We start from the raw sequence: 144179 nt of genomic DNA, 5'->3' as shown, positions 1-144179 counted from the left end.
CTGTTACAGGCAGCTACGTTGATTAATTTTCTGCACCTTGCAAGGATAACTACCAGATCAAGAATACTAAGTAAGTTGTTGGAAGTGGTTAAGCGTTGGTGAAAATCTAGCTTCTGAGCACACAAAGAGCTCTAACCGCAGAACTCTGCACGGAAAACGCGTTGGTGCAGTGCTGTGATACAGACCGTATATCTCCCTTCAAAGACGATGGCCAAGATGCCGTCTCCACGTCCGTACCTCTCGATGGCTGAAGGCGAAGTCCATAATTCTCCCGTCTCCCACTCGTACGGAAACGCGGCGGAAGAATACCCAGTTTCGGCCAATGTCGAACGCTCTATCATTGCCGAAATTCCTGCAACGGCATTTCTGAGGCCTACTCAATGATCGATTAGGTCATAACGCCCCTAGGCAAACGAAATTCCCGTCTTCGCCACGTGTTGCCCAGCACAGGTGGCTCCAGATGCCGCGCTATCCCCAAAAGCGCCGTATTGTCCCGCGTTTCCGGTGACCGCTACCTGCCACCCACGGCGGCCCGGCGAGCTACGGCCAGCTGCAGACTATATTCAACAATTCTCAACTTCCGATGCTTTTCACCAACGCTTGAAGTTAGTGACTTAATCATGCAGACATGCAGGGAATACTGCTCGAGAGTGCCTCATATTTATCATAATTAAATAGAGTAATAATCTGATGCCCTTACCAGTCCCTTTATTATTAATACTAATGTTGGTAAGCTAACGTGTAAATGCCCATGTCCTGACACCTTACACAACTGATGTTCTAGCTTACCATTTCACCAGATTTGAACATGACCGAACACATCTGGGATTTAACTGAATGTGGTCTCAGAGTTCATCCCACTTCCCTCCCCGTAATTTACGGGAACTAAGTGACTTGCGTGTACAGCTGTGGTGCATGCTCCCTCCAGCGACCTACCTAGGCCTCACTGCTTTCGTGTCACGACGCGTTGCCACTGTTATCTGTGACAAAGGTGGACATGCGGGCTATTAGGTAGATGGCCATAATGTTCAGGCTGATCAAGGTACATCTGACGTAATTTTCACTGTTGTTTCATCAAACAATCCACAGTAATATCAACGTGTACATTATTTACGGAAGTCCCTTGTAAAAAGTTAACAGTTCTGTACTGACCAAGGTGACACGCACACCACACAGCATATACGATACCATCTTGTGGGCGACCGAAACTGCAGTCACATTACGTGTAAAAGAAACAGAGCTGACACACACAGTGGTTACGGTTACTACAAGCCACACCACAAGTTGGGAAACGGGGCCAAATTTCTAGTGGTTTACTGTCGAGTTGAGATTTTCACACACAAATGTTTTATTCATATCTTACAGAAATTAGCAGAACGGCAATAAACAGCCTTTTAAACACGCCGCTAACGGCAATCAAGTAATTTATAGCAATACAAAAATTTTAAAAAATTTAAAGAACAGTAGTAAACAGGCTACTAAAGTAAATACAGAACTTTGTTAATAAAGTACGGTGAGGTAGTGAAGCTACCAACACCGCCATTAAAAAAAAAATCAAAGGTCTCAGCAAACACGATTAATGGCAATAAAGGAGGAATAACAGCAACTACTCTGTATACAAGCAACCCCCAGGGAGCTCTTCCGTCAACTCGCCTGCTGGTTACACACAACCGACATACATCATGTGGCGACTCGGTACAACCGACCACGCCTGGTCCGCGCTGGCGAGCCCCACTGCCCTCCCGTGTCCACCAGACTCCCTGAGAGCACGCCCCTACTTCCGCGACACCACACGAAGTTAGCACCGGTCAAAGATCTCACTTCCTCCATAGCAGTTTCCCAGAAGCAAAAACGCGGGTATCGATAGCCGAGGGAAAAGACAACCAAGCAGCCACTTAATGACAGACAACATATCAAACAAACGTGTCAGGGGAAGAAAAGGAAAACCAATGCAATTTAAACACAAGGTTTAGCACGAGTCGATACACGGCTCAACAGCTCTTTTCGTAGATATCTGAAACGTCCCGGGGATGAACCGAAGTATGAAAGGGCTGTTGGCTGCAGAGCCCGCCCACGATGGTAGCCCTCATCCAAAACGCAGTAGGGCGTGCCGACCGTTTCCGGTAGGCCCAACGAGATGCGGGGAACGTTTATTCCGCATGGGGGCGCAGCGCACAGCTAGCGTTGCAGGGCCGAGGAGCTGACAGCGGCCGTCGGCTGTCTCGCTCCGCCAGCGGTGGGCCAAGGGAGGGCCGCTGCCAGCGACCTGGCAGCGAGGAATAAAACACGAAACAAAACGTCCCGCGACCGGCCGGTGCAGCACAGTGGCTGCTGCCGAAGGTGCGCCGCGACGCGCTGTCAAACGGCCTATGAATAATATCCGCCCAGTCCGTTCCTCGGCGGCGCTGCTAAATATATTGGCGGCAGGTCTCAATCAGAGCGGCCAAGTCGCAGGGGGACGGCTGCCGGATGGGTTAATAATAGCACCGCGAAAGGGCGCCGGAATCCGCGACAGGCGCTGCAACATTCAGACGGCGGCCGCGGCGGGGGCAGGCGTTTAAAAAAGACCCGACGCCCGCAACAACAGGGCGGGGAGAATTAAAAAAAGTGGGGGAAAAAAAAGGAAACGCGAGGGAAAATGAAAGAGTGGTGAGAGAGTATGTGTGTGTGTGGAGAGGTAAGGGGTGGCTGAGAAGGGGCGCCGGGGAGGAGAGAAGAAAGCCGTGCGCAGAGGATTGGCGGTTAAGTGGCGCCGCGAGGCGAGAGGAACGGCCGCCCGGCCCCGGAGTGACAAAGTCCTGGTGAAAAATTCACGCGCACCTCGGAGAGCCGAGGCCAATTAGCGTCGCATAGGCGGGCCGCTTTCATTTCCGGCGGCGGCAGGCCGCACTCAAGCCGGGGGAGGCGGGAGGGGGAGGGGGCGGCGCTGGGCGGCGTGGGGCGGCAGGAACGGCGCTAACTGCTGGCATCTGCTTCAGGGACGCCGCCGGTGACGCTCGCACCGACCCCCGGTCTGGGCTGGCACGGCGCAGGAAGTGGCAGTGCAGGTTCAGACACGTGCCAGCGGAGAGGTCCGGACCCGTCTCTGCTGCTTCCCCGCTTCCAGGATGCAAACCTGTCTTGTTACCTTATAACACATCGTGTTACGAACCCTCCTAAGAACACTGCGTCTGCCGTCATTTTGACAGGAGTTAATAAATTGTCCAAATGGTAGATTGTAAACACAGTTAACACTTGCTACCTTCAGCTGGCTCCTCCCCACTTCCACAGATAATCTCCAACAATAAACGGAAACGTGTTAATGAGAAATAAGCCACACTAAAACTTCACACTCAAATCTTCAAAGAAACAAATATAATTTACTGACTTCTATTAAAACCTTGTCAAACTTCCGCTCAATCACGCAGGGCTAACAGGTAATTAGGATCGCGGAAAGGTCCAAGGGAGTTGCGGTCGGATTTATTTCACAATTGTAATTTATTATCATTTAGTTCACTAGGGGTAAGACAGATACTGCCTACAGGATAATTAAAGAGACCTTTGGAGAAAAGAGAACCACTTGCATGAATATCAAGACCTCAGGTGGAAACCCAGTTCTAAGGAAAGAAGGGAAAGCAGAAAGGTGGAAGGAGTATATAGAGGGTCTATACAAGGGCGATGTACTTGAGGACAATATTATGGAAATGGAAGAGGATGTAGATGAAGATGAAATGGGAGATAAGATACTGCGTGAAGAGTTTGACAGAGCACTGGAAGACCTGAGTCGAAACAAGGCCCCGGGAGTAGACAACATTCCATTGGAACTACTGACGGCCCTGGGAGAGCCAGTCCTGACAAAACTCTACCATCTGGTGAGCAATATATATGAGACTGGCGAAATACCCTCAGACTTCAAGAAGAAGATAATAATTCAAATCCCAAAGAAAGCAGGGGTTGAAAGATGAGAAAATTACCGAAGTATCAGTTTCATAAGTCACAGCTCCAAAATACTAACGCGAATTCTTTACAGACGAATGGAAAAACTGGTAGAAGCCGACCTCGGCGAAGATCAGTTTGGATTTCGTAGAAATGTTGGAACACGTGAGGCAATAATGACTACGACTTATCTTAGAAAATAGATTAAGGAAAGGCAAACCTACGTTTCTAGCATTTGTAGACTTAGAGAAAGCTTTTGACAATGTTGACTGGAATACTCTCTTTCAAATTCTGAAGGTGGCAGGGGTAAAATACAGTGAGTGAAAGGCTATTTACAATTTGTACAGGAAGCAGATGGCAGTTGTAAGAGTCGAGGGGCGTGAAAGGGAAGCAGTTGGTTGGGAAGGGAGTGAGACAGGGTTGTAGCCTCTCCCCAATGTTATTCAATCTTTATATTGAGCAAGCAGTAAAGGAAAAAAGAAAAGTTCGAAGTAGGTATTAAAATCCATGGAGAAGAAATAAGAACTATGAGGTTCGCCGATGATATTGTAATTCTGTCACAGACAGCAAAGGACTTGGAAGAGCAGTTGAACGGAATGGACAGCGTCTTGAAAGGAGGGTATAAGATGAACATCAACAAAAGCAAAACGAGGATAATGGAATGTAGTCGAATTAAATCGGGTGATGCTTTGGGAATTAGATTAGGAAATGAGACACTTAAAGTAGTAAAGGAGGTTTGCTCTCTGGGGAGCAAAATAACGGATGATGGTCGAAGTAGAGAGGATATAAAATGTAGACTGGCAATGGCAAGGAAAGCGTTTCTGAAGAAGAGAAATTTTTTAACATCGAGTATTGATTTAAGTGTCAGGAACTCGTTTCTGAAAGTATTTGTGTGAAACATGGACGATAAATAGTTTAGACTAGAAGAGAATAGAAGCTTTCGGAATGTGGTGCTACAGACGAATGCTGAAGATTAGATGGGTAGATCACATAACTAACGAGGAGGTATTGAATAGAATTGGGAAGAAGAGGAGTTTGTGCCACAACTTGACAAGAAGGAGGGACCGGTTGGTAGGACATGTTCTGATGCATCAAGGGATCACAAATTTAGCATTGGAGGGCAGCGTGGAGGGTAAAAATCGTAGAAGGATACCAAGAGATGAATACACTAAGCATATTCAGAAGGATGTAGGTTGAAGTATGTACTGGGCGATGAAGAAGCTTGCACAAGATAGAGCAGCATGGAGAGCTGCATCAAACCAGACTCAGGACTGAATACCACAACAACAACAACAACAGGTCATAAATACACTTTTGGAAGAAGTGCATTTGCTTCGCGGCTGAAGGCCTCCAAACAGATGCTTTAGAATAAGTTCAATTTAGAAAAGACTTACAAATAAGATAAATCGTATACATACACTCCTGGAAATGGAAAAAAGAACACATTGACACCGGTGTGTCAGACCCACCATACTTGCTCCGGACACTGCGAGAGGGCTGTACAAGCAATGATCACACGCACGGCACAGCGGACACACCAGGAACCGCGGTGTTGTCCGTCGAATGGCGCTAGCTGCGCAGCATTTGTGCACCGCCGCCGTCAGTGTCAGCCAGTTTGCCGTGGCATACGGAGCTCCATCGCAGTCTTTAATACTGGTAGCATGCCGCGACAGCGTGGACGTGAACCGTATGTGCATTTGACGGACTTTGGGCGAGGGCGTATAGTGGGCATGCGGGAGGCCGGGTGGACGTACCGCCGAATTGCTCATCACGTGGGGTGTGAGGTCTCCACAGTACATCGATGTTGTCGCCAGTGGTCGGCGGAAGGTGCACGTGCCCGTCGACCTGGGACCGGACCGCAGCGACGCACGGATGCACGCCAAGACCGTAGGATCCTACGCAGTGCCGTAGGGGACCGCACCGCCACTTCCCAGCAAATTAGGAACACTGTTGCTCCTGAGGTATCGGCGAGGACCATTCGCAACCGGCTCCATGAAGCTGGGCTACGGTCCCGCACACCGTTAGGCCGTTTTCCGCTCACGCCCCAACATCGTGCAGCCCGCCTCCAGTGGTGTCGCGACAGGCGTGAATGGAGGGACGAATGGAGACGTGTCGTCTTCAGCGATGGGAGTCGCTTCTGCCTTGGTGCCAATGATGGTCGTATGCGTGTTTGGCGCCGTGCAGGTGAGCGCCACAATCAGGACCGCATACGACCGAGGCACACAGGGCCAACACCCGGCATCATGGTGTGGGGAGCGATCTCCTACTCTGGCCGTACACCACTGGTGATCGTCGAGGGGACACTGAATAGTGCACGGTACATCCAAACTGTCATCGAACCCATCGTTCTACCATTCCTAGACCGGCAAGGGAACTTGCTGTTCCAACAGGACAATGCACGTCCGCATGTATCCCGTACCACCCAACGTGCTCTAGAAGGTGTAAGTCAACTACCCTGGCCAGCAAGATCTCCGGATCTGTCCCCCATTGAGCTTGTTTGGGACTGGATGAAGCGTCGTCTCACGCGGTCTGCACGTCCAGCACGAACGCTGGTCCAACTGAGGCGCCAGGTGGAAATGGCATGGCAAGCCGTTCCACAGGACTACATCCAGCATCTCTACGATCGTCTCCATGGGAGAATAGCAGCCTGCATTGCTGCGAAAGCTGGATATACACTGTACTAGTGCCGACATTGTGCATACTCTGTTGCCTGTGTCTATGTGCCTGTGGTTCTGTCAGTGTGATCATGTGATGTATCTGACCCCAGGAATGTGTCAATAAAGTTTCCCCTTCCTGGGACAATGAATTCACGGTGTTCTTATTTCAATTTCCAGGAGTGTATATGAGATCAGCGCGCGGAGCGGCTGAAGGCCGCCGTATTAAATCTTCAGAATTCCAAATACACTATGATGATTACTGAAAGCAGAAGGCCACAATGTTTGATGATGTTAACAGGGCTGATGGCCCACAAGGTGCACCGAAAGAGATAAACAAACGCAATAAGATGGCTGAAGGCCGAAAAGTTAAATTCTGCAAATTAAGGAAATATGTATATTATAACACTCGGTAAAACAATACATTAAGCTTTAATATTTCCTTTTTGCAACACCAACGGCGGAAGGCCGACAATAACTTGAAAAATCTTTCAGAGGAAATTACAACAACCTTTCAAGAGCAGAAGGTGATAATGTTTGGACTTTAAGAAAACTCTGAGAACATGTTTCCAGAGCTGAAGGCCCACAACTAACATTGCGAAATTAAAAATATAAAATACAGTTAAATTACAACAACATCAACACTGCCAAAAGGATAATTAAGAGAACGGCACTCAGGAGTGTCCAGTGGATCGGTCTGCCCTCGTGCACTTAGGCAAGACAGGTGGTGAGTCCAGTTACACTTAATTCCTGCGAACCCAACCAAGGGACAGTCACGGACCGACCGAACAACCGCTTGCTTGCCACGACGGAGTACACGAGAATTCAAGGCCCCAAAAGATTTACACTATCCCCAAACAAACGCGTAAGTGAACTGAGCTGCCAAAACTACACATCATGTTGGGCAGCAACAACAGGTGAGGAAAAGACACTGCCTAAAACTACGTTAGCGACCAGGGCAGGTAACCAGGACACTAAGGGCCACAAGGCAGAAAACTCCGCTGGTGCACTTGATTATGGGTAAATTAATTTGATCAATTGCGCCTGACGGCGGCTACCTCGAACACTTCACTCGTTGTTGCTCACAGGAAAACCTGCACCACAGCAACGCCGGAACCAACAACGTAATGCTCAAAACCACTCAACCTTCACGTCCTGGGTCGGCGAGCGACGACGCTCGTACCGACCGGACAGCGCCACACAGACTCCGACACTGCGTTGAGACCGCCAGCGGCCCAGTCGACTACGCCGCACGGAGATGTCGTCGGACCAGCCCACCGCCCAACAATCCACCCAAAGTGAGGCCCGGCTTAAGTAATGCGTGGCGGCAGTGGTCGGGCGGGCGACGTCCACGCAAGGCTCACTATTGCTACAAGCCGGCGACTGGCTGGCCCGGGCTGCGCTCCAGACGCGTTTCTACTGGGCCCAACTCACGACCCGCACTGCCGCCGTGAACTCTCCTCCTCGCACGTTCCGACTCACTCCGCGACAGATGACAACCGGGAAGTAATAGCAGCCGAGCAAAGATCTTATCAGAGGGGATATATCGATATGTACTACTAGCGCCCGATGACAGTCAGGCAAAACAGCAACTCAGTAACGCCAGTAATTTAAATCAACGTGGTGAGATGGAAATACGTTAAAGCGGGGTGTAAAATACCAAATGGTGGGAGGGCGAGCCATGCACGACGCACCTTGTACAGTCCGTCTCATTCCCTACAACACCACCGTTCGGCCACCTACTCGGTTCCACAACCCGATGCAAGATGACTCTTATTATTGAGAACTTGCTTGTTCAGCGAAGGGCAACGGACGCCTAGAAAACTCGGAAGAAGTCCAATCGGCATTCAGTGGACACGCACGAGAATGAACTTGAAAAATAACTTTGTTTGTCAGCAAAGATAAGTAACTCCTGACTAGTTAATAATTACAAATGCCAACAGCACCACACAGAGCCCACGACTTGGCACCTCAACCCCTCGAGCGATCCAATTTCATGAGTTCCAAAAACGATCGACAAAATTACGAGGGTTATTCCAAAAGTAAGGTCCGATCGGTCGCGAAATGGAAACGACTATGAAAATCCAATAAAGCTTTGCACAGATGCGTTGGGTAGTGTCTCTAGTATAACCCCAGTTAGCATCACGTCGCTCTTCTCATTTCTGAGCTCGCAGTGAGTGCGTAAAGATGTCTAGAAAATAGTGTCTGCCGCCAAGTACGAGGGCCTGGTGAGAAATTTCGCCTGAAGCTATGCAGCCAACATTACATAACTGTCGTGCTGTTTCGTCTTCACGACAATTCTCAGCCGCATTCTGCAGGGGCAATGAAGATGCTCCTGCATCGTTTTCAAATGGAAATGTGAGATTACCCACAATACAGTCCGCAATTGTCTCCCCCTGAGTTTCATCTCTGGTCACATGAACCGCTGTCTTTGAAGACAACATTTTGACACAGACAACGAGGTGTAGGCCAGCGTGGAGAATTGGCGGAAAGCACTGGCGGCTGCCTTCTATGATGAGGCTATGAAAAGTTGGTACAACGCTATGACAAAAGTCTACGTCAGAACGGCGACTACGTAGAGAAGTAGCTGAAAGGTGTAGCTAATTGTTACACGTAAAACATTTCTGATGTTCACTGTGGTTTCAATTTGGCAATCAATCGGACCTTACTTTTGGAATAACCCTCGTATTTTAACATTCAGGCCTTTCAGCGAGTCACCCATCCGAGCAGAATATAGGCACTACAATTGGCCATTTCCTTCTAACGCTAACAGCAGTTGCTGCCAAGACTTTTAGAAGTTTCTTTCTGCCAATGCGAGATGCCACGAGTCTTCTGGTTTTACACATGACTGATATGATCAATAGAGTTACAGCGGCAGGTCACTCCTCAAGACTCAGTGCTCATCCAGTAAGTTACGCAACAGAATTTAATAGAGCACGACCTATTATGGGGCCTTGACACTGCATTCTGAATGGGTCTCACCGAACTTTCTATTACTCCTACCTATTGACATGTAATTAATGGGCTATGAAAAGCAAATCGTTCAGTAAAATATATTTGTTTATTCTACAATTCAAAAATAAAACCCTTAAGACATTAAACACTCATCGCTAGTAGTTTCAGTTTTGTTAGTCCATTACGTAGATGGCGACAATAATTACAGTAGCTAGTTGTTCACAAGGTTCTAAGATAGACGCGGATGGCAAATTGGTTACGATCATTCAATATCATTGTTACTAAATCGTGAAGCTATATGACAGATATGTTGTCACTGCAAGGCGTGAGGATGACAGTAAATGAACATAAGCTTCGCACTGGGGAAGAGAAACCAATACAGGGAGAGAGATCACCACTTCTGTACAAATTAACAAGTTATCGTGCCTGTGAACCCATATCATGCCGGTGATACAACGTTCTTACCATATGCATCAGTTGTCGGCATGAGCGTAACTCACGAGTGGTCTCCATCTCTGCCAGTCAGGTGTGTCCTCCTCTGAACCCATCCGTCTCTGAATCTCCGAATCCAAAAGCCTGACCTCAAATGAATCTTGTTCCAGGCTACAAGGCTGAATCTATGCAAAGTGCCCTCCTGTGCACTCTATACTCAAATCTTTGCGAGTCCCCAGAATGCACTCCTCCATGCCTGGCGACAGTTTTTCGTGCATCTAAAATTTTCGGCCAGTCACCCAATTTCCCGCCAACGTTGGCCAATGTTATGATTTTGTAGTGTCTTTCATCCCACATTCAGTGGCTGCATAAGAACTCCTCTCCAAATTAACTTCGTTACGGCTCTTCTCAATCTAAAACGTGAAACTCTGCCCATTTACCAATGACGGGCTGTGCTTCTACCACAAGGGCGATTTCGCCGTCATTAGAAAAAAAAAGAAAAAAAAAAGAAAGTCCTACTGTCTCGGCATTGGTTTGTCGGGCCACCACCACCACTAACACAACAAAGTCACAGTACACTTTTTAAATTTGTAATCTGTGGCTGGAGCCAATGTTTTCGTACACCCAGAGTAGCGTTTCTCTTAAATCCCTCAGACCACCTCAGATTTTATCATAAGCCTCAGGGTAAGTTTTACCGTCCACAGGCTATACTCGGGGAACAGTGGAGCTTGTATATTCTGCAGTGTGACCGCGGCCTGCTATATTGTCTTCAGTCCAGGCAGTCTGCACCATGGCGCGGGCCTGACAGCTGCCCAGCCACCAGCACAAAGCCCCATTCTTCTGCTTTCCCTCGGCCGTGGGTTCACTGTCGCGGTTGTTAAAGGACACTGCCTCTCATGTCCCAAGGGAATGACCCCCCTCTCCCCAGGATGGCTCTTTACTCCCCCTAGTGCGCATCCACAGCTGCCTATACATTGTACATACATTAATTAAAATACATACATACATTAGTTAATTAATATAATCCCATCAGAACAGAAAACCACAGATTATCGTCCCTGCGATCACTGTCATATGCCTCCCTAAGATTCTAAGTGTAATTAGCGTATTTGACTGTCATTAATATCCTAATCCGTTCCATCGCCGTTTACGTGTATGAGATGTGAATAGACTCACGACTCTCTTCTCGTAATCCAAATTTTGCACAGGAGTGACATACCGAAAAAAATTAAAAACTGCTAGAGTAGCATCTCTGCAGCAAAATTTTTCAAAGTTCTTGCCTCCTCACAATATGTTTGTTATCATCTTCATTTATCGGAATGTTGAAGGATAGGACGACGGAAGAGGTACACATTTTATCCTTGCCATCCTAACAAAAACACAAATACATAAATGAATGTAGCTCATTTTCATTCAGAGAAATCACTCTTTCCAAGCACGCTTAGTACTGGGCATGTTACTGAAGGCCGTTTACTTGATATTATGAAAGACACTTCAGTCTCAGAAACATTGCTCAACAAACATGTAAATAACAAATGAAAGTAAAATTTAACTTCACCCAGCTTTTTCCTAAACACTTTCCCACCCTAACAGAACGGAAAGTATACTATTGGAATATGTCTACTCTTGCTGGTCCCCAGAAGTGCAATTCCTTATATCTGACTCGCAGGTTGGTGACACAAGGAATTTCCTTTTATTGTAAAGGTGATACATGTACACCAGTTACACCTGCATCCTCAATATGTACTCATAGCAGAATATTAACTGTATTTTGTCTGACCTCTGTGTAAGTATCTGTGTTATTATCGGTCAACACTAGTCTAAGGACAAGTATCAATCTACACAAGAGCAAGACATTAACACAACAATATACCCACAATGAATAATTATATGTGATAAGAAATACAATTCGTTTAACATTTTAAATGTATCAGCAGTACATCATTTTTATGATAAGAAATGCGCTGAATGTACGTTAAAGACATTGTATGTTAGATATCATAATAACCTCCATTTTATACTTAATCCTGTGTGCTAGTATTTTTTTTTTCCTAACGCGATATAAGTTCATTCTAGTTGAGGTCAAGTGGGTCACAAATGTACTGCAATGCATATCTTTAAATTGTGGCGAATTAACACCCCAATAACATTCCATCAAAAATACTTGTCACATTTATAAATACAACAAAATCAGTGTTGGTACAGTAATTTGTGTAAGTGTCTCTCATGCAACAAAACTTTACAAATATGTCAAATGAGTAGCTGAAGCAGGGGGAGATGGGAGGCAGATTCTCTTCTTTCATCAGCAGCTGCGCTCGTCGAAATTAGCTATCTTGGCAGAATGGATGTGAACGAGTCATCTTTCCTTCACTGCCAATGGCCCGTATATTTGCAGAAGTTAGGGTTCCTTCATCTCAAATGTCAACAGCTGGGGTTAAGCTAATGTCCTGTTGATGGTAACACCAGTACAGATTTCGTTTGCACAGGAGTGGCACAACAAGGATGCTGTTGATGATGTTTGGTTTGTGGGGCGCTCAACTGCGCGGTTATCAGCGCCTGTACAAATACTCAACCTTTTTAGTTAGTCCAATCCCGCGACTTTCATGAATGGCACAACAAGGAGGGTGTTACAGTCAGTGCATTGTCATCTGTGTAGAGCTACTATATTTGGGTCCACCTACCCTCTTGGACCGATTACGGTTGTCATTTTCGCTGTGTAAATGCAGGAAGAAGTTTAATGGTTCATAGGAGAGCAAGTATTTTGAGTTGAAGTCCGAGCTGCGCTATTGGGTGTGCCATTGTTATGTGCTACCTGCGACAGAATATGTTGCTGTTTAAAGCAACTTTGTGTAGTAGAAACCAGGAGGATAGTTCTCATCAGGAGAAAATCTACTTTTTTTTTTTGGTCATCAGTCTACTGACTGGTTTGATGCGGCCCGCCACGAATTCCTTTCCTCTGCTAACCTCTTCATCTCAGAGTAGCACTTGCAACCTACGTCCTCAATTATTTGCTTGACGTATTCCAATCTCTGTCTTCCTCTACAGTTTTTGCCCTCTACAGCTCCCTCTAGTACCATGGAAGTCATTCCCTCATGTCTTAGCAGATGTCCTATCATCCTGTCCCTTCTCCTTATCAGTGTTTTTCACATATTCCTTTCCTCTCCGATTCTGCGTAGAACCTCCTCATTCCTTACCTTATCAGTCCACCTAATTTTCAACATTCGTCTATAGCACCACATCTCAAATGCTTCGATTCTCTTCTGTTCCGGTTTTCCCACAGTCCATGTTTCACTACCATACAATGCTGTACTCCAGACGTACATCCTCAGAAATTTCTTCCTCAAATTAAGGCCGGTATTTGATATTAGTAGACTTCTCTTGGCCAGAAATGCCTTTTTTGCCATAGCGAGTCTGCTTTTGATGTCCTCTTTGCTCCGTCCGTCATTGGTTATTTTACTGCCTAGGTAGCAGAATTCCTTAACTTCATTGACTTCGTGACCATCAATCCTGATGTTAAGTTTCTCGCTGTTCTCATTTCTACTACTTCTCATTACCTTCGTCTTTCTCCGATTTACTCTCAAACCATACTGTGTACTCATTAGACTGTTCATTCCGTTCAGCAGATCATTTAATTCTTCTTCACTTTCACTCAGGATAGCAATGTCATCAGCGAATCGTATCATTGATATCCTTTCACCTTGTATTTTAATTCCACTCCTGAACCTTTCTTTTATTTCCATCATTGCTTCCTCGGTGTACAGATTGAAGAGTAGGGGCGAAAGGCTACAGCCTTGTCTTACACCCTTCTTAATACGAGCACTTCGTTCTTGATCGTCCACTCTTATTATTCCCTCTTGGTTGTTGTACATATTGCATATGACCCGTCTCTCCCTATAGCTTACCCCTACTTTTTTCCGAATCTCGAACAGCTTGCACCATTTTATATTGTCGAACGCTTTTTCCAGGTCGACAAATCCTATGAAAGTGTCTTGATTTTTCTTTAGCCTTGCTTCCATAATTAGCCGTAACGTCAGAATTGCCTCTCTCGTCCCTTTGCTTTTCCTAAGCCAAACTGATCTTCAACTAGCGCATTCTCAATTTTCTTTTCCATTCTTCTGTATATTATTCTTGTAAGCACCTTCGATGCATGAGCTGTTAAGCTGATTGTGCGATAATTCTCGCACTTGTCGGCTCCTGCCGTCGTCGGAATTGTGTGGATGATGCTTTTCCGAAAGTCAGATGGTATATCGCCAGACTCATATATTCTACACATCAACGTGAATAGTCGTTTTGTTGCCACTTCCCCCAATGATTTTAGAAATTCTGATGGAATGTTATCTATCCCTTCTGCCTTATTTGACCGTAAGTCCTCCAAAGCTCTTTTAAATTCCGATTCTAATACTGGATCCCCTATCTCTTCTAAATCGACTCCTGTTTCTTCTTCTATCACATCAGACAGATCTTCACCTCCATAGAGGCTTTCAATGTACTCATTCCACCTATCTGCTCTCTCCTCTGCATTTAACAGTGGAATTCCCGTTGCACTCTAAATGTTACCACCGTTGCTTTTAATGTCACCAAAGGTTGTTTTGACTTTCCTGTAAGCTGAGTCTGTCCTTCCGACAATCATATCTTTTTCGATGTCTTCACATTTTTCCTGCAGTCATTTCGTCTTAGCTTCCCTGCACTTCCTATTTATTTCATTCCTCAGCGACTTGTATTTCTGTATTCCTGATTTTCCCGGAACATGTTTGTACTTCCTCCTTTCATCAATCAACTGAAGTATTTCTTCTGTTACCCATGGTTTCTTTGCAGCTACCTTCTTTGTACCTATGTTTTCCTCCCCAACTTCTGTGATGGCCCTTTTTAGAGATGTCCATTCCTCTTCAACTGTACTGCCTACTACGCTATTCCTTATTGCTGTATCTATAGCGTTAGAGTTCAAACGTATCTCGTCATTCCTTAGTACTTCAGTATCCCCCTTCTTTGCGTATTGATTCTTCCTGACTAATGTCTTGAACTTCAGCCTACTCTTCATCACTACTATATTGTGATCTGAGTCTATATCTGCTCCTGGGTACGCCTTACAATCCAGTATCTGATTTCGGAATCTCTGTCTGACCATGATGTAATCTAATTGAAATCTTCCCGTACCTCCCGGCCTTTTCCAAGTATACCTCCTCCTCTTGTGATTCTTGAACAGGGTATTCGCTATTACTAGCTGAAACTTGTTACAGAACTCAATTAGTCTTTCTCCTCTTTCATTCCTTGTCCCAAGCCCATATTCTCCTGTAACCTTTTCTTCTACTCCTTCCCCTACAACTGCATTCCAGTCGCCCATGACTATTAGATTTTCGTCCCCCTTTACATACTGAATTACCCTTTCAATATCCTCATACACTTTCTCTATCTGTTCATCTTCAGCTTGCGACGTCGGCATTTATACCTGAACTATCGTCGTCGGTGTTGGTCTGCTGTCGATTCTGATTAGAACAACCCGGCCACTGAACTGTTCACAGTAACACACCCTCTGCCCTACCTTCCTATTCATAACGAATCCTACACCTGTTATACCATTTTCTGCTGCTGTTGATATTACCCGATACTCATCTGACCAGAAATCCTTGTCTTCCTTCCACTTCACTGACCCCATTATATCTAGATTGAGCCTTTACATTTCCCTTTGCAGATTTTCTTGTTTCCCTACCAAGTTCAAGCTTCTAACATTCCACGCCCCCACTCGTAGAACGTTATCCTTTCGTTGATTATTCAATCTTTTTCACATGGTAACCTCCCCCTTGGGAGTCCCCTCCCGGAGATCCGAATGGGGGACTATTCCGGAATATTTTGCCAATGGAGAGATCATCATGACACTTCTTCAATTACAGGCCACATGTCCTGTGGATACACGTTACGTGTCTTTAATGCAGTGGTTTGCATTGCCTTCTGCATCCTCATGTCGTTGATCATTGGTGATTCTTCCGCCTTTAGGGGCAATTTCCCACCCCTAGGACAAGAGAGTGCCCTGAACCTCTATCCGCACCTCCGCCCTCTTTGACAAGACCGTTGGCAGAATGAGGCTGACTTCTTATGCCGGAAGTCTTCGGCCGCCAATGCTGATTAGTTGTCTAAATTTAGGCAGTGGCGGGGATCGAACCCGGGACCGAAGACGTTTTGATTATGAATCAAAGACGCTACCCCTAGACCATGGGTACAATCCATCTACTTATCGATGCATATCCGTGGGCACAATGCTACTTGTATTGCTGCTGGCTGACTTGATCTCCTCCGAAAAGTAATGGTCTCCGTCATTACCTTACAGGGTTTCTCCATGTGTCTCAACAAAGCGATAGCCTCGTACCACCCCTGATTGATGGGGATACAGCCACTACTTTTATCGGATATCCGAAACCATTCATTGTATTCCCAAGTTGATCTAATCTTTTCAAAGATCAGCTTTACCTACACTGATGTAATAGGACATAAATGGCACCAATTTGGCTAACCAATTAATTATTCTTCTTTTAACCTATACAGTTCCAATCATCCCAAGGCATTTGCTCTCATTCTTATGTCATACTCTAAAATGTGTTAATATCTGCCGGTTTTATGCGTCTCCACCACCACAGCATTTGCATGGATCATATGTCGAATTTTCACTGATCCATAATATAGAATTTATGAGAAATTTTCTTCTCTCCACTTTAAATGACCATATCAAAACCTTCTGCCCTATTTCACTGTTCCTTGTCTTCGCGTTTCTACTAGTTCTTTCCTTCTACTTCGTTGTCATTGTTCTTATATTCTTTAAGGCTGACTCAGTCACTTCCCTGCGCCGCTGGAGTTGTTTGTCCAGGAACCCTCCCATCTCAGTATACTTACCTGCTACCACCTTATTCCTTAGTACCATCATTAGAGTGAACCCAGTTGCACTATTTAGCAAACTGCTTATCGCTTCCTGAAAGTCGTTGTGGAAGACATCTCATGATGCAGGGTGTTTACTGCAATATAAGTGGCAGAGTGATCCCAATGCTCTCGTAATCCTTCAGACAGATTTGAGGAGGTGTGGTAAGTTGATATAAGTATGGGTCGGAGCCTGTGCTTCTTCTATACTCCTCCCCATATATGCAACGCGAATTTGGAACCATTATCAGGGACAGCCTTTTCCACTCACCCAAATAGTCCTGGCTGTTGCTTTTCGCAATAGCACTAAGGTCATGTATGTTGAGGAAAATTCTATCCCTCGAAAAAGTAAGTATAATCCCCTCTCGTATGAGGTAATGGTACAATTAAGTCTGTTACCACTAGTTGCCTTAATTTGTTTGGTACAATGGAAAGACATGCAGTTGGTTCAACATCGTTAATGGTTTTGACTTTTGGCATGGTTTACAAATTGGTAATACCTTCCTGACTCTTTTTTCTGTATTATTGAAGTAATATGTCACCTCTAATTTCAAGTAACATTTCATCAGTCCGTAATGTGCATGACTGACACGAGTGTACCATATTAGTGACATCAGATTAGTTACAATTCCAGTGCGCACAGTAACTATCCAGTCACCAAAATAGTACTCCTTTCGCAGGTAGGTGAATCTGTCATATAGCTGACTGCTCCCTATCTTTCATCGTCTTTTATCTCTTCCAATATCTGGTCATAGTTCTTTTCCAAAACAATGCCTTCAGAGACGCCATAATAAAATTATCAAATGCTACTTGATTCATATAGCAAAAACGGTATTTTTTTCTTCTAATTCCTCCTATTTAGTGTCTGTTAATCCTACCAGAGCCTAAGACAGTGCTAATGCTGAATTGGAATTCCTGAGATTATAGCACCCATCGTGCTAACCATCCATACGTTATCTTTACTGTAGTTAAAAACAGTAATGCCTTGTTGTCTGAGAACACACACATCTTCCTTCCACGTAGAAAATATCTGTTGTTGTTGTTGTGGTCTTCAGTCCTGAGACTGGTTTGATGCAGCTCTCCATGCTACTCTATCCTGTGCAATCTTCTTCATCTCCCAGTACCTACTGCTGCCTGCATCCTTCTGAATCTGCTTAGTGTATTCATCTCTTGGTCTCCCTCTACGATTTTTACCCTCCACGCTGCCCTCCAGTACTAAATTGGTGATCCCTTGATGCCTCAGAACATGTCCTACCAACCGATCCCTTCTTCTAGTCAAGTTGTGCCACAAACTCCTCTTCTCCCCAATTCAATTCTGTACCTCCTTATTAGTTATGTGATCTACCCATCTAATCTTCACCATTCTTCTGTAGCACCACATTTAAAAAGCTTCTATTCTCTTCTTGCCCAAACTAATTATCGTCCATGTTTCACTTCCATACATGGCTACACTCCATACAAATACTTTCAGAAACGACTTCCTGACACTTAAATCTATACTCGATGTTAACAAATTTCTCTTCTTCAGAAACGCTTTCCTTGCCATTACCAGTCTACATTTTATATCCTCTCTACTTCGACCATCATCAGTTATTTTGCTCCCCAGAGACCAAAACTCCTTTACTACTTTAAGTGTCTCATTTCCTAATCTAATTCCCTCAGCATCACCCGACTTAATTCGACTACATTCCATTATCCTCGTTTTGCTTTTGTTGATATTCATCTTATACCCTTATTTTAAGACACTGTCCATTTCGTTCAACTGCTCTTCCTAGTCCTTTGCTGTTTCTGACAGAATTACAATGTCATCGGCGAACCTCTAAGTTTTTATTTCTTCTCCATGGATTTTAATACCTACTCAGAACTTTTCTGCTTGCTCAATATACAGATTGATTAGCATTGGGGAGAGGCTACAACCCTGTCTCACTCACTTCCCAACCAACTGCTTCCATTTCATGCAACTCGACTCTTATAACTGCCATCTGCTTTCTGTACAAATTGTAAATAGCCTTTTGCTCCCTGTATTTTACCCCTGGCACCTTCAGAATTTGAAAGAGAGCAGTCCAGTCAACATTGTTAAAAGCTTTCTCTAAGTCTACAAATGCTAGAAACGTAGGTTTGCCTTTCCTTAATCTTTCTTCTAAGATAAGTCGTAAGGTCAGTATTGCCTCACGTGTTCCAACATTTCTACGGAATCCAAACTGATCTTCACCGAGGTCGGCTTCTACCAGTTTTTCCATTCGTCTGTAAAGAATACGCGTTAGTATTTTGCAGCTGTGACTTTTTAAACTGATACTTCGGTAATTTTCACATCTGTCAACATCTGCTTTCTTTGGGATTGGAATTATTATATTCTTCTTGAACTCTGAGGGAATTTCGCGTGTCTCATACATCTTGCTCACCAGTGGTAGGGTTTTGTCAGGACTGGTTCTCCAAACGCTGTCAGTAGTTCTAATGGAATGTTGTCTACTCCCGGGGCCTTGTTTCGACTTAGGTCTTTCAGTGCTCTGTCAAACTCTTCACGCAGTATCATATCTCCCATTTCATCTTCATCTACATCGTCTTCCATTTCCATAATATTGTGCTCAAGAACATCGCCCCTGTATAGACCCTCTATATACTCCTTCCACCTTTCTGCTTTCCCTTCTTTGCTTAGAACTGGGTTTCCATCTGAGCTCTTGATATTCATACAAGTGGTTCTCTTTTCTCCAAAGGTCTCTTTAATTTTCCTGTAGGCAGTATCTATCTTACCCCTAGTGAGATAAGCCTCTACATCCTTACATTTGTCCTCTAACCATCCCTGCTTAGCCATTTTGCACTTCCTGTCGATCTCATTTTTGGGACATTTGTATTTCTTTTTGCCTGCTTCATTTACTGCATTTTTGTATTTTCTCCTTTCATCAATTAAATTCAGTATCTCTTCTGTTACCCAAAGATTTCTATTAGCTCTCGTCTTTTTACCTATTTGAACCTCTGCTGCCTTCACTATTTCATTCCTCAAAGCTACCCATTCTTCTTCTACTGTATTTCTTTCCCCCATTCCTGTCAATTGTTCCCTTATGCTCTCCCTGAAACTCTGTACAACCTCTGGTTCTTTCAGTTTATCCAGGTCCCATCTCCTTAAATTACCACCTTTTTGCAGTTTCTTCAGTTTTAATCTACAATTCCATCATTGTATAATTCTTTTTTTTTTCATTCATAAGCGCCCGACTGGCAAATGATATTTTCACTTTTTCGATATCTCGAAAGATAACTGCACTAAAACCTGTATTTGCACGGTCAGGTGTCACGCAAAGCTCTTTGAATAGATCTGTGGGAGACGGGGGGAAATATCGGCGCCGCTACCATTGCCTTCTTTAGTGCCTGGAATTCTTCCTTAGTATCCATACCGTATATCCAATTCGTCTTCTACCATGTCAGTTCACACAGTTTTGGTGTTGCCAGGTATTCAGCGTGCACAAAACACAAAAATTTTCTAGGCATGGTATTTCTGTAGTTGTCACTGAATTTGCAAACTACATAACATTGTACCATGTTTAACTTCTGCAGATCTGGTGAAATACTGCTGCTATCTGTTACTAGTCCTAAGATACTGACTGTGGCAACCCCAGATTGTGATTTCTCAGTATCGCCTGTTATTCCAAAGTATTTTAATGTTGTAAGCGGGACGTTCAGTGTACGGATATGCTATGCCCCTGAGGACTCTGGTATTAACATGTCGCCTACATAACTCATGATGCAAGTGCAGTGGAAAGCCATCCAAGCTGCTGTCTATAGCTCTAATAAATGCAACTACTGATGCATTAAGGCTGAAAGGGAGGCACCTAAACTGTTAACGGTGACCAAAACTGAGAATGTGTTATATTGTCAGCATGATTGTTCCAACTGAGTTTGCCAATAACTGGCACAAAGTTCATGGAAGAGAACACTCTCACAACATGAAACTTTGTAGCAACCTCTCTACAATTACTGGCCATTTTGTCTCCATTTCAATTTCTGTATTAATTTGCCTGGCATCCAGTACCGGACGAATTGTCCCATTCTTTTTATCTGCTACTCCCAAGGGCTTGTTATATGAGGATACCGCCAGTTCAATCATTTCTTGTTCCGTCGTCCTCTGTAATTCATTAGATACCTGGTTCTTGTACAACAGTAGAATGGAGGTGGCCCTTACAAAATCTTGGTGTCAGACTTCACCAAAAACTTACACTGGAAACTGTGTAAGGTATCTCAATCGTGCAAAAATACCTCCACAGTGTGTTTTATAATGTTTTATAATTCGTCTTCAGTACACAATTCCACCTCCAATATCCCCTTCGCGCTTTTCCGCAATTCGTCCCTTAAATTCGTCTTCCTTTTTGTGGAGGTCATGTCGAAATCTTCTTCCCCCCAATGTCCTCTTCTGCATCCTATTATTTCATCTTCCAACTCGACACAGTTTTAAACAGTTCTGCGGTTGTTGTTCCCATACTGGATGTTCTTCAAAACATATGTGTATTTCTTGGTCCTTCTGTAAAATGATCTTACCTCTACCTAGATCCATCAGCACGTGATACGTTTGTATAAACTCCATTTCTAAAATCATCGATTTGCGGAGGTCAAGTACGATCAAAAACTTCGATACGGGGCATTGCCTTGACACGTAAACTCCACTCACACTAGGTGCCCACATCTGTGCTCTTTCTTGTTAATGCTTCTTTTATTTTCGTATTGCGTAAATTTGGTACTAGCCATTCGCTTTCTTGCTTACACTGTTGAAATCGTCCCCCTATATCGCCGAAATTTGGCTGACACTATCGAGAAAGGCTTGATAGCCTACTTCCCCTACTATATTTGCTGTCAGACGCATATTTTGCGTCCATGTAGTCTCTTTCTCCTTTAATTATCCTTTCCAAAGACTTTGTGTACGATATAAATAATGCTTTCTGTTCCGAGTTAAATGATCTCATATTTCTTGAGCCCATGAAGTTATCGAGTGACTTCTTGAGGTGGCAGATGTTCTGCAGGATATCAGCGTCGTTCTTGCACAATATTTCTGACTCGTTCGTTCGTTCATGAGCACTAAAATATTTGCCAACTTTTTAATTAAAATTGAATATACTGTCCTCCGTTATAAAAAGGTTGAACTGAAATTGCTATTACGAACAGCATGTCTCAGGGCACATTTACACTGAACTGGCGTTCACTGTGCAGCAAAATCAAAGCAAAACTGTTTTCTGAGACCACTACCAAGACCAAACTATGTACTTCCCAAAAATTGAAACACTGAAATTACGTGGTAACACTATAAAACACACACTGTTTAATGGCGCATTAAAAATCTGAATTAAGAGGAAAATGTTTAAAAATTTACATTGAACTGGCGTTCACTGTGCAGTACGTCCTCTTGCAGTGGAACATTGAGGGATAGCTCAAGTCTGCCCTAGCGATCAACATATAAAATTGTCTTCTGTGAACTGTGACCGATGTTGTTAGGTAAAGTTTCAAGGTCAGGAATGTTACAAGATGTCCTTCACTGACCTTCATAATATATTGTCAAAGATATTAACATCTTGTCCAATATAAAATCCTATACTCGTTGAACATTGTCTCTTGCATTAACGACTGAGGTTTTAGGCCGGCATTTAAACTGTCTCTTGCCTGCTAATGTCACGTGTTATAGAAAAAAACTAAGTGATGAACATAAAATCACAGTGCAGATAACGACACAGTCCTTCACTCACTAACCAAAGAGAAAGTTATACGTAATCTCAGAAAAGTGTGTACTAATTGCCTTATCCCTGGCACTTGCAAAAATGTTACAAAGTATGAAACTGATATACAATCTTTTTACATTATGCGGAATTATCCACAAAAACAACTACATAAATCTGTGTAAGAGTGTCAGATTGAGTATGAGATTAATGTTTAACGTCCCATCGACAATGATGTCATTAGAGACGGAGCCCAAGCTTGGATTAGGGAAGGATGGGGAAGGAAATCGGCCACGACCTTTCAAAGGAACAATCCCGGCATTTTCCTGAAGCGATTTAGGAAGACCATGGGAAACCTAAATCAAGATGGCTCGATGCGGGTTTGAACCATCGACCTCCCAAATGCGAATCCAGCATGCTAACCACTGCGCCACCTCGCTCGGTGTATGTATAAGACACTAAATAAAGAATGAGATATACACTTGATAATCATGAAAGTTGTAACATTTGGAATAAACTGTTCTTAATAAAGAAAAAATGTGATATACTGGACAAGCAAAGTAATCACACAAGAAAGAAATAAGATATCTACAAAATAAGAAACATAGTAGTGTAAGAAGAAAAAATTCATGTATGTTCAGAAGAAATCGAAAATGTATTAGAAATTGGTATTTTTATGCAGAAACCATGAAAACCAAGAAAACCTAACCTATCACTAGAAACATATAGTATTTGATACCAAAATTGTCACTGCTTTAAAATTTAGATATCTCCCTTGGATTCATGATCATGTGTTTAGGAAAGGGGAATGGATGCTCTCATAGAGTCATGTGACAGCAAGTCATGTTCAATCAAAATTGTCAAACATCTCCACACATACATCAAATATGTACTTCATCAACTATACTTCAAAAATTCCTCAAATTATTTCCATCCTTCAGCTTCTTAAATCTCGCAGACGTTACTACCAAAATCTCTTATTCATCACTTACATTTTCCTAAAATTTCATCTTTCAATCATATAACTTTCATACTACTCAAATTATACTTCAAAATTGCTCAAACTTCATACCTAAACTTCAGGATATCCACATTATTAAACCCATTAACTCGAAACCCTTTTTTTTCCCTCAACCGTGCATTTTACAGATCATCACCTCATATAAAACCATATTCTTCTACCATACCTTATATCTCGCATAATCACTTCAAATTATTTCCTTAACTCTCGTTTTCTCAACCATGATTAACCATCATCTTAACTTATACCCCTGGTTACTTATTGCTAACTCTATTACTTAAAGTATGGAGATCACACTAAAATTAGAGTAGCACATCACAGTCATTCAAGCAACATGGGAACAAAAAACAAACCATCTGACTACAAGAATAAGAAGCGCCAAGCAAACAATGCAACATAACGAAACTTCCTGGCAGATTAAAACTGTGTGCCGGACCGAGACTCGAACTCGGGACCTTTGCCTTTCGCGGGCAAGTGCTCTACCAACTGAGCTACCCAAGCATGACTCACGCCACGTCCTCACAGCTTCACTTCTGCCAGTACCTCGTCTCCTACCTTCCAAACTTTACAGAAGATCTCCTGCGAACCTAGCAGAACTAGCACTCCTGAAAGAAAGGATATTGCGGAGACATGGCTTAGCCACAGCCTGGGGGATGTCTCTAGAATGAAATTTTCATTCTACAGCGGAGTGTGCGCTGATATGAAACTTCCTGGCAGATTAAAACTGCGATCGCCACGATATATTCAATGCCCTGCAGAAGCTCCTCAATTTCGTCTGTGTCATTACTGCAGCATCAAATCAGTTTAGTCTTTGGGAACAAAACCTAACCATCTCCTCTACCCTACAAGGTATATCAAAGGACTGATTCTTTAGCAGCATCTCTTCGAAAAATTTCACTGAACGCCACAGTCCTCATCCTTCACTGTCACATCTCATAACAATCTCATTTTTGACTCTTGCGTGCTTCTCTTTGTTGTTGGCTAAAAACGCCTCCTTGAACTCGCGATATGATGGGCACTTTAGTGTTGTTGGCTCCATCGTCATGGCAAGTTCTGCCTCGAATAATGTTCATGAAGATGGATTTAAATTGTTGAACTGTTCAATCTAAGCCTTGGGATTGAGCATGCTCATTTATTCCTGAACACATGGTACTTACGTACTGACATGTAGTGTTTGTAAGCAAAGCCCGTATCTCTCTAACTGGCAGAATGACCCTGCTTCGTATTCTACACTGTTCCTTGCAACCCCGATATGATCACTCTTTCCACGCTTTCCTGTCCTATATCTCAGCTCTCTTCACACTAGTGCTTTCAATCTGTTGTAGCGTTTTGATAGCTGCTCTGCTTGTCTCTGTTGTTTCTTTTTAATTCCTTCCTGCTTATCTTTGAATTCCTGCACCAAACTTACTTCCCGTGTCTCGCCTGTTCGAACCGAGGTTGTGCTCTCTGTTTCTGTAAGCTCATTAGGCACTTCTCTCCAAACAATATTTCTATTCACTATATGCAAATCATCCTTTGCCTTACACAGCTGCAATTTAGTACGTTCTTCGCTTCTGCCTACGCGATCTTGTTCTGTATTTATACATCTTTTCACCTCTACTGTCTTCTTTTTCTGTTCCTTCTGCCTTTTCTCTACTACATTAACGTTACATCAATAGTTGCCCCATCCACTCCTCTAGTTTCTTCACACTTGTTTCCTCGGCTGTTTCGTTTCCTCTCTTTCTATCCTGCTTGTCTAGGTCCTTCTCATTTTATGATGGGTCCCTTTGTTTATAGCTTCCATATTTGCAATAAAATCCATGTATTCGTGCATTGTCATTTCGTTTCCCTCTTCTGTCTTTCTGGTTGACTTACTTAGTATAATCAATTGTCTCCATTCTTTCATGAAGACTCTGCTCCACACATTCGCCATGTTCTGAATTTGTAAAGTAAATGTCCGTTTCGCCAAAACTACTTTCATTTTCAGCATGTTGATGGAAATGCCTATCTTTTATTTCCCTCCTTGATTCATTATCCTCTCTGTTTACGATATTCTCTACTTTCCCTGCAATCTGAGACATCACGTTGTCCATCTTTGCATCTATTCTCGTATTTCCCGCTCCATCTATCTTTTCTGCTGATTTTGAGAATACGTATCTAGCTTCTTGTATGTATTTGTTGTGTAACTCACCACCCAAATCATACCAGTTTTTTCTCACTGCCGCAGTATAATTCTTAAGAGATACGTCTCAAATTCTTTTTCTACGTAATGCACACATATAATAGTATACCCTTCCAAAATATGACAATGGTGGTCAACCCCGTACTAAAATCGACAGGTGGTGGTGCCAACCGAGTCAATCATAAACATATCCACGCAATTAAATGCAAGTCGAAAAGAAGGACTGCATCTGTTATTTATTTCGCAATTGCTGTTTTATATTGTAACTGAAAAGATTACAATTTGCTCTTATTTTTTACTGTCTAAAATTCTCGCGGAGCAAACCCTTTCTGTCTCCCTATATTATTTTCTAAATTTCTGACTGAGGCCAGAAGGTACTGCATCAAATCCTGAGCAGGGTACACCAAAAATGCGAGATGCCACAAGTCATCTGATTTTAGACCTGACTTGACTGACCTATACACTTCGACAGATCACTCCACGGGAGCCAGTGCTGTTTATCTAAGTTACTCAACAGAATTTAATACAACGTGATCTGTTTTGAGGCTCTGAGCACCGTATCCTCAGAGCGTCTTACTGAACTGTTTGCTGCCGCTACAGAAGCAGATATTATTCATGGACTATGAAAGGTAAATGATAGTTATAATTTATTCCACTGTTGACACATTAACTCTCGAAGGTATTAGACACTCATTGCAAATAGTTTCAATTCCAGTAGTACATAGATGCTCATAGCAATAACAGTAAGGTTCTGAGATGGAAAGAGGTGGCAGTTTGGTTACAATCATTCACTACCATGGTACTAAATGGCAGAGCTGCCTGAAAGGTACGTTGTGATTGCAAGGTGGGAAGATGACAGTAAATGAAGACAAGCGTCTTACTGGCGCAGAGCGACCGATAGACGGTTCAAAAAAAATTGTTCTGAGCGCTATAGGATATAACTTCTGAGGTCATCAGTCCCCTAGAACATAGAACTACTTAAACCTAACTAACCTAAGGACATCACACACATCCATGCCCGAGGCAGGATTCGAACCTGCCTGTAGCGCCTAGAACCGCTCGGCCACTCCGGCCGGCTAGACGGTTCACCATTCCCATACAAATTAAATAGTTATTGCGGCTATGCATCCCTGTCGTGCTGGTGATGCAATGTATTCCTACCATATGCAGCGGTGGTAGGCGTGGGCGTAACTCAAAGGGGGTCTCCGTCTCTGCCAGGCGGGTGTGCGATCCTCTGAATCCACCCATCTCTGGATCCAAATGTCTGACTCAGAATAAATCTTGTTCCAGACTCCAAGACGGAATCTAGACAAAATGTCCTATTCTGCATCCTGCGCCCGAATCGTTGCTAATCTACAAAATGCACTCCTCCACGCCTGGCAACAGTTGTTCGTGTGTCTAAAATTTTTGGACATTCACCCAGTTTGCCATCAACACTGGCCAGTGTTATAATCTTGTAATGTCTTTCATCCTCCATCTAGCGGCGCCGTAAGCTCTCCTCTCCCAGTTTACGCTTTTACCGCCTTTCTCAGTCTAAAACGTTTAACTGAGAAGCTACGTCAAAGGCTATCTATCAATGACAGAACGTGATTTTTCCCGCCAGCGCGATTTCACCGTAATGATAATAAAAAGGAAGAAGGGAAAACATTCTTTTCCCTGGGCGTCGGTATGGTAAACCAGCACTCAAGCAATGACGTTACACCACGCTTTATTTCTGGTATCCTTTCTAAAGATGTTATCTGCGATCAGAGCCTACGCCTTTGCACACTCAGACTAGCGTCTCACAGAAATTCCTCACACTGCCGGAAGTGTTTTTGTCGTTAACCTGCGGGAAAACTGCACCGTCCAGAGGGTGTACCGGGCGAACAGTGGAGGTTGCGTTGTTAGCATCACGACTGCGTCTCGCTGTGTTGTCCTCTGGCCAGCCAGTCTGCATCGTGGAGCTGGCTTGACGACAGCCCAGAAGGCAGCACAAAGTCCCGTTCTTCTGCTTTCCATCAGTCTTGGGTTCACTGTCGAGCTTGTAAAGGACACCGCTTCCTATATACAAGTGGAATGATTCCCATGGCAGCTCTTTATTCTCCTTACACTCGTCCGTCCCTGACGTCCAAGTGTCCTTCCGTACGTAATTCTGTACCCGATGCATAAAAACCGATCAGAATAGAAAAGCACAGCCAGCCGCTGTGGCCGAGCGGTTCTTGGCGCTTCAGTCCGGAACCGCGCGACTGCTACGGTCGCAAGTTCGAATCCTCCCTAGGACATGGATGTGTGTCATGTCCTTAGGTTAGTAAGGTTTAAGTAGTTCTAAGTTCTAGGGGACTGATGACCTCAGATGTTAAGTTCGATAGTGCTCAGAGCCATTTGAACCATTTTGAAAAGCACAGAGAGTTAGTACTGCTCTTGCAATCTCTGTCATATCACACCTTAAGACGCTAAGTGGAGTTGGGAGATTTAATTCTCATTGACATACTACTTACATAGGTGAGATGTGATTTGCTAGAGTGATTAGCCACCTCACGACAGGTGCTCAGAACCTTAACGTCGCTTGGAAATTCACAAGCCCTTAATCCAGCCACCCAAGTAGGCTCCTTCCACAAGCAAGTTAGGAAGTTTAGGGAAATACTGGCTCGTAACCTGCAGTTGTAACAATAGGTCGAGCTCACAAGCGAATCCAGGAAATATGTAACAGCTTATTTGACGATCAGCTTGACGATGTTGTCACACGAGCAAGAAGTTTTTATTGAAAATAACATATGCAGGAACCTAGTCTGCAAATCTATTACTTAGATTACTGTATTATGTAAATTGCAATGGCTCAGTATCTGTAAAGTAATTTTTCCTGTTTTCTTCCCCCTCCAGAAGTAGCAGGACTAAAGAGAATTATCGGATATGTAGCATTGCATTACATTTGTTGTCGGGACCTTCAGTCCACAGACTGGTCTGATACAGCTCTCACACTAGTTAATCCTGTGCAAACTTTACATCCCTTTGAAACTGCTGCAATGTACATCCATTTGAACCTGCTTCCTGTATTCATCTCTTGGACTCCTACAATTTTTACCACCACCGTGCTTCCATACTTCCCTTCATTATCAAACTAACGATTCCTTGATGGCTAAGAATCTATTCTGTCAAGTGGTACCTTTTTTTTAGTCATGTGCTACCATCAATTACGTGAAATCGATAGCTACGATGCCACAACGTAGGTGCGCTCTGCTAGGTCGGCACTAAGACACCGATACCGACGACAGCGCCCCCTAGCCGGCGCTGTGCAGCTCTATGAGCGCCGCTCCGGATTCAGCCAGTTGATTCCGAGTAGACGACCAAGCAACATTTTTTCTATTTCATACTGGGCGAGTCACTACAGATTTTGCCTGTGCAACTTTTAAGAGCTTTGATACATCCGGCTTCGCACGTATGTGCTCCTCAGAGCAAAGTTAGGTATTCACGTTATTATGCATTCATATTCTTCCCAAAGTAAAGGTGACTTAAATTCAAACGCAGCACCGAAGCATTTCACCTTTCCCTGCTCCTACTCACTTCCTACATTCGGCCTACCCTTCAGTTTACAGGAGCACACCCACGCGCCGCCTTCCAGGCGGGATACAAAAAATTACATGTTTCTAAATTCGATTCAGCACCTCCTCATTAGTTACTCGATCTACACCTCTGATCTTCAGTGTTCTTCTGTAGCACCATATTTTACAAACTTCTGCTCTCCTCTTGTCTGAAATGCTATCATCCACATTTCAGTTATATATAAGGCTATACACCAAATAAATACCTCCACGAAAGAATTCCTAACAGTTAAATTTACATCTAATGTTAACAAGATGCTCCTTTTCGTAATTACTTTCATTGGCATTGCCAGTCTGCATTTTATATCCTCTCTACTGCAGCTGCCTCCATGTACTTAGCTGCTCAAATTATAAAATTTGTCTACTTCTTTCAGTGTATCATTTCCTGAACCACGTTCAGCATTATCGACTGACTTGTTTGGACTGCATTCCATTATCTTTGTTTTACTGTCGATATTTACTACATAGCCTCTCTTCAAGGCATTATCCATTCCGTTCAGCTGCACTTACAGCCCCTTTGCTGTTCCTGACAGAATTACGTCATCAGTAAAACCTCAAAGTTTTTCTCTCTTTTCCCTGAACTTTAATTCCTTTCTCAGATTTCGCCTTTGTTTCTCTTACTGCTTTCTCAACTTACAAATGGAATAATAATCCCCTTGAGGCCTTCCGACTCTTATAAATTTAGTCTGGTCTCTGTAGAAGTTGCTGTGGTACACGGCAATATTAACTCTCTGCACCGAGAGAAACTCATCGTTGGCCTCTCTCCATGCACGGCCCGCTTCTAACATCGCAGACCGCCTTCGCGCGCGCGCTTCAAACAACAGCGATTGGCCATCCAGAACACACAGCGATTGACCGCCTAGAATACAGAGCGACTCCAGCCGCCGGCTCCATTAATTATGGAGCCTTATTTAACGCTGCCACCGACGTCTATGAGCCAGTTCTCGTCGTGTTATCGTCTACTCCACAACCGGGAAGGGCTAGGCTGCAGTGGACTGTTTTGTCTCGTGGACTGGTGTACCTGCTGCTCGATGTTGACTATGCAGCGCTGTAGACTTCGAATATAGCTGCCTTACTGGAACTTGGACTTCAACGTTCCCTCGGCTTAATCTGGCTGCCATACTGGAACTTGGACTTCAATGTTCACTAGGCTTCGTATGCCAACGGACTTACGATCTTCGCCGGAGTTCCACATTCCACTGGAACTTACTGGACATTATTAAAACCCCATCAATTAGTATTATTTTCATAAAGTGTTAATCTACCACTTGGTGCTTGACAACAGAGTTATTTTTATCAGGGTTGTGTTAATAAACTGTAGAATTGTGATGTATTTATTGTGTTATTCCTGGTTATAACAGTTACAGATAACACGAGGGTCTGCCAAAAGAAACGCACAATGTATATATTTTTTTAATTCATGTTTTATTCTACATGTTTGAAAGTTTTACAGTGTGTAGATACATCCTTTAGGAACAATATTTTCATTTCTCCACATAATTTTCATCCCTCTCAACTGCCTTACGCCATATTGGAACCAGCGCCTGTATACCCGCACGGTAAAATTCTGGACCAACCTGTTGGAGCCACTGTTTGGCAGCGTGCACAAGGGAGTCACCATCTTCAAACCTTGTTCCACGAAGAGAGTCTTTCAATTTCCGAAAGAGAAGATAGTCACATGGAACCAGGTCAGGACCATAAGGCGGGTGTTTCAGTGTTGTCCATCCGAGTTTTGTGATCGCTTCCATGGTTTTTTGACTGCCATGTGGCCGTGCATTGTCGTGCAACAGCAAAACATCCTGCTTTTGCCGATGTGGTCGAACACGACTCAGTCGAGCTTGAAGTTTCACATATGCATCAGAATTTGTGGTGGTTCCATTTGGCATGATGTCCACAAGCAAGAGTCCTTCGGAATCGATAAACACTGTAGCCATAACTTTTCCAGCAGAAGGTGTGGTTTTGAATTTTTTTTCTTCGGTGAACTTGCATGATGCCACTCCATTGATTGCCTCTTCCTCTGTGGTGAAAAATGATGGAGCCATGTTTCATCACTGTGACAATTCTTCCTAGAAATTCATCTCCACCATTCTCGTACCGTTCCAAAAGTTCGCTGCATACAGTTTTTCTTGTTTCTTTGTGAGCCACTGCCAACACCATGGGAACCCACCTGGCACAAACCTTTTTTAACGCCACACTTTCCCCCATCGCAGCGTAGCGTGACAATTAGTTCACTGTGATGCGTCTATCAGCAGTCACCAATTCATTAACTCTCTGCACACTGTCTGGAGCGTGTGCAGTACGAGGCCTGCCGCTGCGAGGACAATCCTCAATACTGCCGTGCCCGCTTTCATCACGTAACTTGCTTGCCCACCGACTAACTGTACTGCGATCGACAGCAGCATCTCCATACACCGTTTTCAACCCCTTGCGGATGTTTCCCACTGTCTCGTTTCCACAGCACAGGAATTCTATGACAGCACGTTGCTTCTGACGAACGTCAAGTGTAGCAGCCATATTGAAGACATGCTGTGACGGCGCCACTCACGGGAACAGGTTGAACTAAGTTTGAAAACAAGCGGGAAGGATGTATCTACGTACTGTAAAACTTTCACACATGCAGAATGAAAACTGTATTTTTACAAAAATAGTGTGCATTTCTTTTGGAGTGACCCTTGTTTGCGTGGGGTTGCTATTCTGTTATTCTGCGCAACGGATTAATCTGAGATATACCCTTTACCCTGTGGATCCTGCAAGATGCAATTTCCACCCCCACACTACTACAGAAGTCAGACAGACGCTCCTAACGTTCTAAAGAGAAATGCCTGAAAAACTTTCAGCAATAAATATCTTCTGGAGTCGCCCGCTGTAAGAGAATGACACAAAAATTCACAAAAATTCTTACGTAACTAGAGGGATACTCGGGTACTGGAGTAGTGCTTGTTAGTGTAAGAAAAACATGAAACTAACGAAAGTTATTATTTATTTTGCAAAAATTCTGAGAAATAACAATGGCACTTTTAGTTATGAATTGAACAAGTTACCTCTCAAGGATAGGATTCGCTAATGAAATTTCTATACAAAGTTTAAGATTGTTGTTGACTTGGCAGAATGGCTGAGAGGCCAACTTGAATAATTTCCCTCTAGAATGCTGCTAGGTACGGTCGAAGCTGTCGCATGTGAAATGCAGTGAAGTGTACTGTTGTGGAGAAAATATGCGGCTCACAATAGCTGTAGCGCACAATACCATAAGCTGCGATGACTGCAGTCTGTGCCGCTCGCTGCTGTCAAATAAGATAACTCTCGTTCTATCTGGATTGACCTTCGCCAATCAAACTCTCCCTATGCCTTGATGAAGTCAAAGATTCCTATTCGCCCCTAGTCTAACTATTGGCATGGTACACTGGTCAGATAACCAGTCCACTGCGATGCCTCTCAAAAATTCACTTGCAGGCGTTTAACTATAACTCTTTACGTTCACAACGCACAATAAGTGTGTCAGCCAACACAGAGGTGCTCTCCCAGTGAAGTACTGAGGAGAGACTTGTTCCTCGTTCCAAGAGCAACAACGGAACGGCGCCTCTCCACGCCAGACGTGAAGGGGTATATATTTCGGTCTCTTCCATTATTCCTTCAACTCAAGGCGTCAGAAATATTGTCTGCCAATCAGCATTGCTCTTCTAAAACGGGAGAATGACGTTTCGTTTAAGGTGACCAATCCGGAGACCTGTAACATCGGCGGTTGCTGTTTGCTGTCTCTCTGTGAAAATCTCTGAAACTGCGTGCTGTGTGTAAAGAATGAGTAGGCTGGCCACTCCCACACAATGTAGCGGAATTTGCTTTTAAGCTGAACACGAGGTCTTTCCCCGTTTTCACTTGGGCCCACGCTGTCTGCTCCACGGGCGGTTACCAGCCGACACAGGCTGGGTCGTCCTCTGAAGGGACCGGCGTCCCGTTGTACGGTTTCTCTCCTGAACTAAAAGCTCCTGTGACCGTCGTGTCTGGAATCTATGTGTGTACGGCAGCCTCGAGTATTTCAACCATGGTGCGCTTACTTGTTAATTGCATATCGTTTACATGACTTTATCTTATTGAGTTTGCATTTGAATGAAGCGTCTTGATGTGCGGAATATGATTGTGAGGGGGAATATGTAAGCAATGAATGTCAAGAGACCACGACGTCTTACACCCTCGTTTTTTGCTCTTTGTATTTTATCCATGCTACTTCCAGCATCTTAGACGGTGTATTCGAGTCAACACTGTCGAACCTACCTCTAAACATATGAATGTTATGCATTGCAGTTAGCTACCTGAATGTCACGACTGCAGGGACACTGGTGGTAACTAACACGTGAAACGTGAATGAAGCTCTCAGAATCCGGATGAGAGGCAACTTGGGTCTTCTGACGTCCTCCATTATGGAGGCTACCCAGACGCGTGGGCCCCGCTATGATGTCGCAGCGTCCGCGCCCGCCTATCGACTCCGGCCGCGCCGCCGTGTTAGCAGACCGCAGGCTGCGCGGGTGGCTGCCGCGGGTCGCCACTGGCCGCAGAGTCGATTTGCAGCCGGATTGGCCGTTTGACCCCGCTAAGAGGGGTTGAGAGGGCGCAACGTCACCAAACGGGGCCGAGCCGCGGCGATTTCTTGTCGCTGAAACATTGACGGCGCGCCGGTATTAGGAATGCCACTTGCGGCGCGTGAATAATGCAGTCGCAGCGCCGGACGCGTCCGTTCCGGGTGGGGGTGGCGGTGGCGGTGGCGGCGGCGGCGGCGGCGGGGTTGGTCCTCCAGTCGGCTGCCGGTGTTGTCGTTAGCTGGGGCAGTGGTGGCTGGCAGGAATTATCGCGCTCGCCACGCGCGGCCCGGCCAATTAAGCAGCTCCTCCTGTATTCCTGTGCTGCGGCTGGCTACAACGTCACCTGTCACTCCAATCAGCTCTGAATTACACTGGGCATATACGAATTTTCCGAATGATGCGCTATTACTGACGGCGGTGCATTACCCGTTATACGAGATTTGGCAATAAAACAACGGGTTACTGCTGTAAAACTGTTTATTTCAAAAATAAACATATTTAGTTATTCTCGCACTCAATATAGGCCCCTCCCTCCTTTATCCATAAAACGCTCCATGCGAATTTATCATTGATGGAAACAGTGCTGGAAGTCTCCTTCTGTCTTGATGACGCGTGTCGCTTCTTCTTTCACTGTTTCAGCGGACTATAATCTTGTTCCTTTTAAAGCAGTTTGACCGGGAGTAGATAAGAGTCACGCGGTGCTAGGTCAGGCGGATAAGGTGGGTGGTCTATCACTGAGACACTGAACTTCGTTAGAAACCTCTTAACAGACAATGCAATACGACATGTTGCGTTGTAGTGATCCAAAACCACAATTCTGGTGGTTTTTTCCTGATTTTATCACTGCGTTGAGCCGTAACCTCAAGATAGTAATGCTGATTAGTAGTTTGCTTTCAGGAACCCAGTGAAGACATATAATTTCATTAGTATAGAAAAAAGTTAATCGTCACTTGGAATCTTGATTTGCTCATTCGAGCTTTCTTCTGTCTGGGTGAAGTTCGGCCCCTCCACATCCTTGGATTGCCGCTTAGTTTCTCGATCATAAGTAAAAAACGTAGCTTCGACAGATGTTACCACCCTTTCCAAGAAACTGAGATAAGTTTCAATGGTTTTAGTTTATTCGTTTTTAGCCGCAATGTGCGATCTTTGTTAACAGATTAGAGAAGAAAACTTCTTTGCCAAGATCGCCAATAACAACCTTTATTCTCGACAACTGGATTCGGTAATCAATTTTACCATCTTCAGATCTCGACAGACAGGTTATTGCATATTTCTTCAGTCAGCAGTAAGACTACTCTTCCTCATGACTTGACAGGTACGTAACAGACTAGAAAACTGATGCATTGGCATGGCAAAATTAACACAACTATATACACAGCTATTCACAACAGAGCACATCAGGGCAGCAGGGGCACCACTGCAATGATGTGCTTTGTTGTGAGTGGCATGAGACAGATATGTGTAGTGAGGAGCCGTGTATATAGTTGTTTTACTTTTGACATGCCAATGCATCAGTCTTCTGGTCATTTACGTACCTGCCAAGTCATGAGAATGAGTACCCTTATTGGTATTTCAACAGATATGCAATAATCTGTCTGTCGAGATCTGAAGATGGTAACTGTGATTACCGAAACCAGTTACAGAGAATAGAGGATATTTTTGGCGATCTTGGCAAACAAGTTTATCTCAAGTGTTTTCAGTGGTCTTCAAAGTGACAGTGCAAACATTTTAACCAGCTTCTTTTTGTTCGACTGAGAGAATTTTCGGCGCCAGTTTCGCACACATTTTCTCATATTAAATTGGCTACGTAACATTTGTCTTACGCATTCTTTGTCAAGTCCTATAGTTCCAGCAATCGATCGAATATTCAACCGACTGTCAGATCGAATCAAATTGCCTACGTTTTCGACATTTTCATCCGTTTTTTATATTGAATGGCGTCCCATGTGTGAATCATCTTCAACGTCTTCTCAGCCTTCTTGGAAACGCTTGAACCAGCAAAAAACTTGCATACGTGATAATCAGTCTTCGCCATACACTCCTTTTAGCAAAATATAAGTTTCAGTAGCAGTTTCGTTGCTCTAGTATTACGCTTATAATTTTTCTGCCAAAACAAAGTAACAGCTCTTACACATTCGAAGACCACACTGATTTGTCTACAGACATCAGAGATGCAACAATCGACTGAGAAGGCTTGACGCTTCACAGCTAAAGGTCGTTCAACTTCGGCGCATACATACTTACTCTGTGCAGCATCAATTCCGCTATTTTATAGCCACACTTCGTATACGATAGTACTGACACTTTGAAAGTTGTCCATTATATTTGCAACTTTCAGTTTATAATTATTAGGTGTATTATGTACCGCAGGGTTACTGCAAAGATACATGGCTCCTAGCTATACAGATAGCGCGGAAGGGGAGGGGCTGCGGTAGTGGTGGGGGTTTATCTGCAGACGGGTGGAGCGTAGTAGGGGAGGTTTAATTCTGCAGTTGAAGCTTTCATACAAACGCTTATCGCAAACAACTTGTAAACTACAATTAGCGGGACTGCAAACGACCAATAATACGACAAGTCAGCCATTTAATATTAAAGACACGGTCGGTTACAGGATTACACTGAAAGTGCAACAGAAGAAGCGATTTATTTTTACCTGACTAGTTAAAATTAGCTTGTTTTTGCAAAACACAGCTGCACTTACACAGTATCACCTCACTAACATGATAATGCAGCTGCATTTGTGACAGAATCCTGAAACAGTCTATTATTAAACAAACAATTGAGGACAAGTCAGGACAGCAGCTTATGAAAAGCTCATACTCAGTATAAGAATGAGCATGTAACGTTCTACAAGTTAGAGAATGGATGTCAGAAGTTTGAATGTAATAGGGAAGGTAGAAAATCAGAAAAGCGAAATGCTAAGACTCAATCTAGATACAGTGGGTGTCAGTGAAGTGAAACAGAAAGAAGACTAGGATTTTTGTTCAGAGGTGTATAGGATAATATCAACACCAGCAGAACGGAAGAGAATTCTTTCCGAATGGGAAAGCAAGACAGAGAGTGAGTTACTGTTAACAGTTCAATGATAGTGTTGTTCGCATCAGAATCGACAGCAAACCTACATCGATAACAATAGTTCAGGGATATATGACGACTTCGCAAGCACGAGGTTTTCATTTATGTTGATCCAAACCCGTAACAGTTCTCATTTCACCAACTACTGATGACCCTTAAAATAATTTCCATGTTAGAGCTCATTTTATTACTTCTCTTCAAATCACATTAATCATGGAATGGAAACACACAGCAACAGAACGTACCAGCGTGACTTCAAACACTTTGTTACAGGAAATGTTCAACATGTCCTCCGTTAGCGAGGACACATGCATCCACCCTCCGTCGCATGCAATTCCTGATGCGCTGATGCAGCCATGGAGAATGGCGTATTGTATCACAGCCGTCCACAAGAGTCTCTACATTTGGTACCGGGGTTGCGTAGACAAGAGCTTTCAAATGCCCCCATAAATGAAAGTCAAGAGGGTTGAGGTCAGGAGAGCGTGGAGGCCATGGAATTGGTCCGCCTCTACCAATCCATCGGTCACCGAATCTGTTGTTAAGAAGTGTACGAACACTTCGACTGAAATGTGCAGGAGCTCCATCGTGCATGAACCACATGTTGTGTCGTACTTGTAAAGGCACATGTCCTAGCAGCACAGGTAGAGTATCTCGTATGAAATCATGATAACGTGATCCGTTGAGCGTACGTGGAAGAACATGGGGCCCAATCAAGACATCACCAACAATGCCTGCCCAAACGTTCACAGAAAATCTGTGTTGATGACGTGATTGCACAATTGCGTGCAGATTCTCGTCAGACCACACATGTTGACTGTGAAAATTTACAATTTGATCACGTTGGAATGAAGCCTCATCCCTAAAGAGAAAATTTGCACTGAAATGAGGATTGACACATTGTTGGATGAGCCATTCGCAGAAGTGTACCCGTGGAGACCAATCAGCTGCTGATAGTGCCCGCACACGCTGTACATAGTACGGAAACAACTGGTCCTCCCGTAGCACTCTCCATACAGTGACGTGGTCAACGTTACCTTGTACAGCAGCAACTTCTCTGACGCTGGGATTAGGGTTATCGTCAACTGCACGAAGAATTTCCTCGTCCAATGCAGGTGTCCTCGTCGTTCTAGGTCTTCCCCAGTCGCGAGTCATAGGCTGGAATGTTCCGTGCTCCCTAAGACGCCAATCAATTGCTTCGAACGTCTTCCTGTCGGGACACCTTCGTTCTGGAAATCTGTCTCGATATAAACGTACCGCGCCACGGCTATTGCCCCGTGCTAATCCAAACATCAAATGGGCATCTGCCAACTCCCCATTTGTAAACATTGCACTGACTGCAAAACCACGTTCATGATGAACACTAACCTGTTGATGCTACGTACTGATGTGCTTGATGCTAGTACTGTAGAGCAATGAGTCGCATGTCAACACAAGCACCGAAGTCAACATTACCTTCCTTCAATTGGGCCAACTGGCGGTGAATCGAGGAAGTACAGTACATACTGACGAAGCTAAAATGAGCTCTAACATGGAAATTAAGCGTTTCAGGACACATGTCCACATAACATCTTTTCTTTATTTGTGTGTGAGGAATGTTTCCTGAAAGTTTGACAGTACCTTTTTGTAACACCCTGTATAGCAGTACCTACATAACAAAATTTCGCATGTTAATTGTATGGCAAAATACTCTCTACTTTACGTGCTATCATTTGTCGAAAACTTGTTGCCATATTTCGGACAATATGTGAGATTTGAGGGACTTTATGAATAATACATTTTCACTCTATGGTTTGTGCATGTGAATGGAAACGAGTCCACTACATACAATCAATTTTTTTCGAGATTGGAGATATACATGGTTATGAAATGTATTCGCAAATTGCAAATACAATTGTACACCGACTATACAGTTTACTAATAACATGAAAATTTGTGCCGGACCAGAAGTGGAACACGGATTTCCCGCTTTATGCGAGCGGTCCCTTTAACCGATTTGGCTATCTGTGAAAGATTAATGGTCTGATCCAAACTACCATCTGTTCTAGTATCTTTATCCAATAATGCTCGAATACAAATAGTATGATTCCCACACAGGGAGAGATATTGCTTTTACTCGTCTTATTGATTTGCTCTGGCATGAAATATAGTAGGGCGGTGTCTGGATTTTACAGAGTCTATATAGTTCGGTGCAGTGTTCCTTCGAACCTGCATGCATGTCTGAAGGACTGCATGTATTGAACTATACAGGAACTGTAAAATACAGAGACTGCTCTGTTGTGTCTATAGATGTGGCTCTCGAGTCAAATTTACAGAAAATTTCAATATGCTATCACAGTTCGTACGTAGCGGTGTATGATCTAACATGCAAACTCATATCGACTTAGTTTTTCATTTCAGACTACGTGAATCTTGTACAGCGTTTACTTATAGCGAAATATCATAATAACTAAACCATTAACGAAATGATTGGGATTTCGTCAAGAAGTTGACGGATGAGGCTTTGATGAGATGGGAGGGAATCAAGCTCTTTACTGACTAGCTCCTTTAAAATCGTTTGAGAAATATTGGAGAGCAGGCGGTGATCACCCGTCTTAGGATGTAAAGTTTAAAATAATTTCCCACTAGTTCAGAAATTTCACTGTCACCTCAAACAAACAAACAAAAATCAAGCCGCAACCTGGAATTTGGTGATGGTATTTCGTCTTTCCTGCATATTCAACCCTCGAAATAGCACGTTTTTCTCAAAGATGGATCACTTGGCAGAGACCTTTGTTGTAAAAGTCTGCATTTCAGCCGTTCGGGAAACGTTCCACCCTGAAAATTATCTCGCCGCTATCTTGAAAATGCCTGCCATGCACATCTTTCTTCATCTGACGAAAGAGGAAGGGTGCCTTGTCAGCAGAATACATGAAGATGGAGCAAAATCTTATTGCGCAAAGAAGCAGCGTTTGTGATAGTGTCCTGCGCAGAATTAGCAAAAATACCCTGTTGGAACGCTTCCTGTTTCATCTTTCCAGTTTCCTGTAACATCATCAGGACATTTCAGCTGTATACTCCTGTGACAGCAGGCTTGTTATGAACATGAGCTGTTAATACCAGACCATGGAAGTCCTAGAAAACGCTCAACGCACTTTGCCACACATTGGTTCTGTGTTCGGCTATTTAGGAGCTGGTAAATCCACATTTTTCTGTTACTACCTTTGCTCCTTCGTCTCGTCGTTACAGTGGCAGACTCTGCATTCGCCCGTGGCTAAAGAAGTCACCTGGATTGGCTTCACACAGCTATGACTTTTCCGCTGTTGCCTCTGCTCGGGCCGGCCGCTGTGGCCGAGCGGTTCTAGGTGCTTCAGTCTGGAACCGCGCGACCTCTACGGTCGCAGGTTCGAATGCTGCCTCTGGCATGGATGTGTGTGATGTCCTTAGGTTAGTTAGGTTTAAGTAGTTCTAAGTTCTACGGGACTGATGACCTCAGATGTAAAGTCCTATAGTGCTCAGAGCCATTTGAACCTCTGCTCGGCGGACGTTTTAAATGGGAGTGAATAGTCGTGGAACCCAAGGGCTAGTGACCATTGTCACGTTTAACATGGAGTGTAAGGTACTGAAACTGATCCAGAGAGATGAACAGCCACCTCGTTTTTCGTCACTGAGACTTATCTGAACACACTGGCTCAAATGGTTCAAATGGCTCTGAGTACTATGGGACTTAACATCTGAGGTCATCAGTCCCCTAGAACGTAGAACTACTTAAACCTAATTAACCTAAGGACATCACACACATCCACGCCCGGGGCAGGATTGGAACCTGCGACTGTAGCAGTCGCGCGGTTCCGGACTGAAGCGCCTAGAACCGCTCGGCCACAGCGGCCGGCGAACATACTGGAAAAGTCTGAACAAGCTAACTCCTGTTTTATATGACAGCACGTTGTTGCTGTACGATTCCATCAACTCAGCTGCGTTGTTGCTTCTCAAATACTGAAAACGAATTATCGCACGATATCCCATATTATCAGTAAATATCATTTTATTTCGGCTGTCCTAAGGACCTACTACGTCACTGTGTCGCGTGGATTTCAATACATAGTAAAACTGCCAAGTATCTGCATACAAACAAACACTTAAAATTAATTACGTAACTTCATTTTTTGAACGTGATAACTGTAACTTCGTAACTAAACCTCGTACAGTCTGGTATATTAAAATACTTCAGTGAAATTAGTCAGTTTTATTAAATACGGACAAAGTGAAGTGAAAAAAGTTAAATTTTTGTAAAATGATTTGTGTAAAGAAATAGAATAGACTGCCTGACAAAAAATGTGAAGCACTCAGAGAAAATGGTCGGAGGTCAATGAAATTTCGTACATGTAGGGGATAGTCGGGCAAAGTGGCCACACTAAGGTATTTCTTCCTTTTAAACCGAGTATCAATAGACGAATGCACATATAAATCATTACAATCTGTGATTATCGAAGTGTAATATCGAATAGTTATGTTACCTTAGGATCAAATTAAGTAATTTAAACAATTCAGTTTTCACCACGTGAGCGGGAAAAGTGATCACTTAGCTTTTAAACTCAACAAAATGGATAAAAACTGTTTTAAGAAAGAAGTAAATGTATTTTATTGTGATACACGATTCTAATTACACTTTTCATAAATGAAAGTCAAAATGTGTTCGTCAACGCCTGTACAGAGTTTTTTGATCCAGAGGGAACACAATTGGTACTTAAGCCACTGCTCCTCTCGCCTTGAATCTGAAAATTTTTCTTCGCTGTACATGCACTCGCTGTCGTCAAAAGATCTCTTCTAGAATTGGGTTTCCTGCTCTTCACATTTTTCTTTTTACTGCCTTTCTTCTCTTCGGTTGCTTCCCGTTTTTCCTTCTTTTTACTTTATTCTTCACCTCTTTCTTTGTTCGCCGCTTCTGGGTCACCGTTACAAGGACTTGCTTTAAATATAACCGCGGAGCCCTTCTTTCGGCAGCTGGTTTTACGTTTTCCCCCTACACAAGGTGGCCAGAAGCCACCGCCGAGATGAACACTTTGCCGGCATTGACGCCTATACACAAATGCTAAAGTAGGATTATAGTGTCGAGATACGACACTTCCAATACAATTTCATTAAAATACACAAATCGCATTCTCTCAAGTCCACAAACTGAGCACTTACCTAACAGCAGGATAACTAAGATCACACAAATTATTACAACTCTGAGGAGCGACACAGCAAATGAGTTCATGGGGCCTTCCAGGGAGAATTAAATTAAAGCATTTCCCGCGCCATTCCAGCAGCTTAAAGCCCCCAGGACCCCAATGGCCAGTTTGCCCATCATGACCCTTTTTCCCGGCTCTCCCATACACACCACTGGCGGGTATGTAAATAATAAGAGTTACAACTCTCTGTAACAGGTAGAACGGCCGCCAGAGTGCATGCATTAGTGTTTTTCCTAGGTGTGGTAAGGTTCAAATGGTTCAAATGGCTCTGAGCACTATGGGACTCAACTGCTGTGGTCATAAGTCCCCTAGAACTTAGAACTACTTAAACCTAACTAACCTAAGGACATCACACACATCCATGCCCGAGGCAGGATTCGAACCTGCGACCGTAGCGGTCGTGCGGTTCCAGACTGTAGCGCCTTTAACCGCTCGGCCACTCCGGCCGGCGTCTGGTAAGGTATATAAGAGATGTAAATAGCATCAGATGTCGCGTGATCACTCTGAGCGACATAGAGCTACCGTGTACTCAAGTGAGACAGCATTAACAGCGCCAAACAGGATTTGAAAGGGGTCTCACTATGCCTCCCCATTTAGCAGGCTCGTTGTACAAAATAAACAGCTGTGGGACCTTTGGATGTGACAGTGGCTCAAAGGGCTCTTTCCTCTCCCCTCACCTCTACATCCTGTACACGGCAGACATGACCCAACCCTCCCCCTCCCCCCCTCCAGTACCCCTCCTGCAGTATGCCGAAGACACCGCCTTCCTTGCCGTTGCTCCTACCCTTCAACGGTCCCAACGCCTTCTCCAGAATCACCTTGGCCTTTTTGCCACATGGTGTAACCAGTGGCTCCTGAAAATCAATCCTTCCTAGACCCAGGCAATCATCATAGGTCATACCACTCGCTCCTTCCGGCTCCTTGATTTCTCCCTTACCATCTGCGCCCATCCTGTCCATCTCTCCCCTACCCTCACCTACCTTGGCTGTCACCTCACCTGAATCCCTGATCTCCACTCTACCCAATCCAAAGTGGACAACCGCCTCCAACTCCTCAAGCTCGTCTCTGGGTGGACATGGGGGTTGAACCCCTCTACCATCCTCCACACCTACAAATCCTTAATCCATCCCATCCTCTGTTACGTGAGTCCCACCTGGATATCCACCCTCCCCAAGTTCTGTAAGTCCCTCCAGATCCTCGAGCGCCATGCACTCCACCTCGCCTTCCATATATGCCTCCCGTCCCCCAAGCAGATCCTCTATTACCTGATTCCCCCATCTGTTCCTATTCCTCAAACATCTCCATGTCCTGTACACCTCCCACCACCTTGATCCCACTCATCCCCTGGTTGCTCCTCTCATCTCCAACCCTTGCCCTCTGCCGTGCCTTGACCATTGTGTCCCCCCTACTGTCCACCTCTAAAACCTTCATCTCCTTTCCCAGAGTGGCTTCCGTCGACTCCCCCTCCTGGATGATTCCCTCTCTCCCTCCATTTATCCCTCCTGTCAACTCTGATCCTCACCTTCCCTTCCCTTCCTCTGTCCTTTTCCCAGGCTTCCTCTCCCCCCTCTTCCATCCTGTTTTTCCCTGCCTACCCTCTCTCTGCCTCCCTTCTCTCCCCTGAGTCCTTTTGCATTCCCCTCCTCTGCCTTTCCTCACTCCCTCTCGTGTCTGCCCTGCCCCCCTTATGAGTCCTCTCACTCCGTCGCCCCCCCCCACTTCGTTTTTCCTCTCCTCCCCCCTTTTTTCCCCTCATCTGTCCAGGTCCCCCCCATCTGACCTTGGCTGTGGTATGTCATCTTCGTTGCCAACTTTTCAGTGCAGTGTTTCAAGTGTGTGTTAAGTGTTGTGCATCTTTTCCTAAGTGTTGCAAACGGAAATCATACTGTCGCTGGGTGTGCTTTTTATATCTCTTGCGAACAGAAACCAGACTGTCGCCGTGTTTTTTTAATTGTCTGTCTACTATTTTACCTGTCTGTTTCCTGTATATTTTATGTACATCACCAACCCTTTGTTTTATGTTTTAACTTCCACAATTTACCGCCATTTTACAATTTAAGTCACCGTTTTTATCGCCTGCTTTTATTATTTATCATCTTCTTCTTGCGTTTTAAAAATTCTGTAGGCTGAAGAGCGGCGTACTAAGTTGCTACAAGCCCGTCCCCTTCGGGGGGAAAAGAAACTCAATAAAGGAAAAAAAAGTGACTCGAAGTTCGACTTCATGAGAACGCGGGAGTGAATATACTCGTCAGCAACATTCCGATCGACCACGTTTGACCACCACGATGGAGGATTGCTGTATTGTGCACCAAACAATTCGTAAGTGGTTCACCTCTGGGTCTGTCACCCGAGAACAAGTAATGGACTACGTACAACATTCTGTGTCACCCCGCGTCATTGGTCGGAGTCCAGCAAAAGCCAGACCAGAGAGTTACGGTCCAGTTTATGGGTTGCTGTTAGCGCTACAACACAAACAGCTGCTTTTGGAGTGGTAGCGTCACCAGGAACCATGGACTGTTGACGGATGGCGTCGCATTGTGTTTAGCGAAGAACACAGTTTTGTACTACACCGTATGAGCATCTTTGGTGAGTAAAGTCCAATACCGTCTAGTGTTCCTACATTTCACCGGAGCCAGAACTGGTATTTCCACTTCTCTGTAAATAATTTGTGCCACTATTTTGCAACCTCATTTATTAAAATGATGCTTTGATAATATTCACCAGCTTGCTTTGGAACTGTAATTATCAAATTGTCCTTGAAGTCTGAGAGTATCAGGTGAAATAATTTTATTATGGTATTTTCTCTCAAGCCCTCAACAATTCTGCGATAATGTCATCTGCTCCAGGAGCCTTATTTTGACAATGGTCTTTCAATGGTCTGTCAGATTCCTCCCTAGTATTGTATCTCCTGTATCACTTCTATCAAGGTCCTCTTCCTTCATAAATGAGTTAATTTTCTTTGTATCAACTGTCTATATATTGTTTACAACTTTCAGTCTTCCCTTCGTTGCTTATTACTCGCTTGCCTTCTGATTTCATGATGTTTGTGTAGCTCCCTCTTTTTCCTCCATTGGTCTCTTTAATTTTACTATTAGCAGTGTCAATTTTTCCATGCTTCTATATCTCTGAATTTCTCCTCCATCCATATCTGCTGTTATGATGTGTATCGATGTCTTTGTGTATGCTTACGATATGTCAAATAGCTCTGAATCCCAGTATATGCTTGTCAGTACCCTAGCCTGTCAATACAACACGTTTAATCGCCGATCGCCCAGTACTACGTTGTTTACATTGCCTACGTTTTTACCTGGGATTGCATTCTGGGATATCCTTCACGTGCATCTTCTTTAGGGAAGTGTGACCAGGTTTTATCTCAATCATTCTTGTCTTAACTCTTAAACCCGAAGAAAGAGATTCCCTACAACATTTTAATAACATTAGATGAATGTTCGTTGAGGATAAACAGCAGGAGACACAGAAACATACGACGACACGGTATTCCATTTTGAACCTTTTCACTGAAACACATACGCCATGAGTACTTAAAAAAGGTCTTGTGTTAAATAAATAGGAAAAACTTCACTGATCAAGTTGACAATTAATTTAGTACTCAGTATCTACCAACGCAACACAAATAAAAATTAATTTTGTCAAACCCATCACTTCGAACGTCGAGAGCTTTCCACTTTCCGTTATGTTTATTTCCTAATGAACTTGATCCGTTGCCTGTTGGAGCTCGTCTAGGGATTTTAGGCCGAAGGTCACTTTGCGGTTTTTCTAAAGTTTCGTCAGCACGAGAGGCTAGCGTTGTCAAAGATTCACTGTCGTCAAATAGGTGGGAAAGTCTCAGCAATTTTATACTTATAATATTTTACGTGCCCATTGCTAAGAATTCATACAGGTAAATACTGAAAACTGTTGAGAATAATTCCCCCGTGTATTATGCTCAGACTCTATTTTCTAAACGAGACTGCCAGAAAATTAAAGAAAAAATGAAAACTGTAACATAGTGGCTATCGCTTGGTAGTTAGCATTTATCATATTGGCAGTGTTGGTTTTTCATGACTGTATTGTAAAGAAAGTTATTTATCTTTTTCCCCACAGGATCTCACAAAGTTAATGAGTCATTATTTGTGGTTGTTTCTACGCAGCGTCTTTCGAACCACTGTTTCGCATCATTAAGCGTTTGACGTATACGCAGATCAACCAGAACATTATGACCACCTATCTAATAGCCGATATGTCCAACTTTGGCACTAATAACAGAGGCGACTATTAGTGGTTTGGAAGCAGTTAGGCCTTTGTAGGTCGCTGGAAGGAGTTGGCACCACATCTGTACACACAAGTCACCTAATTCCCGTAAATTCCGGAGAGGGGAACGATGATCTCTGACGCCACTTTCAGTCACATCCCACATGCGTTCGATCGGGTTCAGATCCGATGAGCTTGAGGGCCAGTACATCAACTGGAACTCGCCAATGAGTTCCTCGATCCACTCCATCACACTCCTGACCTTGTGACATAGTGCATTATCTTGTTGAAAAATGCCACTGCGGTCGGGAAACATGATCGTCATGAAGGGGCGTACGTGGGCCTCAACTAGTGTACAATGCTCCTCGGTCGTCATGGAGCCTTGCACGAGTTCCACTGCACCCATGGATGTCCACGTGAATGTTCCCTGGAGCATAATGGAGATGCCATCAACTTGTCTCCAGCCCGCAATACAGGTGTCAAGGATGTGTTACCCTGGAAGACGACGGATTCGCGCCTTTTCATAGGCATTATGAAGAAGTTATGGGGATTCATCAGACCATGCGACGCTCTGCCACTGCGCCAAATCAACTACCGACGGTCACGTGCCCATTTCAGAAGTAGTTGCCCGTTTTATGGCATTAACATTGGCTCACAGATGGGTATCCGTCTGCGGAGGTCCAGCGTTAGGAGTGTTTGGCGCACTTTGTGTTCAGACCCACTTGTACCCTGCCCAACATTAGTCTGATGTTAGTTCCGCCACAGTTCGCCGCCTGTCCTGTTCTATCAGTCTGTCCAGCGTAGGACGTCTAACATCTATTATGAGGGGTGGCCCCCTAAACCCACGACGTCAGGACGTGGTTTCACATTGGTTTCGCCACGTGTTGAAGACACTCACCACAGCATTCTTCGAACACACGACAAGTCGTGCAGTTTACGTAATTCTCGTGCCGAGCGTCGGAGCCATCACAATCTCATAGATCGGGCACCTTCCACATTCTACACAGGCACAGCACGCTCACTTAAATTATATGCACCGTGCCTGTCTCTGACTATCTGTCATAACTTACCAGGTAACTCTGCTATCACCTAGACGGGTTTATATCGATAGTAGGTCAGTGAAGCGATGTTCTGACTGATCATTGTACAAAACTATTACTAGTTATGCTAGCAAAAATGTATATTCTTGCCGGCCGCTGTGACCGAGCGGTTCTAGGCGCTTCAGTACGGAACCGCGCTGCTGCTACGGTCGCACGTTCGAATACTGCCTCGGGAATGGGTGTGTGTGATGTCCTTAGGTTAGTTAGGTTTAAGTAGTCCTAAGTCTAGGGGACTGATGACCTCAGATGTCCCTTAGTGCTTACAAGGGAACCTCCCCATCGCACCCCCCTCAGATTTAGTTATAAGTTGTCACAGTGGATAGGCCTTGAAAAACTGAACACAGATCAATCGAGAAAACAGGAAGAAGTTGTGTGGAACTATGAAAAAAAAAGCAAAATATAAAAACTGAGTAGTCCATGTGCTGGATAGGCAACATCAAGTACTATGTGAGTTCAAGAGCGCCGTGGTCCCGTGGTTAGCGTGAGCACTCACGGAACGAGAGGTCCTTGGTTCAAGGCTACCAGAGACAAAAGTTTAATTTTTTATTTTCAGACCATTATCAAAGTTCAAGCACTCACACATAATCAACTTCGCTCTCCAAAATTCCAGGACATTTTCAGATTTGCTTGGACATATGCAGGACTTGACGGTCTACACACGGAAAAATTTGAAAACGTTAAAAAGATATGTTTTGACAGAGCACAGGGAAAACTGTGCGACTGTGGAACTGTTGCATTCATTTGTTGCAGTTTATGTGACAAACACTTATGTTTTCATCACTTTTTTGGGAGTGATTATCACATCCACAAGAAAACCTAAATCGGGAAAGGTAGAAGAATCTTTTTACCCTTATGCCACGTGTACAAGTTAGGTGGGTCGACAACATATTCCTGTCATGTGACGCACATGCCGTCACCAGTGTCGTATAGAATATATCAGACGTGTTTTCCTGTGGAGGAATCGGTTGACCTATGACCTTGCGATCAAATGTTTTCGGTTCCCATTGGAGAGGCACGTCCTTTCGTCTACTAATCGCACGGTTTTGCGGTGCGGTCGCAAAACACAGACACTAAACTTATTACAGTGGACAGGGACGTCAATGAATGAACGGACAGATCAGATCATAACTTTGCGAAAATAAAGAAATTAAAATTTTCACTTGTGAGAAGTCTTGAACCTAGTATCTCTCGTCCCCCAGCTGCTCACGCTAACCACGGGACCACGGCGCTCCTCAGCTCAGAATATCCTTGATGTTGCCTATCCTTGGCATGGACTATTCAGTTTTGCTTCTTTTTTCATAGCTCCACACAACTTCTTCCTGTTTTCTCGATTGATCTGTGTTCAGTTTTTCAAGGCCTATCCACTGTGCCAACTTATAACTAAATCTGAGGGGGGTGCGATGGGGAGGTTCCCTTGTTAGAGCCATTTGAACCATTTGTCTATTCAATCAAATAGTAACTTTATAGGTTTCAGTACTTTTGACGCCTGGGCAAGAGCACCAGTACTTTCAATAGCGTCGTGAATAAACAGTTTTAAATAATGTGTTGAAGTAAATATAAGTATGTTTACCCTACACTAAAGTATTGATAACTATTGTTGGTAGCTTGACAAATAAATTCTTCCTAAAGTAGTCGCTTTAAAACTAATTTTGTTTTCATCATGAATACCTTATTTAACCTGAAATAGAGTACAGCAGTTTAATCACAATTAGTTATTAATACAGCCTACTGATAATGTTTCTAACAGCTCCATCTCTCTACTCCTGTTCATTTTGACTGGTCCAACGTACTTGAAACTTCTCTTCGTCAAGGGGTTACTGTCAGCCTCGATAGTTACGCTGTCAGCAAGGCGGACTACTAATTGAACAGGCCAAGGTTCGACTATCGGCCGCTTCGGAGATTTTCTGCGTGAGCACGTCCCGAAAGCTAATGAATAAAAGAAAAAGAGGGGGTTCACAGAACATGACGGATGAATGTATAGATGTTATCTTACTAAGTATTTGTTTGAATACGTACTATATGCTTACATCGCTTAAACCTAAAGAATGCGAACACACTTTTCCACGAGTAAGCACACATACAAAAAGAATGAAACAATATTTGTCTTTTCGTTTTGCTTTGTAGATATTAGGACACCAGTAGCTCAAAATAAAACTATCATCTTTATTATTATTATACTTAATTTCAGGTATTTCCAATTAACGATAAAATATGTCACAAACTATATTATAGCGCGCTGATTACATCACGCGTATTATGTGAACAGTTCCCAAGCAATTAGACGGTCACTGAAAAAGTGCTCAAATAACACAATGTCATCAAACGAAATCACTACGCCTGTATTTAATCAATATATTGTACTCGTGGCGCTCTTTAGACGATGGTTTGGCGTTCAATAAGAAATACAGCACGTTTTCTTTCTTGAACAATTTCGGTTGAAAAAATGTGGAATTTGTTGTGGGACATCGTTGAACATTCTCGCTTCAGCCCATATAGTTTCATGAAGTTAAAATAAGTGGTGGCGCTTAAGTAGCCATCACAATGGCATCTGTAATGGAAGTGCGTTCCAGTCAGAGCTGTGACTGAGTTTCTTTTGGCGGAAAACCAGAGCACCGCAAATATTCACAAACGGTTGCAGAATGTCTACGGAGTCCTGGCAGTGAACAAAAGTACGATGAGACGTTGGGCGAGGCGTTCATCACCATGGCGACAAGGTCGCGCAATCCATGGAGTGGCGCCATGCCATCTCTCCTCCGAAGGAAAAGTCCACAACTGCACTCTCTTAAGACATGGCGACGGTCTTCTGGGACTCTTAGGAGGTTATTCTGTTTGATGTCCTCCCTTATGGCGCAACGATCAACTCATAAGTGTCCTGTGCTACCCTCAGGAAAGTGAAGAAACGTGCTCGCCGTCCCAAAGTGTAAACGAACTTCCTGAAAATGAGAGGTGTCACATAAGTTCGCGCAGTCGAGAGGAGCTCACAAACCTTCGTTGGACTGCTCTTCCTCATCCACCCTGCAGCCCGGATCTCGCGCCTTCTGACTTCCATCTGTTTGGCCCAATGAAGGACGCGCTCCGCGGGGAGCAGTAAGTGGGTGATGGTGAGGTTATTGATGCAGCAAGACGTCACCGGCTCGACGTCGACCAGTAGAGTGGTCCCACGCGAGCATAGAAGCCATCCCTGTAAGGTGGCGTATGGCCGTTGCATTGAACAGAGATTTTGTTGTGAAATAGAGTTTAGTAGCCAAAAGAATGAGGAATAATGTGGTGTATTGCAATTCTCAATCAAGCGAACGTGCTTACTGAATGTAAATGTCGTGTGACTAGGGCCTCCCGTCGGGTAGACCGTTCGCCCGGGTGCAAGTCTTTTTTTGACGCCACTTCGGTGACTTGCGTGTCGATGGGGGTGAAATTATGATGATTAGGACAACACAACACCCAGTCCCTGAGCGGAGAAAATCTCCGATCCAGCCAGGAATCGAACCTGGGCGCTTAGGATTGACATTCTGTCGCGCTGACCACTCGGCTACGGGGGACGGACAACGTGCTCACTGAAAAAAAGTATTGAATTGTTTATTGACTGCCCCTCTTACAACAGGGAAAGAGGTACCATTCATTTTTTCTATCACCGAAGTTTATGTCAGTTTACACAGTCGTATTTTTTCATCTTCAACATCTATTCCATTCACGGTCATATAAGAAAGTGAGACAAATAAAGAATAAAATTCGGTTAATTTGAGGTGTGACATTAAGTGGCACAGGTGACCGTCTACCATGACATAAACTTGAGGACGCTTAGAATAACTCGTCACTTGCTGTTTTAAAAAATTCTTATTTACTGACCAGTTTCAGGCACAGCCTATCATCAGAACATCTGCCAAGGAACCATACAAAGCCATACACACAGCCGTAAATGTATATGTGACGCTTGGTCTTTCGGACATGTTCTAAAGAAAAGACACCATTGTAATCCAGCAGCCACTGTGAGTTGAGACACAAAGGACTTAGTGACATTAGCTGCGAGTGGCCATTGATTTAAATCAATGGGGAAAGTTTGAAAATTTGTGCCATACCGGGATTCCTGCTTACTAGACAATTGCTCTGACACTAAGCTATCCGGACACAGTCTTAATTGCAACTGCACGGACTGTCCCAGCACGCCCCTCCCCCATACCCCCCCACCCTCCGCGCCCCAACCCACCCCCCTAGCCAGACCCAAATTCTCAACGTATCACGTATCCGAAAGAACAGACGCCAGAAATATATAGTCACGATGAAGACGGCAGATGATCTCGTCAGTTCTGATGCACACCAGGTTCGAGCTCTTACGGGAATCGGTGAAATGCTGCAAGTAATGAGGATATTGGGCGAGGGCACTACATGAGTAGTGTGTGTGTTAGTTGACAATTTGGGTCTAACTGGGTGCGTGCTACGGTAGCACGTGCAGTTGTGCTGACCACTGTGTCCATCTGGCTTAATGGTAGCTCAGCGTGTTCGATCAGAGGGCCGCTTGTCCTCCGTAATAAAAAAAAACTGAGTAAAGGAATCAACGATCAGCTTGAACGAATTTCATGTGACGTCTGCCCAGACCAAACGAAACGAAACGAACAATACTGGGCAAAAAAAAAAAATGGTCAGAGCATTTGCCTAGTAAGCAGGAGACATGGGTTCTAATCCCTCACTGGCACAAATTTTCAATCTTCCCCATTGATTTAAACCGATGCCCACTCGCAGCCAATGTCTGCAATTCCTTTGTCACTCTTAACCATTAATGACGAAAGTCCCTTTGAGTAAATTTTACAAAAAATGTTACAAAGAATTCCCGAAGGGTACATATACCACAAAGAAAAGTTTTCATATAGAGCATGGAGTCATATGTATCACCCGTCGTTGCCATAAGTAAGATAATATACAGATGGCGTTACGAAGCTTAACTAACAGAACTTGTCATCAGATGGCGTGAATGTATAAGATCAGTGGTGCTATATTGTGCTCACAGAAATAACTGAACAACGTGATACATAATGGTGATAAAGACGAATATATGAAACTAAGAATATTATAAAAACAAGAGTGTATACAAAAGTGCATGAAGCATTTAAGATACAACGAGCGGTCTTACAAAACTTACCAGACAGGAACGGCCACCAGACGGCAAGAATGGATTGGTACAGGGACGCTATGGATGACAGCATAAGGAAATGAATAACTCAATGAAAGTAAAATATTGGTGAAGTATGAGCAATGGCCTAATGTGGAATATTCCTTAAGATAAATTAAAGGGGGGGAAACTAACGCGGCATGATTAAGGTGAAACTACTACCTATTCCTCTCCAGAAACTACAAGGGGCTGTGCCCATGCCTGCAGACTAGCTATGGTGTGATGGAAGATCTCTCCATGCATCATACTGTGCACATTCGTCGGCACCGAAGGCAAAACTTAGTCACCGAACTCGTTGATAATCGTGCGCAGCGTGTCACCTGCCGAGCGGACATAGTCGACAGTTATGTGGAATGTTATCGCCGGGCCTACCGTGCTGGTTCAAAAATGGTTCAAATGGCTCTGAGCACTATGGGGCTCAACTTCTGAGGTCATTAGTCCTCTAGAACTTAGAACTACTTAAACCTAACTAACCTAAGGACATCACACACATCCATGCCCGAGGCGGGATTCGAACCTGCGACCGTAGCGGTCGCGCGGTTCCAGACTGTAGCGCCTAGAACCGCTCGGCCACCTACCGTGCTGGTGATAGGGCCGTCCTGGACTACGGTCACTGTGGCCGTGAACGTCCCACACGCCCTCACGCGTGAGGAGGAGATTACGCTAATGGGACGTTTCATTTCCGAGGAAGTTACTAATGCGATCTACAGGTGTGCGCTATTCAAGTCGCCAGGCATCGGAGGCCCCCCTACTGAATTTTGTCGTACGTTTTGTGATCACATGCCTACACGATGTGTAATGAACTCATTACGTCTGCAGCTGCGATTCCGCAAGCTTTAGTCGAGGGCATTATTGTTCCCGTTCATAAACCGACGCCTGGAATTACGACGGCCAGTTACCGCCGTATCACCTTATTAAATACTGATTACAAGATTTCTTCGTGGTTATTGGCGGTGCAGACTTCGTACGGCGACCGTAGCCGTAGACTTTGACAGCCCCTTTGAAAGGGTGCGCATTGTATTTCTATTTCCTGTCTTAGAACAGATGGGCGTCCCTGCCCGGTTCATCAGTGTCCTTAGTAACCCGCGTTCGCTGGTCCAGGTCAGTGGGCGTGTGATGGGTCCGATATGATCCATCGATCGGACCTCCAAGGTTGCCCTCTGTGCATGTACCTTAACGCAGTGGCGCTTTAGCCGGTCATAATATTACTGACGACCCAGTCGTCTGAACTCTCCTTGCGCTGTTACACCTTCCGATGTCACGCATACGCAGATGACCTTTTGGGAAGAAGTCGCTCAGATCCTTTACACCATTATGGCGCATGGGAGGTGGCTGGGAGCGTGATGAATGTACTCAAATCCATGACGCTGTCTATTGATCGCAGGCTACCTCCGGAAGATCTGATGACACTGCCCTGTGTCCAGCGTCTCTGCTATCTTGGGATCACCTTTATCCCGTCAACGCACCATACGCTGGCAGTCAACTTTCGTCAAGTTTTGAGAATTACCCGTATGATGATCGGTCACAACTCCATACGGCGCCTCGATCCTTTGCAGCGTGTTTTCTACCTGGATGCCTATGTCGCATCCATAATCGTTCATATTGTTCAGGTTCTACCGATGCCGAATACGATAGGACGTTGTGTTCAATCAGCATTCAAATATTTTCTGACAGCTGGGTCCCACTTCAAAGTGTGTCGCACTCAGTCGTCCCCCTCACGCAGGAGGGGTTCGGCTTGAAAAGTACGCCATCGTGAGGTAGCACTTTACATGGACACGTTGTCTAAGCAATGGCGAAGTATCGAGGCCTCCATTACTCACCGTTTACTTGCCGTCCCTCTGCCAATGTCCCTCATACCGCTGGTCCTGGTCCGTAGCAACATGCCTACGTTTGCACACATCGCGGTCTTCATTGTGGAATTCGGTTATGCTCGCACCGAACTCCCACGAACGCGCGGCAGCGTCAAAACGATTTCTATGTTGTTTCCCTGCTTTGGGTGCCTGTAACGTTGTAGAATTGAAGTTCTCAGTGATGCTGTGGTCTGTGACTTCGCGGCACATTCATCACAGTTTATTTCCGACGCATATCAGATCGACTTGATATTATGCGACCTGTGGGAAGTATCCATCTAATCAGCGGGTCCATGCCGTAAGACTGGCTGACTCTCCCCTCTGGGCCGTCTGTCTTAGTGTCGACAATGATCATCACCGTGCGGGGTACCCTGCGGTCTTAGACGCCTTGTCACGGTTCGAGTCCTCCCTCGGGCATGGGTGTGTGTGTGTGCGTGTTGTACGTAGTGTAAATTAGTTTAAGTTAGATTAAGTAATGTGTAGGCTTAGCAGTTTGGTCCCATAAGACCTTACCACAAATTTCCAAATAATTTTGATCATCACCGGTTCAACAGTGTAGCCGTTGGGGATGTTGGTTGATGGGGCGACAAATGGTCGCGCATTTTCTGCAAGTACTTCCACGTGTTATTGACCCAGAGTCCTTTGTTTACCCATCAGCACAATATTTTTCTGTCAAAAAGTCTCGATAGATTCTCTGGATAAGGCTGGACCTTCGATTATTTATATGGAGATGCTCATCTCTCGCACCTTGATTTCTGGCAGTACTCACAGACTGCATATGCAGAGGTTTCGCGCTTTTCCATTTATCCCAAGTAGTCTGCTAATTATCTTAAAAGCGTTTTCTATCACGTCCCCTTAAAGCTGACGTGTTCCCGGTGTGGCAAGTGCCCGCCCTATTCGGAACGAAATACGACACGCCTACACCTTGCACTCGGCCCGCCTCCCACCTTTTTCCGCCTTGCGGGTTTTTCAGGATTCCGGATGGGTGGACTGGTTTTAATTTGTTTTTCCTGTATATATGTGCAACATAAATAACGAAATAAATAAAATAAAAATTAGTAGTGAAAGGGTGCAACACAGCAGTGGGAGGCGGGAGGCATTGTGGCCAGGCCGCGAGATTCGACCCTGGTCACCTTGTGTTCTCCAATCAAATAAGTAAATAAATAAATAAATAAATGGGATAAAAAATAAAGAAAAAATTAATTGAATACAGATCTTGTACTTGTTTCAGAGCATTGAAAAATTATAATTATTTTCTCACTTGTAAAAGAAGTGGTTAGTGCATTTGCCTAGTAAGCAGGAGACCTGGGTTCGAACTCTGATCTGACACAAAATTTTCAACTTCGCCCGTTGATTTAAATCAATGCCCACTCGCTGCCGGTGTCTGTAATTCCTTTATGTCTTACACTCATTAATGAGAAAGTCGCTTTCAGTAAATTTTACAAAAGATGGTACAAAGAATGCTCGAAGAGAAGACACAAAAAATAAGAAGTTTTCATATAGAACATGGGGTCACATGTATTATCCGTCAGCATCATAAGTCAACTGATAGAAATATGGCGTTACGAAACTTAACTAACAAAACTTTCCACTAGATGGCGTAAATGTATAAGATCAGTGGAGCTATATTGTGCCCACAGGAACAATCTGATACTGAAACCAAAACGTTTATAATGGGAACAAAGAAATATGAACCTAAAAACATTATAAAAACAAGTGCATGTACAACACTGCATGAAGCATACAAGCTGCTTTACAAAACTTAGCTGACAGGACCGGCCGCCAGACGACGAGAATGGAGTGGTACAGCGACGCTGTATATGACTGGACAAGGAAATAAACAACTTAATGAAAATAATAAAAAGATCTAACTCTGAACCTAAATAGCGCTTAATAAAAACAAGAGTGTAACAACAATATATTCACCTGTACAAGGTACAGTTAAGGCCTGGTAAGAAATGAGAAGAAAGGATTCAGGGAAGGAACATAGACACAGGAACAAAATAGTAAAATTACAGAAAAAAGAGTCACAGGGCAATTAAAAAAAGCTAGGATAGTAGAGGGTTCTTTATTGAAGAAGAGGCGCCACATCGACTAATATTAAATATATAAATGAATTATATAACACTGGACATCATTAAAGGTACTAAGGACTGTACAATACAGCCTAGTCAGTGTTAATCACAGGATAAATGTTATCTACAAGAATAGAAAAGAGCGCACTGTCATGCAATATCTTCCCTCACGTAAAGACCGTAGGATTCGCGAGGAATGGGTGACCTGTATGATAACATGAGTGAGGCCAACGAAGTTGTACAAGCTAGTGAAGTTGAACAGTCTATTGAAGTTGAAGAATCAGCTAAGAATTTACCAGAAATAGTTTTTATTTACTACCTTCTTAAAACTCTAAATACGCTTCGATTAAAAAGAATAACACTGTAATAAAAAGGGCAAAACATGAACTTTCTTTTGATGAACAGTAGCCAAGCAAAAAACCCCTATATACGAAATAAAACTTGCTTAAACCAAAGAATCCTGACTGAGCCAGTCAAAGCACATGACAAACTAACAAAATAATAGATGATTAGCTACCGATTTATTTATTATACATAGTTGATAAATTTTGAAAAATGTCATGACCAAAGTAGGAGGACCATTAGCAAGCAAATGCCCGTCAGAGGCAGCCACATGGCAACAAAAAATACGTGGTATAAACAGCGTTAAAATACACTGTAACCAATTTACTTACACTGTTACTAGATTTACATGTAAAAAAAGCAAGATCGGTATTTATTACAGAGCCGTAAGTGAATAAAATGTGCGAATGGAAAAAATTATATAAAAAATAAAATAAAACTAAGCTATCTTACAGCAAAGCAGAAATACATGTGCTCACTGGGCACAGAACCTCATATTAATGCAAGAATATGCATATATAAACTAAAGCAACATTCAGTCGCTGCGCCACCACATTAGTAAAGAACCGTGTCCTCATCCCATTTTTTCCTATCTACTGTTTCTTGTGATTGTCAATTCTCACTCAGATTAATCATTCTACCTTACCTTTGGTTTTTTTGTGTGGCTATTGTGTTACGAGTGGTGTGTAATTTTAGCATTCTTGTTCCTGCACCTCTTTCTCCTCCCTCTATCCTTTCTTCTCTTTCCCTACCCGGCTCTTATTGTATGTTGCTTGCTTTATGTACTGTTGTTACAATCTTGTTCTCATTACGTATATGTAGATTCAGAGTTAAGTCACTTCGACATTATTTACTTTCATTCACTTGTCCATTCACTTATGTGGTCGTATACAGCGTCAGTGTACCAGTTCAGTTTTGCCGTCTGGCTGCCATTCCAATCAGCTGAATTTTGTAAAGCCGCTAGTTGTATTTTGTGTGCTTTATGCACTGTTGTATATACTCTTGTTCTTAAAATATTTTTAGGTTCATTCTTAGGTCTTTGTTCCTATTATGCACCTCCTGGTTTCAATGTCAGATTGTTCAGTTATTTCTGTGGACACAATATAACGCCACTGTTCTCATGCATTCACGACACTTGGTGGCAAGTTCTGTTAGCTAAGCTTTGTAACGTCATTTTTCTATTAGTTCTGGCGCTGTCGGCTAATACATGCAACTCCGTACTCTGTATGATGACTTTTCGTTCTCTTCGAGCACTCTCTGAAAATATCATACACATCAATCACATTTATGGATTCGGGCACACTGAATTCTAGGCATAGCTGTTCCTACGGCAGTCTACACCTTGTGCAAAGACTGAGGAAAGGAACTGACTTTGGACACAGGACTGCGTCGATGGTATCAAAATTCAATTTCTGATGCATATACCCATCCTATGAATGCGTGGTTTATGAACGATGCTATGAGAATAGCGCAAAGAAACTGCAGTTTCGTTTCTTAGCATTTTTTTGTCGTGTAACCCATATATTTTACTATAACAGTGAAAATTTAAAATGGAGTTAACTGATTATTCATTGCTTGCTCTTCTGCACACTGTTATTAATTTAACGTCCTCTTAATCGCTTACTTTACAACCGCTTGGCGCAGTGCATGGATTTTGGTAGATTCGAAATTAATACAGAAATTTATTTGCAGATGAACTCTATAGCCCAAACTAAAAGCGAAACCAGTGTTTCAGAATTCTATGCAACGTTTCCACCCAGTTTAATGAATTTGTAGCGTAAATTGCCTACCACGATCCAGCTTCGCTGCAGGGTCATGACGGCGTCGGTGCGGCTGACACGGACTGATCTCTAAGAAGCTGCCAGAGGGGTTTTCGCCAGCCTCGGCGCCGTGCGAAAGCCGACTTTTATTTACTGCTCATTGATGCTCCTGTATTATTCGTGGAGCGGCAAGACAAGTGAACATCACCGGGCGCGCAGTCTCCTTTTTACTGCCTTTCATTTGTTTCGCGGCCCCTGGCGCCGCGCGCTGAAACTTTGATGCGTTCAGAAACCCCGCAGCGGCCGCGCTGGGCGGCGAGGGGAGGGGAGTAAAAGAAATGACGGAGCAACCAACCGCACGGCAGATAAATAGACAGCGGCAACAATACCGTACGGCCGCAACAACGCCATATATCTCCCGGCCCTTCCTCTCCTCCTTTTCCTGCGCGCACAGGCCCAGCTGTGGTTGCTGCCGGCTGGAAGCTAAGGCGAAGGAGGAGGTGATACGGGAAGGTGGAACAATAACACGAACTAGGTAGGGAAGTAACGGCTCCTACGTTAATTGTAGCTCTTCCAATTAATCCAAACCGAAATATAATCATAGCCAAAGAAGTTCTGAAACAGAATTTTCGAACTTATCGTAAGTCACAGCTGTGTCTTTCTGATTCACATTTAGCGCGCCTGGAGTGGACAAAATTACATGAACGATCTTGTTCTTTCATGACCCCGGATAATGGGGATTTAAGCTGTAAGTTATGGAGCACGCAGTCCATTTTCATAACAACTTTATTTGTGGTGTGTTTGAAATTTGCTTTAATTGCAATAGATTTCGAAGCCTTTTATGGCTGTACCTTTAGATCCTAACCTAGTAAATACAAGACGTTAAAAGGACGATACATAACATATTTATATATAGACAAAGTTGCTTTCTGTTTGTTTGTTTGTTTTAGGCGGACAAATATCGGCCTACATGCCCATCTTCAGCGGTTCTTTAGAACAGGGCTTTACAACATACGTCCTCGCGGAGCAAGCTGTGAGCAGCAAGGCGCGAGCACGGAGCAGCGCGAGCACGCTACCCCCACTACCGGACCAGAGCGGAGAGTGGGGAGAGTCACGTGGGGCACACAACAGCTGCCACCAGTCAATGTAAATCCGCGGCCACCTGCAGGGATATCACTCACGAATTATTGCTGTGACAAATGAAACAAATAAAGGAGAATGTACAGGTGCCACATAATTTTATGCCTGTACATTCGTATTAATTTGTGAACTGTTACACAAGAAAAGGTGTCACTGAAGTGTGGGATTCTCTGTTATCTTGTACTTTTTGCCCTTTACAATTGCGTCTATGTTCGGAGTAATTGTTCTTGTGCATCGTAGGCGCAGCGTGCAGTTTAAATTTCGATCAGACAATGCGTTTCTCAGGCGCGTCTTGTTCCATTTCATTGCAGAGAACAGTTGTTCACAAACATACATGGAACCGAACATTGATATTATTGTAGCCGCCAGTTTGTGCAAATGAGGAAATCTATCCTGAGGGAAGTGTCTGTAAAATTCCAAAATGTTTTTCTTGTTCTGAAATTTGTCTCTGTATTCTCTGTCACATTGCAGGTCAATAATTCTAGTTGCAGCTCAGGACGAATCTTTTCAATATTCGCTGAATATGGAGAGGAGAACAGATCAGAATCACTGTCTAGTGCTGTCAAATCTTGAAAGCGTTGATCAAATTCTTGCTTAAGGGCAACTAAACTATGTGAATAACGTTCACAGTCTTTGTGAACATCTTGCATGGATGATAATTTAGGAAAATGAGCTAGATTTCCTGTTTCCAGCTGACTCACCCAAAGTGTCAATTTCATTAAAAGCTCGTATTCGATCTATGAAATGAGTAATTAGCAGATCGTTACCTTGTAGTGAAATGTTCAATGCATTCAGATGGCTAGTCAAATCTGCTAAGAACGCGAGATCACATTTCCATGAAGGCTCTTTCAATTCAGGAACACACATGTTATTTATTTCCATGACCATATTTATCTCATCTAATAGGCAAAAATTCGATTTAATAATTCGCCACGACTAAGCCAGCGGACCTCGCTGTAATAAGGCAGGCTACCATACTGGCTTTCTACATCCTCAAGAAAGCTTTTAAATTGTCTGTGTTGTAGCCCATGCTTCCTTATATAATTGGTTGTACGAACAACAACACTCAACACATTTTTTAGAGTGATACTCTTTGCACATAAGTTTTCCTGGTGGATTTCATTCGGCACGGTCAGTTTTTGCATTTTCTCCTTCAGCAGCGCAACGAAACCTAATTTTTTCCCTGTCATCGCTGGTGCACCGTCTGTAGACACTGGAACTAAAGAATTCCACGACAATCCTATATTTTCAACACCTTCTTCAACATTACTTAAAATATCACCTCCGGTTGTAGTGTTCTTCATGGCTACTACATCGAGGAGCTCCTTCCTCACCTGAAGATCTCTATTAACACCTCTAATAAATATGGAAAGCTGCGCTGTTCCAGTGATATCAACACTTTCGTCCAGAGCTAGAGAACACGCCATAAAATCTTTATAGATATTTGCAAGCTGGCTCTGGACGTCGTCTGCCATGTCCTGTATGCGACGCATAATGGTCATGTCAGATAATGGCACAATCCGAAACTGTTCAACTTGAGATGGACACAAATGTTCCGCTGCAACTACCAAACATCTTTTATTAAATCGCCATCAGTGAAGGGGCGCAGGGATTTTGCTAAAAACAAAGAAATTTTGTAGCTCACTCTGAGAGCTGCCTCAGTTGATTTTTCTTCGTCATCCACATCTTCTTCGGATAGCTTCCTTTTAAGTTTAATAACTTCCAGTGCGCGATCTGGTCCATCACATTTTCCACTTCCGTAGTCTTTCGCGTGGTACGACATATAACGTCGCTGCAAATTAAATTTCTAAAAGAATTCAGCGTTTTGTGACATACTAAACATTTTGCAACACCATCTTTTTCCGTAAATAGATACAATTCCTCCCAATGGGGGTTGAACTGCGAAAGCATGGTTGGGGCTACACAACGGCGACTTGACATGATTCTTAACCAGCGAAGTGACTTATTTTTTTTTATAGACGTTACACAGTCGGCTCGAATTCAATAGGCACGCTGCGGTCCTATTCATACGTGCGCGCGCATTTCCCCTCCCTCCCTACTCCGCGACCTTGCACCTGCTCGCGAGCACGTGCCTGAGCAGACGCGAGTACTCGCGCTCAAAACCGGCCAGTTGTTAAGCCGTGCTTTAGAAGATACGCAATATTAGGATACAGAATACTGTATACTACGGGACTTAAGATATGTGCTCACAGTTTTGTATTAATCTGCCCAGTACTTCGATGTAATTTATTATTTTAGCTTCGTTTAAATTCTGTAGACGTTTTGAAGATTTTCACGCCTATCCTCGTCCAGGAATGAAACAACCTTCCAAACTGAACACAACAGAATGTACACCAATTATATTTTATACAATTCTGTATAATTGAATTTTATATTATGTGTTATTGATAAAAGGAACTAGGAAAGTTACTAAATAAAACGATTATACGCATCACCTAAATCACAACAGAAATACGCTTGAACAAATATCTTTTGAAGACTAGATACATAGCTAGTACTGTAATGTATGCTGTCTCATATAATACAACGAGGACGTACTGAAAATCAACTAAATAGTTGAAGTAAAATTTTCAGGACCATCTACAGAAATTCCATGAAGGCAAAATAACAAATTATACGGAAGTATTGGAAAAATTAATGCAAAACTGTGAACAAATCCGAATTCCCATAGTACATAGTTTATATATTGTATTATTGTGTGTCTCCCGTAGAACCGTTGAAGATGGGCATATATCGCCGTACTGGTCCGGCTGAAACAAAAATAAACAACAAATTTTGTCTGTCGGAATCAGGGTTTCTTTATTCACCTAGATATCGAAGCACGCACGGAATACTTTTTTAAACGTAGTTTCACGTTTTGACAGTATTTTATTTGCTCAAATAAATAGATAACAAAGTTAGAGATTTACTATATTGTTGGCTACAAACTTTTATATAATTTTTACAGCCGTTTCATGTAAAACCAAGCGGCACATGCGAAACTTTCGCACTTTTATAGTTTTAAATAATGACAGTATTCGGAATAAGTGTAGTCGTTGGGATAAGGGTACTTGTGCGAATGAAGAGAGAACATCTTTAAAAATGAACGAACGACGTGAAATAATAATCATGAATTAATGACACATCCTTGTCCATATATTTGCATGCGCATACTATTGAACAAAATCCTTTACAGAGTATTACAATACTTCAGTGTAAACGGTATTTGACGTGAAAATGTAATCTTAATGTACTTTTTGTTTTCATTTTCATTAATAGATACAAAGTTGATTTAGTTACCCTTGAAAATGCTACGTACAATTGTTCGTGAGGAAAGATGGGATTTGGTAAATACATTATGTTTTGAAGCGTTTGTCCCTGTGATTTGTTAATAGTGACAGCAAATACAATTTTAGTTGACAACTGTCTTCTTGTCAACAGAAAATGCACGCTTGGATCAGATAGTGTTAGGTTTATCCGTGTTATTACAACAGTTTTCCCGCTAAGCTTTGACTGTAAATTCGTTTATTAAGGCCAGGAATGTTTCATTGTCTAAGCGCTGTTTAGTGTTCACCTTCCTTTTCAACAGCCTTTTTTCTTTACTATAAGTTTATGTAGTTGTAATCCTGACGGATCGAATGAATGTTGGAATTCTACAGGATACAAGTGGTTGTCAGTCCTCTCGTCGGATTGTGCGGAGTCACAACTGTAATAAATCTTTCCATTTCCCTCCAGAGTGTTCTTCACAGTTTCTTCATTTATTTTAATGCAGTCTTAATTTTTTGGCCATGATATTGATGTGTTGATAAATTCCTTCACATTTTCGGCATTAATCCCGTTGGGTGGAAATACTTTCTGTACTATTTTCTCTTCTTCGCAATAGAAGTTCTTTGGAATCTTGACATTGTTCGGTGAACTTTTTGTTGTATTGCAAGCTGTCTGTTATCTAGTTATAGAAGCCAAGTACTGTGTTCTCGATCATCTGTGCACATATTTCTAGTAAGTTCTCGTTTTTCAGCTGCCGACCATAGTGGTGATTGTTGTACGCTTGTAATTTATAGCTTTTGACCGTAATTATTACATTTACCGGTTGAAGAGAAACTTAATGGGAAATACGAGTATAAAATACAAAGAAGTAAATAAATGTGAAATGTTTAGGTGAGAATGTAGTGTTTGCTTCTTCCCTGGTACGTCACTAAGACCACAATAACTTCTCACAGTATTTTGAAATTTTAATTGTACATCGTATTTTATGTAAGCACGTTTGGTCATAGTAGCAATAGGTAAAGCAAAATTCAAGGTGACAATGAAAAATATGTTAGTCGTTTCGGAAAATATATTCTTTCAGAAAAGTTAGCTTGTACGACAGGCAGAGATTATGGACTACCCCAGTAGTCACGGTTATTATCAATGACAACGCCGTATACAAATTATCCACTTAATAAGAACTTTAAAATATATGAAACGGTATTTATAATAAGATAATGTGAAAAGGGAATCTCTTATTTGCGAACATAAGTTAACTTCGTAAAATATAGTTATGAAGGTGGGCATCCATGATTCCCTTTCGCCTATGATAGTTAAAAGTATCTTTCATATAAAAATTTCCCACAAAGAAAAGTTATAACTTGAAATCAGCACGCAATGTCAGAAATTTATAACGATGTTTCATTCGTTCTTGTTCGATTAATATGTGTTGGGAAAAAGGAATGTTGGCTTGAGAAATAATGCATATAATGATTACGAGGGACGATCAATAAACAAGGCCTTAGAATTTTTTTTTTTTTTGTGAGTGTTTGAATTTCGTGACATTGTCAGTCACTATTTCTTTCACAGGTACAATTCTTCTACATAGTCTCTATAACAGTCTATTGCCTTAGGGCAGCGACGAGTAAGAACATGTATTTCTTTGTTGGTAAAATGTCTTGTACGTTGCTCATAGCCATGTTACTTTACCTGCCCTCTCATCATCTTCAAAGTGTGTCCCACGCAGATAATACTTGCGTGGAGCAAACAGGTCGAAGTCCGTGGACGCTGGATCTGTATTATAGGGTGGATGAGGCGATGATGTCCAACCCAATTTTGCGATGTGCTCCTGCGCCTTCTGAGGGTTGTGTGTGGCCGTGTACTGTAGTGGTGACGCAAGATTTGTCTTGGATTCTTGTCAAACCGAACACATCAGCAACGGTTCTTGAGTTACATAAGAGTCTTCACATATGCCTCTGAATTAATAGTTCACCAGTTTGGTAACACATCTGCGAGAATGATGCCATCACTATCCCAAAATACTGTCATCATGTCTCTGTTATCACAGGGAGCTCCGCTGAATTCCTTCCTTTCTGCTGGTTGCGGGTGATGCCACACTAGTGATTGCCTTTTTGTTTATGGCTCAAAGTGAAGCATCCAGGTTTCAGAAAGCCGACAGAACGCCCTCTCCATTAGCCTCAAACTACAACAGAAGTTCAGATGATATGGTTTGTCTGTGCATCTTGTGGTCTGTTGCAAGCACTCGTGAAACCCGTCTTCAGCACTCCTTTGAATATCCAGTGCTTACCGATAGCTGTAGACGAAATTATAGAGCTGTAACACGCCAGTCTGCATGAATAATGGAATCGACACGAATTACCATGTTGGGAGAAGTGTGACAGTGCGTTCCGAACATGGTCGATTATGGAAATAAGTTTCTGCACTTCCTGACGCTCTAACTCTCTTACCCATCACCCAACAGTGCTCCTAGCAACTGAATCATTATCATACACTGCACACAGACATTTTTGGATGTTAATCACAGTTTCTTTTCCCGGAACCAATAATTGAATAAAAGCACGTTGCGTAGACGCCATTTTGATAGTTCACTACGGCTCCGCCATCTGTAGAAATAGTTCGGTATTTCGCACACGTGCAGAAGAAACATTAAAAATTAAGCACCCAGAAGGCAGTCTCCCTATAAACTGGATGTCTCAAAGCACAACGGCAAATAAGAAGGTATTTGCTCTTATTTTTAGCCGAAATAATAAAATTTAACACCAGGTGCTTCAGTCAAACTTTCTGTTCGGCATTCGGCACCCGCGGTATCCAATGGCTGCAGACCTTACGGTTATCCTAACTTGTGCTGGATATTGTGTTGCACGCTACCGAATCTGATGTCGAGATACTTCACTAGCGCACGAATGGTTATGCGCTAGTCCGCCCTAATCCGAATGTCAACCGCCCGCTTGTTCCCCACCAGGTCGACCGGCGTCTTGGGACAAGCACGGAAATTGGCGCACTATTCCATAACGGTGGTTCTGACAGACATGCTGCCCCATACAGATTCTTCTTTCTCCGATGGATGTCTAATTCCTTTCCTTCATGTCGGTGCTTATATACCAGTATTGCATATACGCTGCAGCAACGCCCTTAAATGGGAAAGTTTTGATCGCCCCCTTATTTCTGTATATGATCGTTTTCTTGTTCACATAAAGAGATCTGCAGTGATCTCATCTTCCCCAGGAGCTTTATTATTCTTCAAGATATTGCTGTTGCTTTTCACCTCTTCTACAGCTGGTGGTTCTGAATCAGGATTTCGTCCTTTCTCATTGTAGCTGACTGTCTCAGGCGGCGCTTCACAATTTGTAACCGTATTGTCATATCGCTGACTTAGTTGTGGAGTATCTTTGCGGGCAGCAGCGTCTGTCGAGTCGAGCACGGGACACGGAACTGTTATGTTGTGTAGTGTGTGGCTCTGCATATGAGAGGCATTGTTAGTGCGGAAGTTGAAGTGTTGCTACAAGTGCTATTACAGTAAAGTGATAAAATAAGCAAATGATTCAGAGGAAAGTGCGTCAAGAAGTAATTTAAAAATGTGCAGTGCTGCTGATAATGTATTTGTGTATCGTCTTGCCGCGTGTCGTACCGTACTGTATCAATCATCCGCGCCGTGTTCGGTCTCCCAGAATGAACTAATGTAATAATAAAAAAAAATTGTTACCACAAACGAGTGCAGTCAAGTGTTAGTGCCTTGTAGTGCGCGTGAGAACGCTTGTTCGATCATCGCGTCTCCGCATTATCAACAAACAGCCGCGCCGCGACGGTTACGCTCAAGCTCGTAGAAGTGAGATCTGAGAACTGAAAAATTAACTTTACGAACTGTATTATATCATTACTAGCGTCAAGGAGGACTATTACCAGATATCTGTATGTGTGACGAGCGTAAGAACTTTCGTTCGATCATTCGGCTTCCACAACATCAACAATCACCCGCGTCGTGTCGGTTACACGTACGCTCGTCTGAGTGATATTGTGGACAGATATCATCAAGCTTGTTAATTGGGATAAACGTTTACTACTTAGAATGTAAACAGTGCAACCTGCTATTTTCTTTAATCGCCTCAGAATATAGTTGTTCATACCAGAGGTAGAACAGTTTTGTATTCTGACGGTGAGTAGCTCCCCTAAACCCGACTGTATATTTCGATAAATAATTTCAGGCAAGCAAGCGGCAGTGTGGAGCAGAACAGTACGACCCGACCGCCACGCGATTATCAGGTACGCGGTGTGGATAGGGCGCACGGTCACGAAACGACAACCAGTTTAAAGGTACCCTACCCTTTTGTACTCCCGGGCGTGTTACAAATTCAAGAGCTCTTCAAAGAGCTAAGACCTCACTCTTTTCCATGCCTCCGCTTACTACCTTTCCCTCTTCGTTAATGAAGCTGAGGTTTGAGGGTCACATCTACTTAAGTCCGTCTAGGAAGCTCTATAAAAGTTTCGTGCATTGTTCTTTCGGAAGTCCTCTTTTATTTGACTTAAAGGTTCCTTCTCATATTTTTTCTTGAGACCTCTGATAGTTTTGGCAGAGATTTGTTGGAGCATTACTTATTGTACGACCCTCCTATACCTGAGACAATGTAATTATTTCAGTACAATGTGCGCATGGAGACAGTGATGTTAGCTTGAAACACGTTATGACCAGCTGAGCAGTCCCGAAGCATGCGGTCGATGTGGCGAGTCTGTTGCTGCTGTGTTTTTCCCGTGCAGAGGGCGAGCCGCAACAGCCGGAGCAGCTGGGGGCGGCGGAGGCGGCGCGCTGTAGAATTTATGCCGCAGAGGAGAAGTGGGGAATCTTGGGACGCGGCCGACAATGGCGGAATACAAATCGGGGCAGCGAGCAGCGAGTTGCGCCGTAATTGGCTTAGCACCCCCGCGCCCCCGGGGGGCTGCGCTGCGGCCCGCGCCGCCCCCGGCCTCCTTTCTAACCGAGTTACGGCCTATCACCATTTGTAAGATACATGCGGCCGCCTTTTCTTTCCCCTGCCTCCCGCGCTTCCTTGCCGCCTCCTCTTCCAGCAGAGCGCCACCACGAAACGCGAGCTGGCGCTGGAGATATTGTTCCTCCTGGAAGCCGGAGTACGGAGCACCGCTGTTGTTCCCCGTCTGACAACACGGAGACGCCCCTCTGAGCGGCGGAACAGCCCACAACGCTGCCGGTGCCATTTCACGTAACACTGAGAATGACGAATAAAAATACGTCACGGTGCTCACATTCCCCGAGTCTCCGATATAACGTAATGGAACAGGACTGTAAGGTGGCAATGTCGTAATCACTGTCCAGCTACTTCTACAGGGTGTCTTTCCCTGATTACATAAATTGATAACTCAGGCTAGAAGTAAGAAAAGAAATATGAAACTGGTGTCTAATTGTTTACAAACTATCGAAGTTTTTTTTCACACGTCAGTAAACTTCCACATGAGCACCCTTGGTAGCACATAGCACATCTAGGCGATATTCAATTTCCGTCCACACACACATTAGCCGACATCACTGGAGGGGTCGATTCAACGACTGTGGTTATCCGTTGCCGCAGGGCTTCAAGATCTGGTACACGTGTTCGGTAGACCTCGTCCTTGACATAACCCCATAAAAAGAAGTCTAACGGGGTTATGTCAGGAGAGCGTGGAGGCCAAACCGTCGGCCCATCACGACCAATCCATCGCCCAGGAAAGGTCATATCGAGATACGCACGGACGTCCAAACTCCAATGAGGCGGTGCACCGTTTTGCTTAAACAAGACATCGGGGTGGTACTGAAGCAGCTGAGGAACAGCATACAGTTCCAACATGTCCAGATACACTGTAGATGTGATGGTAGCCTCAGCGAAGAAGAATGACCCGATACTTCGATCGTGCAATAGCGCGCACCAAACATTCACCTTTGGACTGCCTCTGGTGCACTCCATGACCTCGCCAGGGGGTTGTGAACCCCAAATGCGCACATTATGGCGAATCACTACCCCACTGACAAAAAAGGTCGCTTCGTCGGAAAAGGCAATTCGTCTGAGATAACAATCATCGTCCTCAATACGTGATAGCATATCGACGTGTACTGTCGTTGGGCAACAAGGCCTGAGAGAGCTTTTTGGCATCTGTAATTCACGCGAGGCCCTGCGCACCGATTTCTTCGGACTTCGCAGAAAAGACTGCCTTACAGCTTCCACCCTGTCTGTTGAGGTTCTTGGTCGACCAGACCTCGGAAGGTCAGCAACCGATCCTGTGTTCTTTAACTTCTCATACCAGGCTTTAATGCTCTTGACATCAGGTGGATTCCTTCCAAATGTTGTCTGGAAGTTTCTCTGCGCTGTGGTTGGTGATCGTGTCTCATGGTACCACAGGACACACTGTGCCTTCTTCTGATTGGTTAACATGGCTTCTTGGGCACTGCACCTCATCCACTACTTATGTACTGCGAACCTAAAACAGAAAAAAAACTTTGATAGTTGTGAACAATTCGACACAAGTTTCATATTTGTATCTTACTTCTAGCCTGTGTTATCAATTTATGTAATCAGGGAAAGTCTTTTCGGACACCCTGTATTTTGAGCATTCCACTTAAACATATTTTCCATAAATTGTCTAATGCATTGATGACATGAAACATATTTACCATTGCCCACGGCGAGATTGAACGCTGCCTGTTGGCTTTTGTCCGCAGCTCGTGGTCGTGGGGTAGCGTTCTCGCTTCCCACGCCCGAGTTCCCGGGTTCGATTCCCGGCGGGGTCAGGGATTTTCTCTGCCTCGTGATGACTGGGTGTTGTGTGATGTACTTAGGTTAATTAGGTTTAAGTAGTTCTAAGTTCTAGGGGACTGATAACCATAGCTGTTAAGTCCCATAGTGCTCAGAGCCATTTGAACCAACCTGTTGGGTTTGCAACATGGGAAGGGGCGTTCAATAAGTAATGCTTGTTTTTTGAAATCAGGTTGGTTTTATTCAGGATTCCAATATAACACACAGGGTGTTCATAAATGAATATCGGGGTTTTAACGGTTTATAATATTTATTACATTAAACTTACAGTTATAAATGATATGTCAAATGAAGGAGCAACTCAAACAGTTTTGTTTGGCACCATTGCGCATGCGCAGCAGGCAATGTTTCTCCCGCAATCCGCTAGACAGCGGCAGTGGCGAAGATGGCGACTAATGAACAGAAAACGTTTTGTGTTTTGCAGTTTGCAGAGACCGAATCCGTAGTTACTGTGCAACGTGCATTCCGGCTGAAATTCGGTTGTGATCCTCCAAGTGATAATAACATTCATAGATGGTATCATCAATTTGAAGATACTGGCTGCCTTTGTAAAGAGAAGAGCACAGGACGACCAAGAGTTAGTGAAGAGACTGTTGAGCGAGTGAGAGAGTCATTTACTCATAGCCCAAAGAAATCAGTCCAGAAGGCTAGTCGTGAATTACAAGTTCCCGTGTCGACTGTTTGGAAAGTATGAAGAAAACACGTACAACTACGTTCTTCCCATTTACAGTTATTACAGGCTCTACAGCCGGCAGACCATGGATTACGTGCCAACTTCACAAACGAAATGTTGTTTCACGATGATGAAGATTTTCTGGATCATGTTGTCTTCAGAGATGAATCGACCTTTCACCTTAGTGGACATGTTAACACTCACGATGTGCGCATCTGGGGCTCCGAAAATACTCACTAAGTGGTACAAATGCAACGAGATCCCCCTAAAGTGTTTTTGTGCCATATCCCAGAGAAAAGTTAATGAGTCTTTCTGTTTTGCTGAACCTACTGTAACTGGCACTTCTTACCTTGATACACTAGAGCAATAGCTCTTCCGTCAGTTGGAAGGAGATGAGCCAGAGAACTTCATTTTCCAGCAAGATGGTGCGCCACCTCATTGGCATAGCGAAGTACGCAATTGGTTGAACCTCACTGTACCCAAGTGCTGGATAGGCCGCAAGGGGCCTAATGACAGGGCTTGTTTTGCATTGGCCTCCACGTTCACCTGACCCAACGCCATGCGATTTTTTCCTTTGGGGTTTCATCAAGGATCGTGTGTACGTGCCTCCGCTACTAGCAGACCTCCCTGAATTAAGAAACTGGATTGAAGCAGTTGTTTCTACAATCACTTAAGACACACTTATCAACGTTTGGGAAGAACTCGGCTATAGGCTTGATATGTGCCGTGCGACAAATGGTGCTCACATTCAACATTTATAAGGTTCTTGGTAAAACTGTTTGAGTTGCTCTTTCATTTGACATATCATTTATAACTGTAAGTTTAATATAATAAATATTATAAAGCGTTAAAACCCTGATATTCATTTATAAACACCCTGTATTATTCTCCGCTCTTTTGGCTACAAAATCGTATTTTTCAACATAATTTCCATTCAATGTGACTGCCTAACGTCGTCTTACTAGGAAGGGCTGTATGGCCACATGGCACCACTCTGTTGGTCTACATCGCAGCCAACGTCTTGTTGGATCAAAACCTCATCATCGTCCACATACTGCTTCCAGCAGAGTGCATCCATCATTGGGTCAAACCTGTTGCTCTTTACGGTATTATGTTAGGCAACGATGAACGCAGCTGGTGGACGAGTGTGTGAGCACTACCAACAGAGACGTGAAGTTGTGCAGCGAGGTGTTTGATTGTGATCCGTCGATCACCTCAAATGAGAGTGTCCACACGTTCCAACACTGCCAGTCACATCTGTGTGCGGCCGGTCACACGCATGAGATAGGACAGCTTTGGGCGACCTTATTCTGATGATGACTCACTCCTCACCCAACGACTCATAGTGAATTTTTTCACTGCCATGTCTCCGTAGATATTCTGCAAGCACCTAACAACGTCTGCGATGCTCTGGTTTTCTGCCAAACGAATCTCAATGACAGCTCTCTGCTTGGAACGCACCGCCGTTACAGACGAGCGGCTGAAGAAGGAATATTCCATGATGTCCCACAACAAATTCCACAATTTTCCGAAAAAAGTGTTGCATTACTTATTGAACGCCCCTCGAGTAGAGACGAATGGGGAATCGTTCTAGTGACAATGCGAGCGGCATGTGGCGAAATTCATTACATTACCGACTCTGGCCGAGGGCATATGTTATGGATCGGTGCCTTCGACCGAGTATCTCAAAGAAGCCGAAGCTGGACGTCTGCTCGCGTGCTACTGTCGTGAACATCTGTGGATGGTGCTTGAAGGATGGTGAACCCACAAGTAGGTGAAAATGTTTTTGAAAAAAAAAAAACATATTTTCCTTAAGGAGACACTGACTGACTTATTATGAAGTTCTATTTATACATAACACAACTGCACATTCATAACGGTTTCGGCCTACAGTAATTATTTTCAGGTGCTATGGGCGGTATTCGGTGATCAGATTGTCACGTGTTGGCAATTCATGCATCGAACATCGACACATCACAGAACATGAAGGTCAGAGTATTGCCTTCTCTGTGTGAAACATACCAGTTAGGAATGTTGCACGGATTACCCACTAAATCAAATTAATTTTGGTCCCCAGTAGCGTACACTTCATGCAATTTGACGGACTCGCAAAATGCTAGCCAAACTATTTCACGACTTGCTGGACACAGACTGCGATATACAGGGTTTGGACAAAAATAAGGAAACACCAAAAACACAACACATTATCATACTCGATAGGGTGTAACAAACCCATCGGCATTCAAAACAACTTCCAGTCTGCTCTGAATGGACAAATACAAGTCCTGTGTGGTTTTCAAGGGAATCTTACACAATCCTTCCACAAACTAGTGGCAAATTCAGGTAACGATGATGAAAGTGGATAGCGACTATGCACCAATTTCTCCAGACTTGAATACAAAGATTCAATAACATGGAGATCTTGGAACCGTGGTGGTCCTGGGGGATGCGACAATTCATCCTGTGCTTACAAAACCAGTTCTGAACGATGCGAGGTGTGTGAACACGGGCCGTGTCGCTTTGGAACACAGCATTACCAGTGGCAAAGAAACATTTCTACATCTACATCTACGTGATTACTCTGCTATTTACAATAAAGTGCCTGGCATAGGGTTCAATGAACCAACTTCATGCTGTCTCTCTATCGTTCCACTCTCGAACGGTACGCGGGGGAAACGAGCACTTAAATTTTTCTGTGCGACCCCAGTTTCTCTTATTTTATCGTGATGATCATTTCTACCTATGTCGGTGGCTGCCAACTCAATGTTTTCGCAATCGGAGGAGGAAACTGGTGATTGAAATTTCATGAGAAGACCCCGTCGCAACGAAAATCGCCTTTGTTTTAATGATTGCCACTCCAATTCACGTATCGTGTCTGTGACACTATCTCCCCTATTTCGAGATAATACAAAACAAGTTCCCCTTCTTTGTACTTTTTCGATATCATCCGTCAGTCCCACCTGATGCGGATTCCACAAGGCACAGCAATACTCCAGAATACGGCGGACAAGCGTGGTGTAAGCAGTCTCTTTAGTAGACCTGTTGCACCTTCTAAGTGTTCTACCAATGAATCGCAGTCTTTGGTCTGCTCTACCCACAATATTGTCTATGTGATCGTTCCAATTTAGGTTATTTGTAATTGTAATCCCTAAGTATTTAGTTGAATTTACAGCCCTCAGATTTGTGTGACTTATCGCGTACTCAAAATTTAGCTGATTTCTTTTAGTACTCATGTGAATAACTTCACACTTTTCCTTATTCAGGATTAACTGCCACTTTTCACACCATACAGATATCTTATCTAAATCATTTTGAAAGTCGTTTTGGTCATCTGATGACTTTACAACACGATAAATGACAGCATCATCTGCAAACAATCTAAGACGGCTACTGAGATTGTCTCCTATGTCGTTAATATAGATCAGAAACAATAGAGTGCCTATAACACTTCCTTCGGGAACGCCGGATATTACTTCTGTTCTACTCGATGACTTTCCGTCTATTACTACGAACTGTGACCCTTCTGACAGGAAATCACGATTCTAGTCGCACAACTGAAGCGATAATCCGTAGGCAAGCAGTTTGGTTAGAAGACGCTTGTGAGGAACTGTGTCGAAAGCCTTCTGGAAATCTAGAAATATGGAATCAATTTGACATCCCCTGTGGATAGCTCTTATTACTGCATGAGGATAAAGAGCTAGTTGTGTTTTACGAGAATGTTATTTTCTGAATCCGTGCTGACTATATGTCATAAATCGTTTTCTTCGAAGTACTTCATAATGTTCGAATACAGTATATGTTCTAAAACCCAACTGCAAATCGAAGTTAGTTGCGTCATGGAATGGACCTGATCAGCCAAAATGGACAAATAACCCTTGGCTGTAATGTGAAATGGCCGACTAACCTTGGTCCAATGGAATACCACGATATGGCTATCCATATCGTCACATCTCCATTAACGCCGGCCCTGTTTCACTCTTGGGACATGAACTCGTGTAGCAACGCTCGTCCGACGAAATGACTTTTTTCTGTTGCTCCGTAGTCCGCGTACTATAGTTTCGGCAGCACGTCTGCTTTCCCTGTATGCGGTATAAATCTTCGATATGATGGCTCTTGAACCACCAAACACTTCGGAACCCTTGGCTACGGAAGTACCCAACATACGAGAACCAACAGTTTTCCCCCGTTCGAACTCACTTAGCTCCAACATAATGCACTCAGCATTACTTCCAATACTGTTCTGATCCGATTTGATACTTGCAACGTATTGACATTACTGCAAAAATGCCTTTCGTGGACTGTAACAACAGCGCAACTTACAGACTTGGCTAGCATCCATATTTTCGTCCATTCCCTGTATTTTCGCCAAGAAGCAGCGAAACTGCAGTTTAGTGGTACGAGCAAATGAATCTCGACTCCAGAGTGGCTGCCTAGGCGCTCTGGCACTGTTTACCGATCCAACCAGACGTCCTGGAGGAGCGCAGCGTGTGAAATGGGGTATGATGGCTTCATTGCGATGCTCTTCATCGTTCTTTGGTTTGTCCTGTGAACAATGTCACCCCCTCAATTGTACGTAATGTATCTATTTTACCGTCTCCTTCGCTTATTAAATTTTCGATTTTATCGTTTGTGAAGTAAGTTTGAACCCACATGTTCTTTTGTGCGCCTTAGGTAACACGTGTTTTCACACAGTTGATCCTCAGATCAGCCTGGGTTTTACTCTGCTAATCTTAAAAGTAAAGTTCGCTTGTCAAACGTAAGAAATACAATTACAGCGCGAGAGATAAAAACAAGTTTTGATTTTGTTTTCCTTGCAAGATGGGGACAGGCCATTTCTAATAACATGCTCCGATGCAGTAAAAAGCAATAGTAAGAACTTCCGTAAGTCTGCAACAGCAATTGTGCATACCGCGTACACAATTCGCAAGTCACTGCATTGTGCGTATTTGAGGAAACCAACGACGTTAGTGGTTACGCCACCTATACAGGTGGTGATGGTGACCGGGCCAAATATCTCACGAAATAAGCATCAAACGAAAAAACTACAAAGACGGAAACTCGTCTAGCTTGAAGGGTGAAACCAGATGGCGCTGTGGTTGACCCTCTAGATGGCGCTACCATAGGTCAAACGGATATCAACAGCGTTTTTTTTTTTAAATAGGAACCCCCATTTTTATTACGTATTCGTGTAGTACGTAAAGAACTATGAATGTTTTAGTTGGACCACTTTTTTCGCTTTGTGATAAATGCCGCTGTAATAGTCACAAACGTATAAGTACGTGGTATCTCGTAACATTCTGCCAGTGCGGACGGTATTTGCTTCGTGATACACAACCCGTGTTAAAACAGACCGTTTACCAATTGCGAAAAAGGTCGATATCGTGTTGATGTATGGCTACTGTGATCAAAATGCCCAACGGGTGTGTGCTATGTATGCTGCTCGGTATCCTGGACGACATCATCCAAGTGTCCTGACCGTTCGCCGGATAATTACGTTATTTAAGGAAACAGGAAGTGTTCAGCCATATGTGAAACGTCATCCACGACCTGCAACAAATGATGATGCCGAAGTACGTGTTTTAGCTGCTGTCGTGGCTAATCCGTACATCAGTACCAGACAAACTGCGCGAGAAACGGGAATCTCAAAAAAGGCCGTGTTGAGAATGCTACATCAACATCGATTGCACCGGTACCATATTTCTATGCACCAGGAATTGCATAGCGACGACTTTGAACGTCGTGTACAGTTCTGCCACTGGGCACAAGAGAAATTACGGGAGGATGACAGATTTTTTGCACGCATTCCATTTAGCGACGAAGCGTCATTCACCAACAGCGGTATAGTAAACCGGCATAATATGCACTATTGGGCAACGGAAAGTCCACGATGGCTCCGACAAGTGGAACATCAGTGAACTTGGCGGGTTAATGTATGGTGCGGCATTGTGAGAGGAAGGATAATTGGCCCTCATTTTATCGATGGCAGTCTAAATGGTGCAATGTATGCTGATTTCCTACGTAATGTTCTACCGATGTTACTACCAGATGTTTCACTGCATGACAGAATGGCGATGTACTTCCAACATGATGGATGTTCGGCACATAGCTCGCATGCGGTTGAAGCGGTATTGAATAGCATATTTCATGACAGGTGGATTGGTCGTCGAGGCACCATACCATGGCCGCACGTTCACCGGATCTGACGTCCCCGGATTTCTTTCTGTGGGGAAAGTTGAAGGATATTTGCTATCATGATCCACCGACAACGCCTGACAACATGCGTCCGCGCATTGTCAATGCATGTGCGAACATTACGGAAGGCGAACTACTCGCTGTTGAGAGCAATGTCGTTACACATATTGCCAAATGCATTGAGGTTGACGGACATCATTTTGAGCATTTATTGCATTAATGTGGTATTTACAGGTAATCACGTTGTAACAGCATGCGTTCTCAGAAATGATAAGTTCACAAAGGTACATGTATCAAATTGGAACAACCGAAATAAAATGTTCGAACGTACCTACGTTCTGTATTTTAATTTGAAAAACCTATCTGTTATCAACCGTTCGTCTAAAATTTTAAGCCATATGTTTGTGACTATTACAGCGTCATGTATCACAAAGCGAAAAAAGTGGTCCAACTAAAACATTCGTAGTTGTTTACGTACTACACGAATATGTAATAAAAAATGGGGGTTCCTATTTAATAAAAACGCAGTTGATATCTGTTTCACCTATGGCAGCGCCATCTAGCGGGCCAACCATAGCGCCGTCTGGTTTCCCCCTTCAAGCTAGACAAGTTTCGTTCTTTGTAGTTTTTCTTTTGTCGCTTATTTCGTTAGATATTTTGCCCGGTCACGATCAATGGACCACCCTGTATAAAAGTACATCTATTTGTAATCTCTTTCTGCTTCCCACTCCCAAATAAACCATTTACCACTCTATGAAGGTTTGATCTATACCGAGTTCTTCTAAAGAAACTCAGTTTATAGCAACGTTATACTCAATGAGCAAATTATCCTCCTCTTAGTTATGGTCACGTTTTTTTTTTATACTATCTCTATTGTGGTTCTTAGCGTCGCTTGTTTTCCCTTCCACAATTCTTTCTGTGGCTCTAAATTGCACGGCTGTTCGCATCCATTATCGCAAACCCACAATTAGTTGAGAGCTGAACGCATAGTTTCATTACAAGAAGCCTTTTAACGCTTGGCAATGCTAAAATAAAAAGATGTAATTGCTGCGGGTACAACGTGTTGACTTCAGCGTTATCAGAAAGAAGTAACAGCAATCTCCGAGCTCTTCAGTATAGTGATTCCCCACCATCTGTCGTAATTGTGCGCTTGTGTCTCTGGGCTGTGAATCAAGTATTGCACAGACCCCACTCCTTTTCTCAGCTGAGGTCAGCAGCTAGCTCCTGATCCGAAGGTCAAACGCTCTCAGTGGAAATGTCATGCGAACAAATCACTCATACGCCTGCCAGCCAGAAAACAACCTGCAGTTCGTGTCAGTTACATAGTGGTAGTGCAATGTTTATAGCTAGTTATCCCTGTATGTTAATTCTTAATTAGAACTATTTCTCGGGTAAGCTTCTCTTTTAAGGCGACCACGCACGTAGCTGCAAATTTGGCAAGCATGTATGATCAAGCACTTTGTGCAAGCGTGCTTCACCGTCTATTGCAGATCTTTGTTCAACCATTAGGACCCTTCCACTATTTGAGGCGTGATCGATTTTCAGTTATGCATGTTTATTAGAGATATACTCATACACAAATTTCTTAGTCTCTTCAACTTGCCGTCAGTCTTCCAGGTGGAGTTTGAGATACAGATTACTGCTCGATTATCGATTATTGAATCAATTTCGATACCGACACTTAGTAATAGTCTATTTGACTCTAATCTAAATTGATATCACATAAATTCTGTTTTTTATATATAAGACATATTCATAATTACAGCACAATTTGGCTGATTGTTTACTGGCTACATAAGTAGCATACAATCATACTGATATTGTACTTTAGGATTTCTATACGAAATCGATATTTCCAATGTTGTAACCACTTACATTTACCACTCCATTTTATGTAACTATGTAAAGAAGGTTTATAGCAACTAAGGATAATGATAGGGTAATAGGTTTCATTTGAGGATATGTTTATTTGGCTAATTTTAAAACTGCGCCATGTATTAATGAATGAATTTGTGGCGCAATATTAAAATTCAATTAAACAATCGTTTTCAAAAGTAACGTGCATTCAGCTAATGCTAGAGGACAAAATGTTATGTTTTACACGCACGACTGTAACCCAAAGCCATCTGATGAATTAATGCGATATTAGTAAAATATTAATCATTATATCAAATTTTCCATAACCTCGGAAATATTGTAGGCTAGCAACATCTAAGACTACTTTTGGTTTCCGTTATAAAATACCTTTAAGATAAGGCACTTTACCCATCATTTTGGAGTCGTTTTAAATTTCGTAAATATTTGCTAAGATGGCAGTACGACTTGCGGGAAGATTATTGGAAACAAATGTGTTCGCTACCACATTAATGTACGTCCCCACTAAGTTAATATACAAATGAAAAACGATTTGAATTAAAACTAATGTAAATTAAAATATTGCTAGCCGTCAGGCAGCTGAAGTGTACTTTGAAGTACATATTTATAGTTAGATTTTGAGACCTCACATCCTTAACCTGCTGGGGAGAAGCATGCCTGTAAGCGGATTTCTGAGAGGCGCCAAAAGGCAGTTCAGAGTGAGGTAGCTTGGGATAGGTCGTGTACACTTACAGTACTTTTATTTCTATGAGTATCTTCCAAACGTAGGTTGGCAACAGTGGGGAAACATGGCCAAAGGGGCTGTTGTTGCCGTGAATTGTATCGTGAACAGTTTGGACGTAACAAATGTTGTAACATGCAGATATGTTTTGATTTACTGATCGATTCATGGAACATAGCGCGTAGAGTAAATGGACCCTTGGACCAAAATTCTGCAAAAGACTGCAACCAGTTTACTTCATCGTTAGTTTTGATGAAATCCATAAGATGGATTCGTGGCGTCAGTGAATGGGGGCTCAGAATTAAATTTATAATCGACCTAAAGCGTAGAAAATTAACACATTACAATTTCTTTCATGATTAGATCTTGTATTTTAATCAGTGGTTCTAATAAAGGTAGGACGATCAACTATGTTTTTCCATTGGTGCTGAAACATTTCAACCAATTATGTGGATAGTTCCTCAACTCACAGAGTGACGTAAAATGAGAAAAAGTTTATCGTTCCATTAACTAATGCTTACGCAACACAACGAATGAATCGTAGTAACCCAAGCTACAAGTATTCGAAGCACAAACTGACGCTTGTAGAAATATATTTGGATTTGGTGAGGGCGAATTGTTCAGGTCTGCGCATGCATCCTAGTCGAGCTTTGAGTTTGTGTGTTACCGCCTTTAAGGTGTAGGAATCGTGCACTGGGACTTCTACTCGCAATCGCGCTTGCACGTTAGTGAAACACGTGGTATAGATTAAAATAACAACACGTTTGCTTGCACCCCATTGGCGGATTTGATGGCACAGAGAAAGACATATCTCATTACCTTGTAATGGAGTGTGGCTTTTTTCATGGCTTCCAGTTGCCTTGGTAAGACACAGCAGAGGCCCTTGATAAGTTGATGAAATGCGTTGCACATGAATTTCTCACTTCCAGCCTTGCCTCTCAATCCTTCTACAAAAAACCTTAATGCTACTCCCAACATCACCACTGCTGAAGCCCAGGCTATCCGTGATCTGAAGGCTGACCGATCCATCGTCATTCTTCCGGCGGACAAGGGTCCCACAACCGTGGTACTTGATCGTCGGGAGTATGTGGCTGAGGGACTACGTCAGCTTTCAGACAACACTACTTACAAAGTTTGGCAAGGTAATCCCACTCCTAATGTCCAGGCGGAGCTTCAAGGAATCCTCAGAACCTTAGGCCCCTTACAAAACCTTTCACCTGACTCCATCAACCTCCTGACCCCACCCACACCCCGCACCCCTACCTTCTACCTACTCCTAAAATTCACAAACACAATCATCCCAGCCACCCCATTGTAGCTGGTTACCAAGCCCACACAGAACGTATCTCTGCCTATGTAGATCAACACCTTCAACCCATTACATGCAGTCTCCCATCCTTCATCAAAGACACCAACCACTTTCTCGAACGCCTGGAATCCTTACCCAATCTGTTACCCCCGTAAACCTTCCTTGTAACTATTGATGCCACTTCCTTATACACAAATATTCCGCACGTCCAGGGCCTTGCTGCGATGGAGCACTTCCTTTCACGCCGATCACCTGCCACCCTACCTAAAACCTCTTTCCTCATTACCTTAGCCAGCTTCATCCTGACTCACAACTTCTTCACTTTCGAAGGCCTGACATACCAACAATTAAAGGGAACAGCCATGGGTACCAGGATGGCCCCCTCGTACGCCAACCTATTTATGGGTCGCTTAGAGGAAGCCTTCTTGGTTACCCAGGCCTGCCAACCCAAAGTTTGGTACAGATTTATTGATGACATCTTCATGATCTGGATTCACAGTGAAGAAGAACTCCAGAGTTTTCTCTCCAACCTCAAATCCTTTGGTTCCATCAGATTCACCTGGTCCTACTCCAAATCCCATTCCACTTTCCTTGACGTTGACCTCCATCTGTCCAATGGCCAGCTTTACACATCCGTCCTCATCAAACCCACCAACAAGCAACAATACCTCCATTATGACAGCTGCCACCCATTCTACATCAAACAGTCCCTTCCCTACAGCCTAGGTCTTCGTGGCAAACGAATCTGCTCCAGTCCGGAATCCCTGAACCATTACACCAACAACCTGAAAACAGCTTTCGCATCCCGTAATTACCCTGCCGACCTGGTACAGAAGCAAATTACCAGAGCCACATCCTCATCCCCTCAAACCCAGAACCTCCCACAGAAGAACCCCAAAAGTGCCCCACTTGTGACAGGATACTTTCCGGGACTGGATCAGACTCTGAATGTGGCTCTCCAGCAGGGATACGACTTCCTCAAATCCTCCCATGAAATGAGATCCATCCTTCATGAAATCCTCCCCACTCCACCAAGAGTGTCTTTCCGCCGTCGACCTAACCTTCGTAACCTCTTGGTTCATCCCTATGAAATCCCCAAACCACCTTCCCTACCCTCTGGCTCCTACCCTTGTAACTGTCCCCGGTGTAAAACCTGTCCCATGCACCCTCCCACCACCATCTACTCCAGTCCTGCAACCCGGAAGGTGTACATGATCAAAGGCAGAGCCACGTGTGAAAGCAGCCACGTGATTTACCAACTGACCTGCCTACACTGTGAAGCTTTCTATGTGGGAATGACCAGCAACAAACTGTCCATTCGCATGAATGGACACAGGCAGACAGTGTTTGTTGGTAATGAAGATCACCCTGTGGCTAAACATGCTTTGATGCACAGCCAGCACATCTTGGCACAGTGTTACACCGTCCGAGTTATCTGGATACTTCCCACTAACACCAACCTGTCAGACTCCGGAGATGGGAACTTGCCCTTCAGTATATCCTCTCTTCCCGTTACCCACCAGGCCTTAATTTCCCTCTAATTTCAAGTTGCCGCCGCTCATACCTCACCTGTCATTCAACGACATCTTTGCCTCTGTACTTCCGCCTCGACTGACATCTCTGCCCAAACTCTTTGCCTTTACAAATGTCTGCTTGTGTCTGTATATGTGCGGATGGATATGTGTGTGTGTGCGAGTGTATACCTGTCCTCTTTCCCCCTAAGGCAAGTCTTTCCGCTCCTGGGATTGGAATGACTCTCCCTAAAAACCCACATCCTTTCGTCTTTCCCTCTCTTTCCCTCTTTCCTGATGAAGCAACCCTTGGTTGCGAAAGCTTGAATTTTGTGTGTGTGTGTTCGTGTTTGTTTGTGTGACTATCAACATGCCAACACTTTCGTTTGGTAAGTTACATCATATTTGTTTTTAGATATATATATATACATCGGTGTTATTTTTCTACACGATATATCGACATCGAAATGGGAATATCGAGGGCCGATATTTTTATTTTACTTTATACCTTTTTTCGCAATTTTCGGTAAATATTTGAAATTGTTCTTTTGAAATTGTAGTACAACATAATTTTACTTTCGCTGTGTGAAGGAGTCTTACTACTTTCTGAGCTTCCATTACGTCCAGTCTTTCTCTTTGACTTTGTGAAGCAAGTGTAGGTGGCACAAAGAAGAAATTTGTGGTGTCACCGCCAGACACCACACTTGCTAGGTGGTAGCCTATAAATCGACCGTGGTCCGTTAGTATACGTCGGACCCGCGTGTCGCCACTGTCAGTGATTGCAGACCGAGCGCCACCACACGGCAGGTCTAGAGAGACTTCCTAACACTCGCCCCAGTTGTACAGCAGACTTGCTAGCGATGATATACTGACAAATACGCTCTCATTTGCCGAGACGATAGTTTGCATAGCCTTCAGCTACGTCATTTGCTACGACCTAGCAAGGCGCCATTACCAGTTTATATTGAGATTGTTATTAATGTACCGTCAAGAGCGATGTACACCAATTATGGATTAAAGTTAAGTATTACATCAACTACGTACTTTATTTGCTACTATTAATTCCCTTAACTGTTCCAGACCTCACGCCAGTCTGCGTGAGCTAAACGCGTGCCTTTCGGCTACCTCCGAGTGGCTTGGCTGTCTTGCCAAGTCACTACAAAATTCAGTTACACTGGTGAGAGGAGTGGGGGGGGGGGGGGGGGGTTTGCCGATGTGTAGAAATGGCACACCAGTTGCGTTAAAACAATTTTTAACGCAACTAGTGTGCTATTTCTTCACATCAGAATTCTTCAAAAAAGTTACTGTAAATGATGAACAAAAATCTAAATGATAAGATCGGTGTGTTGGAGGCATGTCAGGAGAAATGTTGATGTAATCAGCGCTCGGCGCTGCCAACGGAAACTGCAACGTTTCACTTCACCATACAGTTTTGACACTAGGACTCTCGGTCGTTGGCATTGGCAGAAATGAAAAAAAGGGGAAGACGACATGAAGTATTCCGGACAAGTTAGATATATATGACGAAACCGAATGACGGACCCTTTTATCGTGTCACTTACATGCAGTTACTATTGTTAGAAAAGTGGCTATCGGCGATCGTCAATGTGCATCGTTTTCCTTTCAGCTCTTGGTCTGTGGGGTATATGCCGACTGCTACCTTGTTGATGTACAGAATATCTAATAATAAATCAGTACTTAAATATGTAGCTCTAAAACCTGGATTTTTTTGCAGTGTGCAGCCAATATTTTAATTGCCCGGTACGTCGATATTTATTCCGTCGATACATAGATGCTTTTTCGGTAAATCGAGGACCGATAATGATATATCTTTAACGTCGATATATCGGATTCCAGATGTTTTAAAATATATCAACAGTCCTAGCGTTAGGCGCGGTCACGCAACTGCGAACAATGTATATTTGTATACGTAGGAATATTCTCATCTCGTGTAACTATACTGCGTAATATTCTGTCATTTTGTCAATCACTCGCCCCCACTTCAGACTTTGTACACACGTTGCTAACCAATGCGAAGAGACTATTCTAAACCAGTAGCAAACTAATGAATTGTAATACAGATTTCTGTACGGCTTCAGTGGGAAGTTTTGCTTATGATCCGTTGTTCTTACACGGCTTAAGGCACGTTGCCATTCGTCACATTGTCTGTCCCCGGTAGCTGAGTGGCCTCGATCCACCGATCAATGTGGCACCTATTTCTCCATTATTATACCACGTCGCCAATTGTTTCATAGAACTCAGCTACGTTCGGGCCGATCTTCCAGTCACCCGTCCTCCCCCTACAAAAGATTATTATCGTTTGTTTATGCTGTCCAACCCTTGCAACCCCATGGTGCTACAGCATCCTGACATTAACTGGCGCATGGTTTGGGGCTGTGTGCATGCACCCTTTTTACCGTCGTCTGTGTCTGCACTCTGGTATGTTTTAGTCTATGGAAAATTCCCGACTAATAGTCGACTTTATCGCATAGGACTGGCCACCTCCCCACTCTGCCCTGACTGTCAGCTCGAAGACACCGACGAGCACCGTCTTACGTGCCACCTAAAACGAAACGTATGGCTCCTCATCCAACGAATCGTGGGCTTTTACCTCCGTGCCCCGCCAACGACGGTAACCCCGGATTTCCTGTTGTTGCCCAGACATTTCACTACCCTCTTGCTAAGCACCATACCCTAATCTGGTTTCGAGGACAGGCTTTAGAATACCTCTTTCAGAGTGGTCCGCATACAGTCCTTGACTTCTGGTACAAAGTTGTGACCGCGCGTAGCACCCTCACCCGAAAACCATCTTACCGACAAACTTTTGCCGGTTATCTCCGCAGCGTCTTCCTTGACCCACTCAAAGTTGGGGTGTACCATGCCTACCTGTCACATGATGCAACACCCTTATCCACGTTCTCATGCAGCGACCAAAAAAACAAAAACAAAAAAATTAAAAAAAACGAAGAAGACAGAATATGTTATATTTTGTTGTATTTAATGTTTTTCTTTTCCTTTTTTTTAACTAACAGTCATTTGTATATGTTTAAATGGTACCTTGAAGAACTCTTGCATAGTGAATAAAGAGAATATGTTATATTTTGTTGTATTTAATGTTATTCTAATAATTTGTTTACCTAACACTTATTTGTATATGTTTAACTGGTACCTTGAAGAACTGTTGCTTTGTATATATATATATATATATATATATATATATATATATATATATATATGTACTCTCCGTTTGTTCAATAAAGATTTTTAAAAAAAGTGGTTAGCGCGACAGAATGTCAATCCTAAGGGCCCGGGTTCGATTCCCGCTGGGTCGGAGATTTTTCTCCGTTCAGGGGCTGGATGTTGTGTTGTCCTAATCATCATCATCATATCATCTCCATCGACGTGAAAGTCGCCACAGTGGCGTCAAATCGAAAGACTTAAACCAGGCGAACGGTCTACCCGGCGAGAGGCCCTAGTCACACGACATTCATTCATTCATTCGTCACATTGGCAGCAGCATTCATTTTTCCCTCTCTAAGTCAAGCTTGGAAAACGGTCAGTTGGCTTGGAGAGAAAGTGAAGTCTGGGCAGTTGCTGCCCGGCACTCATCTCGCCCGGACTGGTACCCACTTGCTGTTCTTGGGAGATGTAAGTTTCGCTCAAGCTGTAGCACATCTTGTATGCCCAATTTGTCATATTTAATATGTGTCTTGTTTATCTCGAATTGTGAGGTGGTCAGATGTGGAAGTCGTGTTCACTTTTCTTCTTGCACTCTTCCATTTGGTTGCAAATCCCACAGTGGTTAGCATCATTTCATTTTACTGCATTTTTTAAAAACTTTGTTCTGTATTATTATGGTGAATTATTCACTTGAATAGAAAAAAATGGAACTAGACATCTGAATTTTGACTTGCCTTTTGAGATCACGAAATTCCCACAACTTCCCTATAATTCGGTAGGCCTTAAAAAATAAATATAACCGGGTGCATTTATAGGGTGCTGCTTCATTGTGACCAGCTTCTATTGTTTTTAACTGCCAAAGCACTAAATAAGATAAGACACGCAAAGATGATAGTAAGCGTCTGATGTTACATGGTTTATAGCAGAATTGATTTGTGCTCGAGCTGTTGAGCTTAATGTCGACCTCTTCCAGGTCTGCTGTTGCGACATTATTCACTTAAATTGTGTTACGCAACCCGTGAAGGAACAATTGCATACTTCACGTTTGCTTTTCGCACATACATAAGAATAGCTAATTCTCTGTGGTTGTTTGAGTGGAGATAGTCCCATACAGCTCCCTTCACTTTGTGACAAACGTTAAATGCTCGTGACGAGATACACAAACACACGTGAAACAGGTTATTTTCAGGGAATATTTAAGAGGAAGCGTCCCAGTGGAAAACAGGAGGAACGCAAACACCTATCACCTTAAAGTTTCGCCGGACATGGATGTGTGAGATGTCCTTAGGTTAGTTAGGTTTAAGTAGTCCTAACTCTAGCAGACTGATGACCTCAGACGTTACGCCCCATAATGCTTAGACCCATTTGAACCATTTTAAAGTTGCTCGTCGGGCGGATAAAATATCTCCTGTAATCCACATAGAGAAGGTACAGGAGTGGTGAGACAAAGGACTCAATTCAGGTGGAACAGGGTTCAAATCCTCGTCCTGCGAAGCAGATTCTAGCTTTCTGTGGTTTTTGTAAGTGGCAGGTTCCGTCAAGGTATTTGTGACATGGAAACGTGTCACGCAGTAATGCGTGCATTAAAGGACTATATTCGGGTAATAAATGTATAAACACCTATAAATATTTACTTATACTTTCGTTCATAACATTACATTAATTAAATTTTTAAGGCATAATCCTTCTTAGTTGTACGGTGCCGTTCCCTGCATTTTCTGAGCGACAAATCATACTATCCATTGTTAACACTTCTGTATTTGTACTCATATGCCTAACACCCCACAATGCCGCCAATGATTTATACATTTCGATGCTCTCTAATAAGAACACACTCAATTTTCAACAAAACAACAACGAACAGCAAACACAAAGATATCCAGAGACTATAGCGAGGGAAAGATAGGCAAGAGTATTGTCAGTACTGGCCAGAAACGGCACAACATTTTGAGACAATGCAACATATTTCAGAAGTTTTTGATGTGCTAAATATTAATGTGCAACTTTCAGTCTCTCCACTGCACATTTAATACTATTGCGCATCCTGAAATATTGGCCGTCTAGGTGCCGCTTTTGTATAAAAGTAGTCCGTATTGTTAACAGTGGATACTGACTTCACCCGCCCGCTGCTGTTCTGGATTATTCCTGAACAACAATAATAGTCTACATCAATAATTAAATAAATAAATAAAGTGCTCAATAAGTAAATGCTGTCATGAACAAAGGAATCTTACAAGGTTCGTGAGACAAAAGATATGGTGGTCAGATTACTTGAACATGGCAGAAGCTGGACACAATACAAACCTTGATTAAGTTTCAGCTCCAAATTTGAAAAATCCTGTTAATGGTGCAAAATTTGGTGTTTTACACACGGCTAAAAAGGCAGAATGACGAACACTGTTGGAAATATTAGAAACGAGTAAATCATGTGGAAAGTTTAGTCTTAAGTGAACAACCACAGTTTTCTGGGAAAGGGGAGGGGAGGAGGCAAGATACTTGCGTTATTCAATTATTCATTGTAATATTTATATGTTGCGTAACTTCATTTAGGATTAAAACCAAATTTTGGACAAGAATAAGACCAAGACTTGTCGTCTAGAGCCTTCCAGGTATCTGACGGCTGCCTAGTTAAGAGCCAGTGTCTGGGTTCGAAACCCTGTCCGAACTAGAATTTTGATCTGTCAGAGGGTTTCGTATTGGAGTAGTTAAAACCTCATTAATTTCCCTGAAGGGGTCACTAGAGATCAACTTCAGATTCTTAGTTGAACAGAGAAGCTGCTTGATCTCGTTTCTGAGGAGATGATTAGAAACCCATGTCTAGCGATTCAGATTTAGGTTTCTAAGAATGCTGCAGATGCTTCCACCGAAAAGAATATGCCAGGTTTCTTAACCTACCCTCCACCTACGTCTATAGTCCGCAAGTCACCATATGCTGTGCGAAGGATGGTACTGCAGGGACCACCCCTTTCCTGTTCCACTCGTGAATGGTACCTAGGAAAAACGACCGTCCGCAAACTCCGTATGTTCTTCAATGTGTACGATTTTCTTATCGTGGTCATTTCACAAGACGTATGTGGAAGCAATACTGAAGCCGGTTCCGTTTCGCATTGTTGTACTTAGCAGTAAGTCTTCTAATTTATTTCTTGGGATTTTCGTGATTCTTTTCTTGTCTTGTCGTACTTAGCAGTAAGTCTTTTAATTTATTTCTTGGGATTTTCGTGATTCTTTTCTTACTAGTAGTGTCGCCCGGTACAGCGATCTTGATGCGTCACTTAAGCAACACAGTTAGTTATGGCATATTGTTTTAATAGTTTTTAATACGTACTGCGTGTGATGCGTTCCTAACGCACTCTTTATTCACACGCTGTATAACGGACTGCGTCGATTATTTAAGACGGCCAGCGTTAAGATTCAGTTAAATAATTTTATGATGCTAAACTCTCTAATCTTTCCTGATATGCAAAGACCGGAAATGTGATTTAATTAATTATCAGAAAAATTTCCGGTTAGCACGCGTAAAATTTGACCAGAGATTTTGTTATCTGCGTCGTACTGAACTTTAAAGTTAACATACGACTGTCACTGTCAATATGTTTGGGGTTCGTGGCAAACTGTTCACACCAAAAAATTGTGATTAAAATCACTTTTTTAACTCTCACATCCCATATAGTTGAAAGTCACTTCTAATGAATTCTCCTTCAATAAACAGTTAACGAATATTTCACTCTCTCTCCATAGTTTCAACTTTGACAAGTAATAATTTCGTAGGATGAAATTAGCGCCCACTTGTCGCAAGGATATCTGTGGTTGAAGAACGTACACTGCTTAAAATAAGCTTTGTCGTATTTTCAATACTTCCTTTACACATCACAGATAAGTAGAACTTTTACTGCAGTCTCAGTTAAAACGCCAGAAATCAAATCAATATTCATATATTAGCAACAACAGCGAGCAATAACTGCAGCAAGCGAGAAAAAGAAGTGAGCTAGCAATGTCGTGTACGAAGCAATCTAGACATGACATTCTTTCATTCCTTTGCTTAGCAATTTTAGAGAGTACTTTCTATTTAAATACTACTGAACTTAAATATTTCAGTTTATTACTAAGAAAATAATAAAGGCAGTTTAAATTGCGTCGCCCATAACTGATGAAAAGGCGAGAGTAGCTTCAATTCGTTGCTCGACTCGTCTTGTAACGCACGCTCTCCGAATTTCAACAAACAACTTCATGACCCGCAGCTTGTCCCGTGTAGCATCTGCCACGGTGTAGTGTATCGCGAGTAGACATCGAGATCTGCGATGTTCGTAATTTTTGTCCGCGCTCGCGTAAATATTCAAAGGCACTGTGAGCGCAAAATTCAAAATCTTTGTCACCATTCCATTTAGCTCGCTGCCCTACGGATAACATTGTACGTGCAACGTGAACGGCCGTTTGAATATTTCCAATCTCTTGTTGTTGTTCGCCGGATAACCAATTATGTGAGGTACTTACATGATATTCAGATGAATAAATTATTGTTACAATTTAAATTCACAAACATTTGATTATAATTTAGAACGATACGTGAATCATTGATCCTAATAAGCGTTACTGAGGAATATGATTAACTGACGTGAGAAGAAATCATAGTGTTCAGGAAATAAACGCTTAACGTTCATTTTATTTTAGTGAAATTCCGTCCCTGCAAATTCGAGATACTTATGAAACATAATTTCATTACGACGTACTGCTTGACAACAAGATTTAGTGCCATATGCGATCAGAAAGGGAAAGATAATAATCAGTAATTTAATTCGATTTAAATACATTGCACACTGTAACTGGAGTTTGTCGAGTATATCCATAACCTTCTCGTGCTTACTAAACGATCCCGTAACGAAACCAGCCACTCATTGAAAGATTTCTCCTGTTCTACTGGTTCAGCCCGTTATGGGTCACAGATTTAAGAGCAATACTCGAGAATTGATCCAACTAATGTTTTGTAAGCCCTTCATAGATCAACTATATTTCCTTAGGTATCTCACAATGAATCGAAGCCCGACGTCTGCCTTCCCTCCTATTAGTTTTACGTGGTAATTCCACTTTAGGTCGTTCCGGATCATTCCTAGTAGGCATTACATGGTTGTTACTGTTTCCTATGGCTTATCGCCGACAGCGTAATCGAACAGTAATGAGCGTCTTCTGCAGTTTATGCGAAATAGGATACATTTATTTACGTTCAGAGTCAGCTCCCAGGCCTTGTACCAGTCGTCGATTCCCCACAGGCCAAGGGTATCGTCAGGAATGTCTAGGAAGTGTGACACGACCACTCTTCTTCTCTATAAACGTAAATCATTTAACGTTAGCGTGTGAGCAGCTATCAGCTACAATTCTCTGGTGACGATTCAGTGTGCGGGAAAAGGATGTCGTTGAGCGACTGTAGGAGTATGCAGGTTGATTGAGACAGAGTTTCTATTTTGTGTGATGTATGACGACTTGCTCTAAATGTAGAAATGTGAGTTAATTCAGATGAATAGGAAAAACCATCCTGTAATGTTAGGATATAGTATTAGTGGTGTGCTGCGTTGATTAAATACATCTACATCTACATGAATACTCTGCAAATCACATTCAAGTGCCTGGCAGAGAGTTCATCGAACCACCTTCACATTTCTCTATTATTCCGATCTCGTATAGCGCAAGGAAAGAACAAACACTACATCTTTCCGTACGAGCTCTGATTTCCCATATTTTGTCGAGGTGATCGTTTCTCCCTATGTAGGTCGGAGGAGAAAGTTGGTGATTGGAATTTCGTGAGAAGATACCGTCGCAACGAAAAACGCCTTTCTTTTAATGATTTCCAGCATAAATCCTGTATCATTTCTGTGACACTCTCTCCCATATTTCGCGATTATACAAAATGTGCTGCCAATCTTTGAACTATTTCGATGTACTCCGTCAGTCCTATATGGTACGGATCCCACATCGTGCAGCAGTATTCTAAAAGAGGACGGACAAGCGTAGTGTAGGAAGTCTCCATAGTAGGTCTGTTACGTTTTCTAACTGTCCTCCCAATAAAATGCAGTCTTTAGTTAGCCTTCCCAACAACATTTTCTATGCGTTCCTTCAAATTTAAGTTGTTCGTAATTGTGATACCTAGGTATTTAGTTGAATTTACGGCTTTTAGATTAGACTGATTTATCGTGTAACCGAAGTTTAACGAATTCCTTTTAGCATTCATGTCGATGACCTCACACTTTTCGTTATTTAGGATCAACTGCCAATTTTCGCACCATTCATATATCTTTTCTAAATCGTTTTGCAATTTGTTTTGATCTTCTGATGCCTTTATTAGTCGATAAACGACAGCGTCATCTGCAAACAACCTAAGACGGTTGCCCAGACTGTCTCCCAAATCGTTTATATAGAGAAGGAACAGCAAAGGGCCTATAAAACTACCTTGGGGAACGCCAAAAATCACTTCTGTTTTACTCGATGACTTTCCGTCAATTACTACGAACTGTGACCTCTCTGACAGGAAATCACAGATCCAGTCACATAACTGAGACGATATTCCATAAGCACCACTTGTGTGGTACGGTGTCAAAAGCCTTCCGGAAATCCAGAAATACGGAATCGATCTGAAATCCCTTGTCAATAACACTCAACACTTCATGTGAATAAAGAGCTAGTTGTGTTTCACAGGAGCGATGTTTTCTAAACCCATGTTGACTGTGTGTCAATAGATAGTTTTCTTCGAGGTAATTCATAATGTTTTAACACAATATATGTTCCAAAATCCTGCTGCATATCGACGTTAACGATTTGGTCCTGTAATTTAGTGGATTACTCTTGCTACCTTTCTTGAATATTGGTGTGACCTGTGCAACTTTCCAGTCTTTGGGTATGGATCTTTCGTCGAGAGAAGGGTTGTATATGATTGTTAAGTATGGAGCTAATGCATCAGTATTCTTCGAAATGAACCTAATTGGTATACACTCTGGACCAGAAGACTTTCTTTTATTAAGTGATTTAAGTCGCTTCACTACTCCTAGGATATTTACTTCTACGTTACTCATGTTGGCAGTTGTTCTTGACTTTAATTCTGAATTATTTACTTCGTCTTCTTTTGTGAAGGCATTTCGGAGGCTATGTTTAGTAACTCTGCTTTGGCACCACTGTCTTCGATAGTATCTCTATCGCTGTCGCGTAGAGAAGGCACTGATTGTTTCTTGCCGCTAACATACTTCCCATACAACCAGAATTTCTTTGGATTTTCTGCCAGGTTTCGAGACAAAGCCTCGTTGTGGAAACTGTTATAAGTATCTAGCATTGAAGTCCGACTAAATTTCGAGCTTCTGTAAAAGATCGCCAATCTTGGGGATTTTGCGTCTAAATTTGAAATACCTAGGCGTAACGCTGCAAAGCTGTATGAGATAGAACGATCACGTAAGAACGACAGCAGGAACAGCGAATGGTAGACTTGGGAGAATACAAGATACGTGTAGCTCACCCACAAAGGAGACGGTGTATAGAAAGTTAGTGCGGCGCATTTTCCAGCGTAAGTGTTTTGAATCGCAACCAAGTCAGATTGAAGGAAGATATCGGAGCAATACGGAGCCGTAGGTTCGACTAGCATGCGAATATTACGAAGACACTTCGAGGGCTCAAATAGAAATCTCTGGACGTAAGACGACGTTCTTTTCGAGAAACACAACTTAGAAAATAGGCCTATAGCAAATCGGCAATTGCGGTTGATTGCAAAACGGTTCTTCTGCCACCAACGTGTATTTCGCTTAAGGACCGCGAAGACTAGATAATCGTAATTAGATCTCGTGCGGAGGCATATAGAAAGGCGTTTTCTCCTCGCTCCATTTCAGAGAGGAACAGGAAATGATATGACTAGTAGTGGCACAATGTTCACCATACACTATACGGTTCCTTGCGGAGCTCGTAGGCAGATGTACCGTGATTTCCCTAAATCGCCTCAGGCGAATGCCGAGATGGTTCCTTTGAAAGGGCATGGTCGATTTCAATCCCCATCCTTCCCTAATCCGAGCTCCAGCTCCTTCTCTAATGACGTCGTTGTCGACGGGACGTTAAAAACCAGTCTCCTCCTGCTATGCAGATGTAGATGTACCAGGGCTATTGGGAAAGTAAGGTCCGATCGATCGCGAAGTAGTAAGCTTTTCATAGATGTGAGCGCACAGTGAGCGCGTAAAGATGCCTAGAAAATATTGTCTACCATCAACTACGAGTGCATGACAGATATTTCGCCAAATTTTAATGCAGCTCTCACAACGTAACTGTCAGGACTTTCCTTCTTCGCGACAATTCTTGGCCGCACACTGAAGAACCACTAAGGACGTTCCTGCAGCGTTTTCGGTAGGAAGTGTTTGATTACCCACCATACAGAGCGGACTTGTGTCCATCAAGTTTTCATCTCTGCTCACATGAAACGCTGGCTATGAAGACAGCATTTTGGTACAGACAACAAGCTGCAGTCCAGCATAGCGAATTGACAGAAAGCTATGACGAAGGCATTAGAATGTTGGTCCAGCGCTACGATAAATGCCTTAGGCAGAGTGGCGACTGTGTAGAAAAGCAACTGCTCTAAATCGGTTTTGCTTTACGCTGTTGTTTCCACTGCGCGACCGATCGTACCTCAAGGAATAGTCCTCGTAGAAATCGCTACAGTCTTCTTGCGTCGATATCTTCCCATAGTGCATCGTCTTCGAATATCCTCATGGAGCTTCCGATGTTATTCGCTAGATTATTTATATATGTTGTAAACAGAGTTGTCTATGAAGCTTCCTTGTGGTACTTACTGAGGTAAGCTGACGCATTAAGGGAAACAAATGATTTCTTGTAATCTCTGTCGAATCTCACAGGTATCCTATCCTGTCTAGATGTCTTTCCACTGTTGAGCTCTTTGTGCGATGATTGAAAGGAATAACTGTTTTATGATCTTGGATGTTGAAAAACTTTCAGGAGACGAAATTCAGTATTTCGTCCTTCTGTCTGTCATGTTCAGCTTAGGCACCAATATGGTCACTGAGCGACTGAAGGTGGTTTCTATCCTCTTACCATAGAGACCAATGATTTTGTGCTTCTGTCCGAGTACCCGTCTTAAGATGAGAATGAACTGTTCTTTTTTTCTAGTTACTCGGTACTCTTCCTTGTCCATTCCAGTTTGTACTCAGTGTCTAGTGCAGTGGCCGTCAAACGTTTTTGCTCGGGGCCGATACTGTCACTGTGTGGTCGCATATGTACCGATCTTATTATCAATTGGTAACCTACATAAATTAGTGTGTTATGAACCCTCAATAGACTAGCTATAATAAGGGCGCGATAAGTTGGCCGCCGGCCCGCAATTACTGATCGTTAAAAGTCGGCACCATTCGGAGCACTCCGTGTCGAGTGTCGTCTGTTACAGCTTGCTGCCACCTGCAGTGATACCTAAGTCGTGGCAGTGCAACTGTCTGAAGAAATGTTGTCATGCTGTCTTTGGAAGCGGATGATTAACTGATTAATAACACTAATTGTACTTACGTTTAAATGTATTATACAATATGAGACACTATCTGAAATGATTAGTAAATGTCGTGAAGCTCATTTGTATTCTAGTCACTGCATTGAATTACAACAGCATTAACTAATGTAATGTTCCTCGGTACAAGTAAGTAGCGCATTTGGAGATGACCGTCTCTATAATGCGCATTCACGAATCCATGTTAGTTCCGTTCGAAATTTATACCATCACAGGTAACGAATCGTGCACGCCCATGAGTTGCAGGGACTGGAAGACAAAGAATAAAACACTCCACTTCGCACATACTCTAACGCCGCGGTAGCCGTGGTATTAAAAACTCTGCACCTGTGGTAGGCGTCCTACGTTACTTAGTTCACGGCTGAATTGATAAACGTCAATTAAAATTAAGCACGTCTTAAAATATTAGTGTCTCTGTAAGCATGTTTGTTCCTGAGCAGGAAAACTGAACCGTTAGGAAGCTCTTAACGTCAACTGACTTTTCTGCGTTCGGCTGTTCGTTACTAGAATCATCTATCTATCCATATAAAGAAGAGTGTCCGTTTGTTTGCTTATTTGCTTGTAATTGATGCAAATCTAGTTTTATTCCGATTTTGATGAAATTTTGCACACTTTACCTTCAAGACAAAAGGATCTTCACTGTCTAGAGAAGATTTCGCAATCTGAATTTAAACATATCTGCATGTAATACGTATATATAAAAGGGAAAGGCTGTTACAAAAAATTTCTAAAAGCTCTTGGCGCCCATTTATTTCAGATTTCCATACGATCTCCTAATCAACATTTTGGCGTAAGGAGAAACGTTACCAAACATCTCGAAAAGTGCTTGACCGTTTTACTTCAAAGTTCTTGGCTGATTTATTTCAAGTTACTGCATTCAGATGAAACGATGAAGAAAATTAATGAAAAATTAAGTGCCTAAAACAAACTAAATATATCGTGGTAAACTGTCAGTAATTCCAATCGCAAGATAAATTGCAACAGCAGTACCAGTCTCCGAAGTACTACCATCAGACGTCAGTACATCTACATCTACGTGATTACTCTGCTGTTCCCAATAAAGTGCCTGGCAGACGGTTCAATGAACCACATTCAAGCTGTCTCTCTACCGTTCCACTCGCGAACGGCACGCGGGAAAAACGAGCACTTAAATTTTTCTGTGCGAGCCCTGATTTCTCTTATTTTATCGTGATGATCATTTCTCCCTATGGGTGCCAACAGAATGTTTTCGCAATCGGAGGAGAAAACTGGCGATTGAAATTTCTTGAGAATATCCCGTCGCAACGAAAAACGCCTTTGTTTTAATTATTGCCACTCCAATTCACGTATCATGTTTGTCACACTATCTCCCCTATTTCGCGATAATACAAAACGAGCTGCCCTTCTTTGTACTTTTTCGATGTCATCCGTCAGTCCCACCTGATGCGGACCCCACACCGCACAGCAATACTCCAAATAGGGCGGACAAGCGTGGTGTAAGCAGTCTCTTTAGTTGACCTATTGCACCTTCTAAGAGTTCTGCCAATGAATTGCAGTCTTTGGTTTGCTCTACCCACAATATTATCTATGTGATAGTTCCAATTTAGGTTATTTGTAATTGTAATCCATAAGTATTTAGTTGAATTTACAGCCTTCAGATTTATGTGACTTATCGCGTAATCGAAATTTACCTGATTTCTTTTAGTACTCATGTGAATAACTTCACACTTTTCCTTATTCAGGGTCAATTGCCACTTTTCGCACCATAAAGATATCTTATCTAAATTATTTTGCAAATTGTTTTGATAATCTGATGACTTTACAAGACGGTAAATGACAGCATCATCTGCAAACAATGTAAGACGGATACTGAGATTGTCTCCTATGTCGTTAATATAGATCAGGAACAATAGAGAGCGTATAACACTTTCTTGGGGAACTCCGGATATTACTTCTGTTCTACTCGATGACTTTCCGTCTATTACTACGAACTGTGACCTTTCTGAAGGAAATCGCCAATCCAGTCGCACAACTGAGGCGATACTCCGTAGGCACGCAGTTTGGTTAGAAGATGCTTGTGAGTAGATCGCGATACGAGCGAAAGCTCACGAATTTGACAGGAATATGATTGCAAACTCTTATTTATTGATTAGTTACCGTTGTTACAAACGACATGTACCCTAGAAGTTATTTTAGTCTGTGCTTCACAGTTATTTTTATTATTAAAATCAACAGCGCTATACAAACACTGAGGCAGGTCGTGGATATAGTAGCAACAAAAGTCATTAGATCACTGGCCGATCAAAAGATCGATCAGAAACCGAGATTTCCCGAACTGTAACGCAAACTGTTGGCACATTTCGAGTCCAGTTCAAGCACAACCCCACTTGAAACAGTGAAAACTGAGCTGGAACAATAGAAGACGAATTCTCTAAAAACACAATAAGACACGTATCTCAAAATCTAACAGATGGTGCACATAATGGCCTTTTCGTACATGGAAAATATATAGTTTGCGATAATTTATTTGAAGAAATCAATTAAAAATACTAACAGTTAATCATTTAGTTTCTATCGGTGTTTAACGAGAAATATCGAAGTTCTGTTTATCGAATTGGTGTATAATTCGTAAAAGCTAGAGTCGGAAGCCTGGTACTTGATTTGTATGAATGTCGTTGGTGAAGACGTATTCGTTCGTCGCATTCCGTTGACACCCAGTGTTTCAAGTGTAGCCTTCGATTTAAAGCGATTGCAGTTTCCAATGCAGTTTGCATTCGTTATGTGTATCAAGAAGTCACAGGGTCAGTCACTTTGTGTAACAGACATTGTACATACAGGGCAACGCCGGGAACTGCAGTTAGTATTAGTATAAAGTAGGGCTGAGACCTGCGGGCCGCGAGAATGCTTGATTCTGGACGAATGTGGTCGGCAGGCCGCATTTTCACGATCCCTGCTCTAGTAGTCTGCATATCGTCGCTAAATTAAGCCTGGTCTCCCCTCCCCCCTTGCTTCATTAACTCGCCTGTTTGGTTGCCGCGTGTGACTTCGGACACGGGCTCAAGCAGTTCTCTCGCAGGTCCAACCACGGTGGTCAGGCCGGTCATTTGTTTCCCCGAGGCTAACTATTGCATAATCAACGTTAATTAAAGTCTAGTAATCATTTATTTCGCTAATCGAGTTTGGAGGGACGTAAATCAGGATTAAGCGCCCGCGGCAAGTCGGGCTAAGTAATAAGGGCGGCGTCTTTACGGGGGCAGCCGTGCGGTCGCGGGCCCAAGTATTATGTTAAGTCGGGTAATTAATTTAACGGCAGACGGGCCAGCCGGGCTAAGGAAACGGTGGGCTGCCGAGGGCCCACGGGGGAGAGAAAGAGACAGAGAGGGAGAGAGAGTCCAGGACTGGTAATGCGAGGCGAAAAGCGCGAAAAAAGGGGTTAGAAAAAAAAAGCGGTGAACATCCGAGTGCAGGTAATGAAATCGTAAATTGCTTATATCTTAACTCCCGATGAAGGCCGTAACGCAAGTTTATATTATTGCCCGCTTCGGACAGCAAAGTTTATTTTGATATAATCAAATTCAGGTGGGGCCAGGGAGTTTTGCTGCCGTCTGGCCAATAAAAGCTGCGAGTTATGGCTTCAGCTTGTAGCCCGCGTGGTGGCAGTGAGAGAGGGAGGGAGATAAAGAGAGAGAGAGAGAGAGAGAGAGAGAGAGAGAGAGAGAGAGAGAGAGAGATAGGCCGAGATAGAACAACGAGGGGGACGAGAGAGATAGAGGGGTAAACGTTGGTTTTTAGAGGGGGGGGGGGGGGAGTGGGAAGTGGTGTGCCACGCCCGCGTGCGCTCGCGTTCTGATTGCAGACTAACCAAATTAAAACGCGAAAAAAATGAACCATTAATAATGACAAACTGCGCCACGCGACGTACTGCGCGGAGAGTCCGGTGCGGCGTTTTTAGCTGGGATAAAAACTGCAGTGAGCAGGGATCGGTGTGGGTGTGTGGTGTGTCCAGCCGTGCGCTGGCGACCGCCAGAATGTCCATCTGATATTCCTGGCGGTAAGTGCCGCTGGGCACCGATACGTTATTCCGGTGCGGGATCGGCGTCGTAGTCAAAAACTTGGTTCGCACGAAGTCGTTTAAAATTGTGCCGACCTAGCTTACACGTATGGTCGGTAGGATTGCAGGACTCCGCACTCCGCAAATAAGATGCATATTCTCTGCTTGTATGTGCAGGTAGCTCTGGGTACGTATTCGCGACGGGTGGTCAGACAGTTATTATCATCACTCTGAAAAAATAAAATTGAGTAATTAATCTTTTCTGCAATTAACAGTTCACTAATAGGATGATTCTCATCATAATCGACAGCAAACTAACGCCATCAGCAATAGTTCATGCGCACCTGCCGATGTCGTAAGCGCAAGATGAAGAGATAAACAAGATATTGAACACGTATAACGGTTCGCCTACGAAGACCATTATTACGTAAATTCACACCTCGCTAGAGCTGTAAAACTGCCGTAGATTATCGTAAATAAGTGCAGGCTACGGTAGTTTTCCTAGTAGCTTTGGTCGGTTAAGGTCGTAGCCGAATAACCTGTATATTAGGTGTGTGACATACTTATCGGGCGTTGCCTCATTCCGATCTTTTTGCTTGCCTATGCTATTATTGTCTTGCTAGATTCCTCTAAAAACCGGAAGCGGCGAACTGTCTGGAAACTTAGTATGAGTATATAAAGTGCTGCATAATCTACAGCACATTCTTGTTATCGTAGTTCTCTTCCTGCCTGTTAGTTAAAAATAAACAGCATTAATAGCAAAATTTAAATTGTTGTTTTTGAGTTCAGGTTTTATTCGAATACTGTTGACTTGTCACTTGGAACAGATGGATGTTGTAGTAAAAATAATCTTAAAAACAGAACAGATTTATCTTACAGCGCTAGGAAACGCAAATTCCACAAAAGAGTTAACATTCAAAAATTCAAAACAAAAACATTCAAACTTCTCTTCGGCTTATAAAAATCACGTTTGTGTTGTTATTAAACAACTTGAACATTGATCGGTTCTAACATGAAACTCTTGCCTTTCAACATGATGAATAACGTTGTACTGAACACAAAATGACAGCAATAATTATATAGAATTTTTGTTGTGCAAGTAAACTCTTCTTGCATTAGAAGAAACCGTTCTGGTTGCACAAAAGCCTAGAATATAAGCGAGAAGTTAATTTATTTGTAAAATGTAATGTATATTTTGTAAGGATATAAGATATACATTAGACTAACAGTGAACAATATGCGGTACTAATTATGCACAAAACAAAAAAAAAAAAACATTTCCTCTCTCACACATTCATTTTTGTTTCTTTTCCTATCAACTCTACCGGTAATACACTGAAGCGCCAAAGAAACTGGTATAGGCACGCGTATTCAGATACAGAGATAAGTAAACAGGCAGAATTCGGCGCTGCGGTCGGCAACGCCTATGTAAGACAAGTGACTGGCGCAGTTGTTAGATCAGTTACTGCTGCTACAATGGCAGGTTATCAAGATATGAGTGAGTGTGAAAGTGGTGCTATAGTCGTTGCACGAGCAATGGTACACAGCATCTCCGAGGTAGTGATGACGTGGTGATTTTCCCGTACGACCATATCACGAGAGTACCGTGAATATCAGGAATCCGGTAAAACATCAAATCTACCACACCTCTGCGGCAGAAAAAAGATCCTGCAAGAACTGAACCAACGACGTCTGAAGAGAATCGTTCATCGTGACAGAAGTGCAACCCATCTGCAAATTGCTGCAGATTTCAGTGCTGGGCCATCAGCAAATGCCAGGGTGCGAATCATTCAACGGAACATCATCGATATGGGCTTTTGGAGCCGAAGGCCCGTTCGCATACCCTTAATGACTGCACGGCACAAAGCTGTACGCCTCACCTGTGCCCGTTAACACCTACATTGGACTGTTGATGACTGGAAACATGTCGACTGGTCGGTTCAAATTGTATCGAGCGGATGGACGTGCACGGGTATGGAGACAACCTCATGAATCCAAGTACCCTGCATGCCACCTGGAGACTGTTCAAGCAGGTGGAGGCTCTGTAATGGTGTGGGGCGTGTGCAGTTGGAGTGATATGGGGCTCTGATACGTCTAGATACACGTACGTAAGCATCCTGTCTGTTTACCTGCTTCCATTCATGTCCATTGTGCATTCCGACAAATTTTGGCAATTCCATCACGACAATGCGACACCCCACACATTCATAATTGCTACAAAGTGGTTCCACGAACACTCTTCTGAGCTTAAACGCTTCCGCTGGCCACCAAATTTCCCAGACATGAACATTATTGAGCATATACGGAATGCCTTGCAACGTGCTGTTCAGAAGAGATAGCTACCCCCTCGTACTCTTACGGATTTATGGACAGCCCTGCAGGATTCGTGGCGTCAGTTCCCTCCAGCACTACTTCAGACACTAGTTGAGTTGAAACTTTCTGGCAGATTAAAACTGTGTGCCGGACCGAGACTCGACCTCGGGACCTTTGCTTTTCGCGGACAAGTGCTCTACCAACTGAGCTACCCAAGAACGACTCACTCCCCGTCCTCACAGCTTTACTTCTGCCAGTACCTCGCCTCCTACCTTCCAAACTTTACAGAAGCTATCCTGCGAACCTTGCAGAACTAGCACTCCTGAAAGAAAGGATATTGCGGAGACATGACTTAGCTCCAGTTATGCCATTAGTTGTAACTTTTTATTATATCATCTGACTATGTACTTCTTATATTTTTAGCATTGAGAATGGCTAGCTATTAGCCGAAATCTGGATTTGCGTAGTAAAATCTAACAAAGGATGACTGATTGCTACACTCTATAATTTATAACTCAGTGCGATTCTTTGAATTGAAGTTTAGTAAACTGAACAGTTTTATTTCATCGAGGAAAGAACAATTACGAGAAAAAAATATTTAACTTTTGGAACTCATAAATATTCATAGAGAATTAAAATGGCACATTTACACTTGGACTACATCATGGTTACACAGATACATCAAAACCAGATATTCGATCGCAGAGCGTACCCAGGAGCACATATAGACTCAAATCACTATTTAGTAATGATGAAGATCGAAGTTTAAGAGAATCGTCCTGAAGAATAACTGTGGAATGAAGTGGTATACTGAATTACTGACAAACAATGTGGTGCGTTTGAGGTTCTCTTAGGCCATAGATACTGCAATATTAAAAACAAAATGGGCAGTTAAATTGAAGAGAAATGGATAAATCTAAAACGGGCAATAACGGTAGATGGACAGACAAGTATAAGTACAATAAATGTAACTGCGAATAAACCTTTGGTGACAGAAGAAATACTTCAATTGATCGACAAAGGAAGGACGTACAAAAATGTCCAGGAAAAACCAGGAATACAGCAATATAAGTCACTTATGAATGAAACGAATTGGAAATGTAGGGAAGCCAGGGAAAAACAACCGCGGGAAAAATACGAAAAAAATAGAAAAGGGAATTATTGTTAGGACTGACTCAGCATATAGAAAAGGTTAAACAACAGTCAGCGAAATAGGAAGCCCAAGGTGTTAATATTAAGTGCAAGAAGAATTCCACTGCTAAACGCAGAGTAGAAAGCGGACGGATGGAAAGAGTGCATTGTGGGTGTCTACGAGGGGGAACATTGTCTTATGACGTGATAGCAAAAGCAATGGAAATCGGCATGGTAGACAATATGTGATCCAGTATTAGAGTGAGTGTTTAACACAGCTTTGGAAGGCTTGCGGGGTGATAATGCAGAAGAGATAGATAACACAACTTCAGAATTTCTCAGACCATTAAGGGAATAGCAACCAAATTACTACTCAATTTAATTTGTAGAATCTATGAGTGTAGATACATACCATCTGCCTTTCGGAAAATTTCATCCGCATATTGTCGGCCGCTATGGTCGAGAGGTTCTAGGTGCTTCAGTCCGGAGCCACGCTGCTGCTACGGTCGCAGGTTAGAATTCTGCTCGGGCATGGATGCGTGTGATGTCCTTACGTTAGTTACGTTTAAGTAGTTCTAAGTCTAGAGGACTGATGACCTCAGATGCTAAGTCCCATAGTGCTTAGAGACATTTGTACCATCCGAAGATAGTATGGGCTGATAAGTGCGACAACCATTGTACTATCAGCTGATGGATAAAATAATAATACACGGAACAATGAAACAATTGTTGAGGGTCTATTAGATGGTGTTCAGTTTGGCTTTAGGAAAAATAAAGGCGCTAGAGAGGCAGTTCTGACGTAGTGCTTGATAATGGAAGCAAGGCTTAAGAAAAGTCAACACACGTTCAAAGAATTTCTCAATCTAGGAAAAAAATTAGACAATGTAAAATTATGTAAAATGTTCGAAATTCTCAGACAATTGGGTGTACACTATAGTGAAAGACTTGTGCTTTCTGCCAATTCTCTACGCTGGTCTTCAGCTTGTTGTCTGTGCCAAAATGTTGTCTTCATAGCCACCAGTTCATGTGAGCAGGAATGAGAATCAGAGGGAGCCAATTTCTGGCTGTACGGTGAGTGATCAAACATTTCCCATCGAAAATGCTACAGGAGCGACTTCGTGGAGGAATTCCTCCCAACACCGACTCTGGTATTGTTGGAGTTGTGTTCGGGTCTGTCTGCTAAGCTGGTCCCCGCGTATGCGCGACTGTATGCTGGCTCTCGACATACTTGCCCTTGCCTTCTATAACAGCGGTTGTCGAAAAGGAGCTCCTGGAGATGATGTGGGAGTGAATTCCTGCAGTTGTGTTGGGTGATGGTAGAAGTTGGTTTTCTGCTGCAATCAGTGGTGATTTCTGTAAATGATGTGATGGCGCGATTGGTGGCTGCTTTGGAGTTTAAAATAGGTATCGCCGGAGTTCTGTATGGAACGAAGGTATTAAAACGCTGCTCCTGTTGGTATGTGTGTCGATTTAATGGTTCTCTCCACGTTATCTTCTTCTGCGTTCCCTCCCGAGGTAAGGAGGAGGGGATTGTGATCCGGGTCCAAGTCGTTTATAACAGATAATTTGGATGTAATCCAGTATTCTTGAACAGAAATATATCCACAATATGTAGGTGAAGGAGAGCTTTGTGGTGAAAACGGTATGTGTGTCCGGAATATCGACTGTTATGTTCCCAGATGTTTGAAAAAAATCTTTAAGTAGCTGCCTGTTCCTGTTTGTTGCCCTGAAATGCTAGGAAGGGTGCTTCGTCGTTAGATCATCGACAAGTATCACATTACGCCTAAGGCCTCCGAGGGCTTCCAGGTCATCTCTGCCGGTGGATTATAGGCACCTATCAAGAGTACTACGGTGGTTTGAGTATGTAGTTCTGTCGCCATAACCTCTGCTCTGGTTAAGTTTGGGGTGGGGGGGGGGGGGTCTATTTCTCTGTGTTTAATTCTGTTTTCGATTAGAATTGCAGTACCATCACCAGGGCTCTTTGTTCGATTGTAGTTGTAAGTGATGAAGTTTAGAATTCAAAACTCTTGTCGTGGTAGCAGATGTGTTTCAATGAGTAACGCGACGTCCACTATATGCGCTTTCAGGAATTATTAGGAATTATTATTATTAGGAATTATTATTATTATTATTATTATTATTATTAGGAATTATTATTATTGTTGTAGAAAGCCGGCCATTGGCGTTCCAATTTATGATGGTGAATAGTTGTGCTCTATTAATCTCCTACAATGAAATCATTGAAATGGACAGTACAGACTATACTAAATTTGGGAAAAGTCGCCTGACCGTCTCTTCGATGAATAGTTGTAAAAATTTTACGGAAGTTTAGCTGCGAGAGCATGAGAGACAGAAATTACACGCAACGGGGAGATAATTGTTTGGTTGCGATGAAAGTACCTTGAATCCGAAGGTTGTATAGTTCTGTTGAGAAATCAGTTTTCTCCATTTGCCCGTCATAGTCCCTCGCGCAGTAGTATTACTGCATTTCTAATCGAAACTGACAATTCTGGCATCCCCAGTGTTTCAACTGTACTGCTTAGCATGAAGAAAATATTGGAGCAGTCGTAAATCTGCAACAACACGACAGACGTCGGGTGCAACACCCACGTAACCGTGCGCCGCACGTTAAGCCAGATTTGTGAAGAGTACAGCTGTCTCGTACATCATACTGCTATCAGGTCCCGTGGAAACGCTATGCTTTACCGGCATAAAAGGGAGATTATATTTCTGGATAGCCACGTTTCATAGGATGAATAAACATGTAATCTACGTACTTTTCTACAACTAGACTATTATATTTGTACGTCTACACTTCATAATTAATGCCATGTGACGTGTAAGAAGCCATTCGCGAGAAAGTAGAAAGGAAAGTCGACCAAAGATGAAAATGTGAGAGCTTAGTTTCTCCCGGCGTACACAATGTTCAAATAACTTACGGGAATGCAGACGGGTGATGTCGTCCATATTTCGACAGGCCCACACCTTACCATTTTCATGGCAATTTTGCCTTCAAAATGGCATGGTGTGCTCCTGTAGAATTATCTCGGTCCTCGAACAATAGCAACTTGCGGGAGTGTTCACAGAATGCTTCCTGTCACAACATTTTACTTCACAAGAGAACAGAGACGCAAAACAAAAAAGGTTCCTCTTTTTGTTAATGTACGTACATAACATTAAATAAAATTAAAGCTATCTATCTGTAGATGTAGGGACATAGCAACGGGCTATTTTCAGGACGTGGACTTTGTCTGGTGTTTGTAGATCTGAAGAAAGCTTCTGACTCAATTCTAACTGGGCGTGTACCAACAGAACAAGAGAAATAAGAAGCATATTCTATTTGAGTTGGTATACTGAAGAGTACATGCGCGGGACAGAAGAGTAAAAAGCATTATTTTTTAATGTAGAAATACTTTAACCTGTTATCTCTCTTCTATTCGCCACACCGCTTATATCATTTTCATCGAGTTTCCACTGTACCTAAATTACAACAAAATACTGGCTGATTTTATTATAGATGTGCTATGTCTTTTTTTTAATCGCTACAGTTTCTGAAATATTTTTTTGCGAGTATTAGATACAGGTCAAAATTTGTTAGGTATTATCGCAGGATGCGAGCTCTGTTTCTCGCACTCAATTGCATTCAGAATCAAATATTTTGTAAGGATAGATAGATCGTAACTGAAGCCTAATATAGACTAAAACAGTAGATTAATTGATTCGCACCAGTTCATAATCGTTGAGGTGCAGTCAGCTCTGAAAGGCTTAAGACATTTTAAATAAAAATTTATTTTTTACTTCAAAACCTTAGCTGTTATGTTACCGGGATTTGTCCAGAACAAATTTGCTTTGAAACTTCCTGGCAGATTAAAACTGTGTGCCCGACCGAGACTCGAACTCGGGACCTTTGCCTTTCGCGGGCAAGTGCTATACCATCTGAGCTACCGAAGCACGACTCACGCCCGATACTCACAGCTTTACTTCTGCCAGTACCTCGTCTCCTACCTGCCCGCGAAAGGCAAAGGTCCCGAGTTCGAGTCTCGGTCGGGCACACAGTTTTAATCTGCCAGGAAGTTTCATATCAGCGCACACTCCGCTGCAGAGAGAAAATCTCATTCTGGAAATTTGCTTTGTTCCTTTGATTTAAAAAAAAACACAGAGCTATGTCGGGTCACTAATTACTACCCAACAATAACAGATTGACCCGGATTACGTAGCTAACTCTAGTACTTCATCTTTTACTTCCTCTCAGTTTCAGTTCCTTTATGCTATATCCACGCACATTTTTCACATTAAAACAAGAAAAGCTGGAGGATAGCACCAAACCAAGTGAAAGACTGATGCCCTGATGACTTCAAAAAATCTTGGGAAATGTCTAAGCATCGCTATCTTTGGAAACCGCTGAACTCATTAAAATCACCCAGGCGTCTATGACAACATTTTATTCAGTATCTTTCAGTATCAGCGATTCTCTACTTGGCCTCACTTGCAAACAGCTAAGCATAGTTTGCGTTGTGTGTCTGTGTGGCGTGGCAATGCTGGCGACCACGTGAACTCTTTCGCAGTCGAGTGTACCTTTCAACGCTGTTGAGAGAGTTCACGCATTGTCGTCTTGCAGAGCAACGGTAATAATTTACAGCGAGTTGAACCAGACATCCTTACATCGACAGCTTGCACCCTCGCCTGAAAGGTAATGAATTAATATTTGCTTCATTCCACGTTGCGTTTTTGCCCGTTATTGTAAGGACCGTGATCTGTTCTATCTTCCAAACAGTTGATGGGACAGGGCCGTTCAAGTGCAATAATTGAAAGTGGAGTTATGTTTAACATAGAAAATGAACTGAATTTTCCGTTGGTGCTTGATGGAATGACATCAAACACTTTTCTACGACACATGCTTCAGAATATTGATCACCAAAATATGATGACATGAGTATTTTTGTACTTATAATGACAATAACTCCTGTTTTGACTTCACTTAACCTGAATGGTTTGTGCCTCTCGAATATTGCTACAAATTCTTACGTAAAGTCTTTATTCAACGTAGCTGTGTAACAGAACGAAAAATATTATACTACACAACCATGCACAGCTGGATAGACGGATAGCTAGGCACAAAAATATTTTATATTATATATCAGTTAATATAATTAAACGTTTCGTAGCTTAAAATCCGTATTATCTCTATAGCTTGTCTGACTGTGTTACTTCTTGCAGATCATTTGCAAAACTTAAGCTTAAGCTTATTGTTACGTGTGAAATGGGATTTTGTAACGGTTCGCGTGATGAACGACGAGAAGTGAAGCCCTAGAAATCATGAGTCGGTTGTAGGTAGACAATCACATTACCCAATCGTAATTTCCCATGGTTCATAACTGACGTTAGCTCGTATTTAGCGCACGTCCTCGGCAGATTCAAAACTAAGGCGCAGAAGATGTGATTATAGCGACTAACATAGACTCCAGCGTACGCTACACGTCACTCCGTTACCACAATTATTTGTTGTTCTCATTCGTTTGCTTCGCCACCCCACAACAGTGCCGACCGCGGTGGTCTAGCGGTTCTAGGCGCTCAGTCCTGAACCGCGCGACTGCTACGGTCGCAGGTTCGAATCCTGCCTCGGGCATGGATGTGTGTGATGTCCTTAGGTTAGTTAGGTTTAAGTAGTTCTAAGTTCTAGGGGACTGATGACCACAGATGTTAAGTCAAATAGTGCTCAGAGCCATTTTTGAACCCACAACAGTTTATCACATTCCTTCCTGAACTACCACTCGGTCTGTTACCACAGTCAGTTTATGACGTTCGCATTCGGGTTGGCTTCGTCACATTTAAGTAGAGCTGCTTTTCATTACATGAAATGAAAAATTTCCCATGTCTTTTTGCATTGTCTTAAAATGATCTAACGGCGAGGCTTTCCTGTAGACGACATCGCCAGCGAACTATTTTACTGAGCTTGTGATCCTATCTGATGAGTGGTTTACGTATTTTGTGGAAATTGGAGGTCCTGTTACTCCTGCTCGGGGCACACCCGTTGGTACTTTGGTTTCTGTAAAATATTTGCTGCCCGCTACAACGTGTCGGACACCGTTAGTTAGGTGTCCATCGAACCTATCACATTATTTCGAAGATACAACGTAAGATCGTATCTTCGTTAGTACTCGACGAAGTAAGTCAGTGTCCATCTAGGGAGATGGAATCTACCTGTTTACTTGCATCCATTGTTTGCAAGACGTCGTGTTAGTAGCATGACGAAGGCAATTTAACTTGCCCTTATGTAGTAGGGATGGCACATGCAGCTTTATTTACAGGTCTTATTTAATTTGACATTGATTTCGGTTTTGCATGACACCATCTTCGGTTGATGTCTAACCTCAGTCTAGTTGATGTCTTGCCGCCATTCACACCATAAGTATGGAAGAAAGTCCTGGATGGCGGAAATCGATTTTTCTATCGCCTGGGCATTCTCCCTAGCTAAGTGTTCCTCTAAATCAGCATCCTCAAGACTGCTCAGCTATTAAAAACTCTTATGTGTCTGGCAGAGAGTTTATCGAACCACTTTTAGACTATTTCTATAACTCCCCCCCCTCCCCCCCCCCCCCCCCCACCACACCACTCAGGAAAAGCAAACACTTCAGTCTTCCTGAGCGAGCTCTTATTTTATTACGACGATCATTTTTCTGTATGGAGGTTGGCGCCTACAAAATAGATTCGCATTCGAAGGAGAAGCTTGCAGATAAAAATATCATCAGAACATCTCGAGGCAACAAGAAATCTCTCTTTTTTTTTTTGGTGATTTTCACTCCAACTCACGCATTATATCCGTGACATCCTCCCCCTACATCGCAATAATACAAAGCGACATGCCCTTTATACTTTTTCGGCGTCCTCTGTCAATCCTCTCTGGTACGAATTCTATACTGAGCAGCAATACTCCAGATGAGGGTTGTAAGAGGTCCATGATTAAGGAATTTGTTGCTAGCGCACTCGAGCAGATGTAATTTCGATGGATTGCTCACGCGCTGCCTGCGATATGTAAGCTATAAGAGAATCTGAGACCAAAGAGCAGTGTTGACTGCAGTAGGAACTGTGTAGCTGTTGTAGTAGTTGTTGCTAGCGAGCGGTCTGGTGTATCGTGTTGGCTGGGCCGGTCGTGGTGGAGCGATGGCGGAGTCTGAGCGTTGTAGTATAAGGTAAAAGCAGCCTCGCGCATATGTAGTATTGTTATATCAAGCCCCATGTAAATGTTTTTAAAAAATCTCTTAATAATAACATTTCTCATAAAGAGTAACTGTTGACAACCATTCATTTCAATTTAAGGAATTTAGTAATTTCTCCAATCCTTGGTCATCCCGATTATTGTAAACAAAAATCAGTTGTTTCTTTTTATACATGACAAATCTATCGGCCAGCATTGCACAGGGCTGTGCCAGAAAAATTTCATATAGGAGCACATATATACGCGTTATCCGGCGACCTTAACTGAGGTAAGAATTTTCATTTTTTATTCAGAATGATCTTTCAGGGCCATGACGCAGCGCTGCTGACGTCCAAAATTCACCAGTTTAAATTCACAGTCATTATTGAAAGGTTATAAGTGAGCGACAATTTTATTGAGAAGTTAGTTACATTGTATTATTGGTAGGTTACGAAATTTTACTGTTGGGAGCTTTCGGATTTTTTTTTTTTTTGTTGGGAGGTTACACTAAGTAAGAATATTATTCATATTATTTTACTGTGGGGAGGTTACAGGGTGGACAAGCGTAGTGCAGGCAATCTCTTTAGTGTATCTGTTGCACATTCTAAGTGTTCCGCAAATAACAAGGGCTCTTCGGTTTGTCTTCCTCACAACATTATCCAAACGATCGTTCCAGTTTAAGTTATTCGTAACTGTAATTCCTAGTTATGTAATTGAACTGAAAGCCTTTAGTTTGTGTATAATCGAAATTTAACGGATTTCTTCTAATATGTGGATGACGTCGCATTTTTCGTTATTTAGAGGAAACTGCGACTTTTCACGATACGCATGAATCTTGTCTAAATCATTTCACGATTGGATTTCATCTGCTGATTTTTCAAGACGTAAATGACAGGATCATCTGAAAAGAATTTAAGAGGGCTGCTAAGATTGTGTCCTAAATCACTTATACAAATTAGGTACAGCAGAGGACCTATAACAATTCCATGGAGGAACACCAGATATCATTTCTGTTTCGCTCCGTGACTTTCCCTCATTTACTACTAACTGTGAGCTTTCTGACAGGAAATCACGGAACTAGTCACATAATGACACAATATTCCATAGGCACGTAATTTGATTAGAAGGTGCCTGTGAGGAACGCTGTCAAAACCCTTCTGAAAATGTAGAAATATGGAATCAACTTGAGAGCCCTGTCGATAGCATTATTTCATGTGGGTAAAGAGCTAGTTGTGTTTCACAAAAATAATCTTTCCTGAATCCCTGCTGCCTGTGTGTCAATAAATGCAATAAATGGTTTTCTTCGAGGTAATTCATAAAGTTAGAACACCGTGTATGTTTCAGAAACCTACTGCAAATCGACGCCAGTGCTGTGGATCTGTAATTCTGCGGGTTATTTCTATTTCCTTTCTTGAGTATTTATGTGACCTGTACAACTTTCGAGTCTTCATGTACACATCTGTTCAAAAATAATTCAAATGGCTCCGAGCACTATGGGACTTAACAGCTGTGGTCATCAGTCCCCTAGAACTTAGAACTACTTAAGCCTAACTAACCTAAGGACATCAAACACATCCATGCCCGAGGCAGGACTCTAACCTGCGACCGTAGCGGTCGCACGGTTCCAGACTGAAGCGCCTAGAACCGCTCGGCCACAGCGGTCGGCTGTACACATCTGTGTTTGAGCGAGTGCTTGTACATAATTACTATGTATGGAGACATTATATAAGCATACTAAGAAAGGAACCGTATTGGTATATATTATGAACTGAAAGACTTACCTCTGTTAAATGATTTAAGATGCTTTGCTACAACGAGGACATCTACTTCTGTGTTACTCATATTCAAAAATGCCCTTGATTTTAAATCTGGAATATTTACTTCGTCTTCTTTGATGAAGGACTTTCGGAAAACTGTCAGCGCCAGCGTGCCTACTGCTATGTCGAGCACGCGGGTCGGGAGGAAGAGGATAATAGTGTCTAACAACCGGTCGACAGCGAGGTCGTTAGAGACGCAGCACTAGCTAGGATTAGGGAAAGATGAAAGAGGATATCGGCCGTGCTCTTTCGAAGGTACCATCCCGGCATTTGCCTGAAGCAATTTATCGAAATCACGAAAAACGTGAATCGGAACAGCCGCACGCACGTTTGAACCACTGGGTTTGGTATCCGATACTGCCAGGGATTGTCCTTGGTGGGAGGACTGGAACCTAGTACCAACTGAGGAGCTACTTGATTAAGAAGTAGCGGCTCGATGGTTTGGGAAATTTGTAACGGTCACACAGCAGTGTGCTTGCCCCATACTTCTCCATACACATCTGAATTACGGCATTGGCAAAGATCAACACGGCGACCATTGGGTACTGAATAGTCAGTCAGGGTCACTCTGGGGACCTTTGCTTTTACATGATCATGTGGTATCATAGAGGGACATGAAGATAATGTAATTTAACACCGAAATCGATTGCAAATAAAGTACTGCATAAATATACAGGGTGATTCAGCTGCCCCTATCGATTGGCTTTACGCAACCCGCAACGCCTGCAAATTTCATGTGCAAGATTTTTAAATTCTCTCCTTCGGTACTTGTAAACTATCACTCCAACAGAAAAAATGAACAGGACTTTTTCGTAGGAAATTTAATGTAGTTAAATTTTGTTCTGAAATACGTTTTTGCTAGAGGCCATAGTTTTCGAACTATTCTAGAAAAATGTGCAAAAATGACCATCAAATGCTGTTTTTTTTAATAAATCTAAAACCATGACCTCCAGCGAAAACGTATCCCAGTATAAAATTTAACTACAATAAATATCCTACAAAAAGACCCTGTTCATTTTTTGTGGGACTAATAATTAGCATGTACTGGGCGAGAGAATGTGAAAATCTCTCATGAGGCTTTTGAAGGCGTTGTGCGTTGCATAAATCCCACAGGTAGGGGCAGCTGAAATACCTTGTGTAGTATCGGCTGTCGTCGTATGATCTATCGGAAGATAGATGTTCCGAGATTGGAACTTGCCACTTTCGATGTTGATCAACAACCATCTTTTTAAATAATGGATTACAAGAAAGGAACAATAAAGATACGAACGACCCGCCCCTTAAATGCTTACAGGACAAAGATTTTCCCGGCATAATGTAGAAGGACCGAAGTTTTCATTTCCGCGGCTGTGAAGAGGCACTAAAAGCGATTCTGTTTAACGAAGCCAATTAGGGGGGTAATATTTCCCGCGGGCCGGGCTACCCGGGAGACCACTAAACACTTGTCGCCGCCGGGAGCGCCGGCCATCTCGCATCGCCCCCGCCCCCCCCCCCCCCCCCCCCTACCCAGCTCCTTTATTTTCCTCCTCTTAAGAAAATAACAGAACGTCCCCGGAATAAAACGGAGCGCGGATCGCTGCCGGCTAATTGGCGCCATTAACAGTTCTTTCTGGGGAGCGGCGAGTTCTTAATTACTTCTCCGAGGCGGCGGGCCTGCGAGGACAACGGCCCGAGTGAAAACGCCTAAATCAAGCGCCGCGACGTGCGGCGACCTCGTCCCGGATAGCGCGAGCGGAGCAAAGAGTGGTCGCTGATAAGGCGCCAGTTGTACCTCGCAAGCCGGCGCTCCGTAGCGGCCTGGAAAACCCTGTCCGTGCATCCTGTGTTATTAGATACGATCGCGACACGCCTGTGTGGACGGCCCCGTTAAATCACTCTGATGTCTTGGCCCTGGGACGCCGAGGTAGGTGGTTCAGACCCCAGCGGCTGAAAACTGTCTTCGCAACCAGAGTTCGCTTAAGCCGTACTCACACGGGACTTGTTTCTCACCGTTGAGCGCGCTAGCCGTGGTGTTTGGTGCACCCTTAGAAACGATTTGGTGCATCACACGGAACGTGCTGCTTATCATGATCTGCATCAACAGCGCTCTCCAGCCTCAGTTCTCGGCTGTGTCTTCTTTACAAAATTTGACAAACGTAAAATTTTTACCTTAGATCTATTAAAACGCACATTTCCTCTCTTGCCTGCATGCTACGAGGGTCACTCCAAAAGAAATGCACACTATTTTTGGAAAAATAGTTTTCATTCTGCATGTGTGAAAGTCTTAGTGTGTAGATACATCCTTCCCGCTTGTTTTCAAACTTAGTTCAACCTGTTCCCGTGAGTGGCCCCGTCACAGCATGTCTTCAATATGGCTGCTTCACTTGACGTTCGTCAGAAGCAACGTGCTGTCATAGAATTCCCGTGCTGTGAAAACGAGACAGTGGGAAACATCCACAAGAGGTTGAGAAGGTGTATGGAGATGCTGCTGTCGATCGCAGTACAGTTAGTCGGTGGGCAAGCAGGTTACGTGATGAAAGCGGGCACGGCAGTATTGAGGATTGTCCTCGCAGCGGCAGGCCTCGTACTGCACACACTCCAGACAGTGTGCAGAGAGTTGACGAATTGGTGACTGCTGACAGACGCATCACAGTGAACGAATTGTCACGCTACGCTGGGATAGGTGAAGGAAGTGTTTGCAGAATACTGAAAGTGTTGGCGTTAAAAAAGGTTTGCGCCAGGTGGGTTCCCAGGATGTTGACAGTGGCTCACAAAGAAACAATAAAAACGATATGCAGCGAACTTTTGGAACAGTACGAGAATGGTGGAGAAGAATTTCTTGGAAGAATTGTGACAGGTGATGAAACATGGCTCCATTTTTTACCACAGACGAAGAGGCAATCAGTGGAGTGGCATCATTCAAATTCACCCGAGGAAAAAAATTCAAAACCACACCTTCTGATGGAAAAGTTATGGCAACGGTGTTTTTCGATTCCGAAGGGCTCTTGCTTGTGGACATCATGCCAGATGCAACCACCATAAATTCTGATGCATATGTGATGACATTGAAGAAACTTCAAGCTCGACTGAGTCGTGTTCGACCACATCCTCAAAAGCAGGATGTTTTGCTGTTGCACGACAACGCACGGCAATATGTCAGTCGAAAAACTATGAAAGCGATAAAAAAAACTCGGATGGACAACACTGAAACACCCGCCTTACAGTCCTGATATGGCTCCATGTGACTATCATCTCTTTGGGAAACTGAAAGACTCTCTCGTGGAACAAGGTTTGAAGATGATGACTCCTTTGTGCACGCTGCCAAACAGTGGCTCCAACAGGTTGGTCCAGAATTTTATTGTGCGGGTATACAGACTCTGGTTCCAAGATGGCGTAAGGCAGTTGAGAAGGATGGAAATTATGTGAAGAAGTGAAAATATTGTTCCTAAAGGATGTATCTAGACATTGTAAAACTTTCAAACATTGTAGAATAAAAGATGGATTTAAAAAAATAGTGTGCATCCCTTTTGGAGTGACCCTTGTAGTAATATTGTTTCAGTACCATAAACATGTGATAAGGCAACAATGGGAAGTTCCGCTTCCAGGCATTAAGGACATCAGCTTATAAAAGAAAAGTTGCCAGTAATGCGGCACAAATTTACAGTAATCGTCCACATAAGGTAAAAACTACACTGACGGAAAACACCGCAACATCAAAAAATAATTAATTTAGAGTATTGAAGTTTCGAGAACACATTTGTCTACGTAACATACTCGTAATTAAGATCACATGTTAATGTAAGAGCGAGATAGACCATTGGAAATGTGAAATGCTGGTAGATTTATAACCGGTGTAACTGCCAGAATGTTGAATGCAATCATGAAAAGTGCATGATTTGTGTTGTAGAGGTGCGGGATGTCACTTTGTGGGATGGCGTTCCAGATTGTTGCATCTGGTCTCTCAATACAGCAGCGGCTAATGCTGTTTGTGGATGACACTAGAGATGTCGCCCAATCATGCCCCACATGTTTTCGATTGGAGGCAGATATGGTGATTGAGCAGGCTAAGGCAACTTGTCGACACTCTGTAGAGCATTTGGATTACAACAGTGGTATGTGGGCGACGGTTATCCTGTTGGAAAACAGCCCCGGTAATGGTGTTCATGAATGGCACCACAGTAGGTGTAATCACCAGACTGACGTACAAATATTCGGGCAGGGTGTGTGCGATAACCACGAGAGTGCTCCTGTTTTCACACGAAATAGAAACCAAGACCATAACTCAAGGTGTTGGTCCAATGTGTTTAGCACGCCGGCATATTGGTTGCAGGCCCTTAACTGGCCTCCTCTTAACCAACACACAGCCATCACTGGCACCGAATCAGAACCAACTGTCATCAGAAAGCACGACAGGCCTCCAGCCTGCCCTCCAATTTACTCTCGCTTGACACCACTGCAGTCAGAAATGGCGGCGGTTAGGGGTCACTGGAATGCACGCTACAGGATGTCTGGTTTGGCACTGTCCTTGAAGTAAACGATTTGTAACAGTCCGTTCTGTCACTGTGGTGCCAACCGCTGTTCAGATAGCTGCTGCAGATGTAGTGCAACCCCCCAGAGCCACACGCCGAGCTCGATGGGCTTCCCTTTTGGTAATGCCACGTGGCCGTCCAAAGACTGGTCTCCTTGCGACCGTACATTCTCGTGACCACCGCTTCCAGCAATCCTGTACAGTGGCTGCATTCCAGTCAAGTCTTTCTGGAGTATCACAGAAGGAGCATCCAACTTCTCGTAGGCCTGTTACAAGACCTTAAGGCCTTAACGGCATTCTTGACCAATATCGACTCACCACGTCCACTCTCAAAGGAAACTGACGCTCACGACCTTTATAGCGTATATTTAAAGAAATCCTGATTTTCATCCTCATTGTGGTGCTAAAAGCGACACTCTTATGCGACGGGCACGAAATTTGAATGGACGTCGTATTTCAGATGTGGAAACACGCCCACCAGCTTTCGTCGCACCATTCCTTCTCTGTGCTGTGATTTATTTTCCGTCTGTGTACTTCGTCAATCTCACTATTCAGCAAAACCGTAAGGTCATTGATAATCACTGTTTCTGTTCAGTAGCAGTATATTTGGAACATTTGAAATATAAGACACGAAATAAGAAAGAGCAAAACATCCTACTGCAATTTGATTAGTGCAAGCTCTTTTGTAAAGAAAGATAAAAAGTCCAGAAAGTCATTTATTTACTTCAGTATTACTGTTACTATTTACGTGTGTGTGTGTGTGTGCACAATTATAAACAATATTCATCAAGGAATCATGTATTCCAAATTCTTGAATTTTTTTATGAACAAATAAATAAAAACCGAATTGTTGCGAATCAGGCGGTAATGTAGATAGCAGTCTTGCAATTCGAAGGTCCATGTTTCTTGACATGTTCACAGAATCAAACTAACTCACTCCTGAAAAAGAGTTCACTCATATTTACTTAGCATCGAATACTACAGAACATACTTATACCAAATAAATAATGAAGTCCCAGAATCTTTTAGGAAACGCGGAAGTGAATTTTTTCAATTTTTCTGTTATAACAAGAGACGTGCACAGTACTTTGTCCAGTGCACTACGTAGAACGTCTGTGATGTACTTTTATGTTGCGGTCTCCTGAAGGCTTTAATCCTCGGTATATTGTAAACTGAATTTAAACGGTCCAGTCACACCGCCTATGTTCGACGTCAGTGATGAATAAAACTCGTAGACGGAGGCGACAGCACCACCATCTCTAATGACCCCGATGTCGACGGCACGCTAAACCCAATCATGCTTCCTTGTGACAGCACTAACAGTGGAGGCTACGTAAAGCTTGGCAGGTGTGTGTGTGTGGGGGGGGGGGGGGGGGGGGAGGGAGAGGATAGTTGAGAACAGTGCAGTCTTGTTGTAATGCGGAAATGGAGCGATTCACCGAGGTCGCAAAGGGTATGATTATGTGCTTTCGGGCCTAGGGTGCAAACGTTTCCGGAAGAGCTAAGTCATTTGCCTCAGTTATTAAAGTATACTGGTCATGGCAAAACGCCGCTATCGAAAACCGGTTGCACTTTGGTGCACTAATGACCATGACGGCTGCAGAGGTGTGTACGGTGAAACAGACGTGTAGCCGTTGGGAAACTCTCCACCCGAATGAATCAAGCGGCTACCAACCGCGTCTCCCACGACTGTTCGGCGAATGTTGCTACGTATGGGCCTCCACAGCAGACGTCTTGTTCATGCACCCACGCTCACTGCTGTTCATCAACAACAAAGACTGGAATTTGTACTCCAATACCGCAACTGGACAGATGGCCTTTCCAGATGAATAAGGTTTCGCGCTCCATCGGGCAGATAGCCGTTGTCGTCTACGGTGTGAAACCTCTGAAAGTAGACACCCTAAAACAACCACCGGAGGAGTCCAGGACCAAGCAGGGAGCGTTATGGTCTGGGAAATGTTCTCCTGGCATTCTCTGGATGATCTCGTCATTCTGGGAGACAAATGGATCAACACAAGTCTCATAGACTGCATTAATCAGATAATGTAGGTTATCCACTGTTACGGAATTTTATCATTCTTTTCTTGCAACGGAGTGCTGCAGGGTACGAGGGGCCCTCTGCCGGTCACGTTCCTCCAACCACTTCCCGCCTGTGCGGAATTCAGGCGTTAGCGATAACAGAGGGCGCTGATTATGTGCAGAACTATATTTTCTTCCATTTGTGGCTCCTTTAGCGATTTATTTTATGTTGTTTAATATTACCCGGTGCAATATCAACGGTGTTTAATATTTATATCATTGCCTAGAATATTGGCACTAGAGCATATGTCAACCACTGTTTTCTAACTCTTCATCTTTTTAACAATATTACTTTTGTCGTGTTCTTCTTTTTATTGCTTTTTGTTACTGTAACACCTTTTATACTTTATAAGCTTATTACAAACTTTAACTATTGTATCCCCCTTTTATTTTCACTGTTTCAGTTAATTATTGAAAACTAGTGTATGCCGACATTAGCGACATCTGGTCAACACAAACATCTTGTGGCTGCTGTACGGCAGCTTGTTTTAAACAGTAGTTTTACTGACAACATGACTCGTGCATGTGATGTTATTTATATGTATTTCACGATGCTGGTGCTGATTCCGCATTTAACATTTGACGATGCCACTATGGCTGCAGTACATTAGGACTTTGTTTTTATGAAACAGGTATGCCTCTTCATATTTAAAGCGCACAAATTTAAATTTTGTCAGTACTACTTTCCAATATGCTCTATGTATTGTTCTTAAGCTGTATACAGTTTGCGACTGTATTTATGTTTTTCCCATTTTTGCTGCAGATCTGATAATCGTCAATAAAGACCGAAACCGGTCATCTGTTAAACAAAAAAGATTGTGACCATAGACGTAAATTAAAGCAAACAAGTACCCTCTATTCTTGGGGGCCATGTCAACTCCTACATGCAGTTTCTTTCTCCTCGGCACAATGACATCTACCAGCAGAACAAAGAAACGTGTCACACAACTGACAGTGTATATGCGTGGTTTCGAAGACCACCAGGATGAGTTTCATGTACTCCCATGGTCACCAAACTCACCGGATGTAAACCCGATAGAGAATCTGTAGGACCACCTCGATCAGGCAGTTCGCGACATGCGGCCTCTACCGAGAAACCAAGCGCAGCTGACACGACACTGGAGTCGGCGTGGCTCCGCAGCCCTGTCGGTACCTTCCAGATCCTCACTGACTCTCTTCCTGCACGACTCGCAGCTGTACGCGCTGCAAAATGTGGTTTCTGAGGCTTCTGAGAGATGGTCACATTAATGTGGCTTGAAGTGTAGTTATAACAAGCTGTAACATGGACGATAAATAGTTTGGACAGGAAGAGAATAGAAGCTTTCGAAATGTGGTGCTACAGAAGAATGCTGAAGATTAGATGGGTAGATCACATAACTAATGAGGAGGTATTGAATAGAACTGGGGAGAAGAGGAGTTTGTGGCACAACTTGACGAGAAGAAGGGACCGGTTGGTAGGACATGTTCTGAGGCATCAAGTGATCACAAATTTAGCATTGGAGGGCAGCGTGGAGGGTAAAAATCGTAGAGGGAGACCAAGAGATGAATACACTATGCAGATTCAGAAGGATGTAGGTTGCAGTAGGTACTGGGAGATGAAGAAACTTGCACAGGGTAGGATAGCATGGAGAGCTGCATCAAACCAGTCTCAGGACTGAAGATCACAACAACAAACCAACGACAAAGCGTTTGTGGCGGATATTTAGTGTGTCATTCCCTTGAAACTGCATACTTTCACAACACGCCAGTTATAATACGAAAACAACCATCTACGAAAATTCTTTAATCTACTAAATGAAGTTTCCCAGCATTTTATCACAAATCACATTAATAACGACGGTTTTTAGAGAGACCCTAAGTGTACGAATGCTTTGAAACTGCACATAAATTTATAGGACGTAATTTGTGATATAAAATGGGCTTGAAGTGAAAAAGACGAAATGCGATGTGGCGCCTCCCAAGTTCTGCTCGTGACGTAGAGAGCGTCCTTCTGTCCTATTAGTTAAACGTTTCGTTGGACGCTGCCGAAATGTCGCAGAACTTATTTCGTGTTTCATGTCCCCGCAATGCTTTCTCATCATGAAATAACGGGAACTGAAGTCACAAAACTCGTACAGCTCCACATTCACATCAACTATTACGTCTCGAGTGCGGACAGCTTCAGTATTTATGCTCAGCTAATTGCGGCACTTCTGAGACGATTGGGTCATCATCTCATTTTTATGTTACTATAAAACAGAAGTGCTCCTAGCCCGGTTTAAAATGCAGCAGGCTCTTAAATATTAATTCAGTAATTTCACTTGAATTGTTATACAGGGGTTCAGATGCCACCGAATAGACCTTTATTTGCTGTATAAATGGTTGGCAGTTTTCTCTCGCACATGTTCGATCAGTATTCGATCTATCAGAGTTCTGATTTGAAATTTTCTGGAAGAATAAAACTTTGTGTCGGAGAGGGACCAGACCTGATATTTACGACAAAAGAATTTCCCTCTTTATCCGTATTCCAAGTGGTGCAATTTTACGTAGATGCAATTTGTAACTCTTTATAAAACCATATCAATAGCCCCTTGAGTTAGAGATAGCTTAATAGTTTTATTCGTTCAATCACGACCGTTTTCGGGTGATTATAAGCCCATCCTCAGATGTGCAGGAATCGTGAGGCATGTAGTCCCCGCACATTGGAAAAACTTGGAAATTTGTGGTAAGGACTATGGGACCAAATTGCTGAGGTCATCGGTACCTAGGCTTACATACTACTTAATCTAACTTAAACTAAATTACGCTAAGGACAACACACACACGTCCATGCCCGAGGGAGACCTCGAACCTCCGACGGGGGGAGCCGCGTGGGCCGTGGCAAGGCGCCCCAGACCGCGCGGCTACATCGCGCGGCCCGCACACTGGACACGGGGCTGCGGGCTGATGGGTGCCCGACAGATCCTCACTTGGGTTTACATCCGGGAAGTTTTGCGGCCAGAGGAGAACAATAAACTCGTCCTGATGCTCTTCGAACCATGCACGTGCACTGCGATCTGTGTGACACGTGGTCAGTGCGGGCGGCCACGCGCCTAACGGTTCCTCTTATTCCTGAAGATGGACTTATAATCGCCCGAACCCGGTCATGGTTGAACCAATAAAACTATTTACAGCTGAAGCTGTTAATTATCCGATTCTCCCATGAAGCTCAGCTGCGTATGTCCTTTTGACCAAACCTTTATGAAAATGTTTAGTCCACTTTATAGGAGCGTGTTTTCCTTTCTGTTTATTGCTGTCAAGTGTTGTAGTGTAAAAGGAGATTGCAGAGTTGAGCTAACACTATCCAACTAACCACTAACACGTTCAGTAGTAAATGTTCTATTTCAGATTCTACTGCTACGTCAGAGAGGTCGAGTAGCCAAGAATTGTGCTTATTTTGTTATGATCAGCCATACATCTCTACACCACAAGTGATAGAACGATGTTGAGGTCATCAGAGGTCGACCACAAGATTGGATTGGGAGAGAATGAGGAAGGAAATCGGACGTATTATTTTCCAAGGCCACCTTCCCGACATTTACGTTAAGCGATTTAGGGAAACAACTTAAATTTGGATTGCCAGACAGGCTTTCTCTAATATGAGTACATTATTTCAACATTGCACTTATATAGTTGATAATACTAGGAAAGGTTATAGAACAACGTAAAGTTTAATCACAAGACATTCAGCATTAACCAGAGTGAGTGTACACCAATGTAAGTGTAAAGCTGCTTTATCACTTTAGCTTCTTTATCCTTCTGAAGACGGGCCAATTATTGGCAGGCGCTGTTGTAGGTGTTTTTGGGATGTTTTAGTCTATGGAACATAATTGTTCGCCGCACGGTTTCAGTTGCAGACGGTAATCAAGGTTGCTCTCGCAATGGAAAGTGGTTTCATGATTCAGGGAATGTATTAGTCTGATAAGGCCCATCATACCGAGAAAGTCCGTGTTTTTGGAATCAGTTTGTACTGTTATGCTTTTCTAAAGAACGTGCATTACGTTGTTACATCCTATATTATCGCAAAATCCAGTAAGCACTGCCTCTGACGATCAAACATTAATTTTGAATGATATCTGCGCAATTTTTGATACTTGTAAAACATAGTCTCAATCAGTGTCCAACCCAACAAAGTAACAGGAGCGGCAAACAAACAACGAGACTTCGCGTATCCTACATCAGAGCCACAATGGACGAGGATAGTGTTAGAGTGTAGGTGGCCCTGATACTTTCGGGACTATCAACTCCTCTTACGTCGTTTGCTTTTGGGCATTGGTCGCAGAGGACATTGTTGTGCAAATGTAAAGCAGAACATTATCCTCAAACTGCATGTGAAATTTAAAAAATCGCCAACGGAATGTTTTAAAGTATTAAGGGAGAAGTTTTTATAATGACATTTTCACTCTGCAGCAGAGTGTGCGCTCATATGAAACTTCCTAACACATTAAAACTATAGCAGGTAGAAGATAAAATATTTTCTAGAACACTTTTACCCACAACAAAAAATTGCAATTATGTCCAAGTTACCACAATTTTAGTGAAATTACGTATTTATATTTGCAACTGACTTGGATTGCAGCATTAAAGACATGCTACCTTTTTCGGGTTATTGTTTTGCTACCGTATGGTTAAATATTTTAGAAAATATTTTAGTTTCTGCCTACTAAGAAATTGTTAGTTGTATACCAAATACCACATTTTTATCAAAATTATGTACGTATATTTGCGGTTGACCACGACATGATTATACAAGCAACCTCTAGTGGCACTAAATGTTATCATTTTCTCTGGTAACTGTCACCGCGCGTCAGTTCACTGACGATCTTGTATGAGTGTCTACTCTGTGACTTGTACAGGGTGACTATTACTGAACTATATGAAATAAAATTGTCATAACTTCCGAACGGTTTGCGTTAGGGCGTTCAAACTGCACGGTTGGCCGCGGGGCATAATGGAAATTAGCATGAGCATGCATGGTTTGGTTTAGCCACGAAGTCCACTTCAATTTGGATGGGTTCGTCAATAAGCAAAATTGGCGCGTTTGGGGGACTGAGAAGCCGCAGTTCTCGATCGACAAGTCTCTTCACTATCAACGGATGACTGCGTGGTGTGCAATGTCCAGTCACAATATAATCAGTGCGATATTCCTTGATGGCACGGTGACTACCGAATGGTACGTGAAGGGTTTGGAAGATGATTTCATCCCCATTATCCAAAGTGACCCTGATTTCGACAAGATGTGGTTCATGCAAGACGGAGCTCGACCCCATTGAAGCAGGAGAGCGCTTTGGAGACCGCATTCGAGCTCTGGGGTACCCAGCGGCCACTGGCATAGGCCTCGATTGGCCACAATATTCTCCGGATCTGAAGACATACGACTCCTTTTTGTGGGGCTATATTTAAGGTAAGATGTACAGCAATAACCTCAAAACCATAGCTGAGCTGAAAACAGCCATTCAGAAGATGATCAACTGCACCGATTTTCTGACACTTCAGCGGGTTATGCAGAATTTCACCATTCGTCTGCGCCACATCATCACCAATGATGGCAGGCATATCGAACATATCATAATGTAATCCGAATATCTGTAGTGTCATTTACACATTTAATAAAGTGTGTGTACGCCGTAGTTTGTAACTAGTTTACGTTTTTTCATATAGTTCAATAATTGTCACCCTGTAATGTGGTACGGATGAACTTGGAGAAATATATTGTAAATACTGGTTTTAATTTTGGCATGCCAGTGTCTCTTATGTCAACTATCCAGCTAATTAAGACACGGAGTACATTTATAGCTCTAATTGGGCACTTGCAATAACCATTATCGAGATACGTGTAATACACTCCTGGAAATTGAAATAAGAACACCGTGAATTCATTGTCCCAGGAAGGGGAAACTTTATTGACACATTCCTGGGGTCAGATACATCACATGATCACACTGACAGAACCACAGGCACATAGACACAGGCAACAGAGCATGCACAATGTCGGCACTAGTACAGTGTATATCCACCTTTCGCAGCAATGCAGGCTGCTATTCTCCCATGCAGACGATCGTAGAGATGCTGGATGTAGTCCTGTGGAACGGCTTGCCATGCCATTTCCACCTGGCGCCTCAGTTGGACCAGCGTTCGTGCTGGACGTGCAGACCGCGTGAGACGACGCTTCATCCAGTCCCAAACATGCTCAATGGGGGACAGATTCGGAGATCTTGCTGGCCAGGGTAGTTGACTTACACCTTCTAGAGCACGTTGGGTGGCACGGTATACATGCGGACGTGCATTGTCCTGTTGGAACAGCAAGTTCCCTTGCCGGTCTAGGAATGGTAGAACGATGGGTTCGATGACGGTTTGGATGTACCGTGCACTATTCAGTGTCCCCTCGACGATCACCAGTGGTGTACGACCAGTGTAGGAGATCGCTCCCCACACCATGATGCCGGGTGTTGGCCCTGTGTGCCTCGGTCGTATGCAGTCCTGATTGTGGCGCTCACCTGCACGGCGCCAAACACGCATACGACCATCATTGGCACCAAGGCAGAAGCGACTCTCATCGCTGAAGACGACACGTCTCCATTCGTCCCTCCATTCACGCCTGTCGCGACACCACTGGAGGCGGGCTGCACGATGTTGGGGCGTGAGCGGAAGACGGCCTAACGGTGTGCGGGACCGTAGCCCAGCTTCATGGAGACGGTTGCGAATGGTCCTCGCCGATACCCCAGGAGCAACAGTGTCCCTAATTTGCTGGGAAGTGGCGGTGCGGTCCCCTACGGCACTGCGTAGGATCCTACGGTCTTGGCGTGCATCCGTGCGTCGCTGCGGTCCGGTCCCAGGTCGACGGGCACGTGCACCTTCCGCCGACCACTGGCGACAACATCGATGTACTGTGGAGACCTCTCGCCCCACGTGTTGAGCAATTCGGCGGTACGTCCACCCGGCCTCCCGCATGCCCACTATACGCCCTCGCTCAAAGTCCGTCAACTGCACATACGGTTCACGTCCACGCTGTCACGGCATGCTACCAGTGTTAAAGACTGCGATGGAGCTCCGTATACCACGGCAAACTGGCTGACACTGACGGCAGCGGTGCACAAATGCTGCACAGCTAGCGCCATTCGACGGCCAACACCGCGGTTCCTGGTGTGTCCGCTGTGCCGTGCGTGTGATCATTGCTTGTACAGCCCTCTCGCAGTGTGCGGAGCAAGTATGGTGGGTCTGACACACCGGTGTCAATGTGTTCTTTTTTCCATTTCCAGGAGTGTAGTAACTGAATATGTATTTTATTCATGACATTTATGCTATTTTTCACTATCTAATACGCTTTACACTTTACGTATACTATTCACAGAGCAGGTGATGGTAACTCTGTTTACCGAAACCGATCATCGTAAATAAAGATTTTACAAATGCCACCTCAGCAGAAAGTCGTCTTCCTTCGAATTGAATTTGTTATACTATTTTCTCATATGCAGTTGAATAATGTTGCAAAATTATATCACGTTTAGCTAGACGATCGTTACAGCATCGTTTGGCGCTGTGGAAATAAGCCATTGGCAGCTTTGTGAGCTTACAGTTGCCGAACAGTTAACGGAGATATAAAGTGCTCATGCATTACTTACACCAAGCAATATTCCTGACGTGAAGGTTATGGAACACGATTAGAAAAGAAGTGATTAAAGCCCGGTTGGCATAAACCATGCTCAATCCTGACACCGTTTCTCGAACTAAGCAATGCGTGGAATTTGCCAATTTCAACGGCTCCAAAGCTGCGCGGAGTGCCGCAGCGGGCTGCAGTGCCTGTTTTGTAGGCAACCCGCCGGGTACTATATTTCAGTGGAAGCGCTCCAGGCTCGTCCCAAACCAGTCGGACTTCGACATCTTTCCGCAGCTTCTGAAAGAACTAGCAACGTTTATCTGGAGAAATATTATTCATTGCAGTAACATCATCCAGCAGCGAAAAAAACTGGTACAACACCGGAAAAACGTGGTTTACCAAATGTTTGTTATTCTGGTATGTTTACCTGGTCGGGAAGGTGCATGCTGCATGCGATATTGTGGAGACATAATTATTCAAACACGCATTTGAAAAATAATGTCCATAAGTTAAAATGGTCTTCGAGATCCATGCCACTGCGTGGACTAAATTGTGACAAGATAATGCGAAAACGTGACAAACATGCCACGGCAGTACGAGGCCGCTTCATGCGCCTGTAACAAATAGCGTGGGTGTAGACTATGTGATTCGGTTCTGGCTGCACGTTGCGTGCATTTGGTACATATTATTCAAATAGCGGAGAAGAAGGATGGTGCTTCAGACGCATTTGAATAACATAAGAAATGCACTTGGTATCGATAAATTAGAAGCCAACAGTCAGAGTAAGGTAGGCCGGGAAAAGTGGCATTTACAGCGTCATCTCACTGCTGTGGAATAGACTGCAGAAGTGAGCAAATTCGGTGGTAGACACGACAAGTTCGTAATTTTACCGGAAGACACTTGCTCTAGTCGGAGGCACCGCGGCATTCTCTGGGTCACACGTCACTGCTCAGGCACTGTCTCGTCACCTTCTAAAGACTGCTTTGTACTCTCGGCTGCACAGAGTTACATTTCTCTTACAGTGTGACTCTGCGAATTTAGTGTCTCCATAAACATTATATTTCGGTGTTGCGATTTTTTTCCTGCAGTCTATATTGATCAGGGTATCGTCTAATGGATGATAGTACCCCACAATAATGGCATGGTCTGGTAGACAAGTATCTGCTGCATGAGGACATCACGCGTCTATAATAGCCAGTAGCCAGTACAGTAACTGGGCAAAAATTGATTGATCACTTTTGTCGCCGTAGGCAGAATAACTGCAGCACTAACAATGCCACCACGGTTGCCTGCTGATTTCCAAAGCTGAACTGTTTGATACTCTAATGGGGAACCGTTGTGTACGGTCTGTAGGGTGAGGCAGTTAAGACTGGCCATCTAGAACATATTAAGGACGAGTAAGTAATTCGCGGTTCGCTTTTCGCTACAGCACGAAAGTAATTTTTAACGTTTATTCCCAAAATTCAACTTATCTGTAATAGCTTGAGATTTACTACCTAAAGCGACATACGAAAATTTATGCCGGACCAGTACTCGAACCCGGCTTTCCCGTTTATCATGAGCGGTCTCCTTACCTCTCAGGCTATCAGTGTACGGTCTAAACTTCCATATGCACCACACCTATCTATTTCTTCTCGTAGATTATTAATTCATTTACCCATACTCGTACATCTCGTGATTCCTGTGCAGGTTTTAGAATCAAGACAACGAGAAGTCATACACTATCCTCGTCAGTTTTGTCATGGGCCCGTCTTGGCCTATTTATTCCTTTAGGTAGCACTTCTATACCTATTACAGTTAAGTATAGCTTCAGGAATAAATTTCAGCGTTTGGAACAGTGGTTCATCATCAAGTAAAAATATACATAAGGCGAAGATGGGCCAGTGACGAAAATGATAACGAAAGTCTATCACCTGTTGTTGTCGTGGTTCTAAAATCACGAATGTAGGTAAATGAATCAATAATCTATGAGGAGAAATAGATAGGTGTGTGACGTATGGAAGTTTGGGTTGGTACGGTGAGCGTGCTCAGGTATCCTAAGTGGAAAGGCGACCGCCCGCGATAAGCGCGAATTACGGGTTTGATTTCTGGTTCGGTACAAATTTTCATATGTCGCGTCAGGCAATACATACACACGCATTATACTAAAGCTAATTTCACTGAACTGAAACTGTAATTCATCATCAAATATATATTTTTAACTTCTATAATTGCCGAAATATAACAACTACATAACAAGTATGGTATCTGTATAGTGACAAGTTGTGCATGTATTTTAAGGTGCAGCACTTGCGGCTGATTAAGTGCCACATAATAGCTGCCCATCCTGCAAAAATGAAGAAGCCACAATTAATATAGTGTAATATGGCTACTCTCAGTCATAGCCCTCAGACACCGATACTTAAAGAGCGCAACGGAAGCTATATTTGATACCAGAAGTTATTTAATATTGCCCACTAGCTAACTTTCCTGCTACTTAAACCAGATTGAATCTTCGTAACATTTAGTTTTTTCTAATTTATGAGACATGGGTCTAAGTTTGTGCATTCATATGTAACGCGTTGGCGATACTGTAATACCATCGAACCACGAAGCATATAATCAGAATGTGGTGCAGCTGCCCTCTCGAAGTTCGTGATGTGAGTTACCTTGGGTGATCTGGAAGTAGGTGAATACTGCAAAGAGTGGCTTATTTCTGAATATTCGTTAAGAGGAAAAGTGGTGCTGAATGAAGTATAAATTGAATTGGCCATGGAAATATGTAGTTCGTTACTCTCGCACAAAGATTGCGTCCAAAGCCTTATAGTTTCTCCAATATATTATCTCACAAGAATAGTACTCCATTTAACTGAATTTACGAATGCCATGGATTCAAAATAACAGGCATAAGATTTATGTTAACCTGGATAATAATTTAAGCCCCCTTATAGTCCAAGCCTCATGGATTGAAAATCTACGTAGCCCACATCGATTAAATTGACATGAAACATGTCCTATCCTTAGCACACCCACACAAAGATCAGTCCTTCAATGTAATTTGGAAAGTCGTGTGAAAGACAGCCTATTTCATAAATGAAATGCCAACTTGCTAAACCCGATGATGAGATAAATTAAATTAATAAACCGAACGGAAACTACTCCCCTGAATCGTATTCGCAAGAGCCACTCTGCCACAACATTCAGCATTTGGACCGTGTAGATTTCGATGCGCCAGTACGGTTCGCCCGCATTTAGTAATGCTGAACTGTTACATTTTGTCCAGAGTCGCCACAGGTCACACCATTTTGCACCGTGAGAAAGAACGTGTTGTCTCTAGCACAGTCACGAACCCGAATAGGAAAAAGCCACCTTTATTATCCTTCGAAATTTTCAAAAGCATGGCCAAGGGATGGTGAGCTAAGTGCCTCATTGGCCAACTGCTCACGTGCCAAAGAACCTGAAGACGCCGTAACGACAGTCGATCAGTGAGTTCAAAAAAAGAGCAAAGGTCAGTCTTATATGGTCAACATTAAACAAACTGAATCTATTAGCACGTATCCAAATACAACATATTTAACTTTGAATATAGTGAATGTTGTGAACTGATTAAAAAACCGAACTAGACTGATCTGGTTTCCTATCTTTAAATTAGTTTGTGTATCTGTATTGTAATCCTGCACAACACAAGTGGTGTAATTGCGGAAACACTAGCTGATAAGACTAAGTCGCCAAAATTATCGCAAATTGTACAACTGTATTTGAATTAACATTTACAAAATTAATTAGAAAACATAAAACTGTATAATAAATAAGCTGCCCAGTGAAAGTCTGTATTGTGCAGTGGTGTAGACAGTCATATGGTGCGTTATGTCACATCACATGGCTTTAAGTTCCAAACCACAAAACTAACAGAATAAAAATGCTTCATGAAATTAAAAACGAATTTTGAAAGAATAAATAATCAAAAATGTTTCCCAAAATCTGCCCTGTCATTTACGTAAGGAACTGACTAAATAAAATGCCAAATGCTAGATAACACACACGCAAATGTAACAGTGCACTCCAAGAATAAGTTTGTCTGCATAAGAAATGGAATCTAAACTGATCTTTACGTAAATTGAATCCGACAATTCTGAAATGCTACGCTTTACTGTGAATGATATAACTGTGTCCTGTCTGTAATTTTAAACTGCCCCTAACAAATTTGTGTCTTTCTTTAGCAATGGGAACTTGGTACTGCTCGATAGTGATTAACATAAAAAATACAGCGCAGTAGAATAACAGCTAAATAAAAGAAATTCCTTGCGCAATGCAACCTAGCTAAGCACATTAAGCTGCATCTTTACTTTTGTGCAACTGTGTTCCACTCATTGCAATGTGGCGACAGACAATAAAAACTCAGATTTTCGTGAAGAAGCAGTGGACGAGCCTGCGTTTACTGAATGATGTAAAAGAGACTAATATTGAAAATGTATACTGAAAATCATTCTCCGACTATTACAATCATCTTTACAAAAAGAACTTCTGACTGAAAATATCACTCTACCCTGAAATTAATTATTGAAGTGGTAAAGGAATGATAAATCTATAACTTCTCAATAGGTAACTTTACTTATCAAGTCTGAGGAATAGAACAAACTAACTCGAATTAATGAAGCTAAATTCCACTACAACTTTCCGTTTTACAAACACATATTATGCACAGGCAAGCAATACAGCAACAGTGTTGCCTGTAAATCATCACGCTTCTAACGTTAATCTTTACCAGATCTTATTTTCAAAATTCAGCTTCCTCTGTATCTCGAGCTCTGTGCTCTGCAAACTATTTCCAGATCACTCGGTACTGTGACCAACACCCGACTTGCTCACCTACGTCTCACAGAATTCCACTGCAACGACAATGCTACTGGCAGCCAAAGATCACATCGCTTGCACTCAGAAGTTCTGTGCCGTAACGTATCGACTTTTGAAAACGACTGTCTGAAAAATGTCCAGAGTATAAATGTGAAGTACGACGCCTGGAATGGAAGTAAGGAGCTCAACATCACATTCCTTGAGCACCAAAAATAAACTAGAAACTTTACATAGACAACTTTCAATGTGTGGAATGTATTCAAATAGTAACAAGGTAACAGAGACGCAAACCACTGTTCCAGCCTCAGCAGAATGGGTCCTACAAACGTCTGCCTAACGTATCAAGTGTAAGGAAATACATAACTCAGATTCGATACGTGAATTTACTCATGCACTTGAAGTTGACCAATTTGTGGTCTGCTGTTGTTGAGATCAGACAATCGGCTCGCCTTTCACAGTATATGCAACAGTGGAATGCGTGGATATGGTTTTCGTTTATGACGGATGTCGCAAAGTTGTTAGGGCAACGGTGTGACTGTACTCGTATGTTTAAACGTATTTGGACCTCGCCACGCAACCACAATTTGTGTCTGCAAACATTATGAAAAAGTCAAGGAACTTAAATTCCGATCTATTAAATACCCTAACAAAAGGGAATAGGAGCTGATGAGAAAAATACAGCTAACATTTCAGCAGCGATAACAAACAACCGACACGTCGCTACGACGCAGTCTAACGTTGAGTGGATCACGCAGTCTTCTGCGCTACAACGCATTTCACCCAATACACATTTCGCTGCATCGACAAGTTAATGGAAATGATTTTAAAAGTCGGGTACAGTTCTCCAAGTGTGTCTGCAACAACATCAACCACAGAGACGATTCTATGAGATGTTCTGTTTACGTATGAAGTATCATTCACAAGCCATAGATCTTGGTAATATAGACTACTGGTCAGTTGATAATCATTGCTGGCTTAGAAAAGTGCAGCAACAACGATCTTAGTCACTCAAAGCATGGTGCGGGTTTTACAGGTATCGTGTCTTTGCTCCCAATTTCATTGACGTGACTCAAAATGGCCACATGTATGTATAGTTCCTAATGGATGTGCTGCCGTATTTATTGCAAGAGACCTCACTGCGCGTAAGGAAATCCATGTGGTACCAAAACGGCGAATGTTCCGCCCACTCCGTACAGATACCTACAGACCTTCTTAAAGAATATTTGGAGATCGACCGACCGACCAGTCAGGAAAACAGAGCGGCCAGCACGCTCGACAAACGTACAGGGGATGAACAAAAATATGGAAACACGACAAACACAACACACTAACATGTCTAATATGGTGTAGGATACACGTTGGCATTCTATACAGCCTCCAGTCGCCTCTAAATGGATAGATAGAGATCCTGTATGGTATTCAAGGGCGTCTTATACTGAACCATTCTTCCTACAAAACAGTGGCAAGTTCCGGTAACTGAGATAGAGGTGGATAACCATCACGTACCCTTCACTTCAGAGTACACAACAATAGCTCAGTAATATTGAGATCTGGAGACTGTAGTAGTCAGAGATGCGACAATACTATCTTGTGCTCACAATCCAATCCTGGCCGACGCAACCTGGGTAAACAGGGGCTCTGTCGTCGTGGTACAAAGCGTCACCAATGGGGAACGAACCTGATCAGTCAAAATGGTCACATGATCTTTGATAGTAACGTGACCTTGCAGAGTAATCATTGGACCTGGGAATGGCATGATATAGCTGCCCAAACCATCACTGGACATCCTCCATGTTTCGCTTTTGGGAAGTAAACCCGGCCAGAAGTTAGAAACAGTGTGTAATAAGACACGTCCGATCACATTACATTCTTCTGCAGAGACCACGGCACCATGTTCTGGTGTTGCGGACAATTACAGTACTGATGAGTGGTTTCAGAGTTCCAGCTCGAGCAGTAGTTTCTTGCTCATCGAGCTCCCTTCGTGTTATTTTGGTCCTGACAATGTTCGCGACTGCAACATTCAGTTCTGTAGTGATATTTGCAGCTGCCGTCCTCTTACTTTTTGTCGCAATTCTCTTCAATTACCGTCCGTCACGTCCGCGTTGTATCTTAGCGGATGATGTTTCTCCGCTGTCCCTGTATGTGGTATACATCTTCGATACGATGCCTCTTGAAAAACCAAACACATCGGCTGCGGTGGCAACCACCATATGAGCATCAACAATTTGCCCAAGTTCCAATTCATTTAGCTCCGACACAGATTACTCGCAAGTACACAGAACTCTGCTCTGATCAAGAGTGACACGTGCAACATATTGAGAAAATTGCACAGTGGTCGTTCGTGGTCAAATAAAACAGCGCAACTTGCAGGGCTGGCTAGCACATCCATTTATGTCCATGCGTGCATTACTCGTGGTGTTTCCATATTTTTTCCATCCCAAATATCACATCTGAACTTCTAACTGCGCGAAAATTTTACACAAGCGGTTTACAAGGAAACAGGGTTGCCTCCCGAAGACGTGAACTACCCTGAAAGACGGGAGTGTGCTCCAGTAAGTCCAGATGAAACTACATATTTGTTTACATTTGGTACAGTAGGTAGGGTGAACATTTTCTGGAACTCTTCTCTTGATAGCAGGACAGTTATTAGCGGCGCAATTCTTTGTATTCGAGTTCTAAGCATTTTATATCGCCGAACACTCTTTGAAATCCCTTTCCACAGCCACAGAAAAAATTATATAGGTCCATTAAAAAATCGGTGTCATAGTTCAGCATCTACAAATTGACATACAGAGTGTTTCAAAATGAATATATCGGTGTTAAGGCTTTTTAGCATTTATTGCATAGAACTTACAGTTATAAACAATACAACAAATGCCAGAGCATCTCAAACAGTTTTGTTTGTATAACTGTGCTCCAAGGGAAGAGCATGTAACCACAAAAAATGACTGAAGAACGTATTGCACGAGGGACAGTCTTTTACGCGTAGCCTCAAGAGATCAGCTCCGAAGTTTAGTGGTGAATTAGAAATTCCAGTGACCTCTGGGTGGATACTTTTAAGGAGACGCTTACAGCTAGGTGCTTATCGTTTGCAGTTGTTACAAGCCTGCAGACTACGGTTTACGGGCCATAGTTGCAAGCGAAATGTTGCTGCATAACGTTGAAAATTTTCTGGATTGTATCGTCATCAATGACGAGTCCACTTTTCACCTAAGGGAAGTCCGCCCCTGGTAGCTGAGTGGTCAGTGCGATGGAATGCCATACTTAACGGCCAGGGTTTAATTCCCGGCTGGGTCCGAGATTTTCTCCGCTCAGGGACTGGGTGTTGTGTTGTCCTTATAATCATCATTTCATCCCCATCGACAAGCAAGTCGTCGAAGTGGCGTCAACTCGAAAGACTTGCACCAGGCGACCGGTCTACCCTACGGAAGGCCCTAGCCAGACGGCATTTCCATTTTATTTACCTAAGTAAAAATGTGAATACACATAATGTGATCATTTGGCGGATCAGCAAATCCTCACGAGATGGTACAGCTGCAACGATACTCCCTTAAATGGATTTTTTCCCGAGACATATCCTGGTGGGAAGTTTGTGGGCCTTTCTTTTTCGCTGAAGCAACTGTAACTGGTGTTCATCTTAATGCGCTAGGACTATGGCTCTTTCCTCAGTTGGAGGAAGCTAAGCTTTGGCGCACAGGTATACAAATAAAACTGTTTGAGATACTGTTTCATTTGGTGTATTGTTTATAATTGTAAGTTGAATGCAGTAAATGCTAAAAAGCCTTAAAAGCCGTATACTCATTTTGAAACAGCCTGTATTTTGGATGACGTATCTTAGGTGCCTCTACCTCTACTGCCATGCGAAAACATCACATCCCATGTTGACGTTCTGCTTACCATTGGCGGAGAGGTACCTCCCATACTAAGTGCTACCCGCTGTTCACGGCCGCTTTTCCGCGTTATTTATATATCACTGTGTCACATGTCCGTGTTGCCAGTACACCTTTCAGCGCTTATGTTATTTCCGTATCTCACGTTATTTCGTCGATCTCGAAGAAATCTTAACATTCGGACGTGAGTGAGTATTGCCATTGTAGTGGCAGACGTCGTTGGTCGTTATCCACTGTAACCCTAAGTACTTCCGAGCACGATTACTGGACAGAGCTAGACCGATTCCTGCGTGCTGAATTGGCGGATTACGCCGTTACTATCGCCTCAACGCCTCCTGTTCATGCGCAGTAGTGCTGCCTCTTACTCGTTCTTCGGCCCGCCTGCCCTCAGACACATTACGGCGGCACAGTACCCGGGCGGCTGGGCAGAAAGAACTAAGATGTTCTTCGACCTTCGCACTGAAAACTTTTACCAACTTGCAAAAGTAAAGTACAGGGTGATTCAAAAAGAATACCACAACTTCAAAAATGTGTATTTAATGAAAGAAACATAATATAACCTTCTGTTATACATCATTACAAAGAGTATTTAAAAAGGTTTTTTTTTTCACTCAAAAACAAGTTCAGAGATGTTCAATATGTCCTCCTCCAGACACACGAGCAATATCAACCCGATACTCCAACTCGTTCCACACTCTCTGTAGCATATCAGGCGTAACAGTTTGGATAGCTGCTGTTTTTTCTCGTTTCAAATCATCAATGGTGGCTGGGAGAGGTGGCCGAAACACCATATCCTTAACATACCCCCATAAGAAAAAATCGCAGGGGGTAAGATCAGGGCTTCTTGGAGGCCAGTGATGAAGTGCTCTGTCACGGGCTGCCTGGAGGCCGATCCATCGCCTCGGGTAGTTGACGTTCAGGTAGTTACGGACAGATAAGTGCCAATGTGGTGGCGCTCCATCCTGCTGAAATATGAATTGTTGTGCTTCTTGTTCGAGCTGAGGGAACAGCCAATTCTCTAACATCTCCAGATACTGTAGTCCAGTTACAGTAGCACCTTCGAAGAAAAAGGGACCAAAAACTTTATTGGCTGAAATGGCGAACAAATGTACAACTAAATGAAACTTTATAGTTCCCTTAATTCGCCGACAGATAGTGCTTAGCTCTGCCTTTTGTCGTTGCAGAGTTTTAAATTCCTAAAGTTGTGGTATTCTTTTTGAATCACCCTGTATTTTACCAACTGTTCTCAGTATCTCACACGATGTATTCGAAGTACTCACCTTCCACCAAAACACAGGCTTCAGTTGTCTTCTGATTGTGTTCCCAACACGCTCAAGTACACTATGCACAATGCGAACTGCCTCACCTAATTTAGTTCCACAACTCTACTAGTAAGAGTAGATGCTACACCATTAAGAGGTATTGCAAAAGTGCCGACTTGCCAAGAAAAAAGTCACGCTCGAGTCAGAAGAATGAAACCCAAGGAAGTGGCTCATCTTTACTAACATGAGTAGCGTGCACTAAGGTTTGTTCCGGTATATTCGTTGGTATTTGCAGGCCATGTTAATGTATGGGCAGGTCGGAAAAGAGGGCCAGTGTCCACTCTCTTTGCTTTCCGGTGGGGTGGGGGTCTGCTCTGAGATGTGGAGGAGGCTCTGCCGACGACAGAGACTGAGTGCGCTGGGTGCACCCTTGCACCCTGCAACAAATCGTGGTTCATGTCGGCACGAATGACGCCTGCCACCTGGGGTCAAAGGCCATGCTCGGTTCCTACAGAGGGCTGACTGATTTGGTGAAGATTGCTATTCTCGCCCGTGGTGTGGAAGGAGCGATCGCTTTCCGGCACCGTTCCCAGAGCCGGTCTGGTCAGGAGCCGACTGGAAGCCTTAAACCAGAAGATCAGACGATTTTGTGACAACATTGGACGCGGATTTCTCGACGTCCGCTATCGGATGAAGAATTGTAGGCTCCCCGTAATATGTCAGGCGTGAACTATAAGCAGGAAGGTGCTACTAGGATAGCACAGTACGTGTGGCGTGCACATGTGGTTGTTTTTAGGATAGAGAAATCTCTCCATGGGCCAAATAAAATGTGTTCTGATCCACACAGGTTAAGATTAGTCATAGAATTTCGGAGAATGAAAATGTTGACATAGCATTAGTTTATGGAAAGGTCCTGCAACTAGTGTCGCTAATAAATGGCAACAGTCCTCACATAGGACTAGGGAGAGAAGTCTGGCTGAAACCATATGTCAATTCGAATGAAATTTTGAACTCTGATTCCAATGTGCATCTGTACAGGTCAACCTATGGTGGTGCGGACAGGAAAAAAACCGATTACATCTAGTGAGATTAGTACAGATTCCGAAAGCGGAATAATTCGGATGAAAACAGGTGTTAACGGTGGATCAAAAATCGTCATCGCGAGTGTTTATAGACCCCTGCCTCAGGACCAATAGTGAGCGTCATTTGAGAACAAACTTTGAGAATATTTCACGTTAATTTCCTGGTTATGTTGTAGCGTTAAGTGGAAATTTCAACTTACCAGCTATAGACTGGGAGATTCAAGTAATTAGGGCGCGTGGCAAAGACAGGGAATCGTTTGAAATTGTTCTAAATGCCTAATCCGAAAATTACCTTGAACAGTTAATCAGAGAACCGACTCGTGAAGGTAGAATCTTAGATGGTTCAAATGGCTCTGAGCACTATGGGACTTAACATCTGAGGTCATCAGTCCCCTAGAACTTAGAACTACATAAACCTAACTAACCTAAGGACATCACACACATCCATGCCCGAGGCAAGATTCGAGCCTGCGACGGTAGTGGTCGCGCGGTTCCGGACTGAAGCGCAGTCTTAGATCTGCTGGTGACAAACAAACCCGAACTTTTCGACTCAGTTAGCGCATAAGAGGAAATCAGTGACGTTAGGCATCAATGAATACGTCTGTAAATAGGAACACACAAAAATGTGAGAAAACCTCTCTACTTAGAAAGAGATTTCAGATTACCTGAGCCGTCAGTGCTAAAGTTTCATCTCCAGCAATATCAACGCTGAGGATAAAAGGGACGAAGTTGGACTGTACCGAGCAAAGTTGTGAGGTGAGGGATGGGAAAGACACGCCGTGTTTCGACAGCCGTGTTATAAAGCTGCTACGAAAGCAAAGAGAGCTTCACTGCAAATGTAAATGTACCCAAAGCATCACAAACAAAAATTGAACGGATTCAAAATTAATGTAAGGTGAGCAATGCGTGAAACGTTAAACTATTTCGAAAGTAAAATTCTGTCCACCAACTTGCTAGAAAGTCCTGGGAAATTTTAGTGCTGTGTTAATGCAGTAAACGGACAGAAACCATATGTGGAGACACTCTGCGGCCGTAATGCACTGAAACGGATGACGACACAGAAAAGGCCGAAATATTTAATGTCTTTTGCCACATATGTTTCACAGAAGAAGATCGCTCCGTAGTAGCGCCTATAAATCGTCGTACGAACGACAAAATGGCTGATATAGGAACAACTGACCACAGGGTAGAAAAGCAACTGAAATCGCTCAACACAGGGAAGGCCGCTGGGCCTGACGAAATACCAATATGATTCTACATAGAAGATGCAAAAGGACTTCCCTCTCTTATGGCAGCAGTGTACCATAAGTCTCTGAAGGAGCAAAGTGAGTCTCGTGATCAAGAAAAAAGAATAGGTAATTCCTATTTTCAAGAATGCTCGTCGAACAGACGCACAAAACGACATTTCTGGAGATCGAAAATCTCTTCTGTAGGGATCTACACGGGTTACGAAAACAACGATCGTGTGAAACCTAGCTCGCTCTGTTCGTCCGGAGGCACAGAAGGCGGTAGCACAGGTACCGAGATACGAGTAGATGTGCCGTCTTCCTTGACTTCCGGAAGGCATTCGACACAGTTCCGCACTGCCACCTAATGAACAAAATACGAGCGTAAGGAAAATCAGAACAATTGTGTGATTGGACAGAAGAACTTGTAACAGACAGGACACGGCAAGTCATTCTCAATGGAAAGGAGTTCTCAGACGTAAAAGTAACATCGGGCGTAAGCCATGGGAGTGTTACAGGTCCATTACTTTTCACAATACACTCCGTGGTCGGAACAGTCTGAAAAGCTTGTAAGAGTGTTGCAGGGGAGGTTACGCTGAAAAATTCCTGTTAAGATAGAAGTTCCGTTTTCGAGTTATTTAGTACTCAAGTTGGCCAATCAGATCGTTGCACGCGCAAACTCAGGCACTTGCACACGCTAAAATGTGGTAATGCACAGACATCTGTTGGTCTGTGAGTTACCGCTTGTTGAAATTCTCATTACCTTTTTCGGGAGTGATAAATGTAAGCGATGGAGCAAAAGCTACTTTTGTTCGGTTTGAGGAATCCAAACGATGAACACGTTTGGCGACACCGCTTCTCGCAAGCTGTTTGCATTTTCACGCGCGATGACCTGATCGGCTAACTTCAATGCTAAATTACTCGGAAACGGCGCAAGGTATCTAACTTTCTTCCTAACAATTATTTCTCAGCACAACGTACCCTGCAACATCCCTACAAGCTTTTCTGACTATTTCTGACCACCCTGTATGCAAATGACAAACTTGACAACATCGGAAGTTCCCTAAGGCTTTTTGCGGATGAATTTGTTCTGTACAATAAAGTGGCAGCGCTAGAAAATTGTGTCAAAATGCAGGAAGACCTACAGAGGACCGACGCTTGATGCAGGGAGGGGCAATCGAACAAATGTAACGTTTTCCGTATACGTAGACAGAAATTCCCATTGTTGTAAGATTACAGGATTATAGAACAATCACCGGAAGTAGTTACTGCCATAAAATATCTAGGAGTATGCGTACGGAGCGATTTAAAGTAGAACGACCACATAAAACTAGTCATAGGAAAGGCATATGCCAAACTAAGATCCGTTGGGAGAATCCTTAGGAAAGGTAGCATGTCAACAAAGGAAGTAGCGTTCAAAACCCTAGTTCGAGCTACACTTGAATATCGCTCGTTAGTAAGGCATCAGCACCCGGCGGGATTGATAGAGGGAGTGCAGAAGGTGGAAAGAAGAGAATCGCGTTTCGTTCCATTTTCGACAAGTAAGCACGAAAGCGTCACGGAATTGATCAACCAACCCCAATGGCAGACGCAGCAAGAGAGGCGTTCTGCGTCGCAGTGTGGTTTCGAGAGCGTACTTCCCTAGAACAGTCAACAAATATACTGCTTCCTCGTACGTGTTTTTATCGCAAAGACCTTGAAGATAAAATTAGAGGGACTTGAGGTCACACGGAGGTTTACCAGCAAACGTTCTTCCCACTAATCACACGCGACTGGAACAAGAGAGGTGGAAAACGACATTGGAAAACAAGGTTCCCCTCCCCCCCCCCCCCCCCCACGCACCGCAAGGTGGCCTGCGCAGTATATATGTAAATATATGCGTAGATCCCCGATGGACTGCTAGGGGTATTTCGTTCTAAGCCCATACAAAATGTTGCTCAAGAAACGTCAGTAGTTTACTCTTGGCATCATAGGAGTCCCAGTTAATGATCGAGGATGCGGCTCGGAACCTCTATCGGCGTGAAGTAACTACCGTTTCATTAGGATGTAGACATCCTTCACATACTAGTTATAAATAAGTCCATCGCTCTGCAAGAGACGGCAGGCATAACTGTCCGCCTCATAATTTGGAAACCATGTATTTCCAAACCCATGTTAATAGAAGTTTCTCTTTCAGCTCTGTAGTTTTGCATCTCCAGAACCAGCACCCCATACCCTTTTCTTATTCTGTCAATATGTCGTGCTGGCGTAAGCTGTCGCTAGAACACCAGTCGGAAAAGATGTAGCAAGAAGATCGTTAGTAGGCGCTGGATCATGCGCGCCTACCAGGAGAGAGGCCAAAGACAGACTCGTAAGCAACATTCCGCCAACGTCCTCTCGACCGCAAGTATTTAGATGGTCACCACTGACTGGAGACTCTCTGTCTCCGTCGCTAGTTCTGTCAGTCAGTCACTAGCTTAGTCACTAGCTGAGCCGCTCAGTCACTGGCGCACTAACTCGCACTCCAACTTTGCATCTGTCTGTACACTGCGACCAGTGTTGTGTACATAGCGGGACTTGTACTTTACCCATAGCTCAACTAGAGTTTGTAATAGCTAGAATACCGATATATTGTCTGCAAGAAGACTATTACGGAAGAGCTTGTACCACAACACATGGACTCTCCGAAAGATAAGTTGCTTCCTGTTCCTGTAAATAAAGAACCCTGTTAATAGATGTGTCCAGTTGTGTTGTAGAAATAGGATACCGCCCGCCAAACAACATCCTCTCCCTTGATTCTTACGGTACAAGACTCTACATGTCGAGAGCATCATTGAAGCTTTGTTATCATTTTGGTACAACCATTAATTAGAGAGGATAGATGACGTTACGGGTGGTTCAAAAAAGAAACATATGCGCTTCACATCGAAGTTTGTTTCTATTCGGTATTGTGCACTATCTTAGGCACATAGAGATGGAATGAAAAGTTGGCTTAGCGTTCAGATTAATGCGACGTAGCCAAAACAATTTTTACTGACACAATAGCCGCCTCTGACTCAGTGCAATGTTTAAATTTAAACAAGTCGGTGTTCCTCGCTGGTGGTAAGAATGCTGATCACACGGACAGACTCACAGCGCATAGTGTTCTGCTTACCCGAACTTGCAGGCATGGCTGCCCGCTCTCTCTTGGCACGTCAGTTCCGCCACGCTGTTTTCGGTGGGCCAAGCAGTTTCACTGAATTGGACCAGAACCGCGCCTTGTAAGAAAAATACCACATTCAGGTCGACACTCTTGTTGATCCATGTAACCCCATATGAGAGATAGCGATGCTCATGGTGTTGGGTGCTTCATGTTACCACGATACCCTCGTCATTATGGACGAAATACTAGCTCAGCTTTCATCACGACCAGAGGAGAATCCAGCCTCTCTGGCTGATGCTGCACATGCATACTCCGTAGACAGTCCAGAAAGTAGGTTACACATTCTAAAAGATCATATCAAGGGGAATAATGTAAGGCAATCTACGATATCCGATATAAAATTTAATTTTACAAAACATATCGGACTATAAACAATTACTTTGTATGTTTACAAATGTTCCACAACATTTATCGGTATATAGCACAAGTACAGACCGAGTCAGAAAATCATTCAAGTTGTTATTCACACTAATTATATGATTAATTTCTTCGTTTATGACATTAACACCGCTCTTAAAATAAGCACTTTTCGTACATTCGAGAATAGATGTGAGTAGAAATATGCTGTTACTCACGAAATCCAGTTATGTGCTTCAACAATTCCAGCAAGGATTTATTATACACTGTAGCAGTTTTTCCAGTTTATTCATAAAAAGACTAAAAAGTGCACTCAAACTGATGCAATATTCCTTAGATACGTTAAATACAAACAAAAATAGTAAAGCAAAATAGCGATCTACTTTGAATATCAGTTTTGCAACCTATATACATTTCATGACTGAAATAAGTATTCACAGCTATGTTAATTCACAACAATGTATTTGATTTGGAATACGAGGAGTATTCCGAAAGTGAGATCAGATTGGTCGTGAAATGGAAGCCACAGTGAAAATCAAAAGTGTTTTGTTTGCAATAGTTAGCTATACTTTCCAGCAACGTCTCTACATAGTGGCCGATCCGTCTGAGACATTTGTCGTATCGTTGTACCAACTTTCCTATACCCTCGTCATAGAAGGCAACCGGCTGCACTTTTCGACGATTCTCTACGCTGATCTGCAGTTCGTTGTCTGCGCCAAAACGTTGACTTCACAGCGAGCGGTTCATGTCAGCAGAGATGAAAATCAGAGGGAGCAAAGTCTGGGCTGTATGGAGAGGGATCAAACACTTCCCACCGAAAAAACTACAGCGACACCCCCATTGCTACTGCAGAGTGCGGCCGAGAACTGTCGTGAAGAAGGAAATGTATGACAGTTATGTTGTGTGGGCTGCATCAAATCAGGCGAAATCTCTCACTGGCACTCATACTTGGTGGGACACACTGTTTTCTAGGCATCTCTGCGTGCTCACTGTGCACTCAGAACTGCTGTCCAACACACCAATGCAAAAGTTTATCGATTTTCACTGTAGTTTCCATTTCACGACCGATCGGACCTTACTTTTGGAATACGCCTCGTATAATACCACAGATAAAGTCCGGAACTGCAGTTTTAATCATCTGACGATTCCAGAGTGTCTGTTTATGTTGGAATCTCTGGTGAGGTAATACGAGGTGCAACAGTAAAGTAATGAGACTGATTTTCTTTGCAAGATGTGGCAACCTTCCAGGCTTGCGTAGGCACAATATACTCGACCTTATTATATAAGCTGCTTCTAGTCCAAGCAGCGCATCGATGCAACCGCTCAGTCGTGAGTTGTGCTGTAATAAGTTAACACATGTTTATATCTCTCGTCACGGAAATGGAACCGCATAATATTGCGGAATGATATGCCATTTCTTTTTGCGTTAAATTGGGTGAAAACGCGACGACAACTTACGGTAAGCTTCAGAAAGCCTTTGGAAAGGAGGTTATGTCAAGAGCTCAAGTTTTTTGTGTCATAAAATGTTTAGTGAAGCAGAACGAATGTTGAAGACCGCAGTGGACGACCATCAGCCTCAAGGACCTTATTTTATTCCATGGGAATTGTTCATAACGAGTGGGTCCCTCCTGGACAAACAGTTAACCAATATCACTACAAAGAAATTTTAGAAAGATTTCGTAAAAGAGTTCTTCGTGTCTGTGCCAACATTGCTGACAAATGGATTCTGCATCACGATAATGCGCCATCCCTTACTGCTCTGTCAGTACAGCAGTTTTTAATCTCAAAACAATTTTCAGTACTACCACAGCCAGCTTATTCACCAGATATCGCTCCGTGCAACTTTTTTCTATTTCCAAGAGCCAAAACAGCAGTCAAGGGACACCATTTTCAAACAGCACGAGATGTCCAAACGCTGTGACGAGGGTCTTGGAGAATATCACAGAAGATGAGTTCCAGAAATGTTACCATCAATGGCAGAAGCGCTGGAAAAAGTGTGTCCAATCAGAAGGGAACTTCTTTGAAGGAGACAACACTAAACTTGACTAAAACGGTAAGCAACATTTTTTTCACATCAGTTTTATTACTTTATAGTCTCACCTCCTAAGTAGCAGTAACAATTGTTCACGAGAAACCAACTGGATTCAGTCCAGTATTGTCTACACATTGTCACAGCTGGTATATACTAAGTGTCACGCATTTGTCAAATAAGTGGAGTGTCTGTAAAGATGACATTTGGCGTATGTGAAATAAGGCATAGACAAGATGGCGGAATGATGTGTGATACGTTGGAATTGATTGAAGCGGCAGAAATTGTTCACGTTCTGAAATTATAATTTGTGTTATTTCATGCTTTATAAAAAGTCTGTGGACCTCATGTTAATCCTTGGACAATGAGAACCCGACTAAAGCTTTCAGAAAAACCTTAGTTAAATATTGTAAATATTAAAATTGAGGTACTTCCACAAATTGCTGACATGTGCTACATATATGCTGATGACGTATGTAGAGGGCATAAAATGTAGTTTTAAACAATGATTTGCCAAATATCTAAAGGAGAGAATCCTTATTCAACACGTGGTCCCACCCTAAGATCACTGTGCAACAGTAGTGGCATATTGTCAGAAGAAGGTAGCTACATCTTTTCTAGGTTTACTGCAGAGACATTTCAGCTGGGGTACGGTTACAAGCGCGTCGCATTGTTGAAGTGAAGAGGCACGGCAACTGGAAACGGGCTCCGAAGTTGATGTACGCTGG

Source organism: Schistocerca americana, chromosome 3 (assembly GCF_021461395.2).
Source record: "Schistocerca americana isolate TAMUIC-IGC-003095 chromosome 3, iqSchAmer2.1, whole genome shotgun sequence".
NCBI lineage: Eukaryota > Metazoa > Arthropoda > Insecta > Orthoptera > Acrididae > Schistocerca > Schistocerca americana.
The sequence above is the reverse complement of the archived record's forward strand: the minus strand, read 5'-3'. Positions refer to the sequence as shown.